The sequence below is a fragment of the Adiantum capillus-veneris genome, chromosome 22 (genome assembly GCF_014529385.1).
Source record: "Adiantum capillus-veneris isolate H3 chromosome 22, ASM1452938v2, whole genome shotgun sequence".
Lineage (NCBI taxonomy): Eukaryota > Viridiplantae > Streptophyta > Polypodiopsida > Polypodiales > Pteridaceae > Adiantum > Adiantum capillus-veneris.
The window spans coordinates 42,416,318-42,560,496 of record NC_140952.1 but is presented as its reverse complement, the minus strand read 5'-3'; the positions used below and the strand labels follow the sequence as shown (position 1 = coordinate 42,560,496).

The following is a 144,179-nucleotide window of genomic DNA, read 5'->3' as shown; positions in this document are numbered from 1 at the left end:
AGTTGAAAGGAATGCTCGAGCTTCCACCTTCACGACGACAATTTTTTGATTTTTCAAAGATTTATGAGCTTCTAAAGTGAATCCCACACACCATTTTGATAAGGGGAAACCCTAATTCACTCCCTCAGAAGCTCAGATACAAGATTGCGAAGAGGCGGGACTACCCTACACATAGATTGAGCAACCTTGGAAGTCATTACACAGTAATTGCAGGTTTTTTCTGTAAAAAGCCCCAATCTCTCTCTTCCCCATGGCAATATGAGCTGATGTGTCAATTTTTGGGCCATTTTGCCACTTTGGACCAAAACTAGGCCATTTTCAGCTCAATTTTGAACCAAAACTGTCATTTTTTATGCGAAAAATCCCAAATGGAATCAGGAAAATCCCTGAATTTGTGGGATCACCTGCATAAGCATAAAAATCATAGATAAGCATCATTTTTCATCAATATACCATTTTGGGTCACTTTCCATGCAATCCTACAAACGACGCTTGTTAGCTGCTATTTTTGGCAGTTTTTGCCCGCATCAGTCTTTGTAGGCGAGATGAGTGTGCCACCATGAAACACTTGGACTATGTACAATGTCAAACCAAATTAGGAATCTTATCAAGTGAAAAAGCATGCAAATGAGCCACATCCAGGCCACGACTCCCCGGATAGGTATGTACATGATAGCGACTGTAGTAGCCGCTTTAGCATATATCACGATATGTACATTATTGCTTTCCTTTCCATGCATTGAGAAGTTTCAAAATCAAGGTGAATGTTTTTATTTTACACTATGTACGTGCCACATCACGACATCCACCCCCTCTGAACCTACACATCCTCCGGCATGTGCCAACATTTTCCCTATATAGGTTTAATCTTCATTAAGATCCACCAATATTTGGTTGTCATTTTCATCTTCTGCAAAGTCTGGAAAATCATCCTGTGCTTCTTCATCCTCATCTGTAGCAATGTCATTAGGTTCTTCATCATCATCTTGTTGTGAATCAAAAGGATCATTATCATGTCTCCTCTTAAACATCTTGATTCTTTTGCCCGCTATGGGAATTTTAAGCTCTGTTCCATCGAGCTCCCTCAAAGTATATGTAGCATTTCCATGCACATGTTTGACAACATAGGGACCAAACCACCTTTTTGCAAGTTTTCTTTGTGTGGTGTATTGGTTTTCAAGGCTACTGTCGTACATTAGGACCAATCACCCTCTTCAATAGGCTTTGGTCGAAGCCTATGTCTTTTATCAAACCTATATTTATTCTTTAGTCTTGCATCCTTAAATCAAGCGTTAGCAATGTCTATCTCTTCCTATCTTCTTTCCAATTTCCTTATACGCAAAGCAAGTAAATTTTTCCTACTTACACCATCTTCCCAAGGTAACATGTTCCAAGTACGAACTGCATCCTCAATTGGCATGACTGGATTCTGACCATACATCAATTCAGTAGGCATGTAGCCAGTCACTGAGCTATGAGTTGTACAATCAACCTACAAAGCATATGGTAGCAACCTTGGCCACTCATGCATTCTACCTTTGCATGCCTTATCCAAAGCTTTGACAATAGGAGGATGTCCTCTTTCACTTTTTCCATTTCCCTCTGGATTATAAGCACAAGTTAGGGCTAGCTTGATACCAATTCTTGTAAATAAATCCCTTGCTTCATCTGCATCTAACTCACCTCTATCAGCAACTATCTTTCCCACACAGCCATAGCGGCAAATCACATTTGCAAGCAAAAATTTACAAACAGCTTATGTAGTTTTTGTCCTCAATGCACGCCCTTCCACTTGGTTTGTCAAGTCTTCTTGTGCAAGTACCAAGTATCTCATTTGCCAAAGTCCTAAAGGCATTGTGACTAGATCAACAACCCATTTATAGTGCATGGCTACTGGGTATGTAGGATGCAATCCATCACGATGACGTACATTGGAATACATTTGGCATGTGACACAAGACTCCACAAAATCCGCTACATCCTTATACATGCCTTTCCACCAATATCTCTCTTTCACTTTGGAAAAAGTATCCCATACACCTCAATGTCCAGCATATAGGCTTTCATGAAGCTCTTTGATAACATTGAGCTGAGTAGTCTTATCACATACTACTCGTAATGGAGTCCCATCTCTTCTTTTAGGATGTTTCCATAAGTACCCATCCCTCAAGAAGAATCCATATGCTTTCTTTCTGATCCTTTTGAATTTTGACTCACTCCAATCATCTTGCTTTTGTAAAGTACTCAGGTAGCGACCTATGAGAAACCATTCATCCTCATAGAACTCCTCTGAAAAGGATTCAAGTGAAGATACAATGCATATATCATCACACTTTGCATGAAAAATTGTGTAGAATTTTGTGCCCACATCTTCTTCCTCTCAATCGTATCATCCTCATCTTCATACCTTTCCCTTGAAAGCATATCTGCCAGTGCATTATCTTTTTCTGCAATGTGATTCAATTCTGGGTTCAAGGACTTTATATAAGCAATCCACCTAAGCATAGCAATATCAAGAGTAGAGCAGCTTGCAACAATCATACCCAGAAGTGGTAAGCAATCAGTCTCCACAACTACAGATGCTCCAATGAAGTACTCTTTGTCACACTTTAATGTTGTAACCACCGCCCATAACTCCCTTTTTACCCGTGGATATGGTCTTTGGCGAGAGCTTAGAACCTTGGCCCCAAACCTCACCACATACCTGTGTTTCTCTTCATCATCTTGTCCTATTTCCCATCCAATTCCCATTGGACTAGTGTCCACTATCACAATCACCGGTCTTCCACACTCATAGTCAATCTTCCTCAAAGTTGGTGAAGACAGCAACAATTGCTTCAACTTCCTCATAGCTTTTACATGTACATCATTCCATTGAAACCTTTGATTCTTCCATAGCAATTGATAAAGAGGATCTGAAACATGTGCATAATGTGGAATCCATATGAGATAGAAGACACATGCACCTAGAAACCTTCTCACCTCCATGATATTTACGCATACTTCCTTCATCCTCTGTATTGCATCCACTTTAGTTGGACAAGGTCAGCGGCCATGATGATTACAAAGATGTCCCACTATCAATATTTCTTCAACCCCCAACACTGACTTTTGCCCAGATAATGTAAGGTTCACTTCTTCCAGCCTTGTGAAAATTCTATCACAATCATTGATGTGGTTTGCTACATATTTACGGCACCCCCTTGAATCGAGAGCCTCATCTTTTTTAGCTAAGTCACATCCTTTGATTGGAACATCATCAAGAAAAGGCATTGTAATTTGAGGTATGAAGTCACAAAGCACTTTGTTCATACCGTTCATCATGTGCGGAACCGATTTGGTTGCTCCCTGCGCGGTAAGGTGCACGTCCTTACCAAACCCAAGGGTGTTCTCATGGTAGTCAAGTCCCTGCTTTCCATTGCTAGTTGAAACTAATCATACCCTGACTATAAATCCCGCATAGAATATATTGCCCTTCCTGCAAATGCATCTGCAAACTCATCTACAATTGGCCCTATACCCATATTCCTGATTGTGACTTTGTTGATAGGCTGCATGTCTTGAATGAAAAGTAGAGCTCCATTTTTCTTTGGTACTGTGAACCATCTGCTTGAGTAGGGGGCACATGAAGGTTCCAAAATCCCCATCTTTATCTTTTCATTGAGTAAATCTGTAAGGTTTGGCAAGAGTGATTTTGGCAATACAATTGGTCGTAGATTCCAAGGCACATGAGATACAATGAATATTACCTTTGGTTTGACTATAGATGGATCCACACACCCTATCTCATGGGGCTCAAATGCAAAAGCTTTTCCATGTTTGGAGAGTGTCTGTTCAAAGAATTTTCTGTCAATCTCTGTCAAGGAGTCATTGTCTCCAACTTTTAACATCTTCAATGCCTCTTGTGTAAACGTGTGTCTGTTACCATATACATGTGGTAGTGATGTGTGTGAACACACTAGGACCTCCGGGGCATTTTTTCCCTCTTTAGGAGGTTTTTTCCCCCGAGCATTGTATATACGCCCATCACTCTAGGGCTATCTATATTTCTATTGCACACTAAGTAACACACTCTCCATTGTGTGCCTTGAGCTTCCTTCGTCTTCTCCAAGCTGTGTGCATTTCTCTGCAACCCTAATTCCAACAATTGGTATCACACCAGGTTGCATCCTCCCGGGCTTAGTCGCCAGCTGCTCCAGCACACGCGTGCTCACTTTCTCAGATTACAGTGAGGTTTGGCGAGCGTTCGCAGGTCGACAAATATTTCGGGTGTACTCGTAGAGCTCAAACTACTCAGATTTCTGATTCGAGCTCATTTCGGCCTCTGTTTCCACTACAGGCAGGTCTGCGCATGCAATTTTTTTATTTCGTACAGAATTTTTGTAAGTGTAGTTTTTTGCATAACAGGTGCTTTTTAGTCTTCTACGGTTTGTGCTATATAGCACGTATTGTTCCGCTCCGTTTTTCCTAATTTCAGGCATTTTTCACATCAGGTGCAGCATTTACCATCGTTGACAACAACACAGATGTCTTCAAGATGTTTGCTGCTGAGGACAGTTTGGATGGGGACAATTACCCCATGTGAGATTATATGATGCAACACGTTCTTGTGTCAAAGGGAGTTAGGAATATTGTGCAGGGCATTGATGTACGTCCTGGCTCTGAGGATGTAGGCGATGTTGAGGATGTTGCAGGTCTTGCTGTAAGGATTGATGCTATTAGAGTTGTTTTGCCTACGAAAGAACAATCTCGTTGGGATAAAGGATGCGCAGGCTCATGCATTGATTGCGTTGTCTGTGAAGTGCACCACTGTTCTGTTACAATATACATGTGTTAGTGATGTGTGTGAACACACTAGGACCACCGAGGCATTTTTTCCCTCTTTAGGAGGTTTTTTCCCCCGAGCATTGTATATACGCCCATCACTCTAGGGCTATCTATCTTTCCATTGCACACTAAGGAACACACTCTCTATTGTGTGCCTTGAGCTTCCTTCGTCTTCTCCAAGTTGTGTGTGTGTTTCTTTGCAACCCTAATTCCAACAATTGGTATCAGAGCAGGTTGTGTCCTCCCGAGCTTAGTCACCAGCTACTCCAGTACACGCCTGCTCACTTTCTCCGATTTCAGTGAGCTTTGGCGAGCGTTCGTAGGTCGAATAATATTTTGGGAGAGCTTGTAGAGCTCAGATTTTTTATTTGGGCTCATTTCGGCCTCCGTTTCCACTACAAGTAGCACTGCACAGGCTATTTCGTCAGTTTGTGCAGAATTTTTGTCACTGCTGTTTTCTGCATAACAAGTGCCTTATAGTCTTCTACGGTTTGTGCTATATAGCACGTGTTATTCCCGCTCCATTTCTCCAATTTTTCGGCAGTTTTCACATGAGGTGCAGCATTTACCATGGCTGACAACAACAACACAGATGCGTTCAAGATGTTTGCTGCTAAGGACAGGTTGGATGGGGACAACTACCCTATGTGGGCTTATATGATGCAACATGTTCTTGTGTCCAAAGGCATCTGGAACATTGTGAAGGGCATTGATGTAAGTCCTGGTTCTGAGGATGTAGGCGATGTTGAGGATGTTGCAGGTCTTGCTGCAAGGATTGCTACTGTTAGAGTTGTTTTGCCTACGGCAGAACAAGCTCGTTGGGATGTTAAGGATGCGCAGGCTCATGCATTGATTGCGTTGTCTATGAAGCGCACCATTGTCACATCCAAAACATCCAGACAATATAGCCTAGATATTGTTACCATAATCCGTTTTATTTAACGAAAACCTATACCTTAAGTCAAAGAAGATCACATCTTCCAACAGTCCAGAAGCAAACACATAATACCACTCCCATTCCATCAAATAAACCAAAAAGATCAGTTATACTAGAACAGGTTTATTAATAAAAAAAGTCTAATTACTGGTCATACCAGCCACAGCAAGACTAAATCAGTCTCGATAAGCTGAATTAGTGAAAACACACTATTCACAAAACTTCCCCTTTGTGATGTAATATGGTAAAACAAATCGAGAAACAAAGCTATTAGCAACCATACTCGGGTATGTGATGTCATTTACCACCTTTAGAACATCAACCAATTTGGCAATACCACAGAAAAAAGTTTTCAGTTCAGTCAAGGTCTATTTAGACTATTAAAAAATTAGGTATCTGTACTAAGGACCGAATTAGTCTGTGGTCAGCCAGTGTAACCAGAGTAGTCCGACCTACTAATTTTATGACTTACCAGTAAATCCAACAATTACTGCTCCCAGTTTTGAGCTATATATATGATTATTTGTGAATTACTGGTTCGATTCCAATCCCTGTAGAATTACCTACAAAAGTACCTTCTTCCTAACAATTAACATCATCACCAAGACAGACCCACACTATCTTTTTAGCCATAATGCCTTCCAATACTCACTACAGCATACAGATAGATCTCCTAGAGACATGGCTTTTCTTAGCCTCTAGGGCCATCTTTATTACATCCAAAACAACCAGATAATATAACCTGGGTATTGTTACCATAACCCTTTTTATTTTACGGAAACCTCTACCTTCAGTCAAAGAGAATCACATCTTCCAATAGTCCTGAAGCAAACCAATATTACCACTTCCATTCCACCAAATAAACCAGAAAGATCACTTTTCGGAACAGGTTTTTTTATTAAAAACATCTAATTACTGGTTTTTCAAAGCATTTCAAACCACTTACATCAAAGCATCTCATTATCTTTTGACAGTCTTGAGAGTTAGAAGGATTTTTTGTTAACTTGTAGATTAGGAGACGAAGACTCATCGACAATTTCCTTCCCATTCTTTTTCGGCATGTTGAGCCCTCTGTAGTGAATAGCCTTTTTACTCACACAATATAGAATGCACACGCAGGTGATAACACAGCTCGATGCTAGTGATTATGAGTACTCACCTTCAGAGGTCTTTATACTAGTTGAAGCAAATCAGACGAGGGTACGCCACAGACTCGGATAGGTTTACCAACACTAGAGGTCGCATATACAGTCAGATTCTTAGGGATTGTCCCCAGCTAAAGACCCGGTCGCACACCTTTGCTGCTACATGAGCCTACAGATCAAACCCTTGCACCCAGGTGGTAACGTGCAGCAGCATGCACGAATATTAAATGAAGTGAAGTTTATAAACGCTACACAGAAATGTGTATACCTCAGAGCTAGTTTAAATAAAAAACCAGGTCAAGTCTCCTTGTCCAATTTTACAACCTATCAACCAATAACAAAACCGCTCACATGGTCGAAAACTCGGTCCAAAATCCATTCCCTGCTTAATGTACCTAGCACCAGTTGATTATATACAACCCATTAGCCATACAACTGAACACTTCACTGAGATTATGTCATACAGCTACCCACTAGGGTACGGGATCCAAGCCCCGATATTAACGGTGTGAGTTAAATTACTTCGAGCCGACAGTTTTATATATCATTTCCAATTTTGTCTCAAAGTCATACGATGGGTCTATAAAAGACAGAAGGCATTTTTACATAACCAAGTCAATAGTATTAGTATGGAGTAACACTACCAGAGTTAAAATTTCAGTTGATTTGCTCTTTAGGAGTAACTTTCTTATTATGGTTTATAGTCAAGAATTGGTTTTTGCAATAGCTACCGCTCACCTTCATCAGTCAGGTGAATCTACCCGGAGAGCAACTTTTCTCCGTTATGAACTTCATCTATTTCCCCAATTGGGAACCTCTGTATCCCAAACTAAATGGTGGACCTATCAGGCCTGAGTGACTTGTGTGACTCTTTGGGGTCGCGAAAATTTTAGGAACAGTATCAGATTGGCGATGGTAACTGAAGCTCTGGGCCTAGGGCCCCAGTATTATTACATAGAACATTCACTGAAGCCAAGTTTTTCTGAGCGGTTATACTTGCTAGCCCAGTTCCTACCACCACATAAGATTTTCTTGTATCGTAGTTATGGTCATCCACTAGGAGGATATTTTAACAGTACTCCACGCACCCAGGAGTATGGGTTAGTTTTGGCGACTCGTATCTTACCTTTAGCTGAGCGTCCGAACACCTGTTTTTACTACGATAGCTATTTGTGTGATCATGTAATGGGAGGTTTAATTGAGATGTAGATGAAGGGATCCCAACATACTAAACTGCCAGGCTTTTTTTGTCAAATTTCATAGATGAGTCAAGTGAAAGATCTCATGTAATTTTGTGTGTGTGTGTGTGTGTGTGTTTAAGTATGAAAAATCCCCTCATAATTGAACCATAATTAGATAATTGCATTAGATAATATATTAAATAACAATATTTTAAAACAAGATGTCATAAATCATTTCATATACACCAATACATCATTCTGTATCTAATGGATAATGCAATCATTTAGATCAAAAATTTGATCTTTGCTCATTACAATATAATATCTTAGTGTTGTATCTTATGTGCCCATCCTTTGGGACGAGCTTCCACTACATCTACATGTAGAAGGATCTAGCTGGTACATTTGCTGGTACATTGGACGATCTTCTGTTACTGCTGCAGTTTTCGTTGTAATCCCAAGGAAAGAGTCTCTTACCTGCCACCATCCAAGAAACACAAGCCTGTCAAAACTAGCATTACTTGGGAAGACAGGTGTCAACGACTCCCTCCCCTTGTTATTGGTGTCAAAAATTACAACACAAACTACCACCATAACCAAGATCTAGTATCATGTTTGAGCCATTTATATATGCTACTATTTATATCTTTTAATTCTAGAAAAAATTGGACAACATCTCCTTTGTAAATTGGATCAATTTTCAAAAGTCCAGTCTACTACCATCTCTTCCGAGACCCCCACTTGAGGATTAAGGCTCTTTAAATTTGAACGAACTTCAAAGTAAAACATTTGTGTTCAAAATTATGTATTTATCCAAGAGCATCAAAAAGTACTTTGTAATTGTGAAGTCACCACTATATACTTACCTTCATCAAAAGTGATTTCTTGCATACAAAGATACATGTCTTTAAGGTCATTTTGCTAGGTGGATGTTTTAAGTTGGACAGCATATTTTTTACATACAAATTGTATTTCAAAATTTCCGGTCATTACCACTTCCTCGAAGATCTTTACCAAAGGCATAAGCATATTTACGCTAATGATAGTCATTCCCCATCCATACATTTATTATTACTTTTGCCAAGTTCCGGGAGCAAGAAAATATATCTGTGATAAAAAAACCAATGCCTAAACTTGATTAACTCCAAGTCTAAAGGGTAATTTAGACCAATCAGGTCACCCCATTTCCGTATTGCAACTCTGCGTGCCAAACCCCAAACATAATCCGATACATATACTTTAGTGTCGACTTCCAGTAACGAAATGACTAATGTAGTTAGTAATCCTGGTAGATATCACGGCCAATGGATTCCCAACTCCGGTCCATCAACTCAGGCAAACTCTCATCAGTGAATAGAAAATCTAGAAACTTCAAACTATGTTAAGTACAAAACCCAGAAATGGACACCACTACTTGCAGGTTTCAATTTTTTTTCTTTCCAACATACCTTCTAAGAACTTTTTACTTATCAAAAACCCAAAATATACTGAGTACGTGCAATTGCGATCATGTCAAAATTGCTCAGTCACAGGTATGCAACAATATATCAGCACCAGTAAAGTGTCCATTATCAACTCAAGACACTGACTATGCAAAAGGATACTACCGCCAGGCAAATCTCTAGTATAAGATTAGGACTCCAGTGTTTAGTGGACGTTTTTCGAGAACCAATCCCAAATAAACCATCTGATATTATATGCAAGCAAAGCACTAGGGTATGGCGAATCGAAACTATGTATGCAAAAATTTTGGCAGCATCATCTTCAGCAACAATGACAGGCACAGATCCCAAGGAGAGATTGTTTCTTATCATGTGATTCCTATATACTTCTGCCACATGCTCAAAGAAATTCTCTCTCAGACCTGTCCTATACCAGATGGCCTTTCTTGTGGATCTCATTCTGGTGGACATGTGTGGACCACCTACATTCAATGAGAGAAAATTGTGCAATCTTGTTCCACCCCATATTTTTATAGCTTCAAACAAATCCTTTGTTGACTCCGAGTACCGCTTGCCTTAGGGATCTCTACCAATGTTCTGAGAGACATCCATAAGGAACCTCCATAATGCTTTTTTTCCCTCAAACAAGCCGAGATCATGTGCATTAATGATGTCAGTGCAAAACTTTTTGACATCTCCACAACCCAAAGCTTGAGACACACTCTCTTGGAGGCTTCTTACCCTAACGCTTAAAGCTGCAACCTTTGTCCGTGTAAACCAGATGTCTTTCTTTAGTTTGAGAACAAAGAAACTCTTGGTTCGAGCAATGTTTAGTATCTCTGAGTTAGTCATGTAATCCAACCTTCGACCTCCCCCAGTGTCTCTAGCGCCTCTAGAGCTTTGTGCTTGAGACTTTCGATAAACTAGCATGAGAAAATCTCGTTCTTTAGGAATTGAAGCACACTCACTACATTGAAGAGTTTCATATGGCACACCAAGGACATTCACTCTTTTGCACTTCTTGTGACAAAACATACCAAGAATTTCTATCATTGTTGTACCAATCAACAGTGATGCTTTCATGGACGGTTCACATACCAATTAGTGCCCCCTTTGCTATCATCCAAGAATGGGTATAAATCAAATTTTTTGCCCCTTATTGTGTATGATTTTTGCCAAAATCCCCAACAAAGAGACAGTAATATAGTGTTTTCTGTGCAAACAAGCCACAAAACAAATAAAATATGATGTGAAATACTAACTTATTGATTTATTAAAATATGGTGTTACCTTGGTTATCCATGGTTGAGGGAGTGCATGTCTCTTTATCTGAATCTGCATGCACATATTTTCTCATGTTAGAGATGTAACAATTGCATATTGGCATTAAAAATGTTGAACTAGTTACCTAAGATTGGTTTGAAAAATCCAATAAGATTTTTTTGCTTCTCATCTAGTACATTACTCTTTCTTGGACGACCAATCTTCTTATGCACCGCTTGCACATTGGGATAACCTGCTTGAACATGGTTCTTTGACTTCACGTGCTCAAGCATGCAATTTTGGAGAGACCCTGTCTTCGGAAACAAAGGAAGACATTTCCATCTATGTTGCATGCTATGAAGGCTTTAGACAAAGTCTTGTAGTCACCAATAGTTTCAGGGACCAAATTGAACACCACATTCTTTTCAACCCCAAAAGATTGAACCTCTAGCATTGCTTGTTGCACCTTTTCCTTGTTACAAGCAATGATCTCTTCCTTTGAGATTTTGCTAGCTTTCCTTTTTTTATCAGACAATCCCATAGCTTGCATATGGCCTGTTGTCTTGATGTGGGAGTTCAAAAGGTTGTATATAGTATCTAGGCCCCCTTGTCCATAGGAACTCTCACACTCTACACACCCAATTTGAAACAAGGGCTTCCCTTCCTTGTCTGTTGACATCAGCTCAAACCTGTCATATCGACCTTTTAATTGCAACCTCTCTCTAGCATTTTGGATATCTCTCTTCCACTTTCTCACTTCACATGAAGTAGCAAATGTGTCATTATATGTATAAGGACGTTGTTTGCTAGGTTTTGCATCCGATTTCAAAGGAATTGTATGTTGGCATATCGATGGATCAACTCCTTTGAGGTCTTTATAGGACCAAGCAAATACATCTTTATACTTCTTGAGAAGTTATGTTAGCCGTTCTTCCTCTTCAGGCTGAGGCTTTTCACCTGATTCTGCAAGGTCTATCTTTTTTGCATTTTCTGGCCCATCGTAAGATTCTTGGTTTGTTCTTTCCTTGACTGGTGGTGTCATGATGATTTTTCTGTCCTGGATAGTAAATTTACGATAGTGTGATGGTACCTTTATGTTTCCCTTTTCTGACTCCCCTTTACCAACACTATCTTCTTCAGTAGTCCATATCTCACGTAAAGACCGTTTTAGTTCTTGGTATTTCTGTTTACGCTCCAAGATTTTGTTAGAAAATAAGACGTAGCTAAATAGATTTTTGAGTAGATTACTTAATGGAGAGAGATAGATTTCACACACAAGAGATTATAGAGTAGAGAGAAAGAGAGAGTACACACGATATATGTGGTTCACCCAATGTGGGCTACGTCCACGGGAAAGCAGCCACTCAATGGCTTTAGCACTTCAAAAGAAGAAGTAGTTTACAAAGGGATTAAACCCTTGATAGAGCTCCCGCCTTGCTTCACTCTCACCACCTCACACTCACCTTGTTGCATCAACTTCACACTATGAAATGTGTGTAGAAATGGCCTCCTTTTATAGGCCAAAAGGGCTGCCCTCTCTTATGAGACACAACCATGTGTAGCCACCCTTGTGCGAATAAGTCCAAATCGGACCCTCCAATCCGCCGATGTGTGGCCGCCCTTGAGAAGACAAGTCCGCTTTTGAATTCGGCCACCGGCCATTGAATTTGTCCACCGGCCACCGGCCATTGACTTCGGACCACCGGCCATCGGCCACTGGCCAACCGACCGGTTGTTTTCCGACCACTTTCCGGCCGCCGGCCCGGCCATAATATTCCGGCGAAAAAAAAAGTCTCAGGGGCCTCCGCCCCTGAGGCCTCTAAAGTTGCCCCTGATTCTTGTCCGTGAAAATTTTGGTTTCTGGTGAGTGATTTTCCTTCACGCACGATGGCTTCTCCTCATAATGGGGGCCTTACAAATGTGCGCTTTTACCACAGAAAATTACAAGGATAAATCAGGCTCCATACTTAACAATCTCCCACTTGGAGACTGGTCTCCAAACCAAACCTGTGACTGCTTTCCATTCTGGCTTCTTATCCTTGAATGCCAATTGAAGATGAGCAAAAGCTCAACTTCTCCTTGTTGACCACCTTTGTAAACATGTCTGCAGGATTTTCACTTGTATGCACCTTTCCTAGCTTTAGCTTTCCCTCTTCCAAAAGAGTGCGTATGAAGTGATATCTCACCTCAATGTGCTTTGTCCTTGAATGAAAGGCTGAGTTCTTCGCAAGATGGATAGCGCTTTGGCTATCACTGTACAAGACACAATTGTCTTGTTTGAATCCAAGCTCTTCTAAGAATCTGTGAAGCCACAGAATTTCTTTGCTTGCCTCCGTCATTGCTACATACTCTGCTTCCGTGGTAGAAAGTGAAACCACTTTCTGCATCTTTGAAGCCCAGCTTACTGCTGTGCCTCCAACCGTGAACACATAGCCAGTAGTGTTCCTTCGAGTATCTTTGTCAGCTGCCATAAATGCATCAACATATCCTTCTAGAAAAATATCAGTTCCTCCAAAATACAAAGCATTTGTTTTTGTCCCTTTTAGATACCTAAGTATCCACTTCACAGCTTGCCAATGCTCTTTACCTGGGTTGTCCATGAACCTACTCACAACTCCCATTGCATGTGCAATGTCTGGCCTTGTCCAGACCATAGCATACATTAGAGAACCTACCGCTGCAGCATATGGAACTTTAGACATATAGGCTATCTCCTCTTGTGTCTTTGGATACATATCCTTCGTTAATTTAAAATGACCAGCCAAAGGTGTAGAAACTGGGTTTGTATTTTGCATTGCAAACCTTTCTAGTACCTTATTGATGTAATCTTCTTGAGATAGCTTTATTGTCTTCTTCGTCCTGTCCCTTGATATTTTCATACCAAGTATCCTCTTTGCAGCACCTAAATCTTTCATTGAAAAAGATTTAGAAAGCTCCTCTTTTAGGTCTTTGATGTCCTGCATGTTAGCACTTGCAATCAACATGTCATCAACATACAACATTAGGATGATGAATTTCCCATCTCCCAAATTCTTCATGTAGACGCAGTGATCCGAGTTGCATCTTGTGAATTTATGATCCAGCATCCATCGATCAAACTTCAAGTACCATTGTCTTGATGCTTGCTTTAAACCATACAAGCTCTTCTTTAATCTGCAAACCATTTTCTCCTTACCTTTTACTTCATACCCCTTTGGTTGAAGCATGTAGAGTTCCTCCTCTAAGTCACCGTGAGGGAATGACGTATTTACATCCATTTGCTCGAGATTTAGATCATGAGCAGCCACAAGGCTTAAGACAAGCCTAATTGAGTTCATTTTTACAAAAGAAGAAAATATTTCATTGAAGTCAATACCTTTCTTTTGAGAAAAACCTTTTACCACAAGCCTGGACTTGTACCTTTTCTTCCCACCTTCTTCGTCCTTCAGCTTGTACACCCATTTGTTTGAACTGCCCTCTTACCTTTAGGCAACTCAACCAACTCCCATGTTTGGTTGCGATGTAGTGAGTCCATCTCCACTTGCATGCTCTTCGTCCATTCTTCTTTGGATTCATGTTGCATAGCTTCTTCCTATGATTCTGGCAACAAAGATACGGATGAATCCCAGGTTAGAATCTTTAAGCATCTCATGAATCTAGAAGCTAGATTATGGTACAATGCACTTCCACAAGCAACCAAGGATGACTGGGAACCCTTAAAAACCGCTTTTAAGAGGCGCTTTGGGGGAGGTACCACTTCAAAAAATTTGTGGGACAAGTTGAGAGACTTGAAGCAGGAGGGTCTTTTAGAATATGCCACCTATGAGTCCAAATTTGTGGATTTGTGGGAACGATGGGTTGAGTCACTGGAAACGGGGGAAGCTGCACCCAATTTCCTAAAAAAAAATCAGTTCATGCATGGCTTATGGCCGCTTCTCAAGGAGAAGTTGAAAGGTAGATTCCCGGCTACGTACGAGTTAGCCGTTGAGATTGCTCGCCTTAAGGACAAGAAGCTGCGAATGAAACCCAAAGAAACCGAGTCAATAGAAGCAAGAACATCGCGTCGACCAGCAACTATGACAACCACCATTCCACCACCACCACCAGCTCTTGGGGTAAGAGATGACCAACAACATATGTTGGCCCATATTACTGACCAACTGCAGAGTTTGTCTGTCCACTTAATACAGCAAGGGAGGAGTCAAGAAAGAGATCAAGACCCTGGAAGAGCACGACGACAAAACAGAGAGTATCACTGCTACAACTGCGGAGAAGACGGTCACGGTATGTACTACTATCCCAAACCATGACAAAACTATAATAGAGGAGGTAGGAGGAACCAATTGTCACCCCCTAGAGAAAGAACACCCCCACCCCAAGCACCAGCCCCACCAACACAAATTCTACGTCCTCCACAATCACCACTTACAATCATCCTACGCCCATCATCAATTGGTACCCGCACACCAAGTATCATTGGTCTTGCAGAAGAGGTCAAGATGAAGGTAACCGAAGAAGGATCAAGCAAGAAGTTTATTCAAAGAACTGAAGCAGTGGAACAAGAGGTTAAAGAATCAAAAGATGCTACCCAGGTGGGGGAGGTAAGTCAAGAAAATTGTGTTACAAATGTGAGTACATCTTTAACCTTGAATGAAATAGGCACCAAAGCGATCAATCGACAGCATTGGGCAATAAGGGTAAGAAGGTGTAAAGTGTTGATTAGGCCTCGTCAGAGTAAGAGGAATGCAAAGGTCATGAAAGATACAAGAGAAGAGGAAGACCAGCCTGCTAGCAAGGCTTTGCAGAAGGTGGACAACATATCAAGCAAAGGGGAGGGCTTTGAAAACGGAAGCCTGTGCACCAGCATGGACCCAGGACATTGTAGCAAGCTAAAGGAATCTTGCATCAAGGCAGTTTCACTTGAGGACCATAATCAAGAGGTAAGTATGACTAAAGTTTTGGAGTTGGATATTGCTCCAGAGGCTTGGCAGTTGAGCAAGACTTTATTGTGTAGTGTTATAGACTTAGAGATGGGTAATGCCTCTAGTCTACTGAAGGGTGTTATAAACTTGGAGATGGGTAATGCGTCCAGTATATGTGAGGATGTTCATAGTAAGTTTGATGATCAATATGTTGCCAACCTTTTAAGGATGTTCCAAAATCCTCCACAACACAGTATTGTGTTTGCATGGGATGCATCAGACCTATGGATATGGCTAGCCGCTATAACATATAGAGAGAAGATCAGCATGGAGATAAGAGCAAAGGAGCCATGGATAGACAAAAACCTGATAGAATGCAAGAATGAAAACCTCCTTCGCAATTTGGTACAATTTTTTACAAATAGTGCATCCTCTCTTTGGAGAAAGGTAAGTGGATTACGCTTGTATTTAAGCCGCAAGGTAGGTGGCTTGCTATTAGCATCAGTAAAGGAAGCTGACATGTTTCATCACACCCAAAAGAAGCATGATATGCTTGCATTTTTTTCCAATCATGGCAGTAAGCAGGATTCTGAAAACAACTGGAGCTCACCACACCAACAAGGCGGCCATATATGGTGGATTCTTGGCACACTCTTGGGAATCATAATTTTCAGTTCTGTCTTTGCAGGAGCCAAGATGCTCATTTCCCCTCTCGCTACTGGTGGTTACAAATTTGGTCCAATTTGGCATGAAAATTTTATTGTTCGGACACTGCAGACAATGATCCTATTTTTCACTTGGGATCCAGGAGGACATTGGCACAAAGTTCTGGAAGCCATGGGCTTCCCCTTTAATCAACCGACACTATTCCAAGGAACAAGCTATCACCCGGACCTGTTACAGATTCATGATTATCCTTAAAATCTCACAAATTGCCAAATGGAATGGCTAGTTCAGAAGGCAACTCGATATCGGATCCTAAAGCTAAGCGGAAGAAGAAACAGAGCTAGAGACATGAATGCCTCTAGCCTTAGGGGGAGGGCTAATGAGGCAAGCTTTTTCATGCATGGAAACCCCCCCATATATTTTTGCCCTTTTACCAAAATATTTCCCATTATATAAGTTACTTTTGATTTTTTCTTCCTTTTTCACAAACGTTTTAGCCTTTATTAAATAAATAAAACTTATGCTAATCAATCACGATGTAGCATAAATAAGTAAGCTTTCTTTGTTGATCTCTCTTTTGACCTTAAATATTAAATATGTATAAATTACATTATATATTTTAGTATTTTCTAATATATTTTTCATGTATGTATATTATTCCACCCTACCAAATATTTTATTCACTAGTTTTCATTTTCAAACCTCAACCCCACTTTCAAATTTCAATAATACCTCCATCTAGATGATTGCCAATGTTTTCAAAACTCTAGGTCATGTTTTAATACACATGAAGGAGCTTACACTTGAAGGCAAGAGAGAAGTCCACTCAAAGGGGACCACCAAAAGACTTTTGCAGCCACAAATAATACATTATTTGGCTGAGTTTTTTAAGTAAAGAAGAACCCCGAATCTGAAGGAGCGTTCAACATGAAAGATGTAGCTCGTTATCTCAAATTTTAGCTCAAATGTTTTCAGAATTTTTGGAGTTATGAACACGGAGCTATGATTTTTGTAGTGAACCCCAATTTTTTCTCATGTAATGGTGACACAGGCCATCCCTAGTTTTCTTCCCTCTAGAATGGCTATGTTTCTACAAGTCTTCAAGCATGATTACAAGAGACAAGGCTCTTTTAATGAGGTCTTGGCAAGTCTAGAGTGATTCTATCACCATTTTTGGAGTATCCATCCTCATCAACAAATATCCACCTTCGACAACCTCTCTTATAATTTTCTTACCTCTCTCTTCTCTCCCTAATAAGCTTATGTCTAGCCAAAGCTAGACTATTGTAAATATTTCCTATCCTCTACATCCTACCCACATTCTCTCTTCTTCTCTCTCTATTGACTCTGGTATTTTAAATAATGAGGAGACAAGATGGGAGCCACAGTCACATGCACCCCATTTTCCTAGTCACCAGAGTGGGACACTCACTTCAATTAGAAATATTGCTAAATCCTCTCCTCCTTCCCTATATAAGGAGGCCATGAGAGCTCACCATGACAAAAAAAACACACACACAACATCACCATCACCGCAATCACCATGCTCGTCTTGAGCGTGACCTCTACACCCTTGGGCTATGGAAGATGAAGGGCAGCTAAATGAAGGATGATGGCCATAACTCTCGTGTGAGTCTTCGCCATCAACTCCCACCTATCCGCCATGTGCTCTACCACTCTCTCCCTTCTCATTCCCCTACCCTATGCTCCCCATTTCATCGCCTTATTCTCCAAATAAAGCTTGAGGTTTTGTGAGTATGTTTTCCTGCAATGTTTTGCCCATGTGAGGTGTGCGGAATCGCCACCTAGTCTTGTGTTTGGAGTGAGCTTGTGTATGTGTGAAGGGTGTGCGGATTCGCCATCTTTCTGCGGTGCCTAAGTACTAAGCCGCAATACCCCCTCCCTCACTCTCTCTCACTCTCTCTCTCTCTCTCTCTCACTTGATCTCATTTCCCTTCCTCTTCATCATTACTCCCAAGCATCCATCTCTCTTGGATGAAAAATTTGTTATGGTGGTGTGTTGTTTGCGTCCTAGCCGTTGAATCTAGGTGGTGCCCCCTATTTGCTTTACCATGACAGGCTCGAGGTGCGCCATTCGGTCCCCGGTGTTTTAGAGGTCGTCGAGGTTCGGGGTTCGCTTTGCTTCCTTCATTTGGTGCCCCCACGGAGGAACTTTTCATGAAACCCTTCAGTTTACAAGACTGAAACCCCTAAACTATTGTGAATGGATGAATGGCTAGCAGGATTTGCTAATTGGACGACAGAAGAAGAAGAGCTCCAAGCACAACTAGACGAACTCCGCATCTCCATCGAAGCTCGAGTGTCAGGTGTAACAGTAATCGATTTGCTGTGGGAAAGTCAACCAACACGCCAAACCCAGTGGATCTACATAGTCCAAGTGCCAAGAAGAATAAGGAGAAGGTCGAAACCATGTCCGCAACCTACAACCAACCCACAACAACAAAATGGAAGGAGCTCTACACAATAGAGAATCAACACTATTCTACTTTGAGAATCGGGTAACTCAAGTCACCGAGGTAATTATCACAGTCAGTTTTCAAGTCGCACCTGATGCTGCAGCACAGATAACGGAATCATTGGATCACACTCTCACTAGAGAAACTAGGGATCTACTGAGTTTGTTTCAGGAAAGAACACCACCCTCTCCCACAAGCTTGGACAGTGACTAAGCACCTCTAAACTTCACGTGAATCAATACAACCTACCTCAAGACAGATCACACATACCAACATGTGTATGCTCAATCAAGGTAATATTGGATTTGAAGGCTCACTACCAGCACGTCATTGACACCATGCCGGGTGGGGAGCGGTTTTGGAGGTTCTGGTATTAGATCAACCATTTGTCTTACCTTTGGTACAAGGCAATGTACCGTTTGAAGTTTTAATCTATGTCCTAGTATAAGAGGGTATACATGCCTGCTTGTAAAGAAGAAAAAAAAACTTTTGCAAGCTAAGCAATGTGTCTTTCTAGCTCTCTCTCTCTCTCAGTAATCATGGCAAGTGTAGCATTTCCAACATTTAAAGTAAAGAAGGGGGAGGATTTGGTAGCAGACTTCCTAGATGACTTTGAAGTAGCATGTTTAGTGAGCAACAAAGATACGGATGAATCCCGGGTTAGAATCTTTAAGCATCTCATGAAGCTAGAAGCTAGATCATGGTACAATGCACTTCCAGAAGCAACCAAGGATGACCGGGAACCCTTAAAAACCACTTTTAAGAGGCTCTTTGGGGGAGGTACCACTTCAGAAAAGTTGTGGGACAAGTTGAGAGACTTGAAGCAGGAGGGTCTTTTAGAATATGCCACCTATTGAGGCGGTCCGGGGCGGGCAACAAGAAGAGCAACCTCTAGACACCCTTCAAGGCTCCCGTGCTGCTCAATTGGATTGGGGTTGGGAAAACAACAAGCACACACACAAACCCGCAACCTAACCCTACACAAATTTGGGGCACCACCTAGTTTTGGATGCGAACTAGGACGCGTAAAGAGAGAGAGAGAGAGAGAGAGAGAGAGAGAGAGAGAGAGAGAGAGAGAGAGAGAGAGAGAGAGAGAGAGAGAGAGCGATAGTGCTCGGGCTGCTTTGAAACGTATCGGCAATGATCAAGAAAACACAATTATATATGTAAGAAAGAGAGAGAAGGGGGAGGGGGTGTTTGTTGCACTAACACCTTCTTACAAATCTGTCATGACCAATCAAAGTGATATTAGTATTTGTTCAACATAGCTTGAGTAAATTACACCACAACACATCACAAGAAAAGCCACCCCACTCACTGTCTTAAAGCCAGGGGAGTCCTCTCCACCCTGTCGCCCTCTTACAGTATGTGGGATTTATGGCTAAATTGATGACAACACTAGAGACAAGCTATCAAGAACTTAACAAAAAAAAACACAAAGACACTTACACATCATTGTTGTCCATTACTTCACGTGGGAAGGGAGACAAAGTATCAAATCTTAGTCCAAATCCACCCTCCTTGATTCAGCAAATGTTGGGCTTACACTAGTAGGAGAAATGATAGATTTCCTACTCTCAATTGAGTGATCACTCTCTCTCTTACAATGGCATAGAGTTCCCTTGCTAATCTCCTATTACAGCACATGCACATGCATAAGACAATGAGCTTCCACTCAAGAGCTCCTTCTAGAGAGGTTGAGCTTGGCTTCTCAAGCTATAGCATAGTGCTCTTGCTTATGGCTCCCCCTTTTTGTGCTAGCTACACCCTCCTTTTATAGCAATTTTGAAGGCTAGGGTTACTCCTCTAACCATGGTTGGGTTAGATTTTCAGCAATTTATCTAATTTCTTTTGCTTGGAATTATCAAGAAGTTGGTGGGGAAAGAGAGAGGAGAGAAATGGAGGTGATAGGACTTTTCATAGTGGGTTAGTGTTAGTAGAGTTAGTATTAATTTACAAATGGAATTGGATATTTACAATGGGAGTATCCATGTACGATACAAATAAGGAAGAAAAACTCTTAAGAGGTAAGAAAAGGTGGATTTCTTACAAGGTTGATGCTCCGAGTGTCTTGAGTAGGGCCAATTTTGACGCTTGTTGACGGTCCACTAGCTTTGACGGTATATTTTTTCTCCACTCTTGACCTTCCTTCAGAGACAAGGTAATTGAAGCTGAGTAATCAACCACCATGATGCTGTTTTTTAAGAGAAGAGGCTGAATTTTTTGGTTTTTTTGATAGATATGGGTAAATTGGAGGAGGAAAAATGAGACTAGGTGGTCAATTTTGGAATGGAATTGTGTGTGGGAGGTATGAGTTCACCATGGTTTCTCTTATGCTTCAAGGTTGAGGAGAAGGGGAGTAGGGTGCAGAGAGGAGTGGTGAGAGAGGTGGGGATGATGAGTGGAGAAGTGTGTGTGAAAGAGGAAAATGATAAAGTGGAAGAGAGAGTGTGGCTGCATAGCATGGGAAAATTGGGGTCCACTAATAAAATCATAGCTCACAGCTCGTAGCTCAAAAAACTATGAAAAAATTTGAGGCAAAAGTTCAACCCACGAGCTACAACATTTGTTTGTATCACCTTTTCAAATTCGGAGAGCAAGTGAACTTTAAAAATTCAGCAAAACCGACCGTTTTTTTCCACTGCACAAGGTCCTTGTGGGGTCCTTCTTTGGATGATTCTTTTGAATACCTCCAAGAGTGAGCCCTCCATAGTGCATGTATGCATGCCACCTACCCTTGACCTTATTTGGTAGGTCTATAATTGAAGATATTGTTGAGATCATGATATAAGTGAATAGTACAACTAAGAAAATCAAATATTGAGGGGTCTAAAAAAATATGTACATGTCAAATATAAATAATATAAGTGGAAAAAATATAAAGGGGCCAAAAGAAATCTCTCTCATTATGAGGCTACCATAAAAAGATAAATATTTTTGGTGTTCTAATTTTTTAGAAAAAAAAACAAAATAGATGTAGGAAGTGAAAAATCACAATAGTGAAAAAATATACACATAAATAAAACTAGTTTTTTTGGATTTTTGTTGGGGTGGAGTTACACCAAATATAAGAGAAGCTTACATGAAAATATTTTTATATGGAATAAAGAGTATGAAAAATGGTAAGAAAAATTGTGGTAATGGTGAGGCAATGTACAGAGCATAAATAACACACACCTAGATAGAAATATTTAAATAAATACCAAAATAATTATGAAAAAATTTTTTATTTAGGCCCTATATACAAAGAAATATTTACATACGCATGGGCCATAATATACTTATATTTTTTATTTTTTTGGCTCAACTAGCCCAATGACTAGCTAATTGAGGGTTTTTTATTTCAGTAAGGAGATATGGGAAAAGTCCCCTAACTCACACGCACCTATATACAGTGAAATGGTAGGGATAGCCATAGTGTTTGGGTGAATTTGGTAGGGTGAGGTAGCTTACTATGGCAATTATGGAAAGCCGAAAAACGGCTATCACTATGAGTCCAAATTTGTGGATTTGTGGGAACGATGGGTTGAGTCACTAGCAAGGGGGAAAGCTGCACCCAATTTCCTAAAAAAAGATCGGTTCATACATGGCTTATGGCCGCTTCTCAACGAGAAGGTGAAAGGTAGATTCCCGGCTACGTACGGGTTAGCCGTTGAGATTGCTCGCCTTAAGGACAAGAAGCTGCGAATGAAAGCCAAAGAAACCGAGTCAATAAAAGCACGAACATCGCGTCGACCAACAACTATGACAACCACCATTCCACCACCACCACTTTCTGCAGCTTTGAAGCCCAGCTTAATATTGTGCCTCCAACCGTGAACACATAGCCAGTAGTGCTCCTTCGAGTATCTTTGTCAGCTGCCATAAATGCATCAACATACCCTTCTAGAAAAATATCAGTTGCTCCAAAATACAAAGCATTTGTTTTTGTCCCTTTTAGATACCTAAGTATCCACTTCACAGCTTGCCAATGCTCTTTACCTGGGTTGTCCATGAACCTACTCACAACTCCCACTGCATGTGCAATGTCTGGCCTTGTCCAGACCATAGCATACATTAGAGAACCTACCGCTGCAGCATATGGAACTTTAGACATATAGGCTATCTCCTCTTGTGTCTTTGGACACATATCCTTCGTTAATTTAAAATGACCAGCCAAAGGTGTAGAAACTGGTTTTGCATTTTGCATTGCAAACCTTTCTAGTACCTTATTGATGTAATCTTCTTGAGATAGCTTTATTGTCTTCTTCGTCCTGTCCCTTGATATTTTCATACCAGGTATCCTCTTTGTAGCACCTAAATCTTTCATTGAAAAAGATTTAGACATCTCCTCTTTTAGGTCTTTGATGTCCTACATGTTAGCACTTGCAATCAACATGTCATCAACATACAACATTAGGATGATGAATTTCCCATCTCCCAAATTCTTGGTGTAGACACAGTGGTCCGATTTGAATCTTGTGAATCCATGATCCAACATCCATCGATCAAACTTCAAGTACCATTGTCTTGATGCCTTCTTTAAACCATACAAGCTCTTCTTTAATCTGCAAACCATTTTCTCCTTACCTTTTACTTCATACCCCTTTGGTTGAAGCATGTGGAGTTCCTCCTCTGAGTCACCGTGAGGGAATGACGTATTTACATCCATTTGCTCGAGATTTAGATCATGAGCAGCCACAAGGCTTAAGACAAGCCTAATTGAGTTCATTTTTACAAAAGAAGAAAATATTTCATTGAAGTCAATACCTTTTTTTTGAGAAAAACCTTTTACCACAAGCCTAGACTTGTACCTTTTCTTCCCACCTTTTTCTTCCTTCAGCTTGCACACCCATTTGTTTTGAAGTGCCCGCTTACCTTTAGGAAACTCAACCAACTCCCATGTTTGGTTGCGATGTAGTGAGTCCATCTCCACTTGCATGCTCTTCGTCCATTCTTCTTTGGATTCATGTTGCATAGCTTCTTCCTATGATTCTGGCTCTCCAGAATCTGAGATCAAGAGATGGTTGAACGAAGGAACAAACCTTTCTGGAGGTCTACTTGCTCTTGTAGATCTTCGGGGAATAGGTTGAGGCTCCTCATTTGGTTGACGTTGTTGCACATTGTCACCGTTTGCAGTCCTTGAGTCTTCACCGTCCTCAAGCTCCATGTACTCATCACCTGTTTCTTTTGTTTTTTTTCTTTCCAAGTAATCTTTGTACATATTTTGTTCGTTAAAAATTACATCCCTACTCCTTAAGATTTTACCATCTTCAGGATTCCATAGGCGATATCCAAAGTCTCCTTCTCCATAGCCAATGAAGAAACACTTTTTGGACTTTGCATCTAGCTTTGATCTTAGGTTTCTATCTATGTGCATGAAATCCTCACACCCAAACACTTTGAGAAATGCATAATTCACCGGTTTACCTGCACATGCCTCTTCTGGAACTCCCCCATCCAATGCCGTTGAGGGTGACCGATTGATTAAGTACACAGACGTACTTACAGCTTCCGCCCAAAGCTCAAGCGGTAGGCCTACATGTAGCCGCATCCTTCGTGCTCGTTCCATGATTGTTGTGTTCATCCTTTCTGAAATCCCATTTTGTTGAGGTGTCCTTGGGGTTGTCCTTTGCCTCCGAATGCCTTTGCTAGCACAAAAGCTTTCAAAAGCTTGGCTGCAATATTCGCCTCCATTGTCGGATCTGAGGCATTTAACCTTGGTACCTGTTTCATTCTTCACAAAGGCTTTCCACCTTTGAAATATGGAAAATACATTGGATTTATTCTTCATGACATAAACCCATGTTTTTCTAGTCGCATCGTCTATGAATGTTACATAGTACAATGAGCCACCAAGTGATGGTGTACTTGCAGGACCTCAAACATCATAATGAACCAACTCAAGTTTTTTATTTTTTCTTTCATTTCTTGATTTTTAAAATTTTACCCTCTTTTGTTTACCATAAACACAATCTTCACAGAACTCTAAGTCCACTTCTTTCAAACCTGGTAGAAGATTCTTTGTTTAAAGGATTTGCATTCCTTTGGCACTCATATGCCCAAGTCGATAGTGCTGAGGCAAGCTTTTCCATGCATAGGAACCCCCCCATATATTTTTTCCCTTTTACCAAAATATTTTCCATTATATAAGTTACTTTTGATTTTTTCTTCCTTTTTCACAAACGTTTTAGCCTTTATTAAATAAATAAGACTTATGCTAATCAATCACGATGTAGCATAAATAAGTAAGCTTTCTTTGTTGATCTCTCTTTTGACCTTAAATATTAAATATGTATAAATTACATTATATATTTTAGTATTTTCTAATATATTTTTCATGTATGTATATTATTCCACCCTACCAAATATTTTATTCACTAGTTTTCATTTTCAAACCTCAACCCCACTTTCAAATTTCAATAATACCTCCATCTAGATGATTGCCAATCTTTTCAAAACTCTAGGTCATGTTTTCATACACATGAAGGAGCTTACACTTGAAGGCAAGAGAGAAGTCCACTCAAAGGGGACCACCAAAAGACTTTTGCAGCCACAAATAATACATTATTCTCCCTTGGCAACCACCAAAGATCCCTTTGAGATCTTCCACCGTTTGTTTCCGAATGCAATGTTGTGACCTTCATTGTCCAATTTTCCTTTAGAGATTAATATTTTGCAAAGAGAAGGAACATGCCTAACATCTTTAAGCTTCCATTCATTTCCGTTAGCAGTTTTGACAGAAACTATACCTTTGCCGACAATCTCACAAGCTTCATCATCTCCCAAGTATACATACCCAAAATTACCTTTGGTGTAGTCTTGGAAATGTTGCTTGTGTGGTGTCGCATGGAATGAAGCCCCGGAATCTACTATCCAGGAATTAGACACATTGTCTAATGAGAGAATTAGAGCATCTTGCTCTACTTTACCTGCCACATTGGCCTCCGATGTTGGCTTGTTGTCTTGAGACTCTGTCTCCTTCTTCTTCTTGGACCAGCAATCCTTCTTGACGTGGCCCTTCTTGCCGTAGTGACAACATTCAATAACTGACTTTGTGTGTGACTTGCTCCGTCTTGAGCGATCACGACCCTTTTGGCTTTTGAACCTCTCCTTACGCCTTCCTCTTGTTTCCACTGACAATGCAGCACTTGATGTTTCTCTTGTGCTTCTCCTTCGTATTTCCTCGCTTAGGAGAACACCCACAACATCATCAAACTTAAGAGTATTTGTACCAGAGATAGAATTACTTACAGCCATCACAAGGCTGTCCCAACTATCCGGTAGAGATGATAGTATAAGGAGAGCTCGCACTTCGTCATCGAAATTGATTTTTACCGATCGAAGTTGACTTATGTTTGTGTTAAAGTCATTTAGGTGTTCTGCAACTGAACCATTCTCTGCCATCTTTAGATTGAACAAGCGCTTCATAAGAAATACCTTATTGGATGCTGATGGTTTTTCGTAGAAGTCGTCAAGTGACTTCATCAAGTCCTCCGTGGTCTTCATCTCCGAAACATTGAAGGCCACCATTGATGCCAAGCTTAATCGGATTGTTCCCAGTGCCTTTCGATCAAGGACAATCCATGCTTCATCTGCCATTGTTGTAGGCTTCTTCGTAAGACCGCCTAGTGGAAAATAGAGGTCCTTCTGGTAGAGATAGTCTTCAATCTTCATCTTCCAATGTTGGTAGTTTTTGCCGTTGAACTTCTCAATCTTGAGCTTCCCTTCCTCTGCCATAACTCCCACTCAATTCAAGGAATCCTTTCCTTGAGATAATTTAGCTATGAGCAAACCTTGCTCTCATACCAGTTGTTAGAAAATAAGATGTAGCTAAATAGATTTTTGAGTAGATTACTTAATGGAGAGAGATAGATTTCACACACAAGAGATTATAGAGTAGAGAGAGAGAGAGAGAGAGAGAGAGAGAGTACACACGATATACATGGTTCACCCAATGTGGGCTACGTCCACGGGAAAGCAGCCACTCAATGGCTTTAGCACTTCAAAAGAAGAAGTAGTTTACAAAGGGATTAAACCCTTGATAAAGCTCCCGCCTTGCTTCACTCTCACCACCTCACACTCACCTTGTTGCATCAACTTCACACTATGAAATGTGTGTAGAAATGGCCTCCTTTTATAGGCCAAAAGGGCTGCCCTCTCTTATGAGAGACATCCATGTGTAGCCGCCCTTGTGCGAATAAGTCCAAATCGGACCCTCCAATCCGCCCATGTGTGGCCGCCCTTGAGAAGACAAGTCCGCGTTTGAATTCGGCCACCGGCCATCAACCATTGACTACCGGCCATCGGCCAACCGACCGGTTGTTTTCCGACCACTTTCCGGCCGCGGGCTGGCCATAATATTCCGGCGAAAAAAGAAGTCTCGGGGGCCTCCGCCCGCGAGGCCTGTAAAGTTGCCCCTGATTCTTGTCCGTGAAAATTTTGGTTTTCGGTGAGTGATTTTCCTTCACGCACGATGGCTTCTCCTCATAATGGGGGCCTTACAAATGTGCGCTTTTACCACAAAAAATTACAAGGGTAAATCAGGCTCCATACTTAACATATTTTTGTGATTTTGTTTCAGTTTCAGCTTTTCCCTATTTTATTTCCTCTCGCGTTCTTTCTTTTCGATCTTTTGAGAATCTTCCTGATATGTGATCTTTTACACAATCCTCTGCTTTCACAAGCATCAAATAGTGAGTTTTACCTTTTATTCTGGGCATCAAGTTCTCTCTCGCTTTGTTTCCTTCTCGTTTCCTCCTATAGCGTTCCTGGCGTCTAGGGTGTTGATTAGCAAAATCATAAAACTTGATTTCTTGGTTTCATTTCCACACTCACTTGAGGTGTCTGAACACTCATTATGTGCATCATCATTTACTTCCAAATGTTCAAAGGAGTTGTAAAACTCTTCTTGTTCTGATGGTTCTACCGTCTCATCTCCTGGTATAATGCTTACCATGTAGTAGGGTAGCACATCATAGCCATCCTTATCGCAAAATTTTGTTGTTGGGCTGTCTGTAATGGTACAGACATCCAATGTTGCTAGTATGTGTTTCCATTCTAGAGGTTCCAAGGCATCTTCAGGGAAAGCTTCCGGAATGTACTCTTTGTCCTCTATTGCTCTTTCTAAGACGCGTTCCTCTCTTCTTAAGCTTCCACAATGTGAAGATCCGCACATCCATAGCTCTTTTGGTTGCCCTAACCATGCTAGGAGTTCTGATCCTGCTACTATAGCTGAATCAAACTCTTCCACAGGTGTTTGGTTCACATCTTTGTAACTATGGTCTTTCAGGTGTATTTTAGTTGTTGTCTTGCCATGTCTGAGGTATATGTGGTCATAACCCCAATCTTGGACCATCTTCAATTGTCTCATGAATGGTCATCCTAAGATGATCTCATAATTGTTCTTTTTGTCGAAATCGTCTATTGCAAATGTATGCTCATACTTGATTCCACACGAAGTGACAATCACTTTTTCTGAAAGTCCTAGAGGCTTCTCCATGAACCCATCTGCCAATTGCAGTTTCATTCTGGTAGCCCTCAAGGCTGGTTTTCCCCATTTTTTCGAGATTTCCTTGGTGGCGATAGAAACTCCCGCTCCATTGTCAAGAATAGCTTTGGAAACTACTCCTTGGAATTCTACTGGTAGCGTGGTGTTTCCATCTTCTCCCTCACAGTACTCTCCAACATTGTTTAATGGTACTGGCCTAGTGTTTAGTTGAGGCTTGTCCAACTCTCTGATTCCTTCCTGTAGCTTCAAGGTGGGGTCTTTCACTCGAAATTTTTCTAGGCATTTACCTACTGTGGTCCACATGTTTGGTCGTAACCTTAGGAGTTATGCGAATGTGATTGTGCATGCCACCGGAGTGGACAACAACTCAATCAATCCTTGTGAATCCATCACTTTGTTAGAAGAAAGCCTTTACGATGGGATTGCTCTCACTTCCGACTTAGCTTCATACTCTCCTAGGTAAGAGGGTAAAGTTTTCAGCGAGCCTGGTTGGCTGTGCCCCAAACTAATTGATCCTTGGTCTCCCCCTTGTGAATGTATCTCAAAGTTCATTTGTGACCTTGCCTCAAATTCTTCAATAGGAGGTAATATCACATTCTTTTCTTTACTCGTGTTATTCATGTGGTTACTCATCCTATTAGCCTTGTTGGCCTCACGGATTTGCTTCCACAGATCGTCTAGACCGTTACAGTCCTTACCCATTTCTGTCAATATTTTAGGTTGGGACCTGTCACTTGTCCCATCTGTGGTATTTGGCACTAATGATAGGCTCTCCTCTGGACTCATAGGCATTAGTGAGTTTTTCCTTTGTTTCTACATGTTTTTCTAAAGTTGGTTGGATAGGGGTGGGAACTGGTGCCTCATGCCAATTTGCAGGTTTACCCAACGGGTCTTCCATTAATGATTGAGCTGTCTCGATCATCTTTTTACACATATCCAACCTCTGATTTTCTATTTCTGCATATGGATAAGTCATCCATCTTTGTTATTGGGTTTGGTTCCTTTTAAGTCTAGCTTCATAAGCTTTTAGCACTGCATCCAACTGCTCATTTACCTTGTTTGCCAGTACAGATCCTCCTGATCCTGCACTTTTGGGCTCTGCTATTTCCTTGGGTGCAATGGTTGTCGTGGTGTGTGTGCTTAAGCTAGCTAGATCCTCTAACCACTCCAATCTATCCTTTGTATGTTTTAACTCCTCGGATAGAGCTGTTTGCTCTCGTTCCTTCCTGGCTTTCCTACGCACCTTTCTAGCTTTCCAAGTACTTCTCTGATTTCTTGTCTCTGAACTTTGGGCATTGGTTTTTGGTTCTTCAACTATGGGTTCGTTTGTCCTTCTTTGAGCTTGGGCTCGTGTTACAGCCTGGATGGGTATGATTGTTTCATTTTTTGATCCTCCACTGGAAGGTACTGTTTCTAGCATGTTCAAGGTGGTTTTTGCTCCTTTGCTCGGGTTTTTGGGGCAATCGGGAATCAAATGAGTAGTTCCACATTCTGGGCAATACGCATTGACTCTAATGATTTCATCGTGAGGACAGTCTCTGAGCCAATGGTCTCCACCACACTTGTAGCAGGCTCCCTTAGGTTGTTGAGGTGCTCCTTGAGCCCCTCTTTGTTGGTAAGCATGTCTCTGTCCGCCCATGCCTCCATTGGCTATGAACATCAGTGTTCGTTCATCTAAGCTATATCTTTCTTCTCCTGCTACCTGCGCAGCAGTTGGTGGTCTTGTATTTCTTATCATGCTCCATGGTTCTGATGTCGAGGGTTCTTTAGGTGGATAATAGGCAGGGTTTTCCGCATATCCATTGGGATCTTCATAATATGCATGCATAGGCACCAAAGCCTTATCCTCTGATTCAGCTACAGTTGGTGTGTATCTTATACCAACTGGTCGTAATCCTAGTAGGGGTGGTTGTTGCCCCAACACCGGTTGCGGTCTTTTAACACCTACAGGTCCTGGTAGGTTGCCTGCTTGATATCTAGGCATTGGTGGAACTTGAGGAGAAGCTACCGGAGCTCGGGGAGCGTAAGGTCTCTCTCTCACATATCCCTTGTTATAATAACATTCCTCAGTCCCATGGTTTGTCCATTTTTGTTCAATAGCACACCACTTGGGCTGTTTAGCCTGGGGTTTGGCATACAAGTTGATCTTTTTTAGTACTTCATCTATGAGCTACTCCTGGTTTACAGCTACTTCTCCTTTTGGTGCTGTCTTAGAAGTCTTAGGGTTGCCTTTCGTACAGATTCTCCATATTTTTGTTTGAATTTATGGATCTGTGAGACGGTATTATGAGCTATTCCCCTTTGTGAGAATTCCTCGATAAACTCGTCAAACACTTCGTCCATGGACTCAAAGTCTCTACGCTCTACAGAGTCAAACCAAGTGGCAGCATCATCCTCTAGGGTTAGTCCAAAACCTGCAAATTGGGTAGGAAAGTCTAACACCTCTTCGGATCTAATTACACGCACAAAGGCTGCTACATGATCTCTTGGGTCTCTGCTTCCTGTGTATTTCTTGTTTACCCATTTTTGCACTTGAGAAGGTCTAATTCTCTGATGGTCTACAGACCTCATCATTGGATCTCCACGTCCTAATCGATATACCTCCTCAGGCCTTCTGTAATAGGCTGGTTCCTCTCCCAGTGGTGCTCCTAAGCCATAATTTTTAACAGTTCTCACTGGAGGTAATTCATCTCTTCGAACTCGTTCTATGGGTGGTCCTCCAGGCTCTGTTGACCCTTGAGTCTTTGGCTTACTCTCTCCCTGATACCTTGAATAGAGTGGTGGTTCTTGCAAATCCCTTAGCTCTCGTGCGGCTTGATAACCATCTCGGTTTTGGTCTTGTTCCATCGTTGCACTCTGTCGGAGCCATGCCTGCAATGATGGCTGGTTTGCAGGTTGTTCTTGGTTGTTGAATGCTTGCGGTCGGGTGGAATATGAGGTAGCGTCATACTCATCTGAAAAAGGATTCGTCGACTTACTTGGGGTGTAGGTGGCTCTTGGCACTTCTTGAGGGGCATATGCTGATGCTCCTGGACCTATTGCCCTTTCTACCTCCTCTGGGAGAATACATTGGTATTCTCGCCCGTATCTATCAACAAAAACTATACCCTTTCCCATTGCCGTTTCATAAGAGAATAAGTAAAGAACCTTGTCTTTGCTTACTTCGTTTACATATGGTTCTTTGTGTTGTGAAAGTAAGAGACTATACCCTCACTCTCATGCTTGTAGATTCCCAAGTTCTCGTTATAAGTTGGAACCCTGGTTGTTTTCTTATCATACATAAAAATAGCTTCGAGCTGATCAATGTTTGGTGGCGGTTCTTGAGCTTCTGAAACCATTTTCCCTTTCGCCACGTTATCTCCATATCTGTTGTAATCTTCAGGGTTACTAACTATCAAATAGTGGTTCCCCTTTTCGTCTCGGAATCTACCTCCATCATCATAGACTCGGATTATCTCCAATCTTTGAGCTGGCCTCTCCTCAATACTAATGCACTTGCGTCCTCGATAGTCAGAATAGACTAGGGCTCCCCTAGAGTTTGTTCCCTCTAAGAAGATCACAGTGAGCTTGGAATCATTCAAAGGATTTTGGGAGGTTCTTCCTCCTCGCATAGGTCCATCATAGTTGAAACCTCCTGGCTGTTGACTACCCATCATGAAGAAAGATTTTTCTGACAAAGTGTCAGTATCACTACCTTCCTCAATAATCGGTGCTAGCGGATCTAGCCTTGCCTGAGTTACACTCTCTTCGGTGGATACTAAGCTACCTTGGTCACGTGCCACCTTTTGGTCTCTAACAATGTATCTTCCTGATCTCAAATTCATCAGATTTATCAATGCAATTTATCACAAATCCAACCACTCACCTGGCAAAGGGTCAGTTTGTGCACAAATTCTTGCTTTGTTGGCTGAATATACCTGTACACAAGCGTTTTAATTTCGGCAATCGAGTCAAATCATTTATCTGCTAGAGGGTATTTTAGTAATGATTGGTGTAACAGGAGAGTTAATCTCAACCACTACTGTATTTTATACACTACTGATGTTCTGGATTAGGTCTGCTAATCTGAAATTGTACTTCCCTCAGATGTTGGTCAATTTACACGAAAGAGTCTGAATTCAGACTTTGCTCCATCAAATGGGCAAACAAGGTCCAAATTCACTTCTGAAAGAAGTTCTGGAACCCTTAAGCCAAATGGAATCTCAGTGTCTATGCCCAGTCAAATTTTCTTTGCAGTATGCCCCAATAGACATCCTACGCGTAGGATGTCTCCTGCTTTGTTTTGCCTGGATTTTTGCACTATGGTTTTCCCTTGATGTGCTGAGCCCACAGTTGTTTTTACTTTTTGATTTGGACACCTATTAGCTGGTCAATGAGTCAAAAATCTATTCCGACAGCCTGTTGCTGATATTGATCAGTCTAATCAACTCCAATTTGGACCAAAATTGACTAGGAGGCTTTGCCTTAGGCTATACAACACCTTGCTATGCTCACTGTCAAAGTCTGGCTTCAATTTCTTGCTTTAGACATCCTACGCGTAGGATGTCTTTTTCATCAGAATGGCTTCAAACTCAAAGCCCAGGCTCCCCTTGAGTTGCTGATCACTTTGGTATACTCAAAATTTGGTTTAGAGTCCAAAATCACACAAAAGACATCCTACGCGTAGGATGTCTTTTTGGCCTGTTTGACCCCAGACTTGTCCCACACCTTCCCCTTGATGTCAGTAACCCAGTGGTATGCTTAGATTTTGGTTTGGATTTCAAAAGTCCCAAATTTTAGCTGTTCTTGTCTTTTTCAGTCAAAAGTGCTAAAGTCCGCTTTGAACCCAATTTTCTCACCCAAATGAGGTGAAACCCTTTTCAGTCACTCAATATATCATGCAGGCCATCTTATGGTTTTGGTCTCAAAATAATGTTTTGGCTCTATTTGGGTAGGATGTTTGGCAAATTCAGTCTATCTAGCCTTATCCTGTCAAGATATGGTCAAATTTCCACTTTCGAGTTGAAATTAGGGTAAACCCTACCTTTTGAACACATCGATCAACTCAAAATCCCAAAATTCCTCCCAGATTATCCTGTAGACATCCTACGCGTAGGATGTCTCCTGGCTTAAAATTAATTTTTTTTCTGACAGAAATGCTCCTGATGCTTTGTAGATCTATCAGAAACACTCACAGTAACTTTTGGAGTTCAATTAGGCTTACAAACACACTTGTGCGTCTTTTTGCGTCTTTTACAAACTTGTGATGAATTTACCAACCAAGTGTACATACATGAAATGCTCTACATCCTGAATCATGATGTCGTACTTACTCTACTCCTACTTATCATGTGAAATGGTGATAATGGTGTTTTTGGTTGCTTTTTGGCCTCTCCGGACTCTCAAGCTCTCCTCTCACCGGGTTTCTACCACTCCAACTCCTACTCAAGAACTCGACTACTACCTAAAACTATCTTGCTTCACTCGGCTTGCACAATACACTGGCCTCATATAATGGCTGCCCTTCCCCTTTTGCAATAGCATAGCTCCAATGGCATCATCCCCTACTGATGGATTTACATAAAAAACTTTCTCCCAATCAGGAGCCTGCATGGCTGACAAACCCCCTAACACCTCTTTCACCTCTTGAAACACTTCTTCACACTTGTCATCCCATTGCAATGGATCATTCCTTGCCACTTGTTGTAATGGATAAAGATTCTGAGAAGACAATGGAATAAACCTTGCCATGTACTTCACTTTGTGTATAAAGGTTGCCAATTGCTTCGTACTCGTAGGTGATGGAAGAAGAATAATAGACTTAACCTTGTCTGGATCAGCCTCAATGCCATTTTCTGACACCATGTGGCCCAATAACTTCACCCTTGGCTGTGCTAGATGACATTTCTTTGGATTTAGTTGTCCTCCACATTCATCATATCGAGCCAATACCATCTGCAGCTTCTCATGGTGTTCAGCCCTACTGCTATAAACACAGAAGTCATCCATAAAAGCTTTAACACAACTACCAATGAATGGTTCCAACACCCAATTTGCTCTCTCTTGATAGAAGGAAGGTCCATTTGACAACCCAAATGGCAAAACTGTGTAGCAATAGCAGCCCCATGGTGTAATAAAATTTGTCTTTGTGCGGTCTTTAAGAGCAATCTTCAATTGAAAATAGCCTGAAAAACCATCACACACACTGTACCTCTCATAACCTGCCACTGAATCCAAGATCTGATCAATGAATGGAAGAGGATATGGGTTCTTCTTAGTGGATGCATTTAAGGGTTTAAAATCTACACAAATTCTCCACTTCCCATCCTTCTTTGGACTGACTACAACTGGACTCACCCATTCTGTGGTCTCCACAGGGACTATGAACCCTGCCTTCAATAACTTGTCCACCTCTTCTTGCAAGGCTTCCATTTGCTCTTGACCCATCCTTCTTAGCCTTTGCCGCACTGGCTTAGCACCTTCTTTCAGCTCTATATGCATCTCTTCGCCCTTGAACCCTCTGATCACTTCATATGAAGTAATGAACAAATCAGGAAAACTAGCCAGCATGTGCAAATATATATCCTTCTCCATAGTTGAGAGGTCTCCACTCATCATTTGTGTCATCAATTCCTGCATCTTTGACAACTCAACCTGGGTTTGCATCAGCCCTTCAATCACTTCATAAGGCCCTTCACTTTCATCTTCAACCTCATTCGCAAATGCAACTAAACCAAACTCCTGGATTTCTTTGTCCATCAAAAGAAATGCAACATCAGCATCCTCATCACTGCCGGTAGTGCTATCACTGTCCTCATCTGTCACCGTGGAAGAGTCTTCATCACTAGACTCATCCTCATCTTCATAAATCTCCTCTAATCGTTTCCTTGTGTCCATATTATAAAGCTTCTTGGTACCTGTCTTTCCATAGAGGCTAATCGTACCATGTCGCCAATCTTGAACAGCTCCCACTGCACGTAACCATGGTCTGCCCAGTATTATAGGATATGCTCCCAACCCTGCTGGCATCACATGAAAATCAACCACTGCCTTTGCATCATATGCCTCCACTTCTAAGCTCTTTACAACACCCAAGCATTTTACTTTTTGATGGTTTGCCAATCTAATTCGAAACCCTGACACCCCAGCCACTATGAGACCCATCTTCTCAACGCATGAGTGTGTTATGACGCATATTTGGACTCCGCCATCCACATAACCTTGTCCCAAAGTTTTCCTTTTATGCCACACATCTACTATTGGACAAATGTCTGGTAGCTCATCCATTGCCAACACCTTTACTGAACCTCTCTCTGGCTCTTTCTCCATTGGGTTAACCATCCTCTTCCACTGTCGCTTTAGCTTAGGCACCATCTCTATAAGCTTCCCAAAAGTAACATCTACCTTCCTGCTCGTCAGATCCTCCTTCAAGTCATAGCTTAATTGCCCATCCCCTAGTGGAAAATCTGAAACATGAAACTTTCGACGAGCTCTCCTTTTTTTCTTGGCCTTGACATCCTCGCCTTCATGGCTCTTTCCTTTCTTCTTACTAGGACCTGGGGCTCTTCTTCCTTCCTTTTCCTCTGTGGTCCTCTTCCCAATAGGCATCACTAATGTATCCTCTAGCTTTGATGCCTTCTCCAAGGTGACTACACTTAGCACTTTTGTCTTTCCCTTTTCCTCCTAGGTCAGTCCACTGGTTCCTTCGTCTCCCTTAATTTCGATTCCATAATCATTTGACCTAGTTAGCACCTGTCTTGGCAATGGATACATGTCTCCCCCCATCCTTGGCGGCTTATTACATTGCGGGCTGATGTGACCCAACTCTCCACAATTATAACATGTGGGCGTCTGCCTCCAAAACCTACCATTGCTTTGTCCAACACCATTCCTAGGCCTTTCTTCACCTCCTGGCTGATTTGCAAACCTCCCTCGACCTCGATTATTTCCCACTTGACCTAGCATGTTTAGGCTGAGATTCTTCATCAAATCTACCATTTGCCTCATGTCTTGCCTTAGCCCATCATCTTGCACTGCTGTAGTGACCACTGCTGGCATAACCTGAGTAGTAACAGGAACCACTGGTTCGTGATGAACCCCTGACATGCAACCACTGGTTCGTGATGAACCCCTGACATGCGACCTTGTAAAGACTCTATAGGCTGAAATTCAGACCTCATGGGCAAAGACTCCACCCCTAACTGGCTCATTTTCCTCAACTTCCACTCTTTGTTCCTTGCTACCTCTAGTGCATCTTCATATGTCCTAGGCTTCTTTAGCTCCACTCTCCAACATATATTCTCCCAAGGACCAGTTAAGAACCTGTCCTTCTTCATCATGTCAGGTGGGGGTACCTGTGGGGCTAAGGCCTTGCACATTCGCTCCCATGCCAATGAAAACTTACGTATGTACGCATCTACTGGCTCACCTTCCTTCTGCACCAAACCTTGTACTTCTTGCCACACTTTGTCAGGATCTTCTATCTTCACAAACTCCACTTCCAATCCATGCCTTAGATTGTCCCAACTCAATCTTACAGGTGGATCCGCTGCGCGCAACTCCTCTTCAAATGCCTTGGACCAAACTCGTGCATCACTCTTCAAACAAATTTGGAGAAGGCGTAACATTTGCGTAGGGTCATGAATCTGATTGCTAATGCAGGCAACCTCCATCTTTTCCAAAAATTCTTCCACATCTTCATCACTTCTTCCATGAAACTCCGGATAAGAGAAAGCCATGGCTACCCAAGTTTCAATGCTTTGAGAACCCCTTTGAACACACGTGCAAGAACCCAAAACTTTTGACTACCCAATCCCCAGAAACTTCAATGGAGCTCAACTTTAGATAAGGACAAACACATGCACATCAAATGAGTTTTCATAGTTGATCATCGGAATTACAACAGGCAAAGGACATTCCAAGATCTCTCGTAATCTTCTTGGCCCAAACATAAAGACTATGCGCTGCTGGAAAAAAATCTTCCTGGACACATGAACATTTATCTGGATTCTTTGAGTTAAATGAAATGGAGTGAATTGAGGGCCATTTTGATCATCCATTAAAGCCAACCATGAAACTCCCAAGAAGGCACACGTGACTTAACCTCTGATTTTGCCAAAATTTCAGCAGCATAACAGCATAAATGGCTCAAAAGACCAAAAAACCAGCCATCATAACTTGGAAAAATTTTGGCAGAGTTTCCCCAGAAATAGAGCAGTAGGAACCCAAAATATAGACTGTATATGTATGCATAAACTGTCAACAATAGAACCCAAGCATCAAGTAAGACTCACTAGTACATAGCCTATGGCGAGGTCACAAAAAGGGTGCTCCAGCTACCTGTATCACCGAAAGGATCTCTACATTTGATAATCCCCCATCTCAATAAACACCTCACGCTATCGACCCTCACACGAAGGCTAATGCAAATCGCGTATAGTCAAGTCTCAGAAATGACTATCTTCTAGACCAAGTCTCAGAAATTGTTGGGACTGCCAAATACAACCAAGTATGGCTCCACAAATGCGTACAATGGCAGTTTCCACAAGTAACGTACAATCCAGCAGACAATGCGCTCAGACAGGCGCCAAGTGATGCATGCCCACAACAACTGCAAGTGACATCACTGCTAGTATATCACTGTACTCCAGCTACCTATACCTGTGTGAATCACCTGTACCTGTACCTGTCCTTGTCCCTGTAACCTGTAACCTGTAACCTGTAATTTGCAACCTGCAACCTGTAATCCCGAAGCTCGAAGCAGAAGGTACTACAATCTATAGAGCTTCTACATCTCTCCCCCACACAATCTATAGATAGGGCAAGGGTCTTTCCCCTCCAGTCGATTGTCTATCTGCATGCAGCAAGGCGCTCTCTCTCTCTCTCTCTCTCTCTCTCTCTCTCTCTCTCTCTCTCTCTCTCTCTCTCTCTCTCTCTCTCTCTCTCTCTCTCTCTCTCTCTTCTCCTCTCTCTCTCTCTCTCTCTCTCTCTCTCTCTCTCTCTCTCTCTCTCTCTCTCTCTCTCTCCGCAAGGCAGAGGCGGGACGAGGGTGTGGCTACAAATTACTGATGTTGGTGTGTGCGGGTGATGTGGCAATTGCTTCAAGTTGAAGCTACAAGGAGAGATTAACCCCGCTGCTCAGGGAGGAGAGGAGCAGTGAGAAAGAATGTGCAAGTGGCAAAGCTTTTGGTTTGGGGGGGGGGGGGGGGGGGGGGGGGGGGGCTCGCACTGGAATTTGCAAAGGAAAGTAGGGGAGGGGAATAATCAGGGAATCTCAATATTGAATGGGTTTTTATTTTTGTAGAGCCAGTAGTAGTAGCACTAGTAGTAGTATGTGCTACAAATTTCAACAAAGAAAATTTAAAACGAATCTTCGATGATGCTGACGGGGAAGCGTTAGCAGAAAAAGCGGCATACGTTTCTTCGCCATGCATCCACAAGGCAACAAGGCTTGTCAACAATCCATCAATGAGTGTTGGCGCATATTTTCCGAGGCCCATGACACACACAGAGAGAGAGAGAGAGGGAGGGAGAGAGAGAGAGGGGGGGGTTGGTTTTCTCTTTATAGAACTGTAAAGGGCACTTCTACAGACGGCGTAGGCGTTTGTCTGCATGGCTTACTCCAGCATGGAAGTGTCATCGTGATTCCATGAGGTAGATGGTTCAATTCTTCAATTTCCATTTTGTGAGAGTAAGAGAAAGGGGGATTTGTTGAGAGTAAGAGAAAGGTGGGGCCAGTATACGAGGAAGATCATAGCCAGTATGTTGAACACATTTTGAAAAAGGGTCATGAAGGCAAATCCTGGAAGATGCGAGTGAAAGCAAAATGGGCGTCGAGGATGTGATAGCTGAGAAGTGCAGAGGCATGGTCAGGTGGCGAGTGCAAGGCTAGGAGCGGAGCCGAATTCAGAGACGCGACGATGAGTTGGAAGTACAGTTTCTTGAATTTGCCAAGAGGAAATTTTAAACCAAGCCTTTAGAGGGGCTTCACTCGAGGACTCCCAATCGACATTTTAGAATTGAAAACGGTGTGATATTGAGCTGAGACACATTTTTCTTGACCATTGGCGAGCCATGACTTTGCATGCCACGTATAAGCAATGTTCAAGATTTTTTTTTTTTCAAAAGCTTGGTAAACCTACAAATGAAAAATAGTGTAGGCAAATTGATTAAATTTGAGGGGTTTTATACTAAATTACAGTACATCTCTAAATCGTGTAGATTTTCACCTTCAAATTTTAAATTTGAGGTTAATCTCAAAAATTGTAGGGGGGATTACACTAAACAATACTTAACCCCCAGTTTTTGAATGCATGTGTTATTGAGTAACCCTAAAGCAAAAAAGCTAATTCACATGTCTACAGGCATAGGATGTCACTCAGCATAGACTTAACTGTTAGGGTCCCAACCTAGTGTTATTACAATGTCAATCTTATGGATATATATATGTCATATGGAGTGCTAAACTAATTGGTTTGTCATTTGCATTCACACTTGTAGGAAATATGTTCGCACACTCTTATGAGATTTTTGTATGTATGCATGTGTAGGTAATGGAAAGGGAGACAGTAGTCGACCAACTAATTGAAAATGTAGGCCTTAATATGGAGGGAATGATGGTGTGGCCTATAAAACTATTTTTCTTATTTGGAAGGGAGAGACCACCAACCCGTGTATTGCTTATCTTTGTTGATGACAATGAGTGGTGGAAGGAGAATATGAGATTGTTGTTCTTGAAGTTCAGTTTGCATTTAATTGACTACTATAAAGTTACATATTTTGATAGAGCTAACACATCTTCGACAATTGTCCTTGAAAGGCCAGAAGTCATAAAAAGCCTCATTCCTTGTAATAATCTATGGATTGTTTCAAAATTTGTATCATCAATCTATTATTCTAGAATGTCTTTTGATTGCAATGATTACACTTTTTTGGCTCGTCAATAATAGTGTTAATACCACCACATTCAAACTCTATTGAGTGAGAGAGAGAGAGAGAGAGGATAATTATCCCTTGCCAATCACAGAACATGTACTTGAGCGGGTGGCTGGGAAACGGGCTTATTCCTTTTTGGATGGGTTTTCAGGATACAACCAACTGGCAATAGCAAGGGAGGATCAACACAAAACAGCATTTGCCACAGAATAGGAAATTTATGCATATCGAGTTATGTTGTTTGGCTTAACTAATGCCCCAGCCACTTTCCAAAGGTTAATGACGCACACATTCAAGGAATACCTAAGAATATTCTTAGAAATTTACATGGGTGATCTTTGTGTACACTATCTTCTACGAGAGGAGCATATTGACCATTTGCAAAAGGTCTTTGAAAAATGCAAGACATATCGAATCTGTCTTAACCCTTGAAAAGTGTGTATTCATGGTTAAGCAAGGCCGCATCTTAGGACACATTGTCTCAAGAAATGGCATAACCACTGACCTAGACAAAGTCAAAGTCATTGTAGACCTACCCAGGCCTACCAATGCAAAACAAGTGCAATCCTTCATGGGACACTACGGATATTATCGAAGATTCATATACATGTATGCGGTTATCGTACAACCTCTGTATCGGTTGCTAGTCAATTTCGATTGAACCGAGGAGTGTGAAACTTCATTCCAAAAGCTGAAGGAAAACCTTATATCAGCACCTGTACTGAAGGCACCAAATTGGGAAAAGATATTCCATGTTCACATTGATGCTTCAGCATATGCCATTGGAAGTATTTTGGCTCAACCTGGAAACGGAACAATGGATTTTCCGGTTTGCTATGCGAGCCGACAACTAAACAGTGCGGAAAATAACTACACAACCACCGAGCGGTGTGAGCGGGATGAAAACACACAGAACGCCTCTATAACGACCCGACACACACTCTTGGGAAGATACACACACACACTATGGGGCACCACTCGGCTTACATAACCACCTGGCCGAGACAGGAAACACACCTATGGAGTGAGAGGAGAGCGACTATCCACTTGCCCACTCCACACAGAGACACACACATACACACACACACCCAAAAATTCAGCTCAAAAGAGGAGAATTTCTGATGTTTAGATACAAATGAGCTTGGGCCAACACCAATGGGGCAAACAGCTCACACAATATGGGTAAAAGATACCAGATACAATCACAAACTAGAGCAGAAACTTCGCTCATAGGAGAAACTTACACAGAAAAACAGCAGGAAAAGAGTGAGTAATTTGGCAAAATAGACAGTGCCATCGCGTCCGGAACGGCCCAAAACCCCAGTCTACAATGTCAAAGTGCTCAAATCCGACCTCGGATGAGCAGTTTACGGCCAAAACAGGCTCCAAAATGAGCAAAAACACACTTGCGGGTGTTCCTCCTCTCTTCTCCACGTTTTTTCTGGTCTTCTCTCAATTTTTTCAGTTCCCACACTTAGCTTTTTTAGTTGGTCACCCTTGGCCTTTTAGATGACCTCAAACGGACCCCGAACAGGCCAAACACTGACCTCGCAGTGCATAGTTGTCACCTTTTTGCATCATTCGCACACCTGGCACTCAGCTTTTTTCCAATAATGCATCTCGCCACCACGTGAAGTGGCCCCAAAAAGTGGTCCTAATGATGACCTTTCTGCATAACTCTCACCAGAAAACACCCACGTTGTGTCCGTCCTCATCCGCGTGCAAATATTGACCTCGTTCGCCCTCCTGACGCCACTAGATGCCATCTGACGCACCTGCTGACCTCACGTCGTCGGCCCGAGGATAGCTTCCTCGAGAATTTTTACGCGCTACCAACTTCACTCTATTGTAGAAAAAACACATTAGTACTGATAATAGTGAAAATCGTTGCACTATGTACACCCTGTCCTACCTGTACACATGTGGGCCCCACGTAACCACCTGGCTTTGGAAAATGGGCAATCCTTTATTTGATGCACCATGCATGTATATGTATATATGCGCAATTCCTTGCTCCAAAAAACTCCTGACATAATTTGCCCATCCCCTAGCCTGCTAGATCATTCATGATCAGCAACAGCAAAGAGAGATATGAGACTCGCCGCATCAAAGGTCTCCTCATCCCTCACCAACACAGCTTGATCCACAGACAGCTCATCTTGCTCCACCATCATCAACCTGGCATGATACAACTTAAGACGCAATCCATTTACCCTTGACGTATGTAAAATACCATCCAGGTTAGCCAACTAATATGTACCATTCGGGAAACACTCCACTACCTTGAAAGGGCCTTCCCACTTAATTTGAAACTTCTTTTGGAAGGTGTTGTCCAGTTTGCTGTTGTAGCGCAAAACCAAGTCATGTTTCTTGATACCCTTACTTTTAACCTTTTCATTTATCTTTGCCAAAGCCTTATCCTGCATCTGCCCATAATGCTCCAATGCGTTCATCCTATCCAACTGGACCTCTTGTAACTGCAAGAGCCTCTCTTTGAATGCATCACTAGGTGGCCCAAGCAACTTCTCTAACATCTTGACCGCAGGCAATTGACCGCAGGCAACTCTACCTCCACAGGCAATAGTGCTTCCTTTCCATACACCAAATGAAATGGAGTAAACCCTGTACCTGTCTTCACCGAAGTACGGTAAGCCCATAATGCACTAGGCAATTCCAAATCCCAATTCTATCCTTGGTGCTATGTCACCTTCGAAAGAATCTGTACCAACTCACCATTGAATCTTTCATTTAAGCCATTACACTGTGGGTAATAAGGAGTGGTATGCTGGTGCCTAATCTTCATCTTTGCACATAAAAAATCTAGCAATTTAGCTCTAAATCCTGGCCCCTTATCTGAAAGTAGCTCCAGTGGCACCCCAAACTTGCAACATATTTCATCATACACAAATTTTGCCACATCCTTTGCAGTGATCTGTTTTACTGCTATAGCCTCTGCCCATCTAGAAAGATAGTCCACTGTCGTCAAGATATAGCTTTTGCCCCTACTTGTGATAGGTAACGGGCCTATTGCATCAATCCCCCACTTTTCAAACACATCAAACGCCATAATGGTTTTTCGTAGCTCTGGCTTCAACACTCTCTTCCCAAATGCTTGACACCTATTGCAAGACCTACACCAATGGTGAACATCCTTGTGCAAACTAGGCCATACATACCCCTCTTGCAAAATCTTATGCAAGGTGATCTTTAGTGCAAAATGGCCACCACATGCGCCTTCATGATTCTCTTCCAACACTCTGTAAAGCTCCTCCCGCCAAGGTACACGTCTCAACACAAGATCAGCCCCTTTCATGTATAAGACATCACCAATCAATTTGTACCTGTATGCTCTACGCACAAAGCCATACTTCTTAGACTTCTGAATCTCCTTTGGAATGATTCCTGTTAGCAAAAACTCCTCTTCTTGAGCCAAACTTTCCCGGCCATGATAAAGAGGTAAATTGGTCCTCAACACGAATAGCTCCCCAATCATGCCTTGAGCTGCTTCATGTGCCTCTCCATTTAGAGCACGTTCAATGTGTCTGATGCTCCATGCTTCAAACTTTTTTAACAGGCCTTTAATTCTAAAGCACATTTCCTTCAATGAGGTGTTCTTGCTCTTCCACACACCCAACACTTGCTTCACCACTAACAAGGCATCACCTTTTATGCTCAACCTTCGAACCCCATGCTTCAAACAAATATGTAATCCGGCTTCCAATGTATCATATTCATCCTCATTGTTACTATGCGCATCCAATTTGAACCCTCTCTTGCATACTAGCTTCCCCTCTGGATCATAAAGTGCTATACCCCCTGAAGCTGCATCATGGCTCTTTCTGTATGAACCATCAAAGAACAACACATGTGCATTGCTGATCTGTGGCACTTCTTCAACTACCTTTCTCACCACCTCTTCCTTAACAATAAGGGGATTCTCCTTGTAGGTCAACAAATCAGCTAGGGTAGCCCTTGTACTATCTTCCACTAGAAAAGAGAACTCAAACTCTTGCAGCTCAATTACCCATTTCTTCACCACATTTGACATGTTAATACCATTAATTAACTGTGGCAAAAAGGCATAACTCGTCAAGAAAACAAAAGGCCGTGGTAGCAAGTAATGACGAAATCGTCGACAAGCAAATATTACATTGGCCATCACTAGCTCTACTTCCGATAACTTTCTCTCCGCTACCAACTTCACTCGGCTTGCACAATACACTGGCCTCATATAATGGCTGCCCTTACCCTTTTGCAATAGCATAGCTCCAATGGCATCATCCCCTACTGATGGATTTACATAAAAAAATTTCTCCCAATCAGGAGCCTGCATGGCTGACAAACCCCCTAACACCTCTTTCACCTCTTGAAACACTTCTTCACACTTGTCATCCCATTGCATCATGCTTTGCCACTTGCTGTAATAAATAAAGAATCTGAGACGACAATGGAATAAACCTTGCCATGTACTTCACTTTGTGTATAAAGGCTGCCAATTGCTTCGTACTCGTAGGTGATGGAAGAAGAATAATAGACTTAACCTTGTCTGGATCAGCCTCAATGCCATTTTCTGACACCATGTGGCCCAATAACTTCACCCTTGGCTATGCTAGATGACATTTCTTTGGATTTAGTTGTCCTCCACATTCATCATATCGAGCCAATACCATCTGCAGCTTCTCATGGTGTTCAGCCCTACTGCTATAAACACAGAAGTCATCCATAAAAGCTTTAACACAACTACCAATGAATGTTTCCAACACCCAATTCGCTCTCTCTTGATAGAAGGAAGGTCCATTTGACAACCCAAATGGCAATACTGTGTAGCAATAGCAGCCCCATGGCGTAATAAAAGTGGTCTTTGTGCGGTCTTTAAGAGCAATCTTCAATTGAAAATAGCCTGAAAAACCATCACACACATTGTACCTCTCATAACCTGCCACTGAATCCAAGATCTGATCGATGAATGGAAGAGGATATGAGTTCTTCTTAGTGGCTGCGTTTAAGGGTTTAAAATCCACACAAATTCTCCACTTCCCATCCTACTTTGGACTGACTACAGCTGGACTCACCCATTCTGTGGTCTCCACTGGAACTATGAACCCTGCCTTCAATAACTTGTCCACCTCTACCCGCAAGGCTTCCATTTGCTCTTGACCCATCCTTCTTAGCCTTTGCCGCACTGGCTTAGCACCTTCTTTCAGCTCTATATGCATCTCTTTGCCCTTGAACCCTCTGATCTCTTCATATGAAGTAATGAACAAATCAGGAAAACTAGCCAGCATGTGCAAATATATGTCCTTCTCCATAGCTGAGAGGTCTCCACTAATCATTTGCGTCATTAATTCCTGCTTCTTTGACAACTCAACCTTGGTTTGCATCAGCCCTTCAATCACTTCATAAGGCCCTTCACTTTCATCTTCAACATCATTCGCAAATGCAACTAAGCCAATCTCCTGGATTTCTTTGTCCATCAAAAGAACTCCAACATCAGCATCCTCATCACTGCTGGTAGTGCTATCACTGTCCTCATCTGTCACCGTGGAAGAGTCTTCATCACTAGACTCATCCTCATCTTCACAAAGCTCCTCTGATCGTTTCCTTGTGTCCATATTATAAAGCTTCTTGGTACCTGTCTTTCCATAGAGGCTAATCGTACCATGTCGCCAATCTTGAACAGCTCCCACTGCACATAACCATGGTCTGCCCAGTATAATAGGATATGCTCCCAACCCTGCTGGCATCACATGAAAGTCAATCACTACCTTTGCATCATATGCCTCCACTTCTAAGCTCTTTACAACACCCAAGCATTTTACTTTTTGATGGTTTGCCAATCTAATTCGAAACCCTGACACCCCAGCCACTGTGAGACCCATCTTCTCAACGCATGAGTGTGTTATGACACATATTTGGGCTCCGCCATCCACATAACCTTGTCCCAAATTTTTCCTTTTATGCCACACATCTACTATTGTACAAATGTCTGGTAGCTCATCCATTGCCAACACCTTCACTGAACCTCTCTCTGGCTCTTTCTCCATTGGGTTAACCATCCTCTTCCACTGTCGCTTTAGCTTAGGCACCATCTCTATAAGCTGCCCAAAAGTAACATCTGCCTTCCTGCTCGTCAGATCCTCCTTCAAGTCATAGCTTAATTGCCCATCCCCTAGTGGAAAGTCTGAAACATGAAACTTTCGACGAGCTCTCCTTTTCCTCGTGGCCTTGACATCCTCGCCTTCATGGCTCTTTCCTTTCTTCTTACTAGGACCTGGGGCACTTCTTCCTTCCTTATCCTCTGTGGTCCTCTTCCCAATAGGCATCACTAATGTATCCTCTAGCTTTGATGCCTTCTCCAAGGTGACTACACTTAGCACTTTTGTCTTTCCCTTTTCCTCCTGGGTCAGTCCACTGGTTCCTTCGTCTCCCTTAATTTCGATGCCATAATCGTGCAACCTAGTTAGCACCTGTCTTGGCAATGGATACATGTCTCCCCCCATCCTTGGTGGCTTATCACATTGCGGGCTGATGTGACCCAACTCTCCACAATTATAACATGTGGGCGTCTGCCTCCAAAACCTACTATTACTTTGTCGAGCACCATTCCTAGGTCTTTCTTCACCTCCTGGATGATTTGCAAACCGCCCTCGACCTCGATTATTTCCCACTTGACCTAGCATGTTTAGGCTGAGATTCTTCATCAAATCAACCACTTGCCTCATGTCTTGCCTTAGGCCATCATCTTGCACTGCTGTAGTGACCACAGCTGGCATAACCTGAGTAGTAACAGGAACCACTGGTTCATGATGAACCCCTGACATACGACCTTGTAAAGAGTCCATAGGCTGAAATTCAGACCTCATGGGCAAAGACTCCACCCCTAACTGGCTCATTTTTCTCAGCTTCCACTCTTTGTTCCTTGCTACCTCTAGTGCATCTTCATATGTCCTAGTCTTCTTTAGCTCTACTCTCCAACGTATATTCTCCCAAAGACCAGCCAAGAACCTGTCCTTCTTCATCATGTCAGGCGGGGGTACATGTGGTGCTAAAGCCTTGCACATTTGCTCCCATGCCAATGAAAAATTTCGTATGTACACATCTAGTGGCTCACCTTCCTTTTGTACCAAAGCCTGTACTTCTTGCCACACTTTGTCAGGATCTTCTATCTTCACAAACTCCACTTCCAATCCATGCCTTAGATTGTCCCAACTCAATCTTATAGGTGGATCAGCCATACGCAACTCCTCTTCAAATGCTTTGGACCAAGCTCGTGCATCACTCTTCAAACAAATTTGGAGAAGGCGTAGCATTTGCGTAGGGTCATGAATCTGGTTGCTAATGCAGGCAACCTCCATCTTTTCCAGAAAGTCCTCCACATCTTCATCACTTCTTCCATGAAACTCCGGATAAGAGAAAGCCATGGTTAGAGAACCCCTTCAAACACACGTGCAAGAACCCAAAACTTTTCACTACCCAATCCCTAGAAACTTCAATGGAGCTCAGCTTTAGATGAGAACAAACACATGCACATCAAATGAGTTTTCATAGTTGATCATCGGAATTACAACAAGCAAAGGACATTCCAGGATCTCTCTCAATCTTCTTGGCCCAAACATAAAGACTATGCGCTGCTGGAAAAAGATCTTCCTGGACACATGAACATTAATCTGAATTCTTTGAGTTAAATGAAAAGGAGTGAACTGAGGGCCATTTTGATCATCCATTAAATCCAACCATGAAGCTCCCAAGAAGGCACACCTGACTCAACCTCTGATTTTGCCAGAATTTCAGCAGCATAACAGCATAAATGGCTCAAAATACCAAAAAACCAGCCATCATAACTTGGGAAAATTTCGACAGAGTTTCCCTAGAAGTAGAGCAGTAGGAACCCAAAATATAGACTGTATCAGTATGCATAAACTGTCAACAATAGAACCCGAGCATCAATTAGGAATCACTAGTACATAGCATATGGCGAGGTCACAAAAAGGGTGCTCCAGCTACCTGTATCACCGAAAGGATCTCCACATTTGAGAATCCCCCAGCTCAATAAAAACCTCACGCTATCGACCCTCACACGAAGGCTAATGCAAATCGCATATAGTCAAGTCTCAGAAATGACTATCTTCCAGACCAAGTCTCAGAAATGGCTGGGACTGCCAAATACAACCAAGAATGGCTCCACAAATGCGTACAATGGCAGTTTCCACAAGTAACGTACAATCTAGCAGACAATGCGCTCAAATAGGCGCCAAGTGATGCATTCCCACAACAACTGCAAGTGACATCACTGCTAGTATATCACTGTACTCGAGCTACCTGTACCTGTGTGAATCACCTGTACCTGTAACTGTCCCTGTCCCTGTAACCTGTAACCTGTAACCTGTAACCTGTAACCTGTAATCCCGAATCTCGAAGCTTGAAGCTCGAAGCAGAAGGTACTCGAAGAAGATCCTCAGTGGGGGCACCAAAAGAATGTGAGCGGGATGAAAACACACAGAACGCCTCTATAACGACCCGACACACACTCTTGGGAAGACACACACACACACTATGGGGCACCACTCGGCTTACATAACCACCTGGCCGAGACAGGAAACACACCTATGGAGTGAGAGGAGAGCGACTATCCACTTGCCCACTCCACACAGAGACACACACATACACACACACACCCAAAAATTCAGCTCAAAAGAGGATAATTTCTGATGTTTAGATACAAATGAGCTTGGGCCAACACCAATGGGGCAAACAGCTCACACAATATGGGTAAAAGATACCAGATACAATCACAAACTAGAGCAGAAACTTCGCTCATAGGAGAAACTTACACAGAAAAACAGTAGGAAAAGAGTGAGGAATTTGGCAAAATAGACAGTGCCATCGCGTCCGAAACGGCCCAAAACCCCAGTCTACAATGTCAAAGTGCTCAAATCCGACCTCGGATGAGCAGTTTACGGCCAAAACAGGCTCCAAAATGAGCAAAAACACACTTGCGGGTGTTCCTCCTCTCTTCTCCACGTTTTTTCTGGTCTTCTCTCAGTTTTTTCAGTTCCCACACTTAGATTTTTTAGTTGGGCACCCTTGGCCTTTTAGATGACCTCAAACGGACCCCGAACAGGCCAAAAACTGACCTCGCAGTGCATAGTTGTCACCTTTTTGCATCATTCGCACACCTGGCACTCAGCTTTTTTCCAATAATGCATCTCGCCACCACGTGAAGTGGCCCCAAAAAGTGGTCCTAATGATGACCTTTCTGCATAACTCTCACCGGAAAACACCCACGTTGTGTCCGTCCTCATCCGCGTGCAAATATTGACCTCGTTCGCCCTCCTGACGCCACTAGATGCCATCTGACGCACCTACTGACCTCACATCGTCGGCCCGCGGATAGCTTCCTCGAGAAGTTTTACGCGCTACCAACTTCACTTTATTGTAGAAAAAACACATTAGTACTGATAATAGTGAAAATCGTTGCACTATGTACACCCTGTCCTACCTGTACACATGTGGGCCCCACGTAACCACCTGGCTCTGGAAAATGGGCAATCCTTTATTTGATGCACCATGCATGTATATGTACATATGCGCAATTCCTTGCTCCAAAAAACTCCTGACAGCGGGAAGGGTTAGGAATGATTTATGCTGTAAAGAAATTTCGGCATTATTTGCTTGCAAACAAATTTGTATTCTTCACATATCATCAAGCTTTTTTGTATCTGGTAAATAAACCTTGCAATACAGGGCGAATTGTACGCTGGTTTATTATATTACTAGAATTTGACTTCACAGTGGTGGTCAAGAAGGGCAAAACACATTTACGAGCAGATCATCTTTCAAGGATACACAACGGGGAAGCTCCTGAAGGAGTAGAGTATGACCTACCAGATGCTTATCTTTTCAATATTGAAATGGTACCAAATGGTCTCAGGAAATTGTTAGCATTCTTTCCTTTGGAAGTGGGTTTGATAATACGGAATACGGATCCAAACAACAAAAAATTCGACAAACAAAAAACTTCCAGTTGATAGCAGGACGGCTGTATCATTTTGGATCGGACCTCATCCTACGATTATGTATAAATCCGTAAGAATTCGAGTGCTACCTTGAAGAGGCACATGTCCAGGATTGTGCATTTCATTGTTCAACAGTGAAAACACACCAGAGACTGAAACAGTTAGGGGTTTATTGGCCAACTATGTATGCTGACACACATTCGTATGTTACCAATTGTACTATATGTAGTGACAAACGACCAGTGGATCACACGACTTTGTTTCAGGTAAACATAGCACCTGCATGGAGTCAATATATCATTGACTTCTTAACCACCAAGACGTTCCCTGAGAACATCACAAGAGCACGGAAAAAATCTATAGAGCTGGAAGCTCGTGACTTCCACTTAATTGGGAACCAACTCTATAAGCGAGGAAAGGACAATCAACTTAGAATCTGTGCAAGTGAAAGCGAATACCTATTGATTCTAGAACATGCACATAGCGGAATAAATGGAGGCCATTTTTTCGGCAATAAGATGGCAAAAATTGTCTTAACCGCAGGAATTTGGTGGCCTACATTGCACATAGATGCTGAAGAGTTTGTAAAGTGTTGTGACGCCTGTCAGCGCACCAAGGTGCCAATAAAAAAAGATGAGATGCCACTATGGCCAATGATGCGAGCAAGAGCATTTGCAAAATGGGGCATTGATTTTGTGGGATCTATATCACCCCCTGCATATCGCACCCATACCCAATATATCATTGTGGCTACGGACTATCTCACAAAATGGGTCGAAGCCAAGGCAACACAAAAAGCTGATGCACGCACCACTGCACAATTTTTATATGAGAATGTTTTCGTACGATACGGGTTACCAATAGAAATTGTCAGTGATCGTAGAACACACTTTCTCAATGAAGTCATTGAATATCTGCTAGAGGAATTCATGGTCATACATAGGAAATTTGCACCATACCATCCACAGGCCAATGGACAAGCTAAGGCCACAAATAAAACACTATGCACGATTCTCACTAAAAAAGTGTCAGAATCAAGAACAGATTGGGATCAGTAGCTACAATCAACACTATGGGCATACATGGTAGCTTACAAAACATCAATAGGAACAACACCATACAACATAGTGTTTGTCCTAAATGCTATACTACCCATAGAGTTTTTGATTCCAACTCTACGAGTAGCAAAAAGTTTAGAATGGACAGGGCATGAGCTCTCTTCACGAATTGATGATCTTGAAAAGCTAGATGAACTCCGATTACGAGCTGTAGCTTCAATCTATGCAAAAAAGAGAAGACAAAAAGAATTTTTTGACAAACATGTGAGCACTAAAGAGTTCAAAATAGGTGATTACGTACTTGTTTATACTTTGAAGCAACATGCCAAGAAACTTAAAAGGCGAGGGATGGGACCATTTGTGATTAGTGATCTATCACAAAGTGGAGTTGTCAAGCTTTCTACATTAGCACGTGAAGAAATGCCAAACTGGATTAGTGGATGTCGACTAAAGAGATATCATCTACCACTCACACAGGAGATGCTCCAACAAATTCATCAAGGAAAACAAAGAATGAGGGAAAAACAACGAGTACGAGAAGAAGCTCAAGCAGAAGCAAAAGAACGCATTGCAAATAGAAGACTTCTGCGACAACAACAACAAAGTGGACCACCATTGCGAATCAATGCCATTCGACTGACGAAGTTGGAGGAAGACACAGTGGAGCCACTAATTGCGGTTAAAGCGGGCAGCAATCAAGTTGAATCGACAGCATTGCTTGATACGGGAGCTCAAGTAAATTTGATCTCTTACGGATTATACCAACATCTCAAATTCACAGGTCAACTTCATCCTACTCCTCAAGTGCTGGAAAGTAGCACATCACACCCATTGAAAACATTGGGATAGACTATATTGCATGTACAAATACATCAATATATTTACCCACACAAATTCTATGTGGTGGCGGATGACCTTGGCAAAAAGAGTACAATGTACAGATAGATTGGAATGCAAAGGCAGTCAAAATTCAGCATGCACATGAATAACAGATGATAGCCTTTGCTCAGCAATACCAGAATGATCAACTGCAATCTAGGCAATCACTAAAAAAAAAACCAAAAGCAAAAATGCCATCAAAGAACAACATGATACCCGAGACCAACAATCAGGTAAAGGCCAAACATGCTAATTACAAACATACGAAGTCACCGGCCACAATGCAAAGATCTAGGTTACCAAAACCAGGGGAACAAGTATGGATGCGGAAGGATAGAAATGACATGGCAAACAAACAACAATGCAACGAAAGAATTCTAATGAAGCAGATGGTTCCACCAAAAACCAAGGGCATAAAACAGATATGGATCCCAAAGAAAATGCTTAACCATAACCCAAATGTCACTCGCATTTGGATACCAAAACAAAAGCACAAGGAACTCCCTTTAGTACAAGCAACAATGGAAGGCAGACATCTGCATTTGAAAAAGAAAAACCGACTTATGTGGATGCCAATCAACAAAAAACCAGGGGCAAACAAGGAAGTACCAAAACATCTACAAAAACCGGCAGCAACAAAATACCAATGGAAAGCAAAGGCAATACGGTCCATATCCATTCCCACCCAGCCAATTCTCTCCTTAGAAACAGCTACGGCTCTATCAACAGTGTCGCGGCGAAGCAATTGCCTTTTGCAAAAAAGACAATTAAACAGAGAGCAGTAGAGTTACAGCTGTTACTTGCAAAGAAAACAGGAAACTTTGACGGCGAATGTCAATAAGCATCTTGCTTAATTTTTCCATGCATTGATCGAGTATGCATAAAATAGGGCCACATTAATCGGCCAGGCATTAGCACAACTTTTCAACCTATGCATGGCACATAATCCTAGGCGACACCTTGTCGTCTGGGAGGACTCCAGCTAGGAGGGGGGGAGGCATTCTCAAATGCGGAACCAATAACAGAAAGAGCAAAAAAGGGCATGATTTTCCACTATTTCAAGGGTTGTTGTTTGATTGTGAAATTTTATGGAGTAACCCAAGTCATATGCCCTTATACAGTATGTATCTATAGGTATATGGGGCCAAAAGCCAAATCAAGCCCTTAGGTGTGTGTATATAAGTAGAAATAGCCATTTTTCGGGCAAAATATTGATAAAACGGAGAAATCCGGCCATAAAAATTGCATGAGAGTGTATATAATGTTTTGTGGTGATGTTTGTGATTTATTATGATTTTTAGGGATTTTCTGGGTTTGATTTGCTATTTTCCTTTTAATTTTGCTAATTTTTGACAGAAAAACTTCAAAAATACAAAAAGCAGGTGAAAAACGATCGTAATGAAAAACAAAAAATATGGGGATGATCAGTGACTATAGGAAAACCTATGGTACAGTGGGGGTGCAATTATGAAACTGGAGCGAAAAGCGTGTTTTGGCCAGGTTTTGACCGAAATACCAAATTTTTGATAAACAGAGCAAATGGAGTCCAAATCAAAAAAAATTTGAGCCTAAACCGCATCCCACAAGAAGATAGGAGCACATGTCAAATTTCATGAAAAGTGGTTCGGGGACCTCCATTATAAGAAATTTTCACCTCATTTTTAGCTCATTCTCACTATTGACTTTGTGGAGAGAGCTTCTGCCACCTAGAGCGGACCGACCTTCCAGCAGTTTCTACGGCGCGCACGACTACCCGACGAGCTCCAGACATGAGAGGTAGGCTCAGCACCTTGAGCTTTTCGCGCATGTTTGCCGTTATGTCGCGAAAACTAGCGTAGGGGTCACACACAAAGCGGGCGGTAGTGACCTACAAGTAGAGACGGCGGTCTAACGGCTAACCTGAAAGCAACAAGACCTCATCGGCAGCTTACCCTAGCCTAGGAGACCAGTCCTGGATGTCCAAAGGTAGTAGAAAACCAACGGGAAAAACCATAATTCCCAGAAACCCGCAAGAAGCCACCAAATGGGAAATCGGAGAAACGACGACCAAATGCTACCAAAATTCATGGGTAGGAGCATCTTGACATGCTCGACAATTCTATGTGACCCGCATGACCAAAAAGTGACCCGAGGCGGCACTAAACTTCAGAAACGGCATTAGACACACAAAGCATCAAATTGCTCTTGCGGCCAAACCGCAAGTCCGTTTGCCACAAAACTTCACGAGCGGCCTTCCTAGACCATCAACAATCAAGTCCTATGAGGGTAGACCACCACAAATCATCGAAGGTATGTAAACGCAACCACGGGTGCTTCTAGAGCGTCAAATTGCCAAATGAAGCTCCGGTGAAGCCAAAGTCGACAAAAACCATACGGCAAGGATCCCCTAGGGATCGAGAAGCTATGGAGACCAACATCAAGAAATTTCATCGCCAAAAAGCACTCCAAAAGTCAGAAAACGGGTCGGAGGCTCTGAAGTCCACACAGGGAGTTATTCTCTATCCATTTGACTTTTTTGTTGAAATTAGGCTCAAAAGGGACTCAGGGGGACCAAGGGCAAGCACTGGGAGCACCATCCATAAAAAAATCACCAGGAGACATCCTACGCGTAGGATGTCTCAAGGGCACTTCTGGGAACAAACTCCAACATTTTCATCATGCACATTTTTTGAATGACATTTATAAGCTATCCACCAAGTCTCATCACATTTGGACCAAAATTGACCTCATATGCATGAAAAAAACGCAAAGTTAGGACATAGAGGCAATAATGGGCCATAGACCTACCAAATCTTGTCCAAATCCCATGAAACTTGCACAACACATTCACCAACACATCAACAACCAATCTGTATGGTCAGAAGCAAAAAATGATGAAATAGACATCCTACGCGTAGGATGTCTATTTGACTTTTTTGACCTGTAGGGGATGTTTGATCATTCCATATCCAATCACCTCGTCATCAGGAGCTCATATATCAAGTTTGAAGCCATTCTAATCATTTTTTACCCCCAACACCTTCAAGATACACTTTTTGAGCCCAAAAACACCACACAGACCCTTACAAGCATCAATCCTTGTCCAAATCCAAATCCAAGAACATGGCCATGTTCCATAGGCCAAGGACTACCCTCATAACAAATTTCATGTCATTTTGATGAAAAAGACATCCTACGCGTAGGATGTCTCCAGCATAAATTTAGCCTTCTGTGCAAAGAGTGACATCATGAGAACCAATACCATGGTGCAATAAGCCCATATACCAATTTTCAACCCATTTGGACATCAATTGCTACCTATGATTGACTTTCTACGCAAATTATGACCTAAAGCCTGAATCAGCCAAAAAATCCACTTTTTGATATCCAAATCCAAATCCAAGCATATAGCCATGTTCCATGAGCCATACACTACCAGCATGTCAAGTATGAACCAATTCTGATGAAAAAGACATCCTACGCGTAGGATGTCTAGATGAAAATTTTTGGGCCACATTTGCATTGTGAGCACATGCACAGCTTCACAAGTTCCTTTTAAGCTTTATTCCGGCGAAAAAAAGTCTCGGGGGCCTTTAAAGTTTCCCCTGATTCTTGTCCGTGAAAATTTTGGTTTCTGGTGAGTGATTTTTCTTCACGCACAATGGCTTCTCCTCATAATGGGGACCTTACAAATTTGCGCTTTTACCACAGAAAATTACAAGGGTAAATCATGCTCCATACTTAACAGGGGTATTAAGCCCAATGTGGTCGCCCAGGTAAGTGGGTGTGTCGTCAGGTATGTACACATATTCTTTTGTAAAAACCTAATAAGAACTCACTATGCTCTACACATTACGATAGAGCGAGTTCACCATATCGTCATGCTCTTCTTCTCGCACTCTCTCTCGCATTGCACTTCCGCTCGTACTCCTTCAACTGGTATCAGAGCTCAAATCGAGGCTCGGGGCAGCATTTGCAGGTAGCTAGAGTAACCTGCTTAGATTGGAGTGAGATTCGACAGGCGAAGACACGGACCCAAATCCTGTGGGACAGCCCGAAGGGCTAGGTGTTCTCAAAATTTCATTCTCAGGTCATCTCGGCCACCGTTAGGCTTCGACAAAGTTCTGCGCAGGCCATTTTCGACTATGTGGTCTCGACGGGTGCAGATCCGACTCTGCAAATTTGGGGTTTCGGCCTATGACTGCAGGTGCTGAGGATATCGGCACCCCCAAAGTGTTGATTTGTGGCTGTCTACACATCGAAGGACGGCTCACAGTTCTTGGAGGCGTGTCACATACGACACGGGTGCATCTACACACAAACTGTAGGTGGCATCCACTAGTTCATCAGGTAGCTTGTGTTTGCTGCTTGATATTCCAGATTTCATCCTGACATTGCAGGTACTTCCACATGGGATGTATTGTCAAAGATGATGTATGTTTGTTGAGGGTTTGTTGGCTGTGAGTCACGCAGCAAACAACCGCCGCAGCGGTTACTGCATATAGTGGGAAATTTGTGGATGTATGACTTTGTGGGAAGTCTATGTATTGTCAGATTTACTGCAGCTTTTGTTGAGGGTCGAGTGAGGTTTTATTGAGCTGGGGGATTCTCGAATGTGGAGATCCTTTCGGTGATACAGGTCTGGGAGCGATCCCTCGAGCACCCTTAGATAGGTAGCTAGGATGTATTGACTGTGAGTTAGACAGTTGGGATTGCATCTTTGCTTTACTGCCATTGAGGCATTGTCACAGTCTATGCTTACAGGACAGTGACACCTGATAGTGAGAGACAATACAGGTGCAGGACAGGTTTACCCGCAGCTTACAGTGTTAGAGAGACAGTGTTTTTGAGCTGTTTTTGGTCTGTTTTTTAGTACACCATAGCCATTTTACAAAGGAGACTCTACCAAAATTTCTGCAGAATCTGAAGCTTTCTTGGTTCATTTGACAAGTTGATATTGGTTCAGAGGTCAGTTTACTGGGGAAACTCTGCCGAATTTTTCCCAGAAAAGTAAACTACTGTGAAGAGTAGCTATGGCTGGATCACAGGACACTACTCTTTACAATATCAAGAAGCTGGATGGAACCAATTTCCCATTGTGGAAGAAGCAGATTTGGCACATGTTGGTACAAAAGAAGCAGATAAAACATATAAAGCTCAAAGGGATAAAACCACAAGATATGGACGAAGATGAATGGAGCGAAATGGATGAATTGGCACTTTCTACCATTATGCTGACTTTGGCAGAAAGTGTTTACTTCAATGTAGCAGACGAGATGTCGGCTTATGAAGCATGGACAAAGTTGAGTGATCTTTATGAGAAGCAGAGTGCAACTTCACAGGTATACTGGCTTAAGAAGCTTGTTGACCTAAAGATGAAAGAAGGGACACCTATGTCCAATCATCTGAATGAATTCAACACCATCTACAGTCAATTGTCAGCTCAAGGTGTCAAGTTTGATGAACCTGTTAGAGCTATGTTCCTGTTGATCACATTGCCGGAAAGTTGGGACACCTTTTGCACAGCTTTGAGTAATTCTGCACCTCCAGATGGTTTGAACATAGCAGGTGTAGAAGGAAGTCTGCTTACTGAGGAAACCAATAGAAAGACAATGGACAAAGGCAAAGGAACAGCCTTAGTTGTCAGGGGAAGGACCAAAGAAAAGTACAAAGGTGGAAAGAGGAATCAGTCTCGTAGCAAGTCCCGCTGTCGTGCAGCTCCGCTGCCATGATGAGAAAAAGAGCAAAGAAATGCAAGCTAAGCTTCTTTGAAGCCTACACATTTAAGTGAGCAGCGATCAGGGCTTGATAACAGGCCAAGCTTAATGATTAATGTATGCTAGATGCGGCTTAGAAGGGCCAATAGATGCCTCAATGATGCAAAAAATGAGTATGCTTGTAGTGACCACAGATGAGAGATTATGATCTATAACTGTAGTGCTTGAAGTGCTCTACCGGCCTGTCTTTATGGCTCGTCGATTGGAGCTATGGTGAAGAAGTTATGGCAGTTTAAAGCTTAAGTCTATTGCAGATCTATACCGGATTGGGCAACTGCAGCTGAGGTGATAGAATTGGAATGAATGCATCAGGCTGAAGTGCTCACTTTGTGAAGCACGTCGGTCTTTTCAGATCGGTGATCAGGATTTCAGTTGGCAAGATATGGCCATTTTAAGTATCACCGGGGGCCGGGTTGGAACCGCCCTGGTCGGCTCGGTCGAAGTGCTATCTGGGATTTTTTGACATTGACCAAGTTTCGAGACGTCATGCAGTAATGGTTTGGTTGATATGTTGAGTCTGACTAGAATTATGCAGTGGAGTTTGCTTATAGCAGGAAATTTCCAACACAGTTATAGCTTGAGCAGTACGAAGTCGAGGGTTTTTGCATCTTAATGGCTTGTGGCAAGGTTTGCAACACTAAAATGAGCAATAAAATTCATGAGGATATTGTCATTAAAAACCAGTTGTTGTGCTTGGCAATTCGGTGCCTGGCAATGCTTTGCCAAGATGTATGCTTAATGGGGTGTCGACCCAAAGCAAAGCCGCCCAATGAACGTGCCGCGCAATGCTTTAAACGGTATGTATGCCAAATGGGGAGGTGCCAAGGTTGCCGAGAGTTTGCAATGCCTTCGCCGATTTGTGTGCCAAATGTGATGCCCTTCACAACGCACGGCCGTGCAAGGGCAAGTAAAATGGCCGCCCAATATAAGGAGCAAAGGGCCGTCCATTATGGGCCCTAAGGTAAGTGTGTGTGAAAGAAAGAAGCCCATGGCGTGGAAGGGAGGTCGCGGGCAGCGCAGGTAGGGGAGATGCGCTCGTAGCGCGCAACACAAAGCCCGGATGGGAGAGCTGAAGAAGCGAAAAACGACCAGCACCTCGGGGCGCCCAGTTTTGGTCTTTCTCCTGGCGGTTTCCGCGCTACCTCCTCCAACCAGTGCCACGTCATTGGGCCGATTTCCCGCGCCACGTCAGTAGCGCCCGACGCTACTGCAAGGGAGGGGGCACGCTAATTATAGGGGCTTCTTTTTGCATGTACGAAAAGGGGAGAACGAGGAAGAGGGTTAAGCTAAGAAAAGAGGGAACTCCATCGAACCAAGGGGCAAGTTAAGGAAGGGAAGCAATAGAAGAACCATAAGAGCAGGCTAAGGAAGGCACTCGGAGAAGCAAGGGATACAGCTTCGGATAGCAATTGAGGAACAGGAGGGAGTTAAAGTGCAGACCAAGAGGAAGTTAATGTGAAGAGCATAAAGAGCAGGATAATCGATAATAATTAAGGCTTGACGATTGAGGCAATAAAGTGAATTGAAGCTTGCAGAATTTAATGGGACTTGAAGCAGATAAAGCGACAAGAGATAATTTCCATCACCGTCATCTGTTAAAGATTACATTAGAATTTTATTAAGTCCTGTGTCGTTAACGGCCCGGCTAATCCTGTAAACGGGAGCGTAAACTCCTGGTTAGCAGATGACCCAAGTGACGGCGCTGTTAACAGCCCACCTTGGCTAAAGATTAAGTTGTACTCAGATGTGTTAATCAATTAATTGATGATTGCGGTGATTGGCAGAGCTATCATTGTCTCTTGTTCTCTCTCTTTCACACCTCCCACAGCCAAAGGCCCGGCGCTTGCCCGGCTCACGTAGCGAACACATATCCCCCGACACCGCAGTGCTAAAGGCAAGAGTGACATAGAATCCTACCATTCTGGATCACATGAAAAGAGACTGCAGAGAATGGAAAGTAGAAAAAGGCAAAGAGAAAGTTGAAGACCATGGTGGGAAGAACAAGTCCTCAGTGAAGATTCAAGAAATAGATGTGACAAACACTGTTGCAGAGGATGACAGTCTAGTGTCACAAGACATCTACTTCTTGAAGAATACAATGGACTCAGCCCTTCTTACAGCATCTGATGGAAATGCACTGAGTGACTAGATTATAGACTCAGGGGCATCACTTCATGTGTCTCCAAACAAGGAGTGGTTTACCTCTTACGTGACCACTAAAGATCATGTTCGGCTAGGCAATGGGCAGACATGTGAGATCTTAGGTGTTGGAGATGTTCAATTGAAGTTTCAGAATGTCTCTTCTTTCACGTTGAAAAATGTGAGACATGTTCCCGCAATTACAAAGAGCTTGATCAGCACAGGTTTACTTGATGATGTTGGCTACGTCACCACTTTTGGACAAAACATGTGGAAGATATCCAAGGGTTCTATGACAGTAGCACATGGAGTAAAGTCTGGAGGACTTTACATGATTTATGTATCGAATGTCTCGAAAAATGTAATCAATGTAACCGAGCAGCCGAACGTTTCTTTGTGCCATAGCCGGTTAGGACATATGTCCAAGAAGGGAATGGAAATCTTGTCTCGTTCTGGTTATTTGCCTGGCTTTTCATTTAATGATTTTGAATTCTATGAACATTGTCTGTATGGTAAGCAAACACAGCAGCCAGCAGTAGAAGAGATACACAGTTGGCACTTGTTCATAGTGATTTGTGTGGACCTATGCCTAACCTATCTCTAGGGGAGCTTCTTACTTTATGAAATTTATAGATGATTACTCGAGGAAAGTATGGGTTTACTTTCTCAAGCACAAGGATGAAGCATTTACTGTTTTCAAAACGTTTGTGACACTTGTGGAGAATCAGAGTGGCAAGAAGCTTAAATGCTTACGCACTAACAATGGTGGAGAGTATGTTTCAAAGGCCTTTCAGGACTTTTGTGAGTCAGAAGGTATAAAACGTGAACTTACTGCTCCTTACAATCCTCCTCAAAATGGTGTTGCTGAGAGGATGAATAGGACCATACAAGAGAAGGTCAGAAGTATGTTGTCTAATGCACAGCTGCCAAATGGGTTTTGGGCTGAAGCTGTATCAACAGTTGTTTATCTTATAAATAGATCTCCTAGCAAGGTTTTGCAGAAGGATTCAATGCCAGAGATGGTATGGTCAGGCAAAATGACCTCATACAAGCATCTCAGAGTCTTTGGCTGTGAGGCATATACTCACGTTCCAAAGGAATTTAGGAACAAACTTGAGCCAAAGAGTAGAAAGTGCATCTTTCTAGGCTATGGTAATTCTGGTGAGATGGGGTATAGACTATGGGATCCCGAATCCAGAAAGGTTATCCGCAGCAATGATGTTCACTTTAATGAATCCAAATATCATTCTAAACCAGAGAGGGTTGAGGAGATTAGAAGAGTTGTCTTCCAAGAAGATGGACCTGCACGTGCAAGACAAAATGTCAGGGCTCAAGAGGAGCAAGGACAGGATAGATTGGAACCACAGGTTGTGGCTGATCCTGAGCCACCTATTTGCGTAGATCTGGACGTATCACGTGACCTCCTGATCGGTTTGTTCCATCTATGAACTATGTCATGTTGACTGATTGTAATGAGCCTTCATGTTACAAGGAAGCAGTCAGAGATGAAAGCTCTGCATAAAAACCAGACATGGAAGCTAGTTAAATTACCACAGGGCAAAAAGGCTCTACCTTGTAAATGGGTTTACAGGCATAAGATCACCGCTCATGATAGTCAGCCAAAGGACAAAGCAAGGCTTGTTACCAAGGGCTTTAAGCAAGAACAAGGCATTTACTTTGATGAAGTCTTCTCTCCGGTGGTCAAGATGACTACATTGAGATGCTTTCTTGCCAAAATCGTTTGACATGAAAGACATGGGTGAGGCAAGTCATATACTTGGTATGTGCATTGAGAGAGACAAATCAAAGAAGTTGATTTTGTTATCTCAAACAGAGTATATTGACAAGGTTTTGCAACGTTTCAATATGGAGAAGGGAAAGGCATTGAGTGTTCCATTGCCACCATATGTGAAACTTAGCAAACAAGATTGTCTTGTGTCTGAGGAAGAACAGGTTAAAATGGATAAGATTCCATATGCGTCTGCAGTGGATAGTTTGATGTATGCAATGATTGCTACTCGCCCAGACATTGTATTTGCAGTGGGAGTAGTAAGTCGATACATGTCAAACCCAGGAAAGAAACATTGGGAGGCAGTGAAAGGAATATTGAGATACCTGAAAGCTACAAGGAGTATGCGTATATGCTATGGGAGTCAGGAGCTAAGTGTAAAGGGTTTTACAGACTCAGATTATGCAGGTGACTTAGACAACCGAAGGTCTACGTCAGGGTATGTCTTTACATTGGCTGGTGGAGCAGTATCATGGCGTTCTAGATTACAAGATTGTGTTACGCAGTCTACTACAGAGGCTGAATATGTTGCAGCATCAGAGGCATGCAAAGAATCAATTTGGCTTAATCGACTAGTAATAGATTTGGGAATCAAAGAAGAGATGCCTGTGTTATATTGTGATAGTCAGAGTGCTATACAATTGGCTCGCAATCCAGTTTATCACTCAAAGACAAAGCATGTGGATGTGAAGTATCATTTCATCAGGGAAATGCTCGAGGATAAGAAAATTCAGCTTGTCAAAGTTCACACCACAGAAAATCCTATTGATCTACTTACAAAAGGACTTCCCTCAGAGAGCTTTGCGCATTTTCGCAAGAAGTTAGGTGTAGGGTAGTACCTCACTTCTCTACATCTCTTGTATATTAGCTTGTATAGTAGCTTCTCTCACACTTAAAGTAACACATTGGACTTTAAGTGGGAGGTTGTTAGGGTATAAAGCCCAATGTGGTCGCCCAGGTAAGTGGGTGGGCCGCCAGGTATGTACACATATTCTTTTGTAAAAACCTAATAAGAACTCACTATGCTCTACACATTACGATAGAGCGAGTTCACCATATCGTCATGCTCTTCTTCTCGCACTCTCTCTCGCGTCGCACTTCCGCTCGTACTCCTTCACAACCAGTACTTCCACATGTGCATGAAGAGGCCACAGAAGTACAGGATGCCGCCAGGTGCAATTGCCACGACATTCACTTGGGCAATGACGAAACGCACCCCAAAGATAATCAACTATGCGGCATATATACATGACAACCTAGTAAAGATGGGCATCAAGAAGCCAACCTATATAGTGCCAGGAGAACTAATCACGAAGGTGATTTATGCGGCATATATACATGACAACCTAGTAAAGATGGGCAACAAGAAGCCAACCTATATAGTGCCAGGAGAACTAATCACCAAGGTGATTTATGGGGCCCATACTCAAAAGGAAGGTGGCATGAACCCCCGTCTCAGAACGACTGGCTAAGGCTAAAAGAAGACAAGGAAGATGAACCTCAAAGAGCACCAAGGGTGGCTACAAGACTGAAAAGATGGCTAGAGCCAGTTCAAGAGGAGTAGCCCGAGCAAAAGAAAGGGAAGAAGGAATTTGCCCAAGTGCCTGCCAAAGAAACAAGGTCACAGAAAGCGGCAAGACTAGAGAGGCTGATGGAAAGCTTCCGAGCAGAGAGAGCCCTCAAGGGTGATTTAAGTGAACTCTGGAATCCTTCTCTAGAGTCTATGTCAGGATCGTCCCGAAGAGTGCAAAGGGACCGATTTGAGGACTATATCAAGAATTTTGAGATTCTTGATGCTGCATCAGAGAATATACCACATGTCCCTTTCACAGAGGAGGAAGTATAGCAAATATGGCGGAATCTGCTAGATGAGCAAGAGAGCCAAGAAAGAGAAAGAAAAACTAAAGCAAACAGGGATTTAAAGGGCAAGCCTACATCTCTACCAGCCAGCCCTAAACCCAGCCCACATCCTAGCAGCCCTCCACCAAAAGATAAGGAGGCTGAGGACAAATAAGAAGAACAGCAAGCAGGTGAGCAAGAGCAGAGACAAGAGCCGGAGCCAAAAGAAGAGGCTAAGCCTCGAAGTGATCAAAAAGAATTAGAAGATTCTTATTACACATTTTTGGACCTGCTAGCTGCAGGATACACGAAGGAAGAAGCCGCCACAGTCGCATTCGACTTGGCGAGGACAGGGCCTAAAGAACACATGCAAGGCATCAGACTAGTGGAATTAAAGGAAATTGCTACATATACAGTGGACCTGCACCCGCCCTCCAACGACTGGGACGTGGTGATGACGAAGCTAACAGGGTTGAGAGCGCAATCCATGGCTTCAGAGAAAGAGATGACAGCTCTCAAGGCCACTGAAGTAAAGATTAAAATGTAAGTAGACGCTTTGCAAGGACAAAGCCAAAGGCAAAAGGAGAGAGAAGCTAAGCTACAGGCCAGCCTAGCAAGGGCACTACAAAGCTGCCAGGCAATGGGGTAGGCCAATCAAGCAGCCGCAAAAAGAATGCAAGCAGTTGAAGAAGAGTGTCAGCAACTCAGCAAGTCACTGCTAGATGCCGAGAAGGAAAGAGATAACCTGACACTATGCTGGCAGAAGAATCTAAAGAAGTAGAAGCCATGAGAAACGCCAAGAAAAGGGCTGAGATAGATCAAGAAGAAAGCCAGGATGAGGTCCTTGAGCTCAAGGACCAACTCAAAGTAAAAGATCATATAATCCAGAGGCTGCGAGCATCACCTGCAAGAGTCAGAGCTACTAGCTCGACTCAAATCACGACTGAGAGTCAACTCTATGAAGAACAAATGCAAGAACTTCAGAAAGAGCTGACTCTAGAGAAAAATCATAGATTGATGATGGCAGAAGGATCTATCGTCATGCAAACGAGAATGGAAGAAGGTCAAGAAGCCCTACAAGAGGAAGTAGAAAGCATGAAGAGAAAGCTTGAGGAGGCGGAGAGAATAAAAGCCGAACTAAATGACCTCCTCGTGAATATGGGCGAAGAAGCAGAAACTGAAAAGCAAAAACTCCTGAGGCAAATTGAGGAGATAAAAGGACAGAAAGCAGAAGAGCTAGAGAGCACAGGGCCAGCGGCCAATGAGGGCATTGACTTAGAAAATGTGGCAGATCCGGTGGACACGCCTATGCAAGAGGAAATCCTAGAAGGATCCTCTCAAGAGCTGCAGGATTTAACATAGGAAGAGGAAGAAAAATTGTGAAAAGCAATAGAGGTGGAGCTCAGAGAGACCACAAAGGAAGCCTTGGAGTGGGAGCAGAGGGTCTTCAAGTCTATGACCATTCAGAAGATCGATGCCAGCAACCTCCGGCGCGAGTGGCTTCAACCCTCTCTCCCATATCCATTGCTAAAATATGAAGCAGCTACCATCAACAAGAGGATCAGAGAAGAGCCAACAGTACCACTGTACAATGCAGATACCTCACAACCAGAAGGGGTCAGGCTCATTGTTGATTCTCAGCCAAAGTGGAGGAAGGCTTGGCTTACAAAGTACCCACAATACCTAGGCACCGAAAAATATCAGAGACAGCCTCAGCTTTTGTCCTCTACCAAGGATTAGGACGTGGAAAGCGCAGGAAATATTACAAAAGAGCCAACCCACTTGGTTGAACTACCCTAAGCTGTCGGTCTTGAAGGCAGGTGAGAGAATAAGTGTCCAATGCATGGTGAAAACCCTAACGGGTGCCATCAAGTTGTTCACTGGCTCACCTGACCTTACATGCATTACGATGAGGAAAATCTGCAGAACCCTCTTGGCAGTGTTCGAGACTTTCAAGCTAGGCCAGGTGATCGACAACATCTTTTTCTTCCAGGATACTTACAGATGCGCTTATGATCTATCTAGTCAGCCTTCCAAGGAGGTGATACATGCGTTGTATCAAAGGATAATGTTTCTACCATCCTATCATCTCCAGGCTTTTGAAGAAGCGTTCTACATAGGCTTGTTCATAATAAACACTGACATTTTTGGCCCGACAATGATGAACCTGCATGCAAGATACGAATCTCTACTAAAGATACGAGAAACGATACGATGAAGAAGCAGATCAGCAGTCATGTCGGGGACGACATGAGCAAGGAGGGGGGGAGTGTTAGAAGTTGGACACACCCCACGGCAACTAACTACTTGACGGATTATTATTTTTGTAATTATTCATTCATTGAGGAAAACCTAATTTTTCACCTTGTAAATATTGAGACTTACAGAAGTTTCCAGATTGTATCCTAGTTTTGATAGTTAGATTGAGTAGATGATTGATTTTGGAACTTTAGGGTTTGAGAATTGTAAAGTATGTATACCACTTTTTGACCTTAATGAAAAAACCCTTTTGTCATTTTTAAAACAAGTTTTGAAGTCTGTGAGTGAGCGTACTGTGTACGAGAGAGAGTGTGAGATTCATCCTGATGCTACATGTGCTCCGGTGGTCGGAATCGAGTGTGGAGAAGTGCAGCGTGGTGCCCCCGACGAGAGCTACGCACCAATACCTACATTGCACGTGTACGGTCCGGTTTTGCGAGCTCCTTCTACGAGCTTCATCGGGTGTTTGGGTGAGCATACATTGTCCGATTTTGCATTGCAGCATATCTACGCGTTCACATTGAGTAGAACTACACATTAGGCACTTTAGATTTTGAAAACGAAGACCTGTAGATTTCGGCCAAACATCCTACGTGATTTTGCACCGGGTGTTTTGGGTTGGGATTTTGGTTCATAGACCTTAGGGAGAGCGACCTATTGGTATTAGTAGGGTCTCCTCTAAGTTCTATGGTGTTTCAAGATTGTTTGATGGGTGTTCGGCTCTAGAAAGCGTTGTAGGAAGTTTCCTCTTATGCACTCTTGAAGGCTGTGACTTAGACAATTGGTAGAGACCTCTGTAGGAATTAGTTAGGAGTTGGTCGAGTGTAGATTGACACCTTATGCTTGCTTCCACGTGCCTGCGGATTGAGCTTAGTCCTTAGCTGATATTATATGTTAGGTGAGTTCTCGTTGTGCTGACGTCCGTCGCGACGTATCTGTCCAACAGCATTCTCACGAAAAGTCAAAGAAAGGTGATGACTGATGAAGGTATTGAGTCACAATCAATAAAGAATTTAACATTTTGTCGGTAGAAACTGGTGCTTGGTGGCATGGAGTAACCTCTATAAGATACCTATGATCTCTGAAGCCCCACGGGCTCCTCATAGACACAACAGTTGAGCCCAAAGGAAGAGACGCCCTTAAGGGGCAGCAGCCCTTGGGGCAAGCCTGGACTTGACTCGCAGTCAGTTGGGGCATTTCACCTAGCGTTTTTGGCCACTTGATCAGCATTGTATCAGATCAGCCCTAGCGTGTAACAAACGTGGAGTGTCCAAGTCAAGGTTTTATCGCAACACAACAGAGATTCACTTCAAAACAGCTCACAGTTCACAATTGATTTGACACGGTCCGACGGAGATCTGTGCCTAGAGATATTGGCCCCAAAGACCCGTTTGGCTTCTTTTGTAAAAGTTGTGCATGTGTTCTTGAGTTACAACAAAGATGCACTTGCCCTTGTGCCCATCATACTCCCCCGAGGGGGAACCTTGCTTCCATTCCCCGTTGACATGCCACGATACAGCATGGAGGCGCTTTTCCCTGTGTCGGCAAGTCCGCAAGATAACTTGTATTTGACTCGTTTGCGTGCACGCGAATCAAGGGAAGTTTCTTGCTGGCTTGTCGGCTCTAGCCCAAAAAAATTTAAAAAGTAAAAAGTAAAACCCATCATGAAATCCATCAAGCCAGCGAGCTGAAACTTGGTCCACATCAAATCTTGCGGCCATGGGAAATCCGTTAAGCCAGTGAGCCAAAGAAAAGGTCCGCATTAAGTCTTGAGATCATTCAAAATTGATCATCTATAGAAAGAGCCAATATTGTCCTCTCCAGTTTCGTCAGTGCTCGCTAAGACCCTAAGATTTGCATCGCCACACACTCTTTTTTGAAGGACAAGGCACAGAAGGGTGGAGATGGCTGAGTTCCAGTCCTTATGAGATGAGAAAGAGGAGTTGATAAGGGGGTTGTATGGCCAATGCCGCTTGCCCAATGCTAAACTTGTCTAACAAGGACACCTTTATTAAGCTTCAAAATATACAATTCTTGGATTACATTGGCATTGGATAGAGTTTGCATGGGTCCAAAGTGAATTGAGCAGTAAATATTTACTGTGTATTGCACTTCCTATCATTGGTTGGCTCCAAGGAACTGCTAACTGTTTTTTTAGATATAACTTGAGGATGTTTAGTACAAACATTGGGTGCTTTTCGCTCTTTGTGCTTGTAAAAGATGTATTTTGTTGAGTTATCCTCGAAAGGATGGTCTAACCTTGGTGTGCAGTGCATTTGTCATCTCTCTGATGGATATGAGCTATTAGCTGTCTTGGGAAACTTGGCTTGATCTAAGCAAAATCACGATGGCAGTTTGCAGAAGAGTCTTTGCATTGCAGAGCTGTGAGATATTTAAAGATAATTCAGGTTTTCTCAAGCTTGGTCACATTGAATGGAATATGTTATGGCTTGTTGGTGAGCACTTGTTTTCAGTCGGGCTAGATGTTGGCAAGCTATCTTCTTGTGTATGTGCATGTGTGTGCATGTGTGTGCCCACCCTTTTCCAGGCACCATACTCAATGAGGTAGTGGGTCCATTGAGTATGGACCCACTACTTCACCAATGTGACAAGCCTATTAAGCAAAGTATGATGTCAAGCGTGTGATTATTTGTAATCTTAGTGTTGCTTAGTTTCTCTAGGAACTTCTGTGAGCATAGCAATGTTTGTGTGAGCATTGTACTCCAATGGGATTTTTCAAGCTCTATGAGCTAGTATTAGACAATGTTTGTATGAACATATTCTCTAGTAGAAATTCTAAGGCTTTGTGAGCCAATATGACAATTAATATTTTCAAATAGAAGACATTCTTCTGGAGTGAGTCATATTGGTATTTCCTACATCAGTAAATTTGCAAGCGTTAAAGGACCTGCTAGTTGTTATTCATGTCGACCTCAAAAACACCTAGACTAACTATCATCTTATGTAGTAAAAATCTTTTGTGGTAAGGTACAAAACTAAATTTGTTATAATCACACTTGCGTGCCATTACTTCATGGGTGTTATGAAAATGGTACATATGTATATGACAATGTGTGTGTGCATGCGGCGCGCATATGTGTGTGTGTGTGTGTGTGTGTGTGAGTGAGAGAGAGAGAGAGAGAGAGAGAGAGAGAGAGAGAGAGAGAAGCTATCAAAATGTATGTGTGAAGATGGGCATGTGTGTGTGTCTCAAAGCCAGCAACACTAAAGAACGTAGGAGTTGTTATGCAAGCTAGGTAGAGCAGATGTATGGGGAGATTTTTGACGTGCATATAAGGGGGGCTACTTTAGAGCATAAGAAGAGTAGACCTTGTATGGGTTTTTATATGTATGTCTATTGCTAATGTGAGGCTCTTCTATATTTGGTGATTAAGTGCTTGCCACATGTGAGCTTAGCTATTTCTAGTATTTGGTGATAAGGGCCACCTTGTTTTGGAAGTAATGGATTACCAGAAACAAAATCATATTATGCACGCTCAACTTTGATATGGATAATTAGTTCCCAAGCCAAGATTTAATATCAACAATCTTGTTGATACATTTGGTGGGGGATAGGTCTACTTGGTGGACTAACCTCCACCAAGTAGACTCATCCTTAGTGTGCAGATAAGGTTTGTTTATCTAAATTACTAACACTACAAGAGGTTGTGTGCTCTTGTGACGCTTTTAGCGACGGAAATACACTGGGTTTTTATAACCCCCGGCGTTGCTAAGAGCAGTGCTATGAGCGTCGATACGAGGACGTCGCTATGATAGTCGCTATAAACGTTGCTATATAGTGACGCCTATAGCGACGACTATAGCGACGCTGCAGAGCCATCATAGCGACGCTACAAAGCCTTATATAGCGACGGTCATAGCGACGCCCGAGAGGAAAAAATTTTGGTGGCAGGGCATTCACCCATCAACCATATTGAATGTTTTATTTTTCTATTTACCTTTGAAAAAAAGTGCAAAGGTAAATATAGACCCAAAATAGTCACCCACAAGACAATATAATCATTAACTCCATCATCCATAGTACGTATTGTTTGCAAAATAAAGATACAAAACTGACAAGCGTGAATTGATGAAAGTAAATCAATGACAATTGTACACATAGGAAAAATCACTTGATTGTTAATCTTTGCAAATGTAATAGTTACAAACCATTGTCATTATTTAAAAAATATACATGGTTTTCAAAAAGACGTATAAAAGTCGTCTCATGATACATAAGCTATGACAAAAAGAAACTAATGCTATCTAGCTATGGCTAAACTAACGTCGTGTAATCAGAAGTCTCATCGCGTCCAAGCGGCGTATCTGTCGGATTTTGCAAAAAAAACAATAAGATAGCTTTTTGTAAGTATAAACATATAGCGACGTTTATAAAACAATACAATAAATAGAAAAGAATAAACCCTAATACTAACCATGCCTCCGCAAGAACTCAAGACGTCTATAAGGGCGTTTAAGCCCAACCTGTCTGCGTACTCACGCTCGTACTGTGTGGGATCACGTTCTGTAAACGACCACTGTCAAAACATACAAAGAATCCATTATTTTAGAATTTAAAATCCCATAAACCCTAAACTATCAAACATAGATGCAAAAACACTTACAAAATCGGCCTCAAATGATGCCCACCCACCGCTCCCCAAGTGGTGCGAGCTCCCTGCCTCTACTCTCGCTCTGGCTGCCTCCTTTTGTTGATTCCACTTGTCGGGATTGTCGCGCGCTTCTTTCTTTGCATTCTTCCAATCTTCTTTGTCCAGCCAATCTGGTCTGCTCCACCCATGCTTGATTGCTTTTTGCACTTCGGAACGCTTATGCTTGCAGTATTCGCGCATTCGAACCTTCATCACCTCTTCATTGAAGCGGTCATCCCGTGTTGGAACGGGAAACTCATCACGAAGCATGCTGATGACTCTGTCTTTTCATTCATTCGGTACTTCACTCCAGGTGTTTAGTATGTAGTGTCTAAACACTTGAGAGCAAAGACCGCACATGCGTGAAATCACCTTCTTGCCTTCATCATCGAAGATAATGCCGTTGCTGAAGTCGACGGAGTAAGGCAAGCCCTCTCACCGCTGACGCGTGAACCTGGGTGTCCTGGCACTAGGGGTCTCTAGCGGCGTGTTAACGGGGGTACGGACGCCAGGTATCTCCACTGGAGTCTGAGCCCCGAAGCGAGGAGTGTCCACTGGAGTGACTCCTAGAGGAGTAGCTAGTGGTGTGTAGCTGTGGGGAACGGCAGTCAGCCGCGCAAAACCTGATGTCGATGGCGATGCCGTGGCTGGTGTCCGGACGGGCAAAGAAGGGGAGGGTAAAGAGCCTCGTCGAACACGAAGTGGTGTTGAAGCATCGGTAACGGAATCCCCACAACAACCGCCACCGCCACTACTAGAGCACCGGCGCCTAGACGAGTGTGAAGATCGTCTCGTCGACACCGAAGCTTCGGAGTGTGTTGAATGCTCCGAAACAGAGGGAGATGCGGATGGAGTAGGAACGCGCGATGGTGCGCCAGAGAGATGCCGCTCCATGTACCACTGTCTCTGCTGGGGTGACAAAGAAAAAAGAAACTCCTCATCATCCATACCTGCATTAAACACACGAACATTTAAACTTAATATTGAATGAATGGAGTAGAAAACATGGACAAGTAGATAGAGAGAGAGAGAGAGAGAGAGAGAGAGAGAGAGAGAGAGAGAGAGAGAGGTGCTCGTCGTCTGTGCTTGTGAGAACATACCTAGAGCATACGTACCTGGAGTGGACGCAATGACGCATATAAATACAATGACGCAATGACACATATAAATACAATGACGCAAATACTTAGAGAGCCAGAGTCTTTACAAAGCGGATCAAAATTGTTCAAAACGGAGAATAGTACAAGAACTTGAAGGTGCTTGTAGCTTTGGAATGTTCAAAGGCTAGCAGCAAACAGAAAGCGTTCTTCTTCTATTCAACTTGAGTGATGGAAGAGGCAAGTGCATAACTCTGAATTTTCAATTGAGAGAGAGAGAGAGAGAGAGCGCATACAATCAAATCTTGCAGTCGAAAAACCAGGTGGTGGAGTTGCATGTGGCCATGGATTGCCCAAGACGTGAGCGCAAAATCAAAAGAGCGTTATACAACATGGAAGGTACTTAAAGAGCCAGAGTTGTTACAAAATGGAGCAAAATTGTTCAAAATGGAGAATCGTACAAGAACTTGAAGGTGCTTGTAGCGTTGGAATGTTCAAAGGCTAGCAGCAACAGAAAGCGTTCTTCTTCTATTCAACTTGAGTGATGGAAGAGGCAAGTGCATAACTCTGAATTTACAAAACGGAGCAAAATTGTTCAAATACAATATTTATGGCTTTAAGAGATCTCTCTCTCATCCTCGCATAGCTTAACATAACTTCCTATATCTATATAGAGCTCTCCGTTTAAACAAATGTCCTTTGTTTCATTTTGTAGATCCTCTGCATGCACCCCATACAGAGTAGCAGCTTGATGTTCGTCTGGCACCCCCTCCACGGCTTCTGACTCAGCTCTTCTCCGATCTCCTCCATTGATGCCGCTATGATTGGCACATGTAGCCTTCATACGTCCATGCACTACGAGGGGCTACCTCTATGACGTACCACCAGTTTGATGCAGACTTTGTAGGATGAAATATCACCTACCAGAGACACATAACTTACATGAGAGCTTCCAAGCACATAAATTCTAAAATGGGATGTTAACTATTTACATACTTACTTGTTCACAATTCTCGAGTAGTACGAAAGTGTCTCTTAGGTCAGTCCATTTCTTAGTTGAATCCACCTCAACAAAACAAAACTCTCCTCTACGCACAGTAGTGTTGCGACCCTCCATGATTATCTTGAACCATTGCACGTCGAACAAATCGACAAAAAATCCTCTATAATCGATCCTCAAAATCTCTTGTAGCATGCCGAAGTAAGTGAGTTCCGCCACCACAGGATCTGCATCAGAGGACCGTCGTCGACTAGACTGTTCAAATTTTGCCATGATTTCACAATCTTGAGTAAAACGCTTTTTGTCGATCCGTTCCACCCTAAAATGTCGACCTTTACACCATGCTGCTGTGTATGACTTATACTACAATCAACAAAGATTATGAGTGGCCGTTCAAACATCTAGAAAGTTATGAGTCGTACATTGCAAACTTACCTTGGTCGCGCAACCCCAAGAGTACTCCCACTCTTCCTCAGTCACTTCTTCACCGCACTGTTGTGCGCTTTTCAATTGGTTGTGCAACCATCTTAAACTCATGAATGTTGGTAGGCTCTCCAGACCCGTCGGATAGTGCATCAGTGGTCGTCTTTCCCATCTCCACTTGATTCGTGCCCTTTGTCGCTCTTTCTTTGCATCCTCATATTGTGAAATCCACTTTTGCATGACTGAATTGTGAAGCATGTAAAATCGGTCGATTTTAGCCTCTAGATCTTCGTCATCTTCTTCTCAACACCGAGATTGCACATGACAATCCCAGATATGCGCTCATCATCTATGGTTCGCCATAGTGTGTCCCGGGCTTTATCAAATCAGTCTAGCCACTCTCCAATGTACACTAGGGACTCTAATACTAACCAACCTTCTGCCATGCTACCCTCCGGACGTGCCTTCTGATGCACATATCCCTTGAGCGTTTTCATGAAACGTTCTAAAAAGAATATCCATCTGGAATGTATTGTGCCAGCTATTTCCACCTCATCAACTATGTCAACAAGAAGATGCACCTGAATGGTTAGCATGGTAGTAGGAAAATGTTTCTCAAACATGCACACAACCTCCGCAACGTTTAGTTTGGCGAATGATATGGAGTCTACATTGATCTCCTTTTGTGAGATCCATTGCACCAACTTCGCAAGTTTGTTGTTACGGACCTCAAGAGACAAAAATTCCTCAATGGCAACCGGTAAAATAAACTGCAAAACACGTGCAACAATGATATTAAAGTCCACACACGAATTTGTTACACAATTTCCACTATGATATACTCCACTATGAACATACCTGACACATTTTATGTCAGTCGTGTGAGTCTACGTTGATCTCCTTTTGTGAGATCCATTGCACCAACTTCGCAAGTTTGTTGTTACGGACGTCAAGAGACAAACATTCCTCAATGGCAACGAGTAAAATAAACTGCAAAACACGTGCAACAATGATATTAAAGTCCACACACAAATTTGTTACACAATTCCCACTATGATATACTCCACTATGAACATACCTGACACATTTTATGCCAGTCGTGTGACTTCAAATCGGTAAGCTTTCCTTCTTTTAGTAAAACATGCTCGGAGCGAGTGCACTACGCCAGTGGGGGTCCGCAAAGATCTAATGGTCTCTTTTACTTTGCGTTCTTGGGCTCCTGTGAAAATCCATGGTGCTTTAGGGAGTTTTATCGATCCATCGAACACTGTTTGCTGCCAATATTTCTCCATACGATCCACATTTCTAAGGTCAACTCTGGCTCCTAAAGTATCTTTCTTGCCGGTCCGATGGTCCCAAAGTAGATTACCCACATTCTTGAATATGTGCATTGGATCGAGCAAGTGATTGATCATGAGTCGGGGCCAGTATGGTAACTCGTACCATAGAGATAGTCTCTTCATCCCTGGGGGAAATCCGTCATCACATATCTCCTTTTGCTCTAACCATGCTTGTGCAAACATCCTCGCTGGATCTCTTCCCAAAAATCCGTCTCGTAACACATGATTCTCTAAAAGATACACTTGATGACCTTCGTAGATTTGCTTCTTCAATGAGGGCGCCCTACGTGCATTCAGTCTAGGTCCACATGTGACACATGCTCTGTATCCGCTTGTTTGAAGCCCTGTATGTATACACATGATAATAGATCAACTTGAGAAAAACCAAGATTTACAGTGTCTGAGTGAGGAGTGTAAATAGATCACCTGAGCATTCTATTAGTCCGGGATAGTCATGCATGGCCCACATTAGAATGCCTTTGATCAAAGCATTCCGTCGACCTGTGTGTCGGCTCATATCCACCACTTCTATGCCAATCCACAATTGTTGTAGCTCTTCCAATAGTGGACAAAGATACACATCCATATTCTTCACTTTATATCGCCTCGGCACAATCAAGCTTAGCCATAGGTGCCCCTTCTTCGTAGTCAACCACGGGGGAATGTTGTAGTTGACGATGACAATGGGGCATACACTGTAAGATGTTGATCTTTGACCAAATGGATTTACACCATCCATAGCCAAGCCTAAGCACAAATTTCGAGCTTCCCTGGTAAAATCCGACCATGTTCCATCTATATGTTTCTAGGCTGCACAATCTGCAGGAATCCGTAGCACACCATCCAAAAATTTATTCTCCTCATGCCATGATGCTAGGGCGGCCATGGACTTACATTCGAAGATATGCTTGATGCGAGGAAGCAGAGGAAAATGTCGAAAAACCTTTTGCGGAATTTTTGTTCCGTGGAGATCTACTCGATATCTTTCAGAATCACATTTCAGACACTTCTCCATGTCTATGCATTCCCCTCTGAAAAGAATGCAGTCATTAGGACAAGCGTGGATCGAATTGTAATCCATCCCCAAGTTTCGCAAAATCTTTCTTGCTTCCTCTCGGGAATCTGGCATCACATTATCAGCTGGTAGTATGTGCTCTTTGAGAAATCTATACAACATAAAAATACGGTACAATTGTGTAAAGATCTATCAGATCATTATACATTTAGAGTTTTATTAAAGTAAACCAATTGTAATAGATCACCTGAAAAGCGTTGTGATGCTAGTGTCACTCCATCCAAACTTTGCCTGCATGTTGAGAAGAACCAGGAGCGCTTTCAATCTAGACACATGTGCTCCATTATACAATGGCGTATCGGCTTCACTTTTCATATCATCATAGATAAGCCTTTCTGAATCCATGATCGTCTCAATCATTTCATCAATCTCGGGCTCAAACATTGCCTGTTGGGAATGTGGTCTGCATGATCATCCCCCGAGTTGTCAGAGGCTACATCTTGTGGCCTCACATATACTACTTGACCAAAGCGCGTGCGAACACATCTATTGGGTTGCAAGATAGCTTCATGTTGGCCAGCGTTAGAGTCCGACGAGTTATAATTGGCAACAACTCGATCTATAATAGATGGATCGAACTCGCCAAATTTTCGAACGTGTTGCAAAGAAACGTGTTTTGTCCGTCGCACAGCATGCTTGCAATGATTACAGGGATATAAGATCCTCGTTGAGAGATAGGTGTTTTGGTTGGACGGCCCCACATCCTCATCACTACTCATAATGAGGGTAAAAATCTTATAACCTGGACAACAAATTTAATCTTCTATTGGCATTCTTCGTCTTATCTCTCTTTCTCTCTCTCTCTCTCTCTCTCTCTCTCTCTCTCTCTCTCTCTCTCTCTCTCTCTCTCTCTGTTCACACTGTAAACTACCTCAAATTCTCTAGTCATGTCCAATCCCCGCACACCTCAGTCTAGAGGTGCACGTAGATCAGAACCACTGGGTTATAATCTCGTCTTTATTGGTCAATGCCTATATTTGTGGTTACAAGAAATCTACACACCCACGTCTACATGATACTGCATATAGTGGACAAAACCCCTTTGCCTCTTCTCTAGCTGTAGCATTTCACAGCATCTTAACATCTTTTCACAGTAGATCTTTGTTTGTAGCATGTAGGTACGTCATTCTTGCAATGTGCTGCAGTCTGCTCAAGGCACTTAATTCTTACTCTAGATTTGACGGGATGTGGTGTGTGTGTGTGTGTGTGTGTGTGTGTGTGACCCTTGGAATCGTCATCTTGCATCACTAATTTCTGTGTAGGCTCAATTTTCTCTTCCATTAGCTGATCATGACGGCTTATTGTATGGTAGCAGCAGTCGAACATGCTGGTGGAATTGCTGGTCCGCATGGACTGTCGAGGCTGTGAGTGCAGGAAATTTTCTCGCCATTTCTGACAAGCGTCGGCGGCTCTCTGAGTTGCGCTTACATAAAAATCTAAATCTAACCTTATCTTAAACGATAAAAAGAAGAAAATGGTATAACCTTTCTATCAACCGAGTGTGGTAGATTGGTTATGCTAATTCCCTCTTCAATAACAGGTAAATAACGTAAATAAACCTAAATCTAATCTAATATAACGTAAATCTAAATATAACGTAAATAAGCCTAAATTAATAAACCTAAATCTAATCTAATATAACATAAATCTAAATCTAACGTAAATAAATCTAAATCTAATCAAACGTAAATCTAATCTAATTTAACTTAAATAAACCTAAATCTAATTTAACGTAAGTCTACATCTAACTTAATCTTTAACGTCTTTTGGGATAGTTTCCTATGTTAAAACTCTCTTCTTCTTGTGTGTGTGTGTGTGTGTGTGTGTGTGTGTGTGTGTGTGTGTGTGTGGGTGTGTGTGTGCCAATAAAAAGAGAAAAATGATATAACCTTTCTATCACCCAAGTGTGGTAGATTGGTTATGCCATTTTCCTCTTGAATAACAGGTCTTGAGTTCAACTCCTCGTCGGCTAGATCTTTAGGTCTCTTTAATTAGTTTCCTACGACGTTAAATTAAACTCTCTTCTTCTCGGGGGGGTGTGTGTGGGTGTGTGTGCACGCCAACAAAAAAAGGAGAAAATGGTATAATTTTTCTATCACCAAAGTGTGATAAATTGGTTATGCCATTTCCCTCATGAATAACAGGTCTTGAGTTCAACTCCTGTTGACTAGATCTTTAAGGTCTCTTGGGATAGTTTCCTACGATGTTAAGACTCTCTTCTTCTTCTTCTTCTTCTTCTTCTTCTTCTTCTTCTTCTCTCTCTCTCTCTCTCTCTCTCTCTTTTCCTCTCTCAATGTGTGTGTGCATTCTTTGTTTATGCATGAGTGTGTGCGTTTTTTGTTTATGCATGCTCTCTCTCTCTCTCTCTCTCTCTCTCTCTCTCTCTCTCTCTCTCTCTCTCTCTCTCTTTTCCTCTCTCAATGTGTGTGTGCATTCTTTGTTTATGCATGCGTGTGTGCGTTTTTTATTTATGCTTGTGCTCTCTCTCTCTCTCTCTCTCTCTCTCTCTCTCTCTCTCAAAAACACAATGTGTGTGTGTGTGAGAGAGAGAGAGAGGGAGAGAGAAAGAGGGGAAGGGAACATGAGAGTGAGGAGAGGGAAGGAGCATACCTGGCTCTCCTTCCTCTCCTCGTGTGTGTGTGTGTGTGTGTGTGTGTGTGTGTGTGTGTGTGTGTGTGTGTGTGGAGAAGAAAGAGAGAGAGAGAGAGAGGGAGAGCATGCGTTACCTTGCTTGCTTGAGCGCACGCCGAAAACTCAGATTTGAGATTTGAGTTTTCAAACGCTCTCGGTTATTTTTTTTAGCCCTGACGGCGTCGCTATAGGCGTCGTTATGTTACTTGTGAACGTCGCTATGTTACAAGTAACATAGCGACGCCTATAGCGACTCTTGTAACATAGCGACACTCATAGCGACGCTATGGTTTTTCATGTTTGAGCGTCGCACTACGAGCGTCGCTACTATTAAGTACCTCTTGTAGTGTAATAGCATTTTTTGGTGTAGATGCATTATACAAGAGAGGAGTACCTCTGAATATATAAAATTTCAAGAATATAGAAAGCTTTCAAGCATCTCTACCTTCCCAAGTCTGAATAATTTTGTGACAAATTCTAATTCGCAACATACCAAGTACAAGTTACACCATAGGGGGGGAAAATACCCCATAGAAATACACATATTGATTTTAAAATATGAGTGCCAAGTTTTGCAAAGAAGTTGCCCAGAAAAATTTCTTGATATTGTAAAATAGGATTTTTATTTGGTTTTTAGTGAGAGTTAGATAATTACGTGATCTTTTAAAGCCATTGAAAAATTTGATTATGTTAAGAATTTCAATCATCCCATGAGTCCCTTTATGAAGTCGTGGAGCGGAGCGTGGATCGACTCACACACACACACACAGAGCTTACACAGTACACAGAGAAGTCATTTGAAGGGTTATCTCCCAAACCTTATTATCCACAAAAATATAAGTGAGTATATACAAAGAGTTAGTGATAAGTGAGTTAGGCGGGCGGGCGGCCATATCCGTATAAGAGGCCACTTGGGCTTTAATCCCAACACTTCATGTGATGTTGCTTCATAGCATGCTTTTACATTGAACGTGTACACTCTAATAAATGATCAAATCATATTAATTTTTGCTAAACTGGTCCAAAAATTGTTGATATTAAAATTTTGGATTAAAAATCCATGTTTGTTGCAAAATAGAAGTATAAAGGGGCCTACAGGCAAATATGGCAGGCATCCATTCATTTGGGAGAGATATGAGCCACTACTCTTGACATGGAAGATCCACTACATGTGATGCAAGAGAACACATATATGGAAGATATGGTGAGAGGAGTTTTGGCACAAGAGGAGCAGCCATATGCTGCCGAGGATCAATGTGTCCGAGATGAAGAACCACAACAAGAAGAAGATGGATTGCAAACTGCAAGAAAAACACCCATGTGCAAGGGTCTGGAAGATATGGTGAGAAAAGTTTTATAAGAGGAGGAGCCATGTGCTACCGAGGATCAATGTGTGTGAAATTAAGAAGTACAACAAGAAAAAGATGCATTGCAAACTGCAAGCAGAACACCCATATGCAAGGGTCTTGAATTCTCCACCCTTCGTACATTGTTAGACATCTTGACTTCACAAGTCATGATTACATGGATCAACACAATCGTCGACCATCTTTTGTAGTAAGAATCTAGGCTCTGTGTCTTGCCCTTCTTGTGCTTGATTTATAAGATCTTTCTAAAGGGAAATTGAATGCCCCGAGAACAAAAGTTGCCCGCTCATTTGACATCGTTAGGCATGGAGTATAATCGCACCCATGTGTGCCTAAATGATTGCATGTTTTTTTGAAGCGTGTGTACCTAAATGATTGCATGCTTTTTTGAAACAAACATACATATGCCACAGAATGTGCGGTATCTTGAAAGGTGAGATACAAGTATGCCGTGCATTCATGACCTTTCTAAAATACTCCTTGTTTGTGAAAGGTATAATAAATATAAATTTTTTTTTAAAGAAACTTGTAAGTTTTTTTGTCCTTCTGTTAATTTATTTCTATATGTTTCAAGATATTAGCACCCTTCTATAGAACTTACGTGATAGGCACATTTTCTATAAAGTGCCTTTGTATCCAAGTCTTTGGACACTCGAACCACCAACCTCACTCTCTCTACTATCTAACTCAAGGTCAATAGCATGGCGCTATCACTCCGTGGCTATCTCATTTGGCCTCTAGGTGTTGATGTGTGTATTGCCACCAAGCTCCTTGATGTGTTGACGTGTGTCTTGCCACGAAGCTCCTTGAGCTCAAAATGTGCAACTGCTCCCCCTCAAGCCAGAGAGTCTTAATAAACATAGTTTTCGTGACCCTTTTTTGTTCTCTATAACTTTATAGAAGGATGGTTTTCCAAAATTCTTTCAAATTTTGAGCTACATCACGAGTTTGCAGGTCGGTGAGCAGTAACATACTTTGCATCTCAGGTTTACCCTACTTGAAAGCAGTCTTTTAAGATAATAATGCTTACAATTCCAAAGAAATTTTTTGTCCTCTACAACTTTACAGAAGAAAGTTTCTGCAAATTCCACACATTGGGAGATATTTGCAATAGACTATAGCATGGTCTACTTTTGTGTGTGCTTTTGCACATTGTGTTTACAAGTACTCAGTCTAGAGGCCATTCAATTGCAATGGGGGATTTACTTTTTTCTTACTACTAACACAAGTAGTTTGAAAAATATATTGAGCATCATGTTTTCTCACAAAGGTTATGCGTATTTGCTTTTTGCTCATTTTAAAAGCTTGTTCTCATGTCTCAGAGAGCTTGTTTTAGTATAGTGATAGATTCTTCAATGCTTGCATACTAATGTCACTTGTTTATGTGCATTCTTGCTACATTCAACAAAGGACCTGAAAAGACCACTATATGCAGGAGTGTCTATTTATGTGCATGGAGAAAGAGATGAAGAGAGAAATAGACATTGTGGTGCAGTGTAGTATAGGAAAATTTTGTTCAATCTCTTATTGTATTTATGTTCTTAGAAATGATAATGGTAGGCTAGGAGAGTTAAGTAATGGGTCTAGTGGGACATGGCATCGTGTCTATGCCCAAGTTGCATGGCCTTTATCCCACTTCTACTCAAAGGCAATAGGTAGTGACTCTAGGCTAGGGATTTCAAAAAGGTGTTCACAAATGTGTGCACACATTAAAAAAATGTGTTATTGACATAATTTATGTTGTGATCACATCTTATATTCACACGACTTGAGCAATGACACTTAAATTGGTTTTTTATGTAAACCCATTGGATTTTTGTTTTGTCCACCAAGACCCGCTGGGTTCTTTAGAAGTCCGGCGAGCCCATTGGGAATAAACAAAACGCGGCATACATCTATCTTTTTTAATGGGCTAACCTCATTCCTAGCTTTTTGGAAAGATTGTCCTTGTTTAGGGTGTAACATCTTTACTTAAAGTGCTTATAGAACTCCCAGTTAGCTAGGAGTGTCTTTTGGGGAAGAACATCCTTATCTTAGGGATGATCATCTTTCCTTATGGGCACTTCTAAGGCTATTGAGCCACTAGTCTTTAGTTCTTTGAATTGTGGGTAGAGTGTGGAGATTTAAGACAAAGTTGGAGTCACTTCAACTTTTTTCCATCTGAGTAGCACAGGTGATTCATATTGTGCTTGCTATCTTATGCTATTTTAGAAATGATTTGATGGAGCCAAGAGTCCTGCTTAGGGGCTAGTGTTGGTTCTTGATATTTGATATGGTCCACGTTAGACAAAGGGTACTCTATCGTCTTATACTAGAGTATTGGGCAAACATAGATCCTTGATTTGTGTAAAGTATTCTTACTTGGGTACAAAAGACATTCTTCATTGGGGATGCAATGTGTATTGTTTGTATGCTATCAACTACATGTATCTTAATTTCAAAACACACATTTGTGTGGTATAAAGGCTACTTGCATTCATAATGCTATGATGCTTGAGATTTAACAAAGATTGATATTTGTATATTTACAAAGGTTAACATCTACTGTATAAACATTACTTGCATTAATAATGTATCATGCTTGAGGTTGAACAAAGATTGATATTTGTATATCTACAGACTACAAAGATTAACATCTGTGGGCATGTAAGTTGAAAAGAAAACACTTCATAGTCTAAAAAGTTTGAGCCATACTTTGCATTTATCATGAGTCGGCATGGATGTCATTTTTGTCAAAGTAAAAACAAAATATGGTGATTTTTTGTTAAAGCATAAGAAATACAATACTTAAATTTTTTGAACGGTTTTAAATTCTTGTGTGGCTACATGGTGCCTTTAAAGAAATTACCAAGTTTTTGAAGGCTTGAAATCATTAAAATTAGTGTATCTTTGTGTGGAAATGTACGTTTTTTAATACGTGAGTATCTTTGTTGTTCCTTTATTTGTGTATTCATTGTTCTATGCTTTTTTAAATAGGTTATTTGAGATGAAATAAACTATTGAACCTATTGATACTTGCAATAAAACCCAAATTCAAAATATCGGGGGAAAAAAGGCACCCAGATAGAATGGCAATATGCAGTTAATAGCGGTGATCAATTCATAGATTGGGAGTGGAAGCTATACCATGCAATAAAATAACATGGGGCATCTTGATTAAGGGAATACTTTCTAGGTGGAGTGAAAAAACCAGGTCGCACATGTACCTACCCTAGCGCAATTATAGTCGCCAAATGCTTGAGGGATAAAATTCAAAAGAAAGAAGCAAAGAAACATGGCACATCTATTGGTAACTCTTCAAGGATGCAAGGACAACGTGGTTTCAATCAACAAACTTTGAAAGCATCTCTGGCTTGCACTCTGAATGCCAATAGGTAACCAAAAGGCAATCTACCTAGTGCTTCTTCATCGAAGCATCACTTTGACTTGGGAAAGTTGTCTATATGTTAAACCATTCACTGCAAGAAAGCTTACATATCATACTGCTTGATGATGTACAACTCGCTCTTGCTGAAGCAATTTACTTTTCAAGGAGTGCTATGATGATGGTGGAGAATGAGCATTGGATCGAAAAGAGCATGGAAGAAAATTGGTGAGTTTGGACTAGGGTGTTCACCCCCGATGTAACATGCTATGCGGAATGAAGTTTTGGAGAAATGGTATGCTAAAGTAAACAATTGTGACAAAGAATAACTCTTAGCAAAATAGAGATTTTCGGATGTAATATAGTCAGCAATGGATGGTCCAATGTACAAAGAAATCATTAATTAATATAATAATTGTTTCACCTAGAGGCAAGACATTTGTTTATGCTGTGGATTTTGCTAGTTTAATTAAGTCTAGGATGTATATTGCTGGTGTAATTGCCTCTATGATAGAAGAAGTGGGTGCCAAAATTGTAGTCCACATTGTGCTAGATAATGCAAAGAATTGCAAGAATGCCATCAGAATCTTGAAGTGACGGTATCCACATGTTTTTCCTTCTAGTTGCAACAGACATATTTCGAATCTTGTATTTAAAGATTGGTATAAATGTGATGATACCAAGCGGTTTGCCTCTATTGTGAATATTTCTTGCCAGCTTGTGAGCTTTATGCATAAGAGAGAGAGTACTACATATTTTTTGACCTGCCATGTCATCTATGTTAAAACTGCCTGCAGAGATTAGGTTTTGCCCTCACTTCTACACTTTTGAGTCTCTTCTTCAAAACAAAGATGCAGTCTACAAAACATTGACATGTATGGAATTTTATGGCTCGGAGAGCACCCAATCCAAAAAAGTAAAAGAGAAAATTAAAGTCTTAAAGAGTTCTCTTACAAAAAGATCTTCGTGAAGTAGTGTGATGCATGCATCCCACGTAATGATGCTTGTTACGTATGCCATACGTAATCTTGACTAGAGGGCGCCCAATCTAAAAAAAAATGGATGTGTATCATGTAATGATGCCTATTATGCATGCCCGTTATGTATGCCATATGCAATCTTGACCAGAGGGCGCCCAATCTCAAAACAATATGGATCCAATGGGCACTGTTCAACAGAGTCTGGAGTGTCCTGAAAAAATAAAGCATTCGGTGGTAGAAAAGCATTGGCATGTGCCATTCTCTAGTCAACAAAGAAAATTCCTCTTGAAGTACTTTCATGCTAGATGGATTGGAGTGCACACCATGACACAATGTTTCTTACATGCTAGATCCTAAATACTGGAATATGGACTTGATGTCGAATGTTGAAATGGCTGAGGATTTCTACAAAGTGGTAAACACTTTTACTACAAGGGGCAAGCCCTATTTTGATGTGGCACATTTTCATGTGCCTTGTGTTTGGATACGCTTTTTGGCGTCAAATGTCAAACATAAAAAAGCAATCAAAAAGGCCGTCAAAATGCTCGTCGAAATGGGCATCAAAAGGAGTGTCAAAATTTGGGACATGTATTTTGACGCTTATTTGACGTCTGTTTCAACAAGCATTTTGACGCTCACTTTGATGCCAAAAGTTTTGGGAGGAAAACCCTGCCCTCTGTTTGGCCATGCACATTTTTTGTGCTCGCGAAATAGAGAGCAAGCAACACAAGTATGGCTCTGGCTCTCTCTCCCTCTCCCCCTCTCTCTCCTTCCCCCCCAAAGTACACTCTCTCTGTTTTTCTCTCCCTCTACCCCTCTCTCCTTCCCCCCCAAAGTGCACTTTCTCTATTTCTCTCTCTCTCTCTCTCTCTCTCTCTCTCTCTCTCTCTCTCTCTCTCTCTCTCTCTCTCTCTCTCTCTCTCTCTCTCTCTCTCTCTCTCTCGAATGGGATCTATTCTCACTCTCCCCTTCTCAAGAGAGAGAACAGATCCCATTCTCAAAAGAGAGAGAGAGAGAGAGAGAGAGAGACTATGTGTGTGTCATGAGTAAGAGAATATATACATATATATATATATATATATATATATATATATATATATACATATATATATATATGTATATATATATATATATGTATATATATATATATATGTATATATATATATATATATATATGTATATATGTATATATATATGTATGTATGTATGTATGTGAGAGAGAGAGACAGAGAGAGCGTGCGTGTGTGTCTCTCATGATGTGTCTCTTGAGACACACACACACACACACAGAGGAGAACAGAGAGAGAGAGAGAGAGAGAGAGAGAGAGAGAGAGAGAGAGAGAGAGAGAGAGAGAGAGAGAGAGAGAGAGAGAGAGAGAGAGAGAGAGAGAGAGAGAGAGAGAGAGAGAGAGAGAGAGGGGGGGGGGGGGGGGGGGGGGGGGGGGGAGGAGGAGGAGAAGAAGAAGAAGAGAGAAAGAGAGAGAGGGATGGAGGGAGAGAAAGAGAGAGTGATTGAAAGAGAGAGATAGAGGGATGGAGAGAGAGAGGGGGTGGGATGGAGGGAGAGAAATTGAGAAAAAGAAAGGGGAAGAGTGAGAAAAAAGAGAGAGAGAGAGAGAGAGAGAGAGAGAGAGAGAGAGAGAGAGAGAGAGAGAGAGAGAGAGAGAGAGAGAGAGAGAGAGAGAGCGAGAACAAAGAGAGAAGAAGAGGAGAGAGAGAGAGAGAGAGAGAGAGAGAGAGAGAGAGAGAGAGAGAGAATAGAGGGACACAAAGGGATGAGGGAGAAAGAGAGAGGGATGGAGAGAGATTGAGGGATTGACAGAAAGAGGGATTGAAAGAGAGAGAGAGAGAGAGAGAGAGAGAGAGAGAGAGAGAGAGAGAGAGAGAGACAGTAAGAGAGGCTTGCTATGGCCATAGGGATAGATTCAATAGAAAATTTTGTATCTCTTTCTCCCTAGATCTTTCTATCTTTCTCTCTACATCTTAGTGCTAAGTCCAAGGGGGATATGCCACTTTCCTAATCTCTACTTTGGTCTTTGCCACTTTTTTCATATGCCACTCTCTCGATCTCTACCTTGGCCTTCGCCACTTTTTTCTTATTTTTTCTTTTCCTTCTGTTCGTCTTGAGGGAGACACAAAGGAGGCTAAGCGCAAAAGGAGATGCAAAGGAGGATAAAGAGAAGAAAGACGAGTTAAAAGAAGAGAAAGAAAAAGAAAGTGGTGGCGGTGAGGCCAAGTGCATGGAGGTCATGAAATGGCATATCCCCCTCTCAGTTACTATCAAATGAACATCGTAGCTCTAGACGCTGGTGTGAAGACTCGTTGCACCCACAAATAGGCATTGACCAATCAAGACAAAATTATGACCCAATTGTCTTGATTTATGTGCACCTCCTCTAGACCGAGATATGCGGGGATTGGGCATGGCTAGAGAATTTGAGGTAGTTTATTGTGTGACAGAGGGACATGCAAACATGTACGTGGTAAGGGATGCCACGCTCTATGGGATGCGAGAAGCGTAGGTCCCTCTACGTCACCACCATGTTTTTGGCCACGGTGTAGGGTTTATGTTTAGGTTTAGGGTTTAGGATTAGGGTGTGGGTCTACGATTTAGGTTTCAGAGTTGGATGTAAACTTTATGTCTGTGTTAGGGTTTAGGATGCTGGTATTGGTGGTACCACTTTTGCACTTTTTTGTGGCTATCCCTAAAAAAGTGGGGACCCGTAAAATTTTCACAAACAAGGTCAAAATTTGGTGGACCTTATATTTTTTGAAATCTATGTTTCAATAGCTATCCATTGATATATAGTACAATTGCTAATTTTAAATTTGAGGCACGGAAATGGAGGTTGCTAAGTGTCACCAAGGGACTACCGAAGACACCACTTTTTGGACCACCAATACATGCTTTAGCCCTGCTAGGAATCGGTTTGATTTCGGAAGCTAGGCATGAACAACTAAGGACTACGCGTTTGGCTCAAGGCTAGGGGCAAAAGGGTTTTTCCTGCTACCTGCATTGCCATGTAGACTTGTGTGTGCATGTATGTGCCACCCAAAAATTTAGGCTTTGACCTATCAAGACTATATTATGACCCGATGGTCCTAGTCTCCGTAGACCTCTAGATCAAGGTGTGCAAAGATAGGGCAAGGCTAGAAAATCTAAGGTAATTTATACTATGAGGCGTATAGTGAGGAGTCCATTTTAACTATTACAAATGGCATCATCGACAGCTAACATGGAGGAAAAGATTGCATGATTATGCACGCTCTGCAAGTATCAAATCTTTATAGAGGTGACAAAATGTTAGTCCTTCACGTATGCCTCTCTTTTATGACTTTTCAATCCGTGTATGGGTGCTCAAATGCAAGCCTCTCTGGTCTGTTCATATATGCACCTTGCATTAGAGCACGTCATGTTTAGGGTTTCAATTCTTCGCTTGTAGTTTGATATGGATTGAGCCCCCTCTAGGCCAGATGCAAACAGGCTATGGACCTCAGTTTTCTTGGACTACACCAAGGTTCATGCATGCCCAAATGATTGCATTCTATTTTGCAATGTATTTGTAGATTGTCTTGCATGTCCTAAGTGCGGAGCAATGCAATACAATCAAGAAGCTAAAGCACTATGATATTTTTTCATTACTTTGAGGATAAAGAGCATGTTTTGTTGTGGTTCCATTGCTAAGTTGATGTGATGCTAGGCTACCTTTTGGATGCCCGCTAATTCAAAGGCTTGGAATGGTTCTTTCCTTACTTTCGTTTGCTATTGTTGATGGTTGTTGTGACATTTTTTAGGTCTCCATTCATACCTTGTGTTGATGTCCTTTTTAATGTTGGTTGTTGACTTCCTTTGTTTGGATATCCACTTCTAGATGTACTTGACTTATTTTGGGACTATTTTCTTTGGTACCAAAATTTGTCTTGTATACTTTAGTTGGCATTGAATGCCCTTCTTTTCTTATCTTTTCTGGGTATTGGACTGAGCTTTGGCATGTAGCTTGATGTCTTTGGTTTGTGCTTTGTTTTTGGTGCTTTTTTAGCAAAATGCAATCCGATTGTAGATTTCAAAACCCAATTTAGATTACCGAGTAAGAGTTGTGTTCTCTTGGGAATCCACAAGTCATTTTTCACAACTACATATTGTTTGCTTTGATGTGTAGAAGGTGTCTTGGATATTGCTTTTTTGTTGACTTATTGAGTTAACTATTGCAATGGTTTTTTGTTGCTATCTTTGCGTCTATAGGTCCACTTGGTCCTTTCTTGATGTTGAACTTGCTTGGTGTTAGACTTGTCTTAGTTTTCTTTGTAACTGTTTACTCAATTGTTGGCTTGTCTATTGAGTCCTTTGAAGAGGTTACTATTATTGCTATTGGAACTTGCATTGGTACATTGTCATTTGGGACAAACTTGATTGCCTTCATAATAGAATCTAGCCTATGATATGCTTCCTGCATCTCCCAATGAAGTTACACTTTATATTTGCTTTGCCATGGTCATTGGTGTCTCTAGGATCACTGGTTTGTTTGCGAAATCCGGTGGTAGCACAAAGAACTCGTGCGGATAGATGCTTCTTGTACTTTGCAACCCGATCTCTGCACAACCTAAGGTAGGATTTTTTGTTCCATTAGACCCTTCAAAGATTGATTTAGTGGATGTAAGTTGAACTTATTTAAGCTGTTAATATAGATCCCACTTAATTGTATTTGAATATGCTCTTGAATCTATCAAAGCTTTTGCCTGGAGGCCTTCCTTACCAACTTGTACCAAAATGCATGGTTCTAGATTGTCTTCTACATCCTCTTCTTGGCTTGTTATCCGATTCACTTTGAAGCACTCTTTTCTTGCACTTTCTTGTTGTTTTCTTGTTTTTGCTCCTCTTCCTAGATTTAATCTCTACTCAATGTTATCAAAATCTACATTGATTAGTAGACTTGAGTCTTGCCTTTCCCTTTCTTGCATTCTCTTCCCTGATTGGTAGAACTAGATTCAAGGTCTTACTTTTGGATTCCTGAACATGGTTCCCTAGTTTCCAACTCCTATGCTCTTGCTCGTTTATTCTCTTCTGCCGCTAAAATGACTTTCAATGTCATCAGAGGCATTATGTCAAAACCATTTTCATTACAAAACCTCGTAGGAGTGACTTCATTCACACGTCTAAAGTGGCTAGAATCTATATCCACTCTTACGGATCTAATTGTGCTTCTAGAAAAGGCTCAAGTATATAGGCATCATCTTCCCAAGTCTATTCAAGTTACATTCCTCCTTTTCAAACCTCCACTTTTAGAGGCTCCACACATCCAAATTTCCATATTTCTATTCAACCATTCAACAAGAATCTCTAATTGTATAGTTATTGCTAAATCAAAGTTCTTTATGGGGTTTTTTTGCACCTCTCTAAAGATATGATTCCTCAAGTTGATACGAGTAACAGTTCCCATGTGTCTCAAGTAAATATAATCATAGCCCCAATCTTGAACGATCTTCAATTGGCGCATAAATTTTCTTTCAAGAATAACATCATAGTTATTCTTGGTGCCAAAATATAATACCACAAAAGTATGTTTATACTCAGTACCACATGAAGCTATTACCACTTGTTCTAAAACTCCAATTGATTTTTCCACATATCCATTTGCTAGTTGGAGTTTCATCCTTGTTTGTCTCAAAACAGGTTTTCCCCACCTTTTGCATAATTGTTTCATTATAATGGCAATTTGTGCACCACTATCCAAATAGCCATGGATTTTACTCCATTGAACTCTAAAGGTAGGGTAGTAGTACAAGCTTTTCCTTCATTGTAATTTCCGACTTTATTTACAGAAACAGGCTTTGTATCCCTTCTCACTTTGACTATGTCCAGTCTCCTACTCTAAGCTCTCAATTGGATTTTTCAATGCCATTTTCTTTACGCAATTTCTTACCTCTTTCCACATCTACAGCCTGATCTTTAGCAGTTTTGCTAACGTCAATGTATATTTACAAGAATTGACAACAACTCTTGTAACTCTTTCAACTCCAAATTTGGTTTGAATGCTCTTCTTTGTGATGGTAGGACAACTATGACGGATTTGGCTTTGTACTCACCTAGATAAGTAGGTAAATCTGAGAGTTCCCTCTCTACTATCTACCAACTTTTTTGACCCTATATCTCCATACATAGATCCTATTTTTGTTGCTAGCATTCCTTTGTCTAAATCTACCACTTAAATAGGACCGGAGTCCAATGTATCACTTCCATCTTTGGCCTCTCTTATCACATTCCATAATTCTTGTGGCCACATTCCTTCTACTTTTGGAAACAATGGTGGTTTCTGTTAGTGAGAATTATTTGTCTTTATCAACTACTCTTAGATCATCTCCTCTATATAAGTCTTGAGATTCTTCAAGCTCTTGTATTCCATTCTATAACGTCACTTCCTCTGATTTATCTTTTTTTGGCTCTCCTATTTCTACCTTTGCTTATGATGGGCTGACAGGCTTCTTGCAAATTTTAGGATGTTTGTGCACACTCACTCTCTCATTCATTACATCGTGGTTTTTCTCATTCTCTAAAGATGGATGTAGAATTATCCTTTTTTGTAAATTGAATTAGCTGGCAATGGCTCCAAGAGTGCTTGAGCTTTTTGAATGAGCTGCTTACAAATGTCAAATCTCTACTTTTCCAACTCTCCATTTAAGTAAGTCATCCACCTGTGATCTTGTGTCTAGTGGTTTGCTATTCTCACTTTATAAGCCTTTAGAATTGCATTGAATGGCTAAAAACCTTTCTCGACCAATACTGATCCCCCCAAACTAGCTTCTTGTTTTTGCATTTTGTGCTCTTGAGGTCTTACTCCTAGCTCCTCATGAGCTGACACACTAGAAGCTGACTCCTTCTGTTATTGTAACTGCCCTTGAGCCTTGGTAAGCTCACTAAAAGCCTCTATCTTCCTATGATGACGTGCTCTTTTTTTGGATCTTAACATCCTTCTCATGTTTCTTCTATTCATCTGCTTGCTAGCACTCTTGTCACTCTTTTTCTCTGCTTCATTCTCTTTTACTTGAGCTCTACTGACTACTTGAATTGGTACTTTTGCTTCCGTTTTAGATACAATTGTGTGATAGGTACACCCATAAAAGTATACATATTCACTTTTGCTTTACTCACACTTATGTATTCTCGTCCAAGCTTATCTAAGATAAATGTTCTTCCTTTGGACAAGTACACATATAATTCCTTGGTTGTGGTCAACTCTCTCGGGTGAACACTTTTGTTCATGAGCAACTCCAAATTTCCTCTAATTGCTCTATATACACTACAAGAGGCTATGTGCACTTGTGACGCTTTTATCGACGGAAATACATTGGGTTTTTATACTCCCCAATGTCGCTAAGACCGTCGCTAATAGCGTTGCTATGGAAATGTCTCTATATGCATCGCTATACAGCGACACATATAGTGACGCTTGCAATCCTTCTGTAGAGACGCTTATAGCGACGTTGCAGAACCTTATATAGAGACCCTGATAGAGACGCCTGAGAGTAAAATTTTTTGGGTGGCAGGGCATTCAATGCCCTACTACCCATCAACCATATCGAATGTTTCAAGAATAGAGTAAACCTAAATGAATCCAAGATGAGCCCAAATACACCTTTGAAAGAAAGTGCAAGGTATAGACCCAAAGTAGTCACCCACAAGACAATATAACCATTAACTCCATCATGCATAGTATTGTTTGCAGAATAAAGATACAAAACTGACAAAAATTAATTAGACGAAAGTAAATTGACGAAACTAAAACAATGACAATTATACACATCATAGGCAAAATCACTTGATTATTAAGCTTTGCAAATGTAATAGTTACAACACAATTGTCATTATAGAGAAAATAATGGTTTTCCAATAGTTACAAAAAGACTTATACACGTCATCTCATTATACATGCTATGACAAAAGAAAACTAATGCTATCTAGCTACAGCTAGACTGACATCGTCTAATCAGATGTCTCATCGTGTCCAAGCGACGTATCTGTCTGATTCTGCATTAAAAAACAATAAGAATTTGTGTAAGTATAAACACATAATTACAAAACAATCTATTTTCATAGCTTATCATTAAAATACAACAAATGTAGAGAAGTAAAGTAAAATACTAACCATGCTGCCGTGAGAACTCAGAATGTCCATCAGGGCGTTTAAGCCCTTTCTGCCACCGTACTTGCGCTCATACGGTGTGGGGTCGCGTCCTGTCATCGACCACTGTTCAAAACATACAAAGAATCCATTATGTTAGAGTTTAAAAGTACAAACAGAGGTAACTACCAAACCTAAAGAGCAATGCAAAAACACTTACAAAATCGGTCTCAAATGATGCCCACCTACCGCTCCCCAAGTGGTGCAAGCTCCCTACCTCTACTCGCGCTTTGGTTGCCTCCTTTTGTTGCCTCCTTTTGTTGCTTCCATTTGTCAGGATTCTTGCGCGCTGCTCGCTTTGCATTCTTCCAATCTTCTTTGGCCAGCCAATCCGGTTTGTTCCACCCATGCTTTATTGCTTTTTGTACTTCAGAACGCTTGTGCTTGCAGTATTCACGCATTTGAACCTTCATCAGGTCTTCATTGAAGCGCTCATCCCAACTTGACACAGGAAACTCGTCATGCAGCATGCTGATGACTCTATCTTTAAATTCATTTGGCACTTCACTCCAAGTGTTTAGTATGTAGTGTCGAAACACCTGAGAGCAAAGACCGGGCATGCACGAGATCACCTTCTTGCCTTCATCATCCAAGATGATGCCGCCACTGATGTCACCCTAGTACGGCAAGACCTCTCGCTTGTGATTCGTTAACCTGGGTGGCTTGACAGGGGTCTCTAGCGGTGTCTTGATGGGGGTGCAAACTTCAAGTATCTCCACTGGAGTCTGGTCCATGAAGCAAGGAGTGTAGGCAGTTGCTGATGTCTCGACACCGCCTCGTGTTTGACGAGGCTCCTTACCTTCCCCTTATTTTCCCACCCCCACACCAGCCATGACATCACCATCTACAACAGGTTTTGTGTGGCTATCGTTCCTGGCTACACACCACTATAGCATCGGTGCCTAGACAAGTGTGAAGATCGTGTCGTCAACACCGAAGCTTCGGAGCGTGCTAAATGCTCCAAAATAGAGGAGATGCTAAAGGAGTGCAACCACATGATGGTGCTCCAGAGCAATGACTCTCCTCGTACCACCTCCTCTATTGGGGTGACAAAGAAGAAAGAAACTCATCATCATCCATACCTGCATTAAACACACGAACATTTAGTCTTAATATTGAATGGAGAAGAAAACATGGACAAATTATAATCTATACTATGGATAATAGGGAGAGTGATTTCTGTGTGTAGAGAGAGAGAGGGGACTCGTAAAGGGGGAGGGATTCCTGTGTAGAGAGATTCCTGTGTAGAGGGATTCTTGCACAGTGTTGTGTCGTCCTTGAGCCGATGTGATTGGCATATCAAACTTTCACGACACATCGAGGAGTGTCCTTGCTTGTGATAACATACCTGGAGCATATCTGGAGTAGATTCCTGTGTAGAGAGATTCTTGTGTAGAGGGATTCTTGTGCAATGCTGCGTCATCCTTGAGCCGATGTAATCGGCATATCAAAATTTCACGACACACCGAGGAGTGTCCTTGCTTGTGAGAACATACCTTGAGCATACCCTGAGTGGAAGCAATGACAATTAAACACAATTTAAATTTCTCAAGTATAGCATATAGACAAGAATGGACAAAAAGCCACGTGAGTACAATATATATTATAAAACGGAGAAAAATTGTTCAAATACAATGTTTATGTCTTTAAGAGGTCTCTCTCTCATCCTCGCATAACTCAGCATAACTCCCTATGTCTATATAGAGCTCTCCATTTAGGAAGATGTCCTCCGTTTCATTTTGTAGATCCTCTGCATGCACCTCATAGAGAGTAGGATCTTGATGCTTGTCTGGCACCACCTCCACGGCTGCTGACTGAGCATCTTCTCTGATCTCCTCCATTGATGCCACTGTGATTAGCACATGGTAGCCCTCATACGTCCGTGCACTATGAGAGGCTCCTCTATGACGTACCACCAGTTTGATGCAGACTTTGGAGGATGAAATATCACCTGCCAGAGCTAGATAAGTTACATGAGAGCTTCCAAGCACATAACTTGGTTAACTATTTATAGAATTACTTGTTCACAATGCTCAGGTAGTACGAAAGTGTCTCTTGGATCGGTCCATTTTTTAGTTGAATCCACCTCAAGGAAACCAGACTCTCTTCTGCGCATAGAAGAGTTGCAACCCTCCATGTTTATTTTGAACCATTGCACGTCGAACAAGTCGACAAAAAATCCTCTATAATCGATCTTCAAAATCTCTTGTAGCGTGCTGAAGTTAGTGAGTTCTTCCACCACAGGATCTACATCAGAGGACCGTCGTCGACTAGACTGTTCAAATTTTTTGCATGATTCCACAATCTTGTGTAAAACACGTTTTGTCGATCCGTTCCATCCTAAAATGTCGACCTTTACACCATGCTACTGTGTATGATTTATACTACAACCAAAAAAGATTATGAGTGGCCGTTCAAACATCAAGAAAGTCGCTAGTCGTACATTGAAATCTTACCTTGGTCACGCAACCCCAAGAGTACTCCCACTCCTCCTCTGTCACTTCTTCACCGCACTGTTGTGCGCTTTTCAATTGGTTGTGCAACCGTCTTAAGCTCATGAATGTTGGTAGGCTCTCCAGACCAGCCGGATAATGCATCGGCGGTCGTCTTTCCCGTCTCCACTCGATTCATTCCCTTTGTCTCTCTTGCTTTGCATCCTCGTATTGTGAAATACACTTTTGCATCATTGGATTGTGAAGCATGCAAAATCGATTGATTGTAGCCTCTAGATCTTCCATCATATTCTTCTCAACAACGAGATTGCACATGACAATCCCAAATATGCGCTAATCATCTATGGTTCGCCATAGCATGTCCTGGGCTTTATGATATCCGTCTAGCCACTCTCCAATGTAAACTTGGGACTCTGATACTAGCCAATCTTCTACCATGCTAACCTCCGGACGTGCCTTCTGACGCACATATCCCTTGAGCGTTTTCATGAAACATTCTAAAAAGAACATCCATGTGGAATGTACTCTGCCAACTATTTCCACCTCATCAACTATGTGAACAAGAAGATGCACCTGAATGGTCATGGTAGTAGGAAAGTGTTTCTCAAACATGCACACAACCTCCATAGCGTTTAGTTTGGCAAATGGTATGGAGTCTACATTGATCTCCTTTTGTGAGATCCATTGCACCAACTTTTCAAGTTTGTAGATTGTGTTACGGACATCAGGAGACAAACATTCATGGGTCTAGAGGTGCACGGAGATCAAAACCACCGAGTTATAATCTCGTCTTTATTGGTCAATGCCTATATTTGTGGGTATGAGAAATCTACACACCCACGTCTACATGACAATGCATGTAGGGACAAAACCTCTTTGCCTCTTCTCTAGCTGTAGCAATTCACATCTCTTCACAACAGATCCTTGTTTGAGGGATTACTTAGCACATTACATGTTGGCCTCCAATCTGAGTATCATGCCATTGAAATCTTTTCAACTTAAGGTCGCATCCGTAGAGAGGAAGAGAGGGATCATCGTTCGGCTAACTCTAATTTTTTTTCGTAATCTCGAAGGTAGACTTTAATATAAAAACTAAATCCAAAACATAATCTTAAATCTAACCTAATTGAACATATGATGATTCTGAGCTAATCGAACATGGTGTCAGATTCTGATGGTAATATACATATTGTTGTGTACTTAGTGTTTGCTCTTTGGACAAAGCCTTCATTGACTAATATAAATCTAATCTTAAATCTAATATAAATCTAGATCTAGCTAATCTAATCTTAAACTCAACATAAACCTAAATCTAATCTAATCTTAAATCTAACCTAAACCTAAATGTAATCTAATTTAAACCTAAATCTAATCTAATCTTAAATCTAACCTAGCTAATCTTAAATCTAACATAAATCAAAATCTAATCTAAACTAAAACTCAACATAAACCTAAATTCTAATCTAATCTTAAGTTCTAAACCTAAATGTAATCTAACCTAGCTAATCTTAAATCTTGCCCTAATTTTAAATCTAACATAAATCTAAATCTAATGTAATCTTAAACTCAACATAAACCTAAATCTAACCCGAACCTAAATGTAATCTAACCTAATCTTAAGTCTAACTTAATTTTATATTTAGCATAAATTTTAAATATAAATTAAATGTAATCTAACTTAATCTTAGATCTTAATCTAACCTAATCTTAAATATAATTTAAGATCTGACCTAACCCTAAATCTTAATAGAACATTTCATTTCATGTTTTCTCTACTTTATCTCTCTCTCTCTCTCTCTCTCTCTCTCTCTCTCTCTCTCTCTCTCTCTCTCTCTCTCTCTCTCTCTCTCTCAATGTGTGTCCTCTCTCCTGAAGAGCTTAAACGTTATCGCAAGGATAACCGTTGTTTCAAATGCGGCGAGCAAGGGGATGCATACCGTGCTTGCCCCCAAAAGAACACCCGCCATGAGCCTCCTAGAGCTACCTTGGTTGAAATCCAAGAGGAAGCTCACCACAAAGGATCTCCTCTATGCCATGCTCGGGGAAAGGTAAGAGAACATGATGCTTTTATTCTCTTTGACCCTGGTTCTACTCACAATTTCATATCCACATAGTTGGCCACCAAGCTAGGCATCCAAGCCTATGAGATAGCAGATGTCCTACCCGTCAATGGTGCTTTCAAGGGGCAAGAAGCTTCAATCACTCCCTTAATCGGGAAATTGAGGCTCCATGTCCAAAGCTATGTGGACAAAGAGGACTTCTTTATCTCTCCTCCCAAGCATTAGGATGTAATCCTAGGGGCACCATGGTTTGATCGCATGGCTGCCAATGTTAAATTCCCTGAAAGCAAAATCTACTTTAGGTTCAGGAAAAAGATATGTACATAGATGCTAAGGAGTTGGGTAACACCATACCCATTGTACATACGCAAGCTTTCAATAAGTCAATAAAGAGCTCTATTTCCGTGTACATAATTTTTGTTTAAGACTCAAATTGAACCTAATGCTTTAGCAAAAGAAAATATAAACAATCACAAGGAAGAGTTATCCAGTTTTCTCAAGGGGTTTCAAGATGTTTTTATTGACGACATCTCTTGTGAACTACCTCCTAAAGGAGGAAATGATGACCATGCAATTGAACTTCTTCTAGGAAGTTCACCGCATAATAAACCTCCTTATAGAGTCTCTCAAGCTCAACAAGAGGAGATTATGCGGCAAGTGCATGAGTTAGTTGAGAATGGCATGGTTAGGCCTAGCTCATCTCCATTTTGTTCACGTGTGCTATTAGTGCAAAAGAAAGACGGCACATACCGTATGTGTGTCGCCTATAGAGCACCAAATAGGATCACTATCAAAAATAGGTTTCCCGTTCCATGGGTAGACGAACTATTTGATATTAAGCTACAAGGGTCGACCTACTTTAGTAGAATTGACCTAAAAAGTGGCTACCATCAAATAAGGATAGTTGATCAAGACATTGTAAAGACCGCATTTTGCATTACGTTTGGTCTTTACAAATATATAGTCATGCATTTTGGCTTGACCAATGCACTAGCCACATTCAACCGCTTGATGAAGAATCTATTCAGGCCTCACCGAACCTTTACTAGAGTGTTCTTTGATGATATTATCATCTACTCTAATTCACTAGACGAGCGCAAGCAACAGCTCCAGGTAATATTTCAAGTTCTACAAGAGAATAAACTTTATATTAATCGAAGAAAAAGTGAGTTTTTCTTACAAGAGATTCAGTTTTTAGGTCACATTATCTCTCGAGATGGCATCCAAATGGATCCATCAAAGCTAGAGGTAATAAAAGGATGGCCTAATCCAAGGAATCTTCATGAACTAAGAATATTTATAGGTATGTGTGCATACTATAGACGCTTCATAGAAAAGTTCTTACTAATAATAGCAGGACCATTACATGACCTAACAAAGAAAAACGTTAGGTATACATGGTCTACCAAGGAGAACAATGCTTTCAAAAATCTTAAAGAAAATCTAATCTCTCAACCTGTGCTTACACTGCCAAAAGCCATTTGAGGTCCAATGTGACACTTGTCGTGATTGCCTTAGAGCTGTTTTTATCCAAGAAGGGCACGCCATAGCCTATGAAAGTCGAAGGCTCGACCCTGTTGAGCAAGCTCTAGGAATATATGAAAAGGAACTCCTCACAGTTCTACATGCCTTAGACTCATGGAAGCATTACTTATTGGGGACTCCTTCATTTTGCGGACGGATAACCAAAGCCTTAAGTACTTCATGATGCATACCAAGCTCTCCGACAAAAAAATGTGGTGGGCAAATTTCGTTTCGCAATTTCATTTTCATATTGCTCACAATGCTGGCAAGCATAATCGAGTAGCCGATACACTCTCAAGACGGCCGAGAGTGAATGCGATTTCCATAGCAAGTCACAATGATCTATCTTCTATGATAAATGAGTACACTATTGATCCCAATTTTAGAGATGTAATTTCAGCCCTTGCACTAGGGAAGAAAGAGGAACCATTTACTTTACAAGATGGTTACCTTCTCTATGGAAATAGACTATGCGCTACTAACTCACTATGTGAGAAAGTAATGTACGAATTGTTGAAGATGATGAAACAGGAAACAGAAGGAAGATAGCAACTCAGAGTAGGAAGAAGATGGAGAAGGAGAAGACACAAAGCTTGCGTACGAGATCTCTGTAGTCTATCTCTCTGTATTAGAATAATAGAGTCTTTACAAACTCAGATCTACAAAGCTTATATGAGACCCTAAGAGATAAGGTGTCCTTTCACACCAGATGTCCAGGGGGAAAAACCTAGTGGGAGAAAAGTGCCCATGGTGAAGCGCGTATACACACTAACACTACTACATGTTTACAAATCCCCCCTGTAATGATAGTGTGAATCCATACAAGGTAGCAGATCATCATGTGTATGAGAGTAAGCCCAAAGCTTTTCGGAAAGCTTCAAACTTTTCTCGTGATAACGCCTTTGTAAATAGATTTGCAATGTTATCATGTGTAGGACAGTAAGTTAGTGTGATCTCCCCTGCATGTAGCCTTTCCTTGACATAATGGTAGTGAACCTCTATGTGCTTTGTTCTTGCATGAAATACTGGATTCCTTGCAACTGCCATAGCACTCTGACTGTCAGTGAAAATGGTAGTGGGTGCCTGTTGACACTCACAAAGATCTGCCAGTAACCTGTGTATCCATACACAATCAATTGTTGCCATGAAAGCTGCCCTGTACTCAGATTCACAAGTTGATGTAGCCACTATGGGTTGCTTCTTTCTTAGCCAAGATATACATGCATTTCCCAAGAAAAAACAATTCCCACTTGTGGAATGTCGTGTGTCAAAATCATCAGCCCAATCTGAATCGCTGTAACCAAGAAGCTGCATAGAACTGTGCTTTCCATACATATCCCCCCTTGGAAAGAACATGGAAAGATTCGGGGTACCTGAAAGGTAACGAAGTATGCGCTTCACAGTCTGCCAATGATGCATACCTGGGCTGTGCCTAAATCTGCTTGCTTGTGAAACCCCAAATTGAATGTCTGGACGAGTGTTGCCTGCCAAATATATCAAGCAACCAACCGCTGCTGCATAAGTATGTACATCAAAAGTTTCTCCAGCATCGTGCATGCTCAACTTTGATCCAGTTTCTACGGGTGTAGAAATTGGTATACAATTTTGCATACCAAACTTGTCCAAAATTTTATGCAAATATTTTGCCTGCAACATGTATATGCCATCCTCTAATTGCACAAACTGAATACCCAAGTAATAATGTAGCAAACCAAGATCAAACATCTCAAAGGTTTTTCTCAAAGCATCTTTAAACGCTTCAATTTCATTTGCAGTATTGCCGGTAAGAAGCATATCATCCACATAAAGTGTTAGCATAATGAGAACTCCATCTCTCTTTTTGACATACAAAGTACTTTCTGTTGGACTATTCTGGAATCCCTGGCCAATCAAATAAGTATGTATCTTCTCATACCATGCTCTTGGAGCCTGTTTGAGACCATACAAAGCTTTACGCAATCTACATACCTTTTGCTCTTGACCTTTTACAACAAAACCACTTGGTTGACTTACATAAACTTCTTCCTGCAAATCACCATTCAAAAAAGCAGTTTTGATATCCAACTGATGCACTTTCCAACCATGATGAGCAGCAATTGCAACTAGTGATCTAACTGTGACGCATGAGAAGTAGGAGCAAAGGTTTCATCATAATCTATGCCTTTCTGTTGCGCATAGCCTTTTGCCACAAGCCTTGCTTTGTACCTATCAACAGTACCATCTTGTTTCCTTTTTACCTTAAAAACCCACTTTGTACCAATAGGCTTTTTACCTGTAGGCAAGTCCACTAGATCCCATGTATGATTCTTATGAATAGAATCAATTTCTTGCTACATAGCATCTTTCCACTGAACACACTCTAAAGCTTGTTCAAATGAATCAGGCTCATCTGCATCACAAAGAGTGCTACAGCAAGCCAAATCTACTTGATCTCTGCCAAAAGTAGTACCATCACGTGTTTTTCGTGGCAACGGTGCATCCAACTTGCTATCCTGCAAAGTTTTTTGAACCCATTTAGGCAAGGTTCTTTCTTCCCTGAGAACTTCTTGCTCTTCATGCACAATTTCCTCTACATCATGAGGTGTCACATGCTGATCAAAAGATTGATCAAGATTATCAACCTGTTGTGATTCTTGATTCTCCACAAAAGAAGGAAGCAAACCTTCAAATACATCATGTTTTCAAATACATCATGTGTCTGCATATGAGGTACATCAAAAGCAACCATAGGTTGAGCAGTAGTTTCTGCAAAAATTACATCACGACTTTCAAAAATCTTGTTTGTAGCAGGATTGTAAAGTCTATAACCTTTACTTCCACTACTGTACCCCACAAATATACATTTGATTGCCTTATCATCAAGCTTCCCACGTAACTGCTGAGGGATGTGAGCATAAGCAAGACAACCAAAAACACGAAGATAACTGACTGAAGGTTTTCTGTCATACCAAGCTTCATATGAAGTAATGGTCTTCAAGGCACGAATAGGACACCTGTTCAAAACATGTGTTGCACAAGCAACTGCCTCCATCCATAGCTTATGAGGCAAACTCTTAGCCTTGAGCATACATCTAGTCGTCTCCATTAAAGACCTGTTCTTCCTTTCTGCAACACCATTCTGTTGTGGTGTGTATGGCATAGTGCATTGGTGTTTAATGCCTTTCTTTCCCAAAAAATCCTTAAATGCACTTGACATGTATTCACCTCCTCGATCGGTACGAAGAGTCTGTACTTTGCAACCTGTTTCATTTTCAACCATGGCAACATAATGTTGAAAAATTGCAAACACATCTGACTTTGCTTTGAGTGGATACACCCAACAAAACCTGGAAAAGTCATCAATGAAGGTCACAAAATAAAGGATGTTTCCTATAGATGGTGTCCTCATAGGACCACATACATCACTGTGTACAAGCTGCAACTTTCGTGTCCCTCTAACTGAACCATCCTGCGAAAATGCAAATCTGTGCATCTTTTCAAGAACACAACCTTCACATACATGTCTTGGTGGCATCTCCAATAAAGACAAATCATGCACCATATTATGACGTTGTAAAGTCATCAAACTACCATAACCAACATGCCCAAATCTAGCATGCCACAACTCAGCATCCTGCATGGCCTGAGTCTTTGTTTCTGCAATACATACCTGAATGTGCTTTTCATAACGATCTAGCACAAATAGTCCATTTTCCAGCGTACCTGTAGTGACAAGAGAATAACCATTCTCTCGATCTCGTACAACACATCTGTCATCCTCAAAAATGACCCGAAGACCATTTTTTGCAAGAGAGGATACATACAACAAATTCTTCTTGATCCCTGGAACATATAAGACATCTGGAAAGCATAAATCTGAACCATCTGAAATGGTAATCAAAATCTTACCAACGCCTTTGATTGGATAAGAAGCATTATTTGCACATGTCACCTTCTTTCCTGCTGGAGCTGCATCCAATGAACAAAACAAATCCTTCCTTGAAGTAAGATGCCTGGATGCACCACTATCAAAGTACCAAATCATTTGTGTCTCGTCAACACTATAAGCAAAAAAATCTGAATATACTAAGAAAGCATAAGAATCCTTCACAAAGTTTGCAGACTCTTCTTTAGCTGTAGAAGAATCACTAGAAGCTGAAACAACCAAACTTGACTCTTTCTTCTTTTCTTTAGCAATTCGCTTTTTACGCTCACTAATGTAGTGACCAGGTTTCTTGCAGTAGTAACATTTTTACCTTTCTTCTTAGACTTGTCGGAATCACCTTTAGACTTCTCTGAAGACTGTCCTGCACCAGACTTGGAGTGTTGAGCACTCTCTTTACCCTTGTTTTTGTTCTGTACAACAAGAGCATGATCCATACCATCCACCTGTAAAGACTTGTTCTTACATGATTGATCCTCCTGCAATAGCAAAGCCACTAACTCTTCAAAATGAAGAGGCTCAGGATTAGCTCGCAAAGACAGAGTCAAAGAAGTCTGAAAAGTCAAATAAGATGGTGGTAGTGAATTGAGTGTTTTGGAAACCAAGTCCCTTCTCTGGAATCACTTCATCAATGCTAAGCAATTGCTCTTTAAGATCCCTGATTTTTGTAAGATGCTCGACGATATCATCACCTTCGTCCATTTGTATTTTGTCAAGTTGTTTCTTCAAAAACTCTATTCTGGTAGCGTTTCTTCCTCCAAACATAGCTTGCAGAGTGTTCCAAGCATCCTCAGAAGTTCTGCAAGATCTGATATGTGGTGTGATTGTCCTCTTTATGGTTAATTCAATCACAGCCATAGCTTGTGCATCTTTAGTATCCCATTTCTTTTGCTCTGGAGTGACTTGTGAGGGTCTTGCACCAACAGCTACACCACGACCAGGCGTGGCAGGTGCAATGCTACCTGGACGAACTTCATCTCCAAATACATAATCCCACAATCCTTTACCAACCAAAACATTTTTGGCCATAAAAGACCAAAGAGAATAGTTGGTACCATCCAATTTGTCTTCGGATGTAAACGCACCAAAAATCTCTTTCTCCGTAGATTGAGCCATACTGTGGATGCACACAAGAGAGCAAAAGAACCTCCAAGAGATTCACAAATCTCCTCTCCAATGCAAGCAAAACTCTATACAAAATCTCAACACAAAGCTAAGACAAGCTGCTTCCCAAAAGAACTGTTTCCCTGAAGAAAATCTGTCAAAAAGCACACCCTCTTGATCTAAACGCCTCCGAAAAGTAACTTCTGCTACGCTGCTCAGAACAAAATTCTGAGGGCTCGAACGGCTTCAAAAGGGGAACACTCCTGGAACGTCGAGGATGCTCCCACGAGCAAATTTTCCGAAAATTGCCTGGAAACTGCGATTGCACGCGCGGACGCGAAAACGCAAGTAGAGGCTCTGGAAATCACCTTGCTCTAATACCAATTGTTGAAGATGATGAAACAGGAAACAGAAGGAAGATAGCAACTCAGAGTAGGAAGAAGATGGAGAAGGAGAAGACACAGAGCTTGCGTACGAGATCTTTGTAGTCTATCTCTCTGTATTAGAATAATAGAGTCTTTACAAACTCAGAGCTACAAAGCTTATATGAGACCCTAAGAGATAAGGTGTCCTTTCACACCAGATGTCCAGGGGGAAAAATCTAGTGGGAGAAAAGTGCCCCTAGTGAAGCGCGTATACACACTAACACTACTACATGTCTACAGATGTCCAGGGGGAAAAACCCAGTGGGAGAAAAGTGCCCCTGGTGAAGCGCGTATACACACTAACACTACTACATGTCTACACGAATCTCATGCTCCTCCTTATGCGGGGCATAGAGGGATTCAGTCTACCCTAAAAGGGATTGAAACATATTTCTATTGGCCTACCATGAAAGCAAACATACAAGAGTATGGGAGAGCATATCCATGGATTTTATCTTTGGATTGCCTAAATCTATCCATGGGAATACGGGAATATGGACGATAGTAGACAGGTTCAACAAACAAGCTCATTTTATACCCGTCAAAAAGACTATCACAGCCTATCCAATTGCAACCCTCTTCATATCACAAATTTTCAAGTACCATGGCTTGTCGATGTCCATAGTGTCGGATAGAGATCCTAGAATGACCAGTAATTTTTGGAAGGGTCTCTTTGAGAATTTAGGGACAAGGCTAAACTTTTCTTTGGCCTATCACCCCCAAACAGATGGCCAAAGTAAAATAGCTAACCTAACAATTCTTGATCTACTAAAAGCCTATGTAACAGAAGTAGATCAAAGGTCCCAATGGGAGAAGTACTTACCTTAGTGGAGTATGCCTACAATAACACTGTACATACTTCCACGGGAAAAGCACCTTTCGAGGTAATTGAGGGAAGATCAAAAAGTCCCCTTCTACTCAAGGTACACAAGAAGATCTTTGCTGCAGATGAGTATAGTCGAGACCTACAAGAATATTTCCAAAAGATTAAGGATGCTATCTCTATCTCACAACAAAGGCAAAAGGCTGTTGTTGATAAGCACAGAAGAGCCCAAGCCTTTAAAGAAAATGATTGGGTCTTGCTTAAATTTCCAAAGGCTCGATTAAGGCACACGACATGCAAGAATCCTACGGGACACCAAAAGTACTATGGTAACTTAGCAAAAAGGTACTATGGTCCCTTCCAGATTCTTAGACCAGTCAATGAGATGGCCTATCAACTCACTTTGCCCATTGGCTCATACACAATGCTTTTCATGTGAGCCTACTAAAGCCTTACAAAGGAGAGCCACCTCAAGAACCAACTATTGAAGACCCACCACCGGAGATCGAGAGCCAAGAAGAGGTGCTGCAGCCCGAGTCCATTCTCCGACATGAAGACAAGGTATTAAGAGGCGGTAAGATTATCCATGGTATTTTATTAAGTTTAAAAATTATCCTTTGATGCTAGTGTTAAGTATGGAGCTTGATTTACCCCTTGTAATTTTTTGTGGTAAAAACGCACATTTGTAAGGCCCCCATTGCCATCGTGCGTGAAGAAAAATAACTCGCCGGAAACCAAAATTTTCACGCCACAATATTCCTTTTTGCTGGAATATTATGGCCGGATGGCGATCGAAAAGTGGTCGGAAAACGACCGGTTGGTTGGTCGGTGGCCGGTGGTCGGAAGTCAATGGTTGGTGGCCGGTGGCCGAATTCAAAAGCAGACTTGTCTTCTCAAGGGCGGCCACACATGGGCGGATTGGAGTGTTCAATTTGGACTTATCTACACAAGGGCGGCTACACATGGTTGCCTCTTAGGAGACAGGGCATCCCTTTTGTCCTATAAAAGGAGGCCATTTCTACACACATTTCAGAGTGTGAAGTTGATACAACAAGGTGGGTGTGAGGTGGTGAGAGTGAAGCAAAGTGGGAGCTCTATTAAGGGTATAATCCCTTTATAAACTACTTCTTGTTTTGAAGTACTAAAGCCATTGAGTGATTGTTTTCCCGTGGACGTAGCCCACAATGGGTGAACCACGTATATTGTGTGTACTCTCTCTCTCTCTCTCTCTACTCTATAATCTCTTGTGTGTGAAATCTATCTCTTTCCATTAAGTAATCTACTCAAATATCTATTTAGCTACGTCATATTTCCTAAGAGTTGGATGGATCCAAAGCATACAATTAAAGGATAACCTAAACCTTGTCAATGCTTACAATGCTTCCCTAGAGTAAGCAAATGTTCAAATTTTTAAAATGAACAAAGTTTTTGTCTTATAAGACTCTCTTTCTCTTTATTGTGCACAAATGTGAAGTAGTGTGCATGCTTAGAATCAAGTTTGCGGAGACGACGTCTCCCAAACACCAAGTAGAGCTTGTCACTCTATTGTGGAAGATTGATAGGACTAATGCGCAGACATGCTTGCGACAGCCTTAGGCTCTCAGGCGCCAAATGGATTAGTCATCCATTCTGGAATAATGTCGTAGGGTACGGTAGAAAAAAGGACTAATAAATAGGCTTTATCTTCTATACCCCATAGTCCAGGACGACTATGATTTCAAGAGAGAGGTAATGTCATAATAACTAATATCTAATTCTCCTAAATTATTTTCTCATGTTAAACTAATCATTTAATATGGGGAAGCGCCAGGGAAGAAAAAGCTAGAATATTGGTTAAGATGGCAGACCGGCCACAGTAGGGATCCAAAGGAGGGAAAATGGGATCCAAAGGGGGGGCCGTCTGCAAAAGAGAAATGTGCAACAATGGGCTTTCAAGACCCTAAGGTTCAGCCCATTAAGACTTCCAAAATACAAAGGTTGTGTCCAATGGTCAAGCTTAGTAAGATTGGATGCTTAGTGAGTGTGCCAAAAACTCTTCAAGGCTCCTACATAGGAGGGGGCGAGCCCTGTAAGTAGGGGATGAGAGAGAAACACACACACACACACACACTCACTCACAGGCTCCCTTTACACAAAGGGAATGAGGGACACATGTCAGCTCCCTAGCCCAATTCCCAGCCCAATTCCCCATAAGGTGCACTTAAATCCTATTGGATGGCCATGGAGGCGGACCAATGAGAATTAGGCTAGAGTAAATCTAGTTTAATTCATTTAAAAACACTTAATAAAAGAACCAATAAGAATTAAGCTCTCTAGAAGACTATTGGACATCTCCCAAGGGGTCCAATGAGCATTCAACAGCCCAATGGCTTGCCTGATTTCTATTGGCCAGAAGGAAAAGGGGTCCAATGAGAGTTTAGTTGCATTATTTAATTACCTAAAGCTCTCACAAAAGGGAAAAGGGGGACACTGTTGGAATTAGGGTTGCAGAGAAACACACACAGCTTGGAGAAGACGAAGGAAGCTAAAGGCACACAATAGAGAGTGTGTTACTTAGTGTGCAATGAAAAAAAAATGGATAGCCCTAGAGTGATGGACGTATATACAATGCACGGGGGAAAAAACCTCCTAAAGAGGGAAAAAATGCCCGGGCGGTCCTAGTGTGTTCACACACATCACTACCACATGTATATGGTAACAAATCCCCCCTGCAGTGATGCGGTGAACGAGAGCTGGCACATGAGTAAAGGGAAGTGCCATGCCCTGAGGATAGGATCAGTCCACAAAGGGGAGTAAGCCCAAAGCTTTACGGAAAGCTTCAAGCTTCTCATGAGACAATGACTTTGTGAAAAGATCTGCAAGGTTGTCCTGTGTTGGCACATAAGCCAAGCTGATCTCTCCTGCTGAGAGCCTCTCCCTGACATAGTGGTAATGCACCTCAATGTGCTTTGTGCGAGCATGAAAAATTGGGTTCCTCGCACTTGCCAATGCGCTCTGACTGTCAGTGTAGATAGTTTTGGCAGTGTCCTGTCCAACACCCAAATCAGCCATAAGGCGTCTGAGCCATACACATTCAACCGTAGCTGTGAAGACTGCCTTGTACTCAGCCTCACAACTCGAAGTGGCCACAGTAGGTTGCTTCTTGCTCAACCATGATATACATGAACTGCCAAGCATGAAACAAAAACCACTTGTGGACACTCGTGTGTCAAAACAACCAGCCAATCTGAGTCCAAAAAAGCATGTAAGTTTGGCGGCAATGATCCCCCCTTGGGATAAAACAAGCCAAGATGTAAAGTGCCACTAAGGTAGCGAAAAATCCTCTTGACAGCCTGCCAATGCTTAGACCCTGGGCTATGCATAAACCTACTGACCTGTGAGACTGCAAACTGAATATCCGTCCTGGTGTTGCATACATAAATGAGGCAGCCAACAGCAATTTGGTAAAGAGTGACTCAGCAGGATCGCCAGCATCATGTAGACTCAACTTCAAACCTGTTTCCATGGGAGTGGCAATAGGTTTGCAATCCTCAAGTCCAAACTTACATAGCAATGTCTCTATGTAACTTTTCTGACACAAGGCAATACCACCATCACAATGCTTAAACTGTATGCCCAAATAATGATGCAATAGCCCCAAATCTTTCATCTTGAAAGTAGCATTCAAATCAGCCTTAAATTCAACAATATGTCTCTCATTTGGTCTAGTGATCAGAAAATCATCAACATAAAGAACCACAATGAGAAATACATCATCCTCACGCTTTACATACTGAAGGGGATCGGGGAGCACCACAGACAGAGAGTGAGAGAGAGAGAGAGAAGGAGACACAAGACACGATGTGGGTGGGGAGACTCTATGAGTGAGCAGCCCCCTATACACTTATGCTATGTATAAGGTATACAAGTCAGTGGGCGCCGAGACTCTGGGCGGCCGGGCAAGGCACAGACGCCTATACCCCAACAACCTCCCACTTAAAGGCGACTGTGCCTTTAAGCAAGGGAACCTAGTCTAAAGACTACAAAAGGTGAGAGAAAACCGCTCTCAACCGATGCCCACTGGCTGGCTGTGATCGTGTGCATCCGGTTGTCCTGCTCCCGTGTAAGTCCATACACCACCAGACGTACCGCACACGTACTGCAAGTATGTACGCAATACCTGCATATCTCCATCGTGCACTATGCCATCATCAGTCAACAAACGACTGACAACCCCAACTGCAAATGCTCCCACTGCAGCTGCGATATCTGGTCTCAAGATCAACATCTCATACATGAGACCACCGAATTCCGATGCAATGCTAGCGGGCCCTGCTAGCTCTATGAAGCATGCATCAATATATATATCCCTGGCAATAGGCATCTCTGACTGACAAGGCGTGTCAACCACATGCATCTCCTGACTATCCACAAAAGACGCATCAACCTGTCGTGCAATCTCATAGCACACCAGCTGCTCTAGGTGTCTGCTGGAAGACATATCCTGCACAACTATATCCCCATGCTCACTGTCGAGCATAGAAAGGAATGACTGCATAATCGCTGACATCTTAGTCTCCTCTGCAATCATCCACTGCAAACATGACCACTCAATCTGCTGTGACTCACTAGAGCTCTCATGCTCTAACTCTGTATGCATAGACTCTTGCACAACGTCCTCCTGTCGTGACTCACTAGAGCAAGACCGCTCTACCTGTCTATCCTGCATAGAAGTATCTCACACAACTGACTCTCTGCTTTGCTCAGTCACTAGCAAAGCATTCATGTCTGACTCTGTCACCTCTCTGTGTGACTGCTCAAGTCGTGCCCCAACTGTGTGCACAATGAGCTCACTACTCTGCACTTCATGCAAAGTACCCTGCAACCCATGAGCAAAAGAGACTCGCCTGCTCTCTCGCTCTCTACCTGGCTGCATGATCATAGAGACAACACCGTCTCTCCCGTAATCCACATGCAATGGGTAACCTGTACCACTCCTGGCACCTCTCGCAATCACTAGTGAACCCAAATGCATCACAAAATCTTGCTCTCGTAGCAAAATATGACATCCACTATCCCGTAACTGTCTGACTGAGATCAAATCCCGTCTCAGATCTGGCACATAACGCACATGACGCAGGGTAAATCTCATACCACTGGGCAAGGACAAACATACGTCTCCTGTACCCTCAATGTCATACATAGCACCATCAGCCATGTGCACAGAACCAAGTCTCCCACTAGAAAACGTGCTAAACCACTCACGATGCGACGTGACATGGAAAGTAGCATCTGAATCTAGTAACCAATGTGAAGACAATGTGCAATCCGATATGCAATCCGTAGAAATAAGATCGTCTGAAGACAAGCTAGATGTAAATGTGACATCGCCATCACAAGCATACTCAGTAACCACCGTACTGATCTCACTAGCATCTATCGTGCCCAAATCTGCATCACGCATTTGTCGCCTCCGTTGTCTCAAACGCCTAAAACATCGACGCCTAATGTGCCCTCTATGTCCACAATGCCAACATGTCAAGTCTCTATGCCGTCAAGACTTGCGTGTGGGACCAATCTCTCCCATGGACATAGAAGTGGGACTAGACTCCCCTGTAGACATGGATGTCGCGTACATAGCATGTAAACTCTGCCATAAAGCATGAGTTGTAGTCTCCCTCGAGACCTGCCAGTCAACAGACTCAACCAGATGCAAACGAATCGTAGACATTGCTAACTCATCAAGATCCTGCCAATCATCATCACGCATAGACTTGGGCTTCGCCGATAAACCACACAAGGGTTTATCCTGCCCCAAATCCGCCAGTGCAACAAGCATATGCTCCTTCCAAGAAACAAAATCTGCACCATCAAACTGTGTCAGACCATAACGCTGGAAGTCAAATGAAAAATCAGCCATAATGCTCGCAAAAGAGCAACCAACAATGAGTAGCAAATGCCAACCAAATCAGCCCTAAACTGGCTCGAATCGCATCAACAAAAGTCTGCAAAATATGGCTCAAAACCTGATGCAAAGTTGCACCAATAACCGTGCAAAACCTTGCACAAAATCACAAGTCAATATGACTTAATCGCGCATAAATATCTGACAAAATTTTGGCAGAGTCTCCTTTGTAACTGGAGCAAAAATCTCAATAGTAAACCTCAAAGAGACAATAATATATGCCACAATGGCCAATCCGGGAATAAACTCGACCGGAATCACCTCACAAAGTCATACATATGAGCATACCCGCTCTTGCCGGAGTACCACTCAACGGCACCTCAAATGACATACATGTGAGTGATGATTGCTACCAAAATACCTTTCAATCGATGACCAAATGTCTGCCAGATAACTATAGCAACATTTTGCAAAACTTTGCAAGATCTGTCGCTATGCGCAATACAAAATACGGCACACAAGGGCATACACAAGTGACTCCAAACTCCAACCAAATGATGACTGAAAATCACCTGTCAAAGTGGGAGTAAACTCAACCACTAAACTGTCAAAGAGCAACCTACGGATACGTAGAAGCTATGGCGAGAACCTAGATAAAATCCAACAGAGTTTCTTCTATAAATTGAGCCAAATCTCAAATAATCTCAGCCATAAACAAATACACAAATCCATATATGGCATACATAAACTGCCAAGACCATGGCAACATAGCTCACTCTCGCATGAGTGTCTCTCTGGAAAAATGCATATCCAAAAACCTGTGTACACCTATGAATTTACTGGTTGCTGCAGAAAATACTCCGTGTGTGTGAGATATACCAAAACAGTGTTTTTGGGACCCGAAAGTGCACAAATAAACCTGTTGCTGTACCTGCTGTAATTCAAAGTAGAATTTCAGCAAATAGACATCACCATTGCGTCTGGAGCGTTCCAAAACCCTGACCTAGACTCCTGGATCATGTAGATCTGACTCTGTATGATGGAGCTACGCAAAAAACTGCGTTTTAGAGCCCGAAAATGGCGAAAACGAGCTGCACACAGTCTTGAACCTGCTCCTGCTCCACTCTGCATGATGCAATGTCCTCTCAATGCAAGCTCCAACGCAAGAGCTCTACCACAACAGCATCCAAGCACTCGAATGTCAAGCTCTCCTCCGCCGAGCACTTCTCTAACGAGCTCCACTAAGCTCAAAAGCTCCTCTCACCAAGGAAGCCGCAACTGCCTCCTCGACCAAGCTTGACCACACCAAGCTCCTAAGCTCCAAAGACAATGCTCCTCAAGCTAAAATCGCTCTCCGTGAAACTCCGCGATCAAACTCCACCATCGAGAGCGAGCGAGCTATCGCGCGAGCTATCGTCTCGAAGCTCTCAAAGCCGTCGTGCTCTCCGCGGTCACCATAGCTCTGATACCAATTGAAGGGGATCGGGGAGCACCACAGACAGAGACTGAGAGAGAGAGAAGGAGACACACGACACGATGTGGGTGGGGAGACTCAATGAGTGAGCAGCCCCCTATACACTTATGCTATGTATAAGGTTTACAAGTCAGTGGGTGCCCAGACTCTGGGCGGCCGAGCAAGTCACAGACGCCTATACCCCAACAGATACAATGTGCTTTCTGTTGGACTGTTACGAAAGCCTCGTTTAATTAAATGAGTGTCAGGGTTTCTCATACCAAGCATGAGGAGATTGCTTCAACCCATACAAAGCCTTCTTACATCTGCACACTTTGTCCTCTTGTCCTTTTATGACAAAACCGCGAGGCTGCGTTACATAAACTTCCTCAAATATGTCACCATTCAAGAAAGCAGTAACAATGTCTGATTGATGTACATCCCAACCAAAATGAGCTGCCAATGCACATAGAAAACATACAGTAGTCATACGACAAGTGGGAGCAAAAGTCTCTTCATAATCTATGCCTTTTTGCTGTGCATAACCCTTTGCAACAAGTCGAGCCTTATGGCGATCAATCTCACCATCCGGCTTGCGTTTCAACTTGTAAACCCACTTTGTACCAATGGCCTTTTTTCCAGGAGGCAAATCACATAAAGTCCATGTGCCATTTTCTATGAGTGCATCATATTCTGATTGCATGGCAGCCATCCAATTTTTTGAATTATGTGCTTCATCAAAAGACAGAGGCTCCTCAACATCATGTAAGCTAGACACAGCCAAAGCATAACAATTTGATGCATAAGATGCATGGCAAGATCCTGAACGAGTACGACTAGACAAAGGTGCATCCAATTTACTGTCACGCAAAGTGTGCACCAGCCATTTTGGCATACCTCTAGCCTGCTCATTTTCAGCCCTTTCCTCATCAAGTACATCATGTACATATGCATCAGTAATAGGCTGATCTAGAACATTTTCAGAAACCCCCATAGGCTGTACATTTGCCTCATTGGAACTTACATTCGTATTTCCACCACTGAAAAGAGGCAACAAAGTGTCATAAATGTCCTGTGAGCTTACAGTATTGTCTCTAGTACATGACAACAAGGGCTGAACAAAATCTTCCACAAACACTACATCCCGAGAAACCAGAATACGTTTTGTTTGCGGATGATACAACCTGTAACCTTTGCTTTCAACACTATAACCAACAAAAATACATTTGATAGCCTTATCATCCAATTTTCTGCGCTGCACCTGTGGCACCAAAGCATATGCCAAACAACCAAAAACACGCATGTGCTCAATAGAAGGCTTTCTATCATGCCATGATTCATATGGAGTAATAGACTGCAAAGCTTTCGTAGGACACCTGTTAAGTACATAAGTGGCACACATGATGGCCTCAAGCCAAAAAGAATGCGGCAAGCTTGACTTTTGACCATACATCGTGCCATTTCCGTCAATGACTTGTTTTTCCTCTCAGCAACACCATTTTGCTGAGGTGTATAAGGCATTGTACATTGGTGTTTTATCCCACGACTAGCCAAAAATGCATTAAATTCATGAGACATATACTCCCCCCCTCGATCTGAACGGAGGGTGCCCATAGTACATTTCGAGACATTTTCATCCATAGCCAGAAATTTTTTGAAGCACATAAAGACTTCGGACTTCGCTTTAAGCGGAAATACCCATGCATGCCTGGAGTAATCATCAATGAAAGTCACGAAGTACAGGTAATTGCCCAAGGACAGAGTTTGCATGGGCCCACAAAAATCACTATGCACAAGCTGCAACGTGCATGTGGCCCGGACTGAACCATCCTTTGGAAACTTAGAACGCTGCATCTTACCCAAAATACAGCCTTCACAAACATGTTTGACAGGTGCTTCAAGAGGTGGCAAAGAAGCAACCATATCAGATTTCTGCAAACGCAGCAAACTGGCAAAATTCAGATGACCAAAACGTGCATGCCAAAGTTTTGCATCTGAAATACCCCTTGAATCTGCAACAGCATTTGCAAAATGTTGTCCACATTTGTCATACAAAGTGAGCTTATAGAGCCCATGACACAAAATCCCAAATGCAACAATTTCATCACCAAAACTGAGATCATGAAATGTACATCTGTCATCCACAAATTTGACTACAAGTCCAAGTCTAGCAAGTGCGGATACAGACAAGAGATTCTTCTTGATCCCAGGTACATAAAGTGCATCAACAAGTGTGAAGGAACTGCCATTAGCAGCAGTGATCACAATCTTTCCAACTCCCTGAATTGGATAAGAGGCGTTGTTGGCACAAGTGACTGAATTCCCATGAGGGATAGACTCGAGAGAGGTAAACAATTCACGATGTGAGGTAATGTGCTTTGTAGCACCACTGTCGAAATACCACACATGTGAATCTGCAGCAAACTAACAAGCATGCATCATGGACAACAGGATTGTAAGTGCACTCTGCGCTAAAAGCCCATTCTGCATCAACATCAGCAACACAGTCTGCTTTCACAGAAGACTCAACAATGGCTGCATTTGTAGTGGAACCAGCTTGCAGTGGAACCACCCTCTTTCTTCTTAGCCTCTTTGGCCTTCAACTTAGGACACGACTTGATCAAGTGATCATTGGCTTTACAATAATGGCAACGCATCTTCTTTTTGCCCTTATCACCAGAATTTCCAGACGAATTGCTGCCAGCAGAAGCATTAGGAACAAAATTTTTGCCACTCGCAGCAGAACCATAAAAAGTGGCTGCATTGCTGTTACCACCCATTCTTTGAGAAGCAATAAAAGCCTGTTCAACTATACGCTGTCTAGTCCTGTTTTTTCTGGAAAGTGACTCTTGCAACAGCAATGTGCATAATGCATCAAACTTGACAACTTCTGGATTTTCTTGGGTCATAAGTCTCCAAGTACTAGCAAAAGTCTGGTAAGAATCTGGAAAGGCATCAAGAACAGTCTGCACAAGGGAACTGTCTGAAATAACTTCACCTGCAGAAATAAGTTGCTCATTGATATCCTTGACACTAGCAAGGAAAGTGTCCATATCATCTTCCTCATGCATAATCTTCGACTCCAGCTCTTTACGCAGCAAAGCAATTTTAGCCTCATTGAGGCTTGCATAAAGACCTGCTAGAATATCCCAAGCCTGTTTTGCAGATTTTGCTGAACGGATGTGAGGAACAATGGTGCGCTTCACACACAACGCAATCAATGCATGAGCCTGCGCATCCTTAACATCCCAACGAGCTTGTTCTTCCGTAGGCAAAACAACTCTAACAGCTACAATCCTTGCAGCAGGACCTGCAACATCCTCAACATCGCCTACATCCTCAGAACCAGGACGTACATCAATGCCCTGCACAATGTTCCAGACACCCTTTGACACAAGAACATGTTGCATCATATAAGCCCACATAGGGTAGTTGTCCCCATCCAACCTGTCCTCAGCAGCAAACATCTTGAACACATCTGTGTTGTTGTTGCCAGCCATGGTAAATGCTGCACCTGATGTGAAAATTGCCCGAAAATAGGAGAAATGGAGCGGGAACAACCTATGCTATATAGCGCAAACCGTAGAAGACTGTAAGGCACCTGTTATGCAGAAAACGGCACTGACAGAAATTCTGCACAAAATGACAAAATAGCCTGTGCAGTACTGCCTGTAGTGGAAACGGAGGCCGAAATGAGCCCAAATCAAAATTCTGAGCAGACCAAGCTCTATGAACTTACCCAAAATATTTGTCGACCTGTGAACGCTTGCCAAAGCTCACTGAAATCGGAGAAAGTGAGCAGGCGTGTGCTGGAGCAGCTGGCGACTAAGCCCGGGAGGACGTGACCTGCTCTGATACCAATTGTTGGAATTAGGGTTGTAGAGAAACACACACAGCTTGGAGAAGACGAAGGAAGCTAAAGGCACACAATAGAGAGTGTGTTACTTAGTGTGCAATGGAAAAAAATGGATAGCCCTAGAGTGATGGGCGTATATACAATGCACGGGGGGAAAAAACCTCCTAAAGAGGGAAAAAATGCCCCGACGGTCCTAGTGTGTTCACACACATCACTACCACATGTATATGGTAACATATACATGTCACAAGGTTATCACTTATGCTTCTTAAATCCTATTGGCTAATCCTGGAGGGGTCCAATGGGAAGCCAACAAGAGGAATTAGCAAGAGGGGTCGACCAAGAGAGAGAGGGGGCTGATTTTTCAAAGGCATTATTGCACACACACTCACACTAGCTCATGTGTGAAGCAAGAAGACTCTCTCTCTCCTTCTCAAGCTTTAATGGAAAGGTCATCACCTACTCCAAGCTTGTGAGAAGGGAGGCCTACACCAACAACTCTTGGCTTTGTGATGCAAGAGCCAAGCTTCAATGCATGCTCATCTCCTCTACCATGCTAATTACTAAGCTATGCTATGCTAAAATGAGTGATTATGTGAGGAGATATACATCTTTCTCGTAAGACTACTCCTTCTTCCTCTCAATCTACCCTCATACCCCGCTAGCTGTCACCATCTTCAAAGGTGTGTGAGGTCTTGGGTCTGAGACCGTGAGGGAATTGATGTTGTGTTTTAAAGTGTTTGCTAGTGCTTGAAGCTTCCAGCTTCTTTGCACTAGCTAGTTATTGAAGGAACACGAAGAATTGTATTGTAAACTATCTCCCTTGATGGGGGAAACCTATAATACAAAGCCTTTTGAAGGGGGACCGGCTCCATATAAATCCGGTCCTCAACTATTGTCAATAGCTTAATTTCTCTCTCTTTTGAAGTATTGTTCATGCCTATCTAACTAGGTGTTATGCTTTTTGTTGCTCTCTCCATCCAAGCACTCTTTCTATGCTCATTAGGAATCTATTCTAATGAAATGCTCACTATTCCTATGCTATTTTCCACTACACACAAGTTACTAGGCCATTAAATGTTACACAACCTCTCCCACCTTTGCTTGATGCATCCATTTGACAAATGTATACATAAAAGCATACATTTTGGACTATTAATAATCCTCTTTGGTTAACTGACGTCTTACAATACACATTTTGAAAATTGACCGCCTCGTGAGCTATGATATAGCATTATGAAATGATGGGTGCCAGCTCTGCAAAGTCCCCCCACTACTCTTAAGAGACTCCTTTCCACAGGTCTTGGCTTTTTAAAAAACATTTGCACTTACTCGGGCAGTGACACTAAGTTTTTATTGTTCTCTTTGACTTTCATTTTGAACTCTGCTTTGTGGTAGTTACTTGATCTTTTGTCCTAGATTAATGGATTTTGCTTTGATTTACACGTTGTAGCGATGCATATTCTCTCATTTCTTCCCACTTCTTGTACGTCTCTACGCTCATGGGAATGTGTTGAAGGGGGGGAGGAAGGGAGGTCTCCATTATGATATGACCGTCGATTCATGACAAAGGGGGAGGGGGGGGGAGGGAGGGAGGGCTCCATTATGCTATGACTGTTGATTGATGACGTACTTGTGTACAGAGGCGTGATGGGCCTAATTGAGGTGGCATAATCTTTTTCACCGGACGATTGGCCGAATGTCTCCATGTGCACATAATAGTCACAGGCCTAATTGAGGTGGCAGAATCTTTTTGATTGGCCAAATGTCTCCATGTGCGCATAATATTTTCACTGGATGATTGGCGGAATGTCTCCGTGTGCAGTCCGAGAGAAGAGAACTTTTAACATCATAGAAGCACCCCCAAGAGACCTCATAACCAGTGTTGAACTCAAAACCTGAGCGGGCATAGGATTTAAATCATAACCACCTGAGAGAAGCGTCTCTTTGGAGCTTGGAGTGGAGGAAATGCGCGCTAACACGCAGCAAGCGGAGAACATGTTTGAAGCAGCAAGAGGGAGGCGGCCATGGTGGGGGAATTCCGTCTGCAGAGACGAGCGCTTCTGGGCGTGTGCATGCTCTTCTGGGCTGCAAGTGGGTGCGCAGGTCTCTACTTCTACGCCCACAACTACTACTCATGGGCTGCTAACGTTATTCTCTTCCAAAACACGACCATCAGCAAGAGAAATGGGTGGCTTCAACTCAACCCTTACGCAAATTTCACCTTCGGCAGAGCCCTCTACAAGAGCAGGTTCCAAATCCAAAACACCCTCAATAATTCTGTCGCTTCCTTCAATACATCCTTCATTTTCTCTATGAACACTGACCGTGGAAAGGCCTTCTTCGGTGATGGCCTTGCCTTCTTGATCTGCCCTGATAGCTTCCTCAATGACAACCTCCAGGTTCTGCCTTTCTTGAACTTTTTCTTTTGCTGAACATGATGATCTATGAGGAAAAAAATCTGAGGCTGTCACTATTTGAATACTCACACATATAGATGTAATTCTTTGAAGGGTACTGGAATTGGGATTAGCTAGCTGCAATTTGTCATTCATTATACCCTAGATGATGGTAGCATGTCTCATTTTCTGTAGCACGGTCGTTGGAAAACACAAAGATTCGATTGTTTAAAGTATGGGCAGCAGAAGAATCTTGCATGTCATGTTCAACTGTTCATGTTCCCGGCCACAGATTGTGGAATTTTATTTTCAGACCCATCACTTTTTAGCTATGATGTCGTCAGTGGCTGTAAATGTTTCCATTCTGTTGAATAGGCTATGGTGAGGCACACCTCTCTAATTGCCACAGTGTTGATCATACCATGACCAGGCTTAATCATTATTTCCTCTTTTCATTGTCTCTGTACTATATAAGTGAAGGTTCTACACGTACAGGTGCACAACAAAATCCTATCCCATAATTATAGAGTTTGTACCTAATTAGCAATACTACTTGTACTTTGTTTTGGAATGTATATTTAAAACTCAATTCTGAAGTCAAGATCAACAAATTCAAGAGCTTATAATTGTGAGTGATTCTTATTACTTAAAAATTTTACTCAGCTAAGGGCCATACTTGAGTCCTTTAGGTTTACAATAGCGAGTTCTTGTAGGCATTCCTTTTACATCTCCACATCCAAAGTTGTGGAGTTTGCGTGGTGATTCGGTGATTAGCAATAGTTTGTAAGGAGCTAGTTTCGTTTATGAAGTGCTTGAGGAGTCCATTGATTAGCTAGGAACAAATAGCCTTGTATTTCAGCAATTTTTAAGAGCTAAGAGCTTAGAAGTATTTTTCTGTCTGGTTCTGTGGCTACATTTATTTGTCGTAAGCTTCTTAATTTCAAAGTTACCTCAAGGTGTCTTCTCCATTACCAGATCCCTCTGTTTCCACTCTCAGACTCACAAGGAATGTTTCATTGGAATTGAGGTTTTTGCTAATGTTTCCTTGGAATATTAGGATAATGAATGTTTTGGTGATTAAGTGTTCTGCCATGAATGGTTGCCTCATACCTCGTTCGTTGGGTTTTCTTTCAGGTATCCTCAGGTGGCTATTTGGGCATGTTCAATGCTTCTACTAACGGTCTGGCAGACAACAGAATTTTTGCTATTGAGTTTGACACTCATCAAAACCCTCCTTTCCATGATCCAAATGATAATCACATTGGCATTGACATCAACTCCGTCACTTCTTTGAGAACTAATGACCTTTCTTCTTTAGGCAAGTGGTAGGAGCAATTCAATTGCATAATTACTGAAAGGAGGCATACAAGCCTTCTCAATTTTGCTTCACTTTCTTTACGATTTACAAGAGAATTCTGTATTTTCACCTGCAGGTATCATACTTAATGAGGGCAGAAAAATTATTTGCTGGATTGATTATGATGGTGGTAACAGACATATATGGGTTTACCTGGCTTATTCGCCCTCTACGAAGCCCTCCTCACCTTTAATAGCAATGGACCTTGACCTTGCTCATTACATGCAGAATAATGCATATGTAGGCTTCACTTCTGCCACCGGGCAACGTGCGGAGCTTCACACTATATATTCTTGGTGGTTCTTGACTGGCTTTGGTAACCTTACTCTTCCCACCGCTACCTCTAGTCAGCCCCTTGAGAGCCTCGGAAGGAGAAGTGTTGTCATTTCGGTCTTCACTCTCGCAATAGCCCCAGGTTTTCTCTGCCTCTTTTGCATCCTAGCCCGGCGACGATGGCAAGAGAAATTGCAGCATCTAATTGACGTTCTACTGCCAGTGGCTTGCTGGATGTATTGGAAAGAGAGCATTACGCAGGAAGTGCGCTTGAAGCTCGCCAAGCCTACCATCGAGCTTCTTGCATGGCTGTGGAGAACCAGGTAGGGCTAGTTTAGGTAAAAGAATAAGGGCACAGTCTCCTCTTGGTTGTTTTTATGGCATTATGATGTAAATTTGCAGGTGGGCAAGAAGGCAGACTCAGCCGCCACGGGTGAAAACTTGGAGGCAAATGTTATTTAACATCAAGATGGGACCATCGCAAAAAAGGCAGGCCTGGCAGCTCGAGGACAGGAAACAGCCTCAAAGTGCAATTAAGGGGCCAGCAGAGCTAGTAGACAAGACTACCAGTATCCAACCAAAACAAACAGCCAAGGATGCAAGGCCAAAGGCTGCTCCTAAGGGTGTAAAACTCAAGGCAGCTCCTGACAAAAAAGTGAAAGAAATAGGGAAAAAGCAGAAAAAGCCGCCACATATAGTGGCAAAGCGGACCGAGCCTGCCCCATTGCTTGTAGCTGCAACAGAACATGATCTTGAAAGCTCAGAAACGCAAGGAAATTTTTTTGAGCCAAGACTGAAGAACTTTAGGATTTCCAACGCCTCTTTCATCTTGATGGATGAGGAAAGTCGGACGAAGCTTGCAGATATGTCTGTTGTAAACTCATCTGGAGGGAAGTCGCAACTGGAGGAGGCAGGGGTTTCGACACCTAGTTCTGCTCATTCTGAAGGTCCTGCACGTTTTATGCGGGAGACAGTTACAGTAGATGATACTGCTGATTCACTTAGTGAGCGTATGAGAGTGTCCATGAAGCTTGCTGAAGGGAAGAAAGCTTTAGAAGATGGAGGCAAGGATCTGGCTTCGATGCCAGTTGAAGGTGGTGGTGCTTCCTCAAGCTCGGTTTTAGAAGGTAAGCCTGGAGCAAAATCTGTGAGCTCTGATATTGCATTTCTTGAAACAGGGGCGATGCCACAAAAAGTCAAGGAATTCCCACTACATCCTTCAAGCAGTGCTGAGAGTGGCAGTGAACCCCATGCAACCCAATCCTGGCTTATTGATTAATATCTCATCTTATGGAGAGTGTTGTGCTGTGCTGCTCTTATATCTGTCGTATGAGGGAACAAAAGAGCCCAGATTGTCATCATGCAACAAGCCGACTTGTTAAAACAAGCCTTACTACCTGTTGTCCAAAGCTCGTCTGAAGAACTTTTGGAGGGTGATGATCCACCATTTCTTTTGTCCACTCCCATCTATAATTCTCTTTGAGGTGGGACTACACTTTTCTTTTCCCTAGTGTAGAATTACATTTTTGTAATTTTTTTTTTGGGGAGAGTTACCTACAACTTTGAAATTACAACACACACCCAACCCCCCCTAGGTGGAGGCAGTCCGACTCTTGCATTATTTTGTGTTAACCTTGTGTCGGACTGCAATACCTTTCTATTTTTTTTGAAAATAGGTTGGTCTTGCACTACTTTTTCAAACTTAAGAAACACTCTATCATGTTTTCAGCAAGCCACCGTAAGATTTCAAATTGTATTCTTACCTTGCCGTTTGTTTCGGCTTTGCTGAGAGATCGTGATAAAGTATAAGTTTTATGAGGGTCAAAATGGTTAGCTATGGTAGTCTTGAGGATTTAGAGGCCTTGGTTGATTGGGATAATAGGGTAAAGGGCCTCACATTAAGAGTAAACAAGAGGGTTTTGGGTGAAAGGGGGAGGTTATGAGGTCTTGGATGAGTATGGGGGAGTTTTGTAAATGTTGCTTGTGTACAGAGAGTGGGAAAAAGTTCCAAGTGAAGCCAAATGGAGTCTTTTTAAAAAATATAACCCTTGTAGGAACATTTGGTCCCGGGATATTATGGAGGGTTTGTGGGATGAAGTAATAGGGTAAGGCTTAAGTGGCTTGGCAAGGGATGAGAGGATGAAGATGCACTCCAATGTAGGTAGAGCGAAAAATAGATGGTGAGGGAGGTGAGAAGGGAGGTAATAAAGGAGAAGGGGTATGGTAGGGCAAGGCTCATAAGTGGAGGCATCATTGAAGTGTGACAATACCAATCCAAAGGTAAAATAGCCAAGCCCAAATTCTTGTTGGCGGGCTTTATGACAAGTAAAGGGTTCGATTTGAGGCTAGATAAGGCTTTAATGACAAATTGTGAGTGTTTTGAGGTGAAAAAAAATTGAAGTCTAAAAACAAGCTAAGGTTATGGCAGTTATTGAGAAAAATTTGGTCAAGAGGGGTTTCCATAGGGGGGGCGTGTCTTGAAAGGTGAGGATGGTCTTTGAAGAAATGCTTTATGTTGTAGTTCCTAGCCATAGCTATATACATATTTAGAAGTGTTAAAGCTTTGTTGGGGGGGGGGGGGGGGGAGGGAGTCATGTACTTCAAACCTAGAGCCAAACAACACCGTTTTAGGAGGGAGAGCATTCTAGGTGCTTGGGTATGTATTTCTAAATTGGAAATATCAAGATCCAATGAGAGCTAAATGCTTACCAAAGAGTAGGAGTTTGTAACCATGTAGGTTTGTAAGTCGTAGCCAAAACATTCTTCTTTGTCGTCCTTTGTGAGTTGGGAGTTGAAGGTAATCTTTGTAAGTAAATATTGTAGGGGTGGTGTTGGAGGTCCACACATGTGAGAGGAGGGGGGCTTGGAGTTAAGAGATGCACCCATGTAGTGGAGGTGTAACAGTGGAGGGTGGAAGGCTAAGGGATTTGAGGCAGGTAAACAAGAATCACGGCTGTATTGGGTAGTAGGTGTATTTGGTTTTTTTGGTTAAGAGGGAGTGGATTCGAGGGGAGATTCATGAGGGTTCTTATTGATTATGGATTAGGTGGTGGGGGCGAGGGATGGTATGAAAGGTAGGTAGTGGAAGATCTTGGGGGTAAAAAAATGTTCTTTGGGAGGAGGTGGATTCGAGGGTAGATTCATAAGGGTGCTTCATGACTATGGATTGAGTCCTTTTTTTAGGGGGGGGGGGGGTGTAGTGGGTGGAGAAATTGGCTTTTGGAGGAGAGTTGTAGGATGTTGGCGGGGTGGGCTTAAGCGGATTGCTTGAACAAGAGGGGAAGGAAGGGGTGGTAAGGTTTAGAGAGACTTGAGTTTAATTGTATTGAAAGCTCCCTAATGGTTTGTTCTTTGGGGAGGGAGAGGACTTCTTCTTCCAAGGTATTGAAGGATTGTTTGCGTGCACATTTGGCTTCTTTCTCCTTGGTAGTGGTTAGGGGGGAATCTATAATGTATGCTTGAATTTCAAAGAGGGAGAGATGGAGGGAAGATGTTTTTTTTAATTTTTGAAGCACGAGGCTTCTTCCTCCTTGGTAGTGGTTAGGTGAGCATTCATAATGTATGCTTGAATTTCAAAGAGGGAGAGATAGAGGGAAGAGGTTTTTAATTTTTGAAGTGCGAGGTTCCTATCTTGCTTTGACAAAAAGGGGATGGGAACTTGGAATGATATTTCTTCCAACCTTGATAAAATGTTTTATGCAACAAATTCACGGCAACCCCTTGAATCCATAGCTTCATCTTTGTCTTTTTCTTCACATCCTTTGGTAGTCACATCATCAAGGAATGGCATTGTGATTTGAGATATGAAGCAAAAAAGAACCTTATTCATCCCATTCATTATATGTGCTATCGAATTAGTTTCTTTCTATGGTACGATACACATCCTTACCAATCCCAAAGGCATTTTCATGGTTTTCAAATTTCTACTTTTAATAGGTAGCTAAAATGACTATACCCTGAGAAGAGAGCTCTACTTTCAATAGCTAGATAAAAAATATCATACCTTGAGAAGAGATCTCTCATTGAGTAAATAGACCTTCCTACAAACACCTTTGTAAGTTCATGCACAATTGGTCTACTCAAATTCCTAAACAGTGATCGTGTTCACGGGTTGCATATCCTAAAACACAAAGCTCCATTTTTCTTGGGCACATTGAACCAGCTGTCTGAGAATGATATACAAGAAGGTTTCAAAATACCATGCTAACCTTCTCATTGAGTAGCTTTATTAGCTTTGACAAATGTGCTTTTGGAACTGGAGTTGGATGCAAATTCCAAGGTAAACGAGGTATAGTGAAGATCACCATTAATGGTGCAACAAGACTAGGATCAACAGATCCTATCTTATGTGGGCGAAAAACAAAACCTTATCATGTCTTGAAAGTATTTATTTTAAAATATTTTTTCTCTTCTAGCATTGAAAACTCCTCATAGCCAACCTTTAGGTGTTTTAAATATTCTATTGTGAACTTGTATCTTTTTGGATCCCTAAAATTTGGCTGTAAAGATGCTTGTTCTAGCTTCTTCCTGCAATTAGATGGTAAAGGTAAGGCCACTGATCTTACTTTCTTTGCCACAGTTTTGTACTTTGTCTCTACCGCTACTTCCACTCCTTCATTGACACTGAAGCCCTCCTCATTTTCAAAAGTCTCAATCACTTCTTTCATACATTTTCATGACCCTGGGGATTCACCATGGAAAACTTACCGCACCACGTAAGTGTAGGGGAGGGGGTTTGTTACAAGTCACATAAGCGTATAAGTTAGGGGCAAGCCCCCAATAATTTATCTCCCAAGCTTATAAATAAGGGAAAGAGGTATCATATTTGGGGAGCGGGAGTGAGAAAAGGAAAAAATGAAAGGAAGGATTTGTGTTTCAAAATCTTGTCTTCCCAAAAGCGTCTGCCCTCGAACTTGTGAGTCAATATCTACAAAGATACATGCAAGAACTAACACTATTTTGTATCAATTGCTTCTTCTTTGATTATAGTTCTTTTGTTGAGCGATGAAAACTATAAAGAGTTTGTATAGATGCAAATTTACACGGAGAACCTAACACAACGTTATAACCATGTTTTTTGAGTAATTTAGATGTGTCAAAATTGGACAAGTAGCCAAAGTGCAGGCTCATCGAGCACATAGTTTGACAGTCAAACTAAGAGACATTGAGGGTACATCTAGTTATTAACATAAGTGGTTCCTTAGTACATTGCCAAACACTATTCTGCTACACACTCTTTGACTAGTTTTACTTAGTTAGATATGTGAGACCTACATTTAAATATATAAGATAGGGGTATGATAGTTTTCTTCATTGATTGTCGTATAAGCGTAGAAAGGGGGGTCATATTCCCTAATTTGAGTCGTATATAGGGGTTTTACCAATGTTGTCCACTCGCAGGTGGCGTCTCATTTTGTATATAGAGTGAGTCCCCCGGGTTTCATGAGCACAGTTCCACATCTTGGCATCCATTTTGTGTACTAGAGCCCATGATAGCCTCTAGCTCATACATAATATCTACATAAGAAACTTGTTCAAAGAACCTGAAATACATTCACTATCCTCTATAAAACTCATTTTTCTCATCTTTGCATGTACATCATATACACATTGGACGTTCATATCTTCAAGATTCATGAAATATACTAACCCACACTCTGTTAGTGATTGAAAACCTATAGACAACTCTTCCTCTCCATTCTGGTCAAGCAAGAATCTTTTTCTTTCTATATCATTGCAATCCTGCTTGACGATGGTACATGTCCAAATCCCCTCATTTGCATGTAGTCGTTAAACTCTTTGTTTGCCTTGTTCGGTGATACTCTCAAAGAGTGTCACGATTCCTTTCATGATTTACACACATAGTCAATAATTGTACATCTCACTGTCCTTCTTTACTCTTCATCTTTCATAAGAAGAACCATAATCCAAGACCTTTGTTTCCATACAAATGATTGTAATGTATAGCTGCCCAAGATTAAGAGGATAAGTAGACATATTGTGTACAAAGAAATTTTACTCATTTTTTGACAATACCAATGGTCACCTTTACATTCGCAAAAGCCCCCAAATCTCTTGGTGAGTTGCTGTTAGCTCCAATAATCCAACCATGATATGTGTCTATTGGTCATTTTCCCTTCATGTAAAGACTCTTGGACATGAGATTGATTTTGGAGCCATGATCTATCCACACAATGTATGGATCCTCAAGGTCACCCACCTTGAATAAAGTTTCAGTTGTAGATCTTGCCCAAGGAATTTTAGAGTAGTGGCTTTTGTGGGAGGCTTCATCTTCTTCTTCTTCATTCACAAATCTAACATATTTCTCTCTTCTAGAAGATTGGTAGCATCATACCTCATTATCATCACATTCCTTTTCTTGTATGTATGTATCCCTTGAGCCTTCAATGATTCTTCTTCACCTTGTGATTGTGGGGGAATAATTTCAATGAGACTTTAACACCATATTAGTGAATATGGGAATTCCCCAATTTTTACTTTCAACAAGAGCTTAAGATTTGACCACATGGTCAAATCTTAGCCAAAGTTTTGAGAGCATGGCTTGGAAGAAGTACTGCCTTGTGTAAGGATTTGGTCTTAAAAAAACACTTTGATATTTGTCCATATGGCCAAATCTTCAAGACATTGTTGATTCCCAAATTGGCTCTAAAGTCTTAAACTCTCTAATATGGTGTTCTTTGCCTCTTTCTTTTTATGATATCTATAATCTTCCCATGAAACTAACACTTGGTTATGGCAATAATTCACCCAAAGTAAACTCAACCTTATTGTTCAAAATCCTTTTTCCAATAACGTCTCAGATTTGTAGCAACTTCAATGTCACATTCTAACCTATAAGCACAACTTCGCTTTTGATTTTTCCTACTTTTTCTTCTTTTTTGATGCTTCCTCCATAGGCACCTCATGAGGAGAAGGCCCACTTAGTGAAGCCTTGCGAGAGGGTCTTGCATATTTTCTTCCTCCACTTTTTGTAAACCTTGTTGAAGTTGGGAGTCCTCTATCCCTCAATTTTGACATTTTTTTTGTGATGGACTCTATCCTTGCCCCTTAGGTAGTGACTTCATTGTAGAGTTGACATGATTGGTTGCCATATATCCTCCACTAGGCTTTACATCCCTTCTTTTCCAAATTGCATTCCTAATGGCATACCTATTTCCCTTAAACTCCCATGCTTAAAAATTACAGGGTAAACTCTACTCGATTTCTCACAAATTCTTGCCATAGTATTTATGTATCTGCAAAATATTTTTTGATGGTATAGTGGTCGAGTCTGACTCTCACATTGGAAGTGTTTGAGTTTTTGACTCTCACTTTGACAAGTTTTTCAATTTTGAATTCAGTTTGGTCCTTGTATCCACATTTACAAGAGTGAGGACTTATGGGATGCTTGTAGTGGTTTTCCCTTCATTCTCACATTGACACACATTCCAATTGTGAGACTACCACATGCAGGTTACAAGTGGTCGCTATTGAGCTCTCGGATGCATATGCATTCTTATGCGTCATTAGCATAGTGGTCGAATGTATGCATATGACATCTATCATGTGTGACAATGTTGAGTCAATAGTGATGACTCATGAGAGATAGCGGTCTCGATCATGCTGATATATGTGATGTCAATATGTGGTCACATAGGGCACAATAGACCTTGTTTTTTTAGACATATGAGACAACAACAAAGATGCATGCGTAATGCAGAGATGGGTTTGACACAGATTAGGGAGGTGGTTTCATGTACCAATGATAGTGATGTCACATTTTCCTCTAGTGTTCCTTTTGCGTATATGTATATGAGAGATGGCGCTTTCTCTCAATGGTTTCTAGATGAGCATGAAACCTTCCATGTCACCTCGTGTGGTGACTAGTTTAGAACTTTTTCTAGTGGGAGCTATGGAGGTTGTGCATCTCGGGATATGATATTGAGGGAGCAAGAGATGTTTGGTTGTCTTTACCCAATGGTGTATCCTATATACTCAAACATGTGCGCTATGTTCCCAAGATCGCAAAAAGCTTGATTTCAGTGAGATGCTTGAGACAGAGTGGATGTCGGGTACTGCTTGGAGAGCGGTCATTCCGATTCCACCTGGGTCGCCTAGTCATTGCTCAAGGAGCTAGGTCCTACATCGTATATCCACTGTAGGTTTCTCATGTATGAGGCGGTATAGTCTTAGTTACTACAATGACATGTGATGAGCGAGAGACGAGGAAAATCTCCTTCGTGGGTGAGCTCCAGTATGCTCAGGAGACAGAGCATTTAGCTATGCAATAAATGTCAATAGACTCTGTGGCAGCAAAGGTGGAGCCAGAATGTTCCAATGAACCATAGCAAGTATTGCCGGAGTCTATACACACAGAGGTAGAGGAAGTTTGTTCCATGGAGACACATATAGAGATAACATATATGGAGTTCTTTTTATGCTCATGCTAGGTGTTGATGATGTGATGCCTGGACACAGGGTACCACCTATGGACGCTAGGGACACGATTATCCCAATTTCGCATGTGACATGCTAGATGTTGATGATGTGATGCCAGGACACTTGGTACCACCTATGGACGATAGGGACACGATGATCCCAGTTTCACTTGCAACACAACCATACATGATGAGTGATTGTGATGATGTAGTGCATGCATATAGCACTGAGGTGGCTGACAGAGCCAGTGTTGTGCAGATATTGTCACCATTCGAGTGTTTCATGTTTGACCTGTTAGTACTGAGGCCTGACTTAGCAGCTGCAGTGGGAGAATTTGAAATAAGGATTGCCAGCTTAGTGGATCTATGCAGACCATACAAAGGAGTTTGTGAGATTTGCATGCAGGCTCTAGCATGGATTTGCATGCTCTCGTAGAGCCGATACGACTCCATGTAGATCGGGTGAGCAAGCCAATGGGTGTAGGATGAGAGAGTCTCTTACCTATTTCTTGTATATACTAGTAGGATCAACTTATCAGCATAGTAGTCTTTAATTGGGACATTGGAATGGTAATCACCCTCAATTACGCTCTGGGGGTGCACCATGTAGTCATGTTAACGTATAACGTGAGTTAGAAAGGAGGGGTTACTTAATGAAAACAATTTGGGTAATTTAACAAAGATACATTAAAATAAGGGTTTTTATATTTATTTTTGGAAAAAAGTCCTAAAATAAAGGGTCATTTTATTCATTCAGACATGTTAAAAGAGGGTTTTTTTTAATACCCACGAACACACGTTATATAGGGGGTTACTGAGCGGTGAACCCCTTGAGAAATCACGCCGACAAAATAGACATAAGCTAGAAACTAGTTCAGTAGATACTGACTCTAAGTACTGACGCACTAGACGACACCAATCCAGCACTTGCACAAAGACAACAGTCACTGAACAATCATATCACTTTCCATTGATACCTCAATGAGAGTTAGGATCTATCAGCAAAGTACTTAGCAATCACACCTAGATCTACACAGGTCTCACGGATTCTTGATTGACTAAAGTCTTGTTACTATCCGTTCCATCACATCTCTTCAAACGACTAGACATAAATGTTGTAGTCATTTCATCTTCAAACATGCACTCTAAAACGACTCACATAAAAGAGAACATTTAGATCACAACACATAGAAATTCATTCCAAATCTCAGACCATGACTGTCAGCAACATATTTAGTAATCGCATCTAGATCCATCCCAGAACTCACTAATGTTGGATTAACCAATACCATCTTGCGATCACGTCTATAGAGATTTTTGACTCAACCATTGTTGTGTGCGAGTAATCATCCACCTCAAGCATTGTCGTCTGAGAAATTGTTTTTGGGGATCCCATGTCCAAGTACTTCTCTCAAAATTCATCTAGCAAAATACTAACCAATTGTTATGTATCCCTGAAATTCAAATGAAAATCAGTGAATTTAACATATCTAGGTAATCTATGACAAAGAAAAGGAGTAACCCCCCCCCCCCTCCCCCCTCCTTGTGCAATCGCGATTGCACTAGATTCAACCCTGCTGATCTCTGCGATTTTTTGGAATGACAAAGCTTGGACCAAAAATATCAAGGTAAAGTTCGAGCATTTGAGGAGTATTTGCTACTTCCTCCTCCTCCATCCATTTTGCAATTAATGCGTGATGGTTCTTAACTAAGAACCACTGTTCACTTTAAATTTCTCTTTAAACTCATAGAAAGCCAGTATCTGTTCCACAACGAGTATCTCCTCGTCCTCTTTTACTACAGGTTCATTCAAGAGATTTCGCTACTCCAAAATCATCATGTCATTCTTTTGTTTGTTGTTTCTTTCATTTCCAAAAGCGTGTCTTCTCAAACCGGAAGAGCACCCAAATCATGTTCTTGTAGCTGCAAATCGCGGGACGAATCGTGGTGGCTACCTTCTAAAGTCATGCTTGAGACTTCTCAAGAGCCTCGTGCACCTTGACAAAAGAAGTAATCAGATATAAATCATATTGATCTGCTTCAAAAATCTTATCCTAGGACTGAGGAGAGTGTTCTAATCTACCAGCTTATTCCCTTTTTCCTTTCTTTCCTTGTGCCCTGGTACCTGCAGGTAGCGGCTTTTGCTTCCCCTATCCATTGGCATGTCATTGTCAATCATTGGAACCCTAAGATGCACTATCAATCTGATTCCTCTTTCTCTAGATTCCTTTGATGAACTTACATTTGGTTACCTTAGTTCATCGAAACCCTGTGGTTCTTCAAAATCCGGTGAGGAGCTGTCATTCGGTTCCCTTGATTCATTCTCTTCACTGGTAGACTCTTGCCTTTTTGAGGTGGATACTATCATGTCCTTTGCTTAATTCAATAAATTGGCATGCATTTCAAGTCATTGCTTAGTCATGTATCAGAAGTCTTTGAATGGAGTCAGACTTCTGGTTTAGAGCATAGTCTCAAATCGCTTTAGCAAACCATAGCAAAACTGCTGAATCTGGTCTTGAGAATAATCTTCCAAAATGAAGACAGTGGCGAACAAGTATTCCAAAACCTCTGGCAGTAGTCATCCAATGTATCTTTCTTAGTCAGTTTCAGGTGATGCCAAGTCGTGATGACATCTCTCGCATATTCATCTAATATGCAAGTTGACGTAGAACAAAGAAAAACCATGTCACATGGGCCTTTCTTTGTGTAATAATAGAGTAAATCACCATGCCTGCACAGTTCCTTTCAAGCAAGATGCCTCCTTTCGCTCCCTAAAAAGTTCTCAAAACCGCTCTCAAGAGAAGGTGACGTCAAACTGTTGTACAAACTCAAGGGCTCGATGGGTGTCCTATTAGCGTGAAAATGTCTGAAACCTGAAGGCCTGAATCCCTTCCTTGAACTCCTTGGTTTTCTTGTTGATTTGGTCATTGACAAAAGAGGACAAGCTCTTCTCCTTTGAATGGCTAGATGGCCTTCCATGCCTTCTAGATCTTTTTTTTCAAAAACATATTTCAAAAGAATCTTGTCTTACTTGCTTAGAAATTGAGTAACCTTCTTAGCACCCTTGAATACTTCAAACTTGTGCCTTCCTTGTGTGTTGTTGTAGGCAGGGATTTCACTAACGTGATCACAATTGTGTGATTACGTTAATAACACTAGTAATCACACAAGAAAAATACATGATCACATTAAATGTTAACATGATCCTGATGATGACGTGCAAAAACCAATAGACCCGGTTAGCCCAACGGGTGTAAACATTTTCCCTCAGGGCCCGCCGGGGTTTTTATTTTCTCGACAGGCCCGCCGGGTAAAGGAAGTTGCACGGTAGGCACACGACAAGCCGAACAAGAAAATAAAAAGCCCGATAGGAGTAATTATATAAAGTAAATCCCCTTCTAATCGTGGTGCTTTGACTAGGAAAATCCCTGGGGAGTATATCCAAGCGTCGGGTATAGTCATCTCCTTGTGAATTGACCTAAGGTTACAAAGTCACAGGTCCTTTTTTTGGGCCGAACGTGATTCTTAATTCGGTAACCACTTCTAAAAATATTCAAATCCTTCACCAAACATAAAGGTACAAAACAAAAACAATTAAGAATTTGGAGAGTCATGATCATTGCAACGAAGCCATTGGTCCATAAAAGGGTTGAAGTTGGTTTTAGAAGATGAGCATATGTAAATGATGAGTCGATAATCAAGAGTCGGATGCCCTGTACTAGTGTACTAGGTATATAAAGATCCTTGAAGTCTTGCATTTTTCACCATCATAGATTTGAGTTGATATACATTGTCACTGCAAAATATAAGAGCTATAATCTTTCATTGGGTGAAAATAGCTTTTATATATTGAATTGGATGCATAAGGGGGATACAATCCTTGATTGGGTACAAGTAGTCCTCAATTGTGTGATTGCGTTGAAGATTTCATTGCGCAGTTTTATGCATTGGTTTATAAAGGGAGTGCATTATGTATTTGGGCGTATTTGTGAGTATCATGGTATAAGTCAAGTGTAAGGTAGACCTTAGGAAAGGGACCTTTGGAAAAAAATTAGTGTTCTTAAGAAGAAATAGTCCACTTTTGTTTTCAAGACCAAAACCGCTTCTCCAATGGGGGATCAACGTGAGGTCAATGGTAGGACTAGAGAGGCACGAGCCTAGGCTAAGCATGAAATGTTTAAAGAGTATCCAAAGGATGTACGGATTGCCTACAAATATTGTGAGTGACTTTGATCCCAAGTTTAACAATCACTCTAAGGTCTGTTTAACAATGGTTGGGAACACAAATCAATCTTAGTATTGTAGATAATCTAGAGTCTAATTGGGCAAACTAAGAAACTGAACCAAGTGTTAAAGAATGTGCTATGAGTATACATTAGCAAGAAGAAATCCAGTTGGGATGATTATGTCCCTACTTTACATTTTTCTTAGAACATTGCAAAGCATATTACTACTTGGTTTAGTCCCTTCATGTCATGTACATTTTTCAACCTAGTATGGTGGGGTTGGCTACTGAGAAAATTCAGAAGGTCAAGAACTTTATCCAAGATCATATGGATATTTTGAAATTTTCTCACCATTGAAATGTTTTGACAAGCACAAGATATATCTAAAAAGTATGCTAATGAGAAACATCGGCAAGTGACTTTTAGAGAAAGTCAAGCAGAGGTATTCTTACTTGTTCCAGAAGTATAAGAAAGCCTAAAAACTTCTCATACATATAGTTACCTCTTAGATATTGTGTCCCATTCAAAATACTCAAGTTGGTTGACAATATGGCAGCACACTCTCTCGTATTCATTCGTATTTTTTATATAAACCATTTAGGTAAATGCTTACAAAGGGACAACATTGTAGTCAATCAAGATGCTCTTGTTGATTTCATTGAACTTCCCACTCAACCGCATAAACTTGAGTGTATTTTGTAAGTATCATGGTATAGGTCAAGTGTAAAGTAGACCTTAGGAAAGTGACACTCAGAAAAAAATTAGTGTTCTTAAAAAGAAGTAACCCACTTTTGTTTTCCAAACCAAAAACTCTTCTCCCAAGGGGGGAGAAATGTGAGGTCAATGGTAGAACCATAGGGGCACGACCCTAGACTAAGCATGCAATGTTTGGGGGATATATAAAGATAGGCTAAGAGTCTATAGCCCAAGCTGGGGTGGGCTTATTTAGTGAAATATCAAAAGTTTTTCCCTCTTTAAATATGGATACACATTGTTCTTGTATGGTACACTAGTGTAGTCCCGCACTACGCGGCCTTTGTGTTCGACCATGTGAGGGCACCAATTAGAAGTTTCTCTCATCAAAAAGGTGTGTGTGCTTGTATATGGAGGTGATTAAGGTTCAATGTGTTGGGATTAAAGCCCAAGTGGCCTCTTATGCGGATATGGCCGGCCGCCCGCCTAACTCACTTACCTCTAACTCTTTGTATATACTAACATATTCTTTGTGAATACTAAGGAATTGGGAGATAACCCTTCTAACAGATCTCTGCGTATCGTACTGTGTAAGCTCACTGTGTGTGTGTGTGAGAGAGAGAGTCGACCCACGCTCCGCTCCGCGACTTCAATTGGTATCAGAGCCTTGGTTCAGTGTGGATTTGCGCAATCGCGCGCGCGCGCACTTTTCCGACAGATTCTAGATCCGGAGTTCAAAAATTCACACTCGGCGTTCCGGGGGCGTTTCCAATAGGCGACCTGGGGTTTTACCCCCCTTTCGAAGCCGTTTATGCCCTCAGAATTTCGTTCTGAGCACTACAGCAGAAGATAGATTTCAGCCGCAAAGAAATCCGTCTTGTGTAGATTGGCAAGCAGGAGGTGGTCGACATCAATATCGACATCGACATACATCACTTATTCGTCTTCAGAGCATCATCTATAGACCAGGTACACATATATATCATCAGATATATATATTGCAGTCTGCATTGCTACTTCTTGTGCTTGCCAGGTTCCAGGGGAGGTGTGGCCATACGACGGCTTGACACCACTGGCATGTATTGCAGATTGATGTACTGTGATTGTGGGTCTGCTAGTTGTGAGTCACGCTAGCAGACAGACCGCCGCAGCGGTCATAGGACAGTGATTGGTCTATTATAGGATGTATGCTAGTTCTGGGCAGTTTGCTGAGCCATCTGAGAGGGTCGTGTGTGAGGTTTTTTGAAGCCAAGCACTGGGGGCTGGGTTACCCAGTGTGAGGTGGATTAGGTTGCTGGAGTTCCCCTCTACACGCATCCTCTTCGGCGACTTTTATCCCTTAGGATGTATGACTTTGTGTAGACACTGGATTGCATCTTATGCGTCAGGCCGTTGAGGCATTGTTCAGGGTTCAGTCTTGAGACAGATACAGGTTCTGTCATCGCCCAGAGAGGAGACAGTGTATGCTTACAGGACAACATATTACAGGGATTTTTTAGATTTGTCATTGGTCAGCTATTTATGATTGTTTCTTGAGCTATCTTTTGGTTCTCAGAGCTCAGTTTACAGGGGAGACTCTGTCAAAAATTTTCAAAAATACTGACAGTTCCTGAGGAGAGGTGTTCAGCTTGTTGATTATAGCTTGTTTACTGTGTACAGAGGCCAGTTTACAGGGGAAACTCTGTCGGATTTTTCTCAGGAGTAAACAGTTTGGCAGATATGGCATCTTCTCACAGTGAGACTCTTTACAACATAAAGAAGTTGGATGGCACAAACTTTCCATTCTGGAAGAAGCAGATTTGGCAGGTTTTGGTGCAGAAAAAACAAGTGAAGCCACTGAAGCTCAAAGGGGAGAGACCAGAATTTATGGCTCAAGATGAGTGGGAAGAGCTTGACGAGTTAGCTTGTTCCACAATCATGCTGACACTGGCAGAAAATGTTTACTTCAATGTAGCAGAAGAGACTACAGCGTATGGCGTATGGCAAAAGCTATGTGATATGTACGAGAAACAAAGTGCTGCTTCTCAGATTTACTGGCTCAAGAAATTGGTGGATTTGAAGATGAAGGAAGGGACAGCCATGTCAAATCATCTGAATGAATTTCACTCAATTTTCAGCCAGTTAACAGCACAAGAGATAGTCTTTCCAGATTCAGTGAAGGCTATGTTTCTCTTAATCACTTTGCCAGACAGTTGGGATACTTTTCGTACAGCGTTAAGTAATTCTGTCGCGCCAGAAGGTCTTACAAGTGCCAATGTAGAAGGCAGCTTGCTCACAGAGGAAGTGAACAGGAAGAACATTGACAAAGGCAAAGGCAATAGTGCTTTGGTCGTTCGAGGGAGACAACAGTTTAAAGAGAAGAAGGGTAAGAAGGCACAAAACCGAAGTAAGTCTCGTGATTCGAAGTCAAAGGATGACATAGAATGCTACCATTGTGGCAAGAAGGGTCACATGAAGCGAGACTGTACGAAGTGGAAACAAGAAAAAGGCAAAACAAAGAGTTTTGAGCAAGATGAAAAGAAGAGTTCAGTGAAGATTGAAGAGGTGAATGTCACAGGATCTGGTTCAGACAGTGATTCTGGTATAACAGCTGGTGACATCTTCCTTACAAGCAATCTTGATTCTGTTTTCTTGACTGCAGAGGATGGACATGCTATGAGTGATTGGATTATCGACTCAGGGGCATCTTTACATGTTTCTCCGCACAAAGAGTGGTTTACATCATATGTGGCTACTAAAGACTATGTCAGACTTGGCAATGAGCAGGTTTGTGACATACTTGGAGTGGGAGATGTGCAGTTGAAGTTTCAGAATGGCTCTTCTTTATGGCTCAAGAATGTCAGACATGTTCCAGCAATCCGAAAGAGCTTGATTAGTACAGGGAAGTTGGATGATGCGGGTTATGTGACAGTTTTTGGGAACAGCGATTGGAAGATCTCCAAAGGTTCGATGACTGTAGCACATGGCAGCAAGTCAGGAACTCTGTACACTTTACATGTTTCAGAGGTTAAAAACCATGTAATTAATGTGATTGAGCAGCCAAGTGTGTCACTGTGGCATCGTAGGTTGGGACATATGTCAAAAAGAGGAATGGAAATACTTTCTCATTATGGTTATTTGCCTGGCTTTTCATTTCAAGATTTCGAGTTTTGTGAGCATTGTGTTTATGGTAAGCAAACACAGGAACCGCACAGATCAAAGAGGAATCGTAGGGACGAACGGTTAGCTCTTGTACACAGTGACCTATGCGGACCAATGCCTAGTTTGTCACTAGGGGGAGCAGCGTACTTTTGTACATTCATAGATGACTATTCTCGCAAAGTATGGGTTTACTTCTTGAAGCACAAGGATGAGGTGCTCAAGGTCTTTAAGACATTCTTGCAGCTGGTGGAGAATCAGAGTGGTCAGAAGCTGAAGTGCTTGAGAACTGACAATGGTGGAGAGTACGTTTCCAAAGCTTTTCAAGACTTTTGTCAAGAAAAAGGGATTAAGCGGGAACTTACTGCACCATATAATCCTTCACAGAATGGGGTTGCAGAACGTATGAATAGGACCATACAAGAGAAGGTCAGAAGCATGTTGTCAAATGCTGAGTTGCCTGATGGATTTTGGGCGGAAGCAGTGGCTACAGCAGTCCATTTGATCAACAGGTCTCCTAGTAGGGTTCTGGATAAGAGTGCAGTGGCCGAGATGCTATGGACAGGCAAGGCACCTTCGTATAAGCATCTCAGAGTCTTTGGTTGTGAAGCTTATAGCCATATTCCTAAAGAGTTCAGAAATAAGTTAGAACCAAAGAGCAAGAAGTGTATATTTCTTGGCTACGGAGAATCGGGCGAGATGGGTTACCGGCTTTGGGATCCTGAGTCCAGAAAGCTTATTCGTAGCAATGATGTGCATTTCAATGAAGCCAAGTTTCACGCTAAGCCAGAGAAGACAGAGGAGATCAGAAGAGTTGTCTTCAGGGAAGATGGACCTAGTGCTAGCACATCAAGACAGCATGGTCAGGCTCAGGAACAGCCTATAGTGGCTAGAGAGGCAGAATCAGTTGTGGTGAGACGTTCTGAGCGTGTCTCCAAACCACCTGATCGTTATGTGCCATCTCTAAATTATGTCATGCTCACAGATTGCGGAGAACCATCTTGTTACAAGGAAGCATTACAAGTGGTTGACTCGGAAAAATGGCAGTTGGCCATGCAGTCAGAGATGACAGCTCTGCATAAAAACCAGACATGGAAGTTGGTTAAATTACCACAGGGCAAAAAGGCTCTACCTTGTAAATGGGTTTACAGGTATAAGATCACCGCTCATGATAGTCAGCCAAAGTACAAAGCAAGGCTTGTTGCCAAGGGCTTTAAGCAAGAACAAGGCATTGACTTTGATGAAGTCTTCTCTCCAGTGGTCAAGATGACTACATTGAGATGCTTTCTTGCATTGGTTGCTATATTGGATTTGGTGTTGCACCAAATGGATGTCAAGACAGCGTTCTTGCATGGTGATTTAGATGTGGAAATTTACATGCAGCAGCCAGAAGGGTTTGTTGAGAAAGGCATGGAACATTTGGTATGCCAGTTGTTAAAGAGTCTTTATGGCTTAAAACAATCACCGAGGGCATGGTACCATAAGTTCCACCAGTTTATGCTTTCTCAAGGCTACAAACGTAGTGAGTTCGATCACTGTCTATATACAAAGAAGGCTAAGGATGGCAGTTGGCTGATCCTTATTTTGTATGTGGATGACATGTTGATTGCTGGCAAACACTTGGAAGAAATTTCAGCTTTGAAGTCAAAGATGGCAAAATCGTTTGACATGAAAGACATGGGTGAGGCAAGTCATATACTTGGTATGCGCATTGAGAGAGACAGATCAAAGAAGTTGATTTGGTTATCTCAAACAGAGTATATTGACAAGGTTTTGCAACGTTTCAATATGGAGAAGGGAAAGGCATTGAGTGTTCCATTGCCACCATATGTGAAACTTAGCAAACAAGATTGTCCTGTGTCTGAGGAAGAAAAGGCTGAAATGGATAAGATTCCATATGCGTCTGCAGTGGGTAGTTTGATGTATGCAATGATTGCTACACGTCCGGATATTGCATTTGCAGTGGGAGTGGTTAGCAGATATATGTCAAATCCCGGCAAGAAACATTGGGAGGCAGTGAAAGGTATCATGAGATACTTAAAACATACAAAGAGTATGCGCATATGCTATGGTAGTCAGGATTTGAGTGTCAGAGGATACACTGACTCAGATTATGCAGGAGACTTGGATAAGAGGAGATCTACATCAGGCTATGTCTTTACATTGGCTGGAGGTGCCATATCATGGCGATCTCGATTACAAGATTGTGTTACGCAGTCTACTACAGAAGCTGAGTATGTTGCAGCAAATGAGGCATGCAAAGAAGCTATTTGGCTTGGTAGATTGGTTGCAGACTTGGGAATCAATGCAGATATGCCAGAGTTATATTGTGATAGTCAAAGTGCTATACAATTGGCAAAGAATCCAGTGTTCCATTCGAAGACTAAGCATATTGATGTGAAGTATCACTTCATTAGGGAAGTACTTGAAGACAAGCAGATACAACTGCTGAAGATCCACACCAAGGACAATCCTGCTGATCTACTCACAAAGGGACTTCCAGGAGAGGGCTTTGTGCATTGTCGTGAGTTATTGGGCATTGGATAGATGGCAGCCATGTAAATCTTTGTACATTTATGTTCATAGATTTACAGTTACTTAAAGTGCCACATTGGACTTTAAGTGGGAGGTTGTTGGGATTAAAGCCCAAGTGGCCTCTTATGCGGATATGGCCGGCCGCCCGCCTAACTCACTTACCTCTAACTCTTTGTATATACTAACATATTCTTTGTGAATACTAAGGAATTGGGAGATAACCCTTCTAACAGATCTCTGCGTATCGTACTGTGTAAGCTCACTGTGTGTGTGTGTGAGAGAGAGAGTCGACCCACGCTCCGCTCCGCGACTTCACAATGAAATCACCTCTTGAAGAATCAAGAGAAGAAACTAGGGTTTTCAACAAGGAAACAGACACTGTATCTGTGTAATTGGGATTGAGGCTACATGAAATCATCACATGCATGAATTTTAAGTTATTCGTGGCCGTGTGTATGAGTGGAGCTTCCATGGATGAGTTGAAAATTTATTCTTTGATTATTTCTTTTAATAAGTGGTTTTTGTCATGGATTAAGTTGTGAGATCTCATATTCAAAGGCCCAATGCCTTACCACCTGTACCATGAAATTTTTGGCATACTTTTTGGTGAAACAGATACAAAACAAGCTAGTGTAATGATTCAAATATTTTTTTAGGTTTCAATAAAAATTTGATAATCCATGGATCAACAACAACAACAAGGGATGTTCTTTGATCAAGGTACAATGGACGCCAAAAAACGCGTCAAGAAAGATAGGCTTTAGTTTCATAAAAAAGTTTGTAGAATTTTTTTTTTGCAAGAACGTTGAAGCAAAGCTTTGCAAAAACGTTCAAATATCCATAAAAAATGTAATTTTTTATACGCCTTGTAGCAGCCAAACACTGTCGACCCAAGGAGAAGCCAGCATCACCTGTGTGAAAGTTAGCAGGTGGATGATTCAATGCTTGAGCAGTTGCGTGATGTAGGGTTCAACAAGTCCTAAGTTGATGTGTATGTCACATGTGGCATTTAGCATGGCAAGGATGGATTTCCACCCTATTGGTCGAGATGCTCAAACGTATTGAAGATTGGTCGATATCTCTTATCAAATTGTGCCATAGTGTATACAAAATGACGGCTCCATTCCGGCGAGCTCAAAGCTCTTTGAATGCTTGAAGATCGAGGGCTAGCAGCTCTCCAATTGGGAGTTATGATGGCTCCAATGTGTCAACGGTCATGGTAGTCATGCCATTCGCGGTGGGATGGTTTTCATTTGGGATACATTGTGCGGAAAGGGTTATATCTAGTTGCGGCCATATGGTCATCGATGCGAGAAATATTATTTTTATAAAGCTTTGTGCTGAGCATAGCTCGAAGTGGGGATGACAAGGAGCTAATGATAATTTTTTTAACCTCCGCAATTGGGGATGATTGTGAATGTGGGACAGGCTGCCAAGGACGTAAGGTAAAAAAACGACGTCGACCTACTCTGGATGGAAGGTGGCGGTGCCACTGCAGTGCTAAGGGGACAAATGGATGACATGAGGCGCTAGGGGTTTCCAGAAGGTGCATGAGAGCTTCGAAAGATGTAGTTCATACAAAAGGGGTGCAGAAAGACCACGCTATATAAGGAGACAAAGGCCTAGAGCCCCAGGTTGAGGAAGGCCATGAACAACAAGGTCAGAGGCTCGCAACACGAAGGGGTGGCCTAGAGCTGATCAAGGAGGGCCATCTTGAGGTGAGCAGAACCGGGAGTGACTTCGAGTGGAGAAGCCAAAGGCTGCAAGGTTGAGAGCCATTGCTGAGACTGGTCCGGAAAGTTGGCCGTGAGCAGGGCTACGGACTAGAAGGGATGAACGTGTTGCTTTGAGAGCGCATGAAGGGCAATGTCAAAGGTGCCAACATGGAGAGATAGTGCTAGCAAACAAGAGTGCTATAAGGTGTTGCTCACAAGGCTAAAGGAGCACTCGTATGAAAGTAAGGGAGTTCTGAGCCAAAAATTTCACTTTTAAGACCCCTCCTTTTGAACTCACGTTATACATTAACATGATTACATAGTGCACCCACCAAGAACATGGATCGCGATCCATGACCCCCCAATTCCAATTGCAACAAAAAGTGATGCAAAATCATGATGGGGAAGTCACATGCCAACTAATGCAATCACAAAGAAAAAATGTTGCAAAACATGGATCGCAATCCATGACCCCCAACATGTCCAAACTCAAAATTGCCAACACATACAATTTATAGCTGCCTTGGAGAATGTGTCATTCAAATTTGGCATAAAATAGACAATGCAATCATCAAAAACCAAGGGAAATTAGGTTTTCAGTATGCAAATGGTCATTTTCAACCATGGTTGAGAAAATTTGACCCGAATCCAATACAAAGTGCACCAATAGCTTAGGGAAGACACCTGGAAGAAAACCTGTAAGTCTTGTCCAAAGTGGTGCCAGATCATGGATTGCAATCCATGACCCCCTAGAGAAATTTAGCCATAATTTTAATGCAGAAGGGTTGCAGTGTTTTAAATTAGGGAAATGTGTCAATAGTGTGGTTGTTTTCTCATCTCAAAGGGCCTTGTATGTCAAAGTGAGCAAAGTGAGAGTGCAAAGTGTGATTGGAACAAATTGAAACACTGAAAGAGAGTTTGGTACAAGTCCCTTTGAGGTGAGACTGTTGAACAAAATTCTCCTATAGAACACTAAAATCTCAAAATTTGAAACTTTGGGAGTTTGGTAACTCTTGAAGTTCTTTCAAATTTGAAAAGTTTATCTCTAGTTTCCTAAATTATGGTTTGATTTGGTCCGACTTGCCATAAGTGGCTTTTGATGGAACTTTAGATCCCTGATGGTGATCAATTTGTCTGACATTTGACTTTATTGATGATTTGGAATCAAAGTTGTACCCCAATCTCACCTGCATGATGAGTTGTATCTGATTTGAAGTTTATTTGGACCCTTTAGGCTCTCTAGCAACAAGCTGGAGTCCATTCTCAAGAACTTTTTATCATTCCTTTGGTCAAAAAGGTTACCAAACTCTCTTTTAGTGTTTCAATTTGTTTCATATCACAATTGAAACACTAAAATAGACTATTCTATAGGAGAATTTTGTTCAATGGTCTCCAAACTCTCCAACAAATTCCAAAATTCTCCAAAACTTCACCAGTTACCAAACTCCTATAGAACAAGCCCCCATAGTTTCATCCAATGTTGCCCAAAATGGATTGCAAGCCATGATCCCCTGAAGACTGTACAAGCAAAGACCATATCAACTCATTCCAAACATCAAGGATAACCTAACCCTAGATTTTCAAGTCATTTGGATTTCAAAATCCTTACGAAAATGCCAAAAATCTCTAGGTTTGAGAGAAACTCCAAAATTTGGCATGAAATCCCAACAACTGATCCAAATCCAAAAAAATGTAAAGCATAGCATCCCCAACTCATGCTCAATTAGAGGGTATAACCAAAACTCAAAAATGTTATCCAACATGGATCGCAATCCATGACCCCTTGAGCCAGCTCTGACCTAGAGCACTTTGAGTTAGTGCCTGTAGCTAGCCTAGATGAACTGGTGAAAATTGGATCAATTTGGGCTTGTTTTGATCAAGTTATGCTCATTTTTCAATTTATGCTCAAATTTTGCATTTTTTGACTTGTCTCCACAATTTGTTAGCTTATTTTTAGATCTAATTTTTGAAGTACATGATCACAAAATGCCTCGAAGATGACCAAGGAAGCAGTGACAAGCCCCACCCTACTAGGTCTTAGAGATTGCATCAAAAGAGAAGGCCCATGTGTCAGGTAAAGAGCTGGCATAAATCTTAGCAAATATCTTTAATGGGAAGAATTGAAGCAACCGATGGAATAAAAGTAAAGACAACCATAATCCTGAAAGAGCTCTAGAATCTACACTAATAGCATGAAGTGCTTGAAGGAAGAAGATGCCTCCACATGGACACATTTTCTCGGCTACATCTGTGGGGAACATACTTTCAGTGGGAACATGAGTTGATGTCCTCAATCCAATACAACATTGGTGCAATACTTACTGAAAAACATGGATCTAAGGTCGAGGTCTGAATCACTTTGGATATGATCAATCAAGCATTACACTTGCCACCCAAAAACCACAATTTTCTCTTAAAAACAAGGGTTTTATAAAACAATAAAGATTTTGTGAAGCAACCAAGGCACATGTCTATCTACTACAAGGACCTGGTGTACTCAGAAATGGAATTACCACTCCAAGTCATTACACAACACCTCAAGGTCCACAAGCCACCAAAGTGTATTGAAACAAATCTCCACATTGTTGTGGTAATGGCCATTTAACTATTTGAACAGACAACAGTAAAGTGTGATCTTGGCTTTTATATTTTGGAAAATTTAGTGGAGGCAAATATGAAGAACAATGACTGCACAAGACTTATATGAATGGGGGACCGATGTTGACAAGGATTTATTACCAAGGATTGGACATGATAGATGAATAACCACCAGCAGAGACTCAATTGGATCTAATGCAAAAATTCAAACATGCAGTTAAGCTAGTGGAAGGACCCTCCTCATCACAACCCGCAAAGAAGAAAGCGGTTGAACAAAGCTCAAGAAGAAAAACATTTGACAACAAAAAGACGGGATCAGATAAACTCAACTGGGAGTTAAAACCAAAGAATAGTAATACTCTTTTTGAGTCAATCCTCAAATGATGACGAAGGGTATGAGGAAGAAGAGGAATGTTGGGCTTCAGGCCCATTGATCGGTTAGGCAAACACACACTTCTTTGTATCATTTGTTCATAATAGCAAATAATGAGTGTGAGAGCTATTCTCTCACAGATCCACCAAAGGGTCTATTCTCTGGATCCCCTTTTACCATTTTCCTTCCCTCTCTTGCAGTCTCCATCCATGCTACCATCAAGCGGTATTAGAGCTCAAGGCACCTGACCTCGAGCCCCGGCTAACCACGCATGCAGCAACCTGTCGATATTTGGAGAGCTTTTGCAAGCTCTGCAGAAAGAACAAAAAATCAAAAGCAATCGGGACCATTGAAAATCAAGGAGGTTTATCACAATAGAAAATTGGTAAATCGAGTGCAACAGGCAGTCCAAGGACAACCAAGCTTCACAACAGTAGAGAGCAATTGAAATCGGGCTGAGAGTCACGGAAGCTTGGAAGCAAAGCAATTGGGGCTACATCAAGGTTTATCATCAAGGGTTTTGCAATCAAGAGCAGGTGGTTGTGTAGAATCAAAAGCATAACCAAGTCTTGCACTTTGGAGCAAATCGACACTGAGTAGAGGGCTTAGGGGACTCCAAGCAGGTGCAACCGTTAAGGGTTGAGGCAAGTAAGGTGAAAACAAAGCAAATCAAAGACAAGTTGAAGCTGGACATTTCAATGAGCAGCAAAAATAAGGGCTGATATCGGGTGCAACAAAACTGGGAGAATGAGGTAGAGCAACAAATAGGCTTTGCGAGCAATTCGAGAGCGTGCACGCGCACACACACACACACACACACACACACACACACACACACACACACACA

At 41.9% G+C, this 144,179-nt stretch overlaps 1 protein-coding gene across 1 annotated transcript; it reads left to right on the top strand.

Annotated features, from left to right (window-relative positions):
* The first annotated feature begins 117,516 nt into the window (after positions 1–117,516).
* On the top strand, positions 117,517–121,375 carry LOC147429224 (uncharacterized). The gene is made up of 4 exons (XM_086495436.1): positions 117,517–117,989; positions 119,121–119,304; positions 119,420–119,939; positions 120,019–121,375. The coding sequence occupies exons 1-4, from the start codon at positions 117,615–117,617 to the stop codon at positions 120,893–120,895; spliced, it is 1,956 nt and encodes a 651-aa protein (XP_086351562.1). The 5' UTR covers positions 117,517–117,614; the 3' UTR covers positions 120,896–121,375.
* Positions 121,376–144,179: the final 22,804 nt, after the last annotated feature.

Bases quoted from the DNA above. Each gene is read 5' to 3' on its own strand.
- LOC147429224 (XM_086495436.1), top strand. From the start codon at position 117,615: ATGGTGGGGGAATTCCGTCTGCAGAGACGAGCGCTTCTGGGCGTGTGC. The intron at 117,990-119,120 runs GTTCTGCCTTTC...GTTTTCTTTCAG, and splicing joins TCCTCAATGACAACCTCCAG to GTATCCTCAGGTGGCTATTT. The intron at 119,305-119,419 runs GCAAGTGGTAGG...TTTCACCTGCAG, and splicing joins TAATGACCTTTCTTCTTTAG to GTATCATACTTAATGAGGGC.